This window comes from Bos mutus, chromosome 2 (assembly GCF_027580195.1).
Source record: "Bos mutus isolate GX-2022 chromosome 2, NWIPB_WYAK_1.1, whole genome shotgun sequence".
Classification (NCBI taxonomy): domain Eukaryota; kingdom Metazoa; phylum Chordata; class Mammalia; order Artiodactyla; family Bovidae; genus Bos; species Bos mutus.
The window spans coordinates 5839222-5970497 of record NC_091618.1 but is presented as its reverse complement, the minus strand read 5'-3'; the positions used below and the strand labels follow the sequence as shown (position 1 = coordinate 5970497).

The window sequence follows — 131276 nt, the reverse complement described above, 5'->3', positions numbered from 1 at the left end:
ATAATAATAATAACATAGAAGATAATGATCTAGTAATATAGTAATTCTACATGTAGAAAATGGTCATGTCACCTATATAATGATGTTACGTACAGAGAATCACAGACATTTTACAGATAAGGACATTGAGGCTCAGGAAGGCTAAATGACTTGCCCAAGGTCACGCTGCACTGCAGCAGGTGAAGGGGGAGTGTTCATCCCAGCTCTGCTGGCCCCCGAGTTCGTGCTCTCCTACTGCTCTGCTCAGTGCGCTAGCCACTAGCCACGCGTGGCCACCAAGCACTTGAAATCTGCCCAGTGGGAACTGAGATGTGCCCTAAATGTGAAACTCACACTGGATTTCAAAGGCCTAGTAAGAAAAGAAAAAGAATACAAATTATTAATATTTTTAATTGGCTATCTGTCAAAATAATAGTTAGGATATATTGGGTTAAATAAAATATTTTGTTAGAATTAATGTATCTATTTATTTTTGCTTTTTCTTTAATGTAGCTGCCAGAGAATTTAAGATTACACACATGACTTGTATTATCTCTCTATTGGACCTGCTGCTCTAAATCAATGCTGTCCAATAGAACCTTCTGCAGTGATGCAAGTGTTCCATCCTGCTTGGTCCAACTGGGTAGCCACTAAGTCCGACGTGGCGATGGAGAACTTGAAATATGGCTATTGTGACTGAGAAAGTGAATTTTTAATTTGACTTAATTTATATTTGAATTTACATACCTGGACCACATATTTAAAAAGCAGAGACATTACTTTGCCAACAAAGGTCCATCTAGTCAAAGCTATGGTTTTTCCAGTAGTCATGTATGGATGCGAGAGTTGGACCATAGAGAAGTCTGAGTGCTGAGGAACTGATGCTTTTGAACTGTGGTGTTGGAGAAGACTCTTGAGAGTCCCTTGGACAGCAAAGAGATCCAGCCAGTCAATCTTAAAGGAAATCAGTCCTGAATATTCATTGGAAGGACTGATGCTGAAGCTGAAACTCCAATAGTTTGGCCACCTGATGTGAAGAACCAACTCATTAAAAAAGACCCTGATGCTGGGAAAGATTGAAGGTAGGAGGAGAAGCAGACGACAGAGGATGAGATGGTTGGATGGCATCATCGACTCAATGGACATGAGTTTGAGCAAGTTCCAAGAGATGGTAAAGAACAGGGAAGCCTGGTGTGCTGCAGTCCATGGGGCTGCAAAGCATCAGACAGGACTGAGCGACTGAACAGCAACCATATATGGCTAGTGGCTAGCACAGCTCCAGACAATTATGCTTTTCTGCCCCATGAAGACAATTAGGCCCCACGGGGTGTCACAGGCATTCTGATAGCTGTGTTGATACTAGGTATCAGGGGCACAAAAAGGACTTCGGTGGGTACTAGTGTCTGGAAACAAAGACTCAGAGAGGTTTAGAGATCACCCAGTGGCACACAGCTTGGAGGTGGTAGAGACTTGGTTTGGCCACAGGAGAAAGTCTCCAAGCCCCAGACTTGTCCTCAAAATTTGCTGCCTCCTTGGCTGGGGCACTGTCACCTAGGAACCACTCCAAGGCTAACACTGGCTGCACCACCCCACCCCCAAGCCCATCCAGTCCCCGTCACCCTGCCAGAAAGCCCCAGCCATGGTCACTTGCACCAGTCTGTCCTCTGGTACTGTCCACACTGCCCAGTCTCTCTCTGTCACCCCTCCCCTGCCCCCATGCCCAGCACTTCGCGCTTGAAGGCCCGCCATACCTCATCGCGTCCCGTGTCTCCTGCGTGCTCGCCGGACCCCTCCCATCCTGTCCCACCCTCTCTTCCTGGAAGAGTTGCCGCCCTTGGCCATGGTCTGCTAGATTTCTATGGCTTCTCAGATTTCCCGGTACTGCTAAATGCAGAGCTTGAACTCCCATCTTGTGTGGAAGCAATATGAGAGGTAGCCAGGCTGGTTGCTGTCCTGCCAGTGGGCAGGCTTCCAGCCCTGCTCTGCCGCCAGCATCTGCTTGACTCTAGGTAAGTCACTTCTCTCTGAGCCTGTTTCCTTACCTGCAAGATGGGAATAATGACACCACAGGGTTCTTATGAACATTAAATGCAGCAAAGAATGCAAAGAACCCTGCTAACCGTCAAACAAAGAACAAACATGGGAAATAATCATGGCGCTCACGATGAACGCTTACTTACCAGATCCTCTGTTCAGCAGGTTCATGCTGTCTGAAAATATGTCTCTAAATTCTAAGCTCCTCCTACCTTCAGGAGGTGGAGACGAATTCCCTCCTCTTGAAGGTGGTCTGGGCTTAGTGATTTGCTTCTAACTAATACAAAAAAGGAGAAGTGATGATGCATGTCTTTGGAGACTTGGCCGTAAAGAAAGCACTGTGGCTTTCTCCTCTTGCTTGGATCACTCACTCTGCGGAGAGTTAGCTGGCATGTGTTGAGGATACTCAAGTACATGTCGGGACGCCCAGGTGATAAGGAGCAAAGGCCTCCTGCAAGTAGCCAGCAAGGGACTGAGGCTGCTGCCAACAGCTACATGGAGGAGCCAGCAGGGAAGCAGATTCTCCAGCCCCAGTCAAACCTTCAGACAAATGCAGCCCCTGCCAACATTCTGACTGCAGGCTGGCGAGACACCCTGAGCCAGAACCACCCAGCAATGCCAGTGACCCACAGAACCTGGGAGGTAATAAGTGCTTGTTATTTTAAGCCATGAAGTTTGGTGGATAATTTGTCACACAGTAATAGATAGCTAAAACACACGCATAATCTCATTTAACTCTCATAACTTTAGGATGTAGGTATTGTTATCATCCCCACTTACGGAGGAAAAAACCAAGGCTCAGCTAGGAGATGACACTTGCCTAAGGCCACTCAGTAAGGATGCAGCGGACTCAAGCAAGACCCCAGTCCCAGTCCATTTGAATTAAAAGCTGGCCAGTGTGGAACCATGTGCCAGACATCTCGTAGAGGTGATCCAGTGACTGGATACAGTTCTTTCTGGCTCCACTAGGAGCGGGTACACTCCCAAGAACAGGGATTATAAATTACATAGCTTGGCCAAATCCACACACCTGGCAATCAGTAGGTGCTCATTTTACAAGATTAATTTATATGTATGTATTTATTTATTCGGCCGTGCTGGGTCTGGGTTGTATCACACAAGATCTTCGATCCTCGTTGCAGCTTGTGGGATCTCTAGTCGAGGCACTTGAACTCTCAGTTGCAGCATGTGGGATCTAGTTCCCCCACCAGGGGTCACACCTGTGGCCCCTGCACTGGGAGCGTGCAGTCTCAGCCGGGAGATCACCAGGGAAGTCCCCGTAGGTGCTCATTAACTGCATGTTTGAATGGGAGAGACAAAGCATTTGGATTACTTGTGGCCCTGGGCGGATCCCTTGGCCAAATCCATCCAATCATTTGTGGGGTATAGGGCGAGATACAAATGGAGCTCTGCATACTATATATCTAAATATTTTAAAGTTTTGAATCAAGCTAATCAATAGTAAGTGAATTATGGCAACTATACGTTCATTATAACAAAATACAAAATATGTCTAAAGCGATGGTTTTAACATGAGTGCAAGTCAGCCAAGCATTAACGATGACTACACATGCCTCACTTGTCTCTTGATGGGCCAATGATGTTTGAGTGAGCGATAAAGACAGACATGTTCATAAGTTATTACACATTCATTCTGTCAAATTTGTTTTCCCTGCCTTTATTTTGGCAAAAATCCATAACTGTGTTGTGATAATCAAGGTTTTCTTATAATTTCTGTTCTGTTTCTAGTCATGTGAAATTAGACAACCTTTCTCAAGTCATTGTATTTCTCAGATAGTTTCTAATCAATTTTAATTGGCGAACACTTGCTCTGTTGAGGATGTAGGAAGAAATTGTCAATACCACTCTAAAAGCAATATTTAGATTCGGAAATGAGCTGTGAGTTTCACGTAGCAAGCTTAAATGCGGTAATGGGATTGCATATGATAAATTATGATTATTGTGGAAAATATTACAAACTCTCTTAAGTTCTTCACATAAATCATATCACGTATGTCTTGAATTTTGCTGTCTCTTAAAGCAATATCTAAATCTAACGCTCAGGTAAGTGATCAGTGTCACGCTCTAAGCTTGTTACATCCGGACCTACATGTATACCAGCTTAAGAATAATACAGATTATTTGATATTGCAAAATGTTCCCCAGCTGCCCTGTGCGACTCTTTTGGATTATATGCGCTTTTTTTGAGTACCTCTGGAGGCACAGACTGGAACATGAAAAGAGGCAAGGGAATGGACGCTGGGTACCACTGGGAATTTACCGGTTTTGTGCTAAGAGGAAGGATCTAACAAGTCAACTGATTTGTCTTTTCTCTTAACAAAGAGCAACGGCTTTTCTTTCATTAAAAAAGAAATTATTTATTTACTTGGCTGCACTGGGTCTTAGCTGTGGCACGTGGGATCTTCAGCCTTCGTTGTAGCTCCTGGAATCTTCACCGCGGCATGTGGGCTCTTAGCTGCAGCGTGTGGGATCTAGTCCCTGACCAGGGATTGGACTTGGCCCCTGTATTGGGAGCCTCAGCCACTGGACCACCAGGGAGGTTCCTAAGCCAAGGCTTTTCCTGCACTGTTCAAAGCCTCCCTGTCCTCCAAAGCAGGGCGCATCAGCAATGTCAGCACCCATGCATCCCACACGCGTCGGCGGCATTTGGAGGCAGTCAAGTTTTGTGTTGAGGACACAGTAAAGGATGAACAGCATTTCCCTTCCTTCCTTGGAGCCTGAACAGCGTCAGGGCCCAAACGGTCACGGGAGTGTGCTGTGACGGTTGACGGAGGCTCCAGGTTTCCTCAATAAATTGTTTGTGTTGTGACACGCAGGCCTCCAGATGACTCATGTGTGGCCTGGTGGACTCGGCTGGTGCACGAGTTGTGCAGAAACGGAGGGTGTGGCCAAACTCCCATCCCTATCCAGCATTGCTGCTGCATCCGATCACATGTTCATTTTCGGAGTCATTCATCTTTTTGTAATTATTTTATAAGATGTTCTAAGACAAGTGCAGCATGTTCCTCTCATTTCCTGCACTTTTAGCACCGCTGCTTTGTGGAGCATCAACTGTCACTTCAAAATAGAACCTTATGTATTGGCATCTATTACCCTGCAAGTTCGGAGGCTTTGTTTATTGTGGTAAAAAAATCATGACATAAAATTTACCATCTTAACCGTTTTGAAATGAACAGTTCAGTAGTGTAAAGTATATTCACAGGGTTGTGAAACAAATCTCTTGTAGATTTTCATCTTGCAAAATGGTAACTCTGTGTCCTTTAAACAACTCCCCATCCCCCTCTCCCCTCATCCCCCCAGGTCATTTTTTTTTTTAATGTGGACCATTTTTAAAGTCGTTGTTGAAAGTGTTACAATACTGTTTCTGTATTTGTTTTGATCTTTTGGCCATGAGGTGTGTGGGATCTTATTCCCTAACCCCAGATCAAACATGCATGCTTTTCATTGAAAGGTGAAGTCTTAACCGCCGGACTACCAGGGAAGGTCCTACTTTCTGTTTGTATGAATTAGATAGCTTACTAGTAATAATTTCTGTTTACTGTCTTTTATAAAAGGTTCAGTCTGCGATGGACTGGAAATGGACTGGAAGTTATAAAAGCCAAACGGTCCTCTGCAATAGATAGTTTGAGAGCAGTAGCTCAGTTGTCTCTAAAGGCATGTCTTGCTTTTTATGGATTCAGTTGATTATTTTATTATCTCACTTCATTTTACATTTTTCTGTATAGATTTCATAAATACAGTTTTTATTGGCTTTCATGGTCAGGTAAAGAAAGTAGACGAAAGGTAGGAACAAATATGTGTAGTTGAACTTGGTCCTAAAGGCATTTCTGATTTGCTGTGCTAGACCTCCATTTCCTTGAGGATAGAAAGGGAGGACGAAGCAGCCATGCTCTGAAGGCTCTGCAGCTGCATTGCCCTGGAATGCTCTGGTTGTTGGAATTCTCCATGTTGGGACTGGCCGTCCAGCTGGTCAGCCGCCCTCTGTCCCCACCCCAGCCCTGCTCCAAGTCCTGTTTCACACCCTGAGGGCATTTTGTCTCCGCTGACCCTGGGTTTCCTGCCTTTGCAGTCACAGAAGGGTCTTCTCATGGATGACACCCTCGGGCAACTTCCATTTCTCACGTCCTGGCCAAAGGGTCACAGCATTTCCACATCTAACCCCGTCCCTCTTTGGTCGACTGTCACTCTTGTCTTCCATAATTCACACCAGGGCTGAGGGGGACGAGTTCATGTTAATGGGGACACGACCAGGGAGGGGCCCCGTATTCTAGAATTCCAGAGCTGAAAGGAACTGGGTTCTATTTTATAAGTAATACATGCTGCTGCTGCTGCTGCCAAGTCGCTTCATTTGTGTCCGACTCTGTGCAACCCTATAGACGGCAGCCCACCAGGCTCCCCTGTCCCTGCGATTCTCCAGGCAAGAACACTGGAGTGGGTTGCCATTTCCTTCTCCAATGCATGAAAGTGAAAAGATAAAGTGAAGTCGCTCAGTCGTGTCCGACTCTCAGCAACCTCACTGCAAAACAGCTCTAAAAGGATGTAAGCTTTTGAATGACCCTTAATCCCAGCACCCAATAATAACCATCTTTAACATTTAGTGAATATTTTCTTGTTTTTTAACATACAATTTAAAGCAACAACACTAATAAGAATATGCTACCTATTGTTTATCATCTGCTTAAATTCTGAAAGAGATGGGAATACCACACCACCTGACCTGCCTCTTGAGAAACCTATATGCAGGTCAGGAAGCAACAGTTAGAACTGGACATGGAACAACAGACTGGTTCCAAATAGGAAAAGGAGTACATCAAGGCTGTATATTATCACCCTGCTTATTTAACTTATATGCGGAGTACATCATGAGAAACGCTGGACTGGAAGAAACACAAGCTGGAATCAAGATTGCCGGGAGAAATATCAATAACCTCAGATATGCAGATGACACCACCCTTATGGCAGAAAGTGAAGAGGAACTCAAAAGCCTCTTGATGAAAGTGAAAGAGGAGAGTGAAAAAGTTGGCTTAAAGCTCAACATTCAGAAAACGAAGATCATGGCATCCGGTCCCATCACTTCATGGGAAATAGATGGGGAAACAGTGGAAACAGTGTCAGACTTTATTTTGGGGGGCTCCAAACTCACTGCAGATGGTGACTGCAGCCATGAAATTAAAAGACGCTTACTCCTTGGAAGGAAAGTTATGACCAACCTAGATAGCATATTCAAAGCAGAGACATTACTTTGCCAACAAAGGTCCATCTAGTCAAGGCTATGGTTTTTCCTGTGGTCATGTATGGATGTGAGAGTTGGACTGTGAAGAAGGCTGAGCACTGAAGAATTGATGCTTTTGAACTATGGTGTTGGAGAAGACTCTTGAGAGTCCCTTGGACTGCAAGGAGATCCAACCAGTCCATTCTGAAGATCAGCCCTGGAATTTCTTTGGAAGGAATGATGCTAAAGCTGAAACTCCAATACTTTGGCCACCTCATGCGAAGAGTCGATTCACTGGAAAAGACTCTGATGCTGGGAGGGATTGGGGGCAGGAGGAGAAGGGGATGACAGAGGATGAGATGGCTGGATGGCATCACTGACTCGATGGACGTGAGTCTCAGTGAACTCCGGGAGTTGGTGATGGACAGGGAGGCCTGGCATGCTGTGATTCATGGGGTCTCGAAGAGTCGGACATGACTGAGCGACTGAACTGAACTGAACTTCCCTAGTCAGTATTTTTCTGCATCATAGATGCACTGTGTATCATCGGTTTGAGTGGTTACAGAATTATTCCATTGTGTATATCTTTGGTAATTGCCAGTGTCCTTTGACACCTATCTTTGCCTGTCTCTCTCTTTCTCTCATTATTATAAACAATGAACAGCATTCAATGTTTTCATTGTTTCCTTACAATAAAATCCTAGAAGTGGAGTTTTCTAGGCCAAAGGGTACGCACATCATATTTAAAAGACTTTGTCTGTAGGATTTGACGGTACTGACTAACAGTGCCTCAAAAGTATCAAGATTGCTCATTTCAGTTCATGCCTGCTGACACTGGGTATTATTGCTTTTTATTTTGTTGTTTTAATTTGTGTTTTTTTGTAAGATGTTGGACATGTTTTCCTTACTAATCAGTTACAGTGAAAACACATTTTGGAGCTAGTCTATCTGGCCCTTTACTTTCACAGCTATGAAAACAGGGGAAGAGCTTCTTCCACAAGCGTAAGCAAGTAGTTGATGTCCAGGTGAGGACGTTTCCCATGATTCTGGGGCCCCTTGAATTGACAGAGGGAGATCCGGGGTTAGGAATGGAGATTAGAAGATGATCCCCCTGTCCACAACAAGTAAGTCCTCCCATCCAAACCTCAGTCTTCTCACCTTTAATTGAGGAGCTTGAATGAGCCAATTGCTCAGATCTTCCTCAGCTCTAAGATTAAGGTTACCTGCTATCTCCAAGTTCCTTCCTATTTCTAACAATTATAATGAAAATCTTACATGTGCATAGCCCCTTATGGTTTACAAAACATTTCTGTGAAATAGAGGGGAGGTCTTGTCTTTAACACCATCTCATGCATGTATGCGTGCTAAGTCGCTTCAGTCATGTCCAACTCTTTGCCACCCTATGGACTGTAGCCCACTAGGGTCCTCTCTCCATGGGATCTGCAGGCAAGAATACTGGAGTGGGTGGCCATGCCCTACTCCAGGGGATCTTCCTGACCCAGGGATCTAACCTGCGTCTCCTGCATTGCAGGTCTCCCCTTAGCCACCTTTGGAAATGCCTTCTGACAAGACAGCCACCTTTAAACTTGTCCTACATAGGGATTCTGAACTCACCAATAATATCTATCCATCTGCCACAGGCTTTTCATTTAGCTGCAAAATTCACTAAGCATCTACCAAGTGCCAGGCTCTGTGCCAGGTGTGGGGTGTACAGAGATGAGGGAGAAGCTTGCAGTCTGGTAAGGGAGATACACCAAGGGAAACCTGAAAGGAGCTCTGAAAGGGGGCAGCATGAGAGTGGTGGGAGCACAGAGGAGACTACAGGCATCAGGGCAGGCTTCCTGGAGGAAGTGAGACCTGACTCTGATCCTGAAGAGACAATAGATTAAGGAGGAAAAAGAGGGTATTTGGGGCAGGGGGAATAGCGTGGGCAGAGATCTGGAGACAAAAGAGGGAACACAACCTCAGGGAACTTTGAACAAGCAACACAGTTTGGATTCAGTCCAGCAGACTGAGAAGACTTAAAAAGTATTTATTATTTCATTTCAAAGTAATGGTAATAAACTCATCACATGTTAAAATAAATAATACATTTTTTATGAAAGATAACTGTATTTTCCAAAATAGAAACATTTAGTGGGCAGAGTGTCACTGTTTTACATTTTTGCAGAATTCTTTTTCTTTGTCTTGTGATGTCTTTGTTTTTACAAGAAATTTTATTTGTTTTATTTCTTGGCAGTGCTGGATCTTCGTTGCTTCGTGTGGGCTTTCTCCGGTTGCAGCGAGCCGGGGTTATTCTTCACTGTGGTGCTCGGGCTTCTCACTGTGGTGCTTCTCCTGTTGTGGAGAACAGGCTCTAGGCACTTGGTCTTTTGCATCACACAGGCTCACAGGCCCTAGAGCATGGGCTCAGGAGATGTGGCGCATAGGGCTCTTTGCTCCGTGGCATAGGGAATCTTCCGGGGCCAGGAATCGAACCCGTGTCCTCTGCAGTGGCAGGCAGATTCTTATCCAGTGTGCCACCAGAGAAGTCCACAGATCTCTTTCAGTTCAGCTCCGTTCAGTTGCTCAGTCGTGTCCGACTCTTTACGACCCCATGGACTGCAGCACGCCAGGCCTCCCTGTCCATCACCAACTTCCGGAATTCAGTCAAACTCACATCCATCGAGTTGGTGATGCCGTCCAACCATCTCATCCTCTGTCTTCCCGTTTTCCCCCCACCTTCAATCTTTCCCAGCATCAGGGTCTTTTCCAATGACTCAATGCTTCACATCACATGGCCAAATTGTTGGAGTGTCAGCTTCAACATCAGTCCCTCCAGTGAATATTCAGGACTGATTTCCTTTAGGATGGACTGGTTTGATCTCCTTGCAGTCCAAAGGACTCTCAGGAGTCTTCTCCAACACCACAGTTCAAAAGCATCAATTCTTTGGCTCTCAGCTTTCTTTATAGTCTAGCTCTCACATCCATACATGACTACTGGAAAAACCATAGCTTTGACCAGACGGACCTTTGTTGGCAAAGTAAGGTCTCTGCTTTTACTCATTATGACTGGCTTATTTTCATGAAAAAAATGTCAACCTCGCCAACTCCCTGAAAGGGGCTCCCTAGAGCCCTCGGTGAGGAGGGTGAATTGGCTGAGTGGGTCCTGGAGGCCGGGTTTTGAGCTGCTGTGGGGCCTGAAGGGGAGGGGCAAGCTCCAGGGGTGTTGGTAGGGCTGAGAGGCGGGGCCAGGGGCGTGGTTTTGGCTGCAGGGCTACGATGCAGGCTCCGTCTCCAGCTCCAGCCCCAGCTCAGGTGCCTGAGTGCCCAGCCCAGGCTCTGGTGGAGGAGAGTTTGGGGAGGAGATGGTAAATCGCGTCTGGAACTACTTGAGTGTGAAATGTCTGTGGACCCTACGTGCAGCACCCAGAGACTGGCTCCTGGGCTGCGGAGGGGATGACTTGGTCAGGGAGGGAGACTATCACTGCGCACCGGGCTGCTAGGACCCGGGAAGGTCCCCGAGGTGGGAGCACTGACCCCCGCCCCCCACTGCTGTGAGACCAACAGGGAGCCGGGAAGGGGTGTGTGGCCTGCAGGCTGTGCACTAGCCGGCAGGAGCCAACTGATGGGGGTGGGAGTCTGTCTCCTCCCAGCCTTGCTGAGCAAACAGTGTAATCCAAGCCAGCTCCAGGGAGGAGCAGCCAAGGAGAGGCTTAGCCCAGAGGGGAACTGGGGACATGGGAGGAGCGGGTGGCTGGACGCCCAGGAGCTGGGTAGGAGTTCTAGGGAGGTGCACAAGATGCCCAGATGGGGGGCGATGGGGGGAGATTCAGGGGAGCAGCGCGTTCAGGGCTTCAGTAAGAAAGGCACCCGAAGATGCTCTGCTGTGTTTCGACAATCTGGACAGCCTGCCAGGTAGAGGCAGGGTCTAGGCCAGAGGACTGAAATGTGGGCTCTTGCACATCAAGCCACAGACCCGACCTCAGTCCTGCGCTCTGATACCGTTCTGGGAGTTCTCTTATGTCTGATCTGGGTTGCAAGAACACCAGTCCCAGGCGGCTCTGGTCCTTTCACAGGCAACCGGGTGGGTGAGCACTGCGCATGTGCTAGCAGCACCCCGGCAGGGCTGGATCCAGGCCCTCCAACTACGCTGTCAGTCACCGGTCTCTTCCCTCTGTTTTCCTCCTCAAGCACTTGATCCCCAAGTCCTCTGCCCACGTGTTGGCAAAATGGCTTCCTGGATAGCAAGCCCAGTAGAAAGATGGCTCCTTTACCCCGATAAGCACCCACGCAATTCCTGGGTAGATTCTCATTGGCCTGACATGAGTCACACACCCATTTTTGAACCAATCACTGCTGCCATAAGGAGAATGGCTTATGTTGATTGGCCAGGCCTGGGATGTGTACCCACAGCTTAGAGTGGGAGGCGGGATGGATGAACCCCTCTCAAATTGCCCAGATAGTGTGAGGAACCCGGGGGTCCCCAAAGGAAAAGCACGGGGCTGCTGCCAGAGGAAGGCGCTGGACCTTACAGAGGTGAGAGCCCTTTCCCTCAGTGTGGACACCCCTGGAGTTAAGAGCCTTCCTCCTATAGAAGTAATGAGTGCCAAGCCCCCCTACATGTAGTACAATGTTGGGGTCCCCACATTAGCCCTTGGGGATCAGCTGGACTTGGCTCCTTACCCCCTGGCTGGGTGACCTCCCGTGAGTTATTTTTTCTCCCCTGAGCCTCAGTTTCCTCCTCTGTAAAATGGGATGAATCATTAAGAGGAGAGGGCACAGAGAAGGGGTCACATGAGGACAGAGGTAGATTGGACTGATGCAGTCTTGAACCAAGAAATGCCAGGTGCCACCAGGAACTGGAAGAGACAAGAAAGGATTCTTAACTAGAGTCTTCAGAAGACTCAGCGTCCTGCCACACTTTGATTTCAGACTTCTGGCCTCCAGAACTCTGAGATGATAAATTTCTGTTGTCTGAAGTCACCCAGTTTGTGGCAGTTTGTTGCAGCAGCCCTGGGAGACTAATACACATCTGAAGTGATTTTATTTATTTATGTGTTTATTCTCCATCCTTCCCCCCAAGGGATCAGTTCCATGAGACCACGCACTGTCTATTTTTGTCACTGCTGTGCCCCTAGCGTTTGGAACAATATCTGTTGCATAGCAGACGCTCATGAAATATTTGGTCAAATCAAAGAATGGGTAATTGCTGAACACTTCAACCAGCACTTTCAAAGCACCTTGTCTCAGACTGGCCCTAATATGCTGTTCTAGCCAGGCCCTTCCACCCCCACTTCCCAGACTTTTGGCTTTTGACAAATTGCTCCGGGGACAGGCCATGTCCTCATTCCCTTCTTATCCACAGAGACTCACGTGCACACATACTATTCCTATGTGGGCAGCACATCACAGTGCTGATGAGCTTGGAGGTGTGGAGAGCCCAGACATGGTTTAACATCTGGCCCTGGCTTGCCCTTGGCATCGCTTAGGCCCCTTACCTCTCAGTTTTCTCCTCTGGAAAATGGGTATAGGAGTCTCATCCTTTCAGTGCCTGGCACACAGTAAGTGCTCAATGAGTAGCAGCTGTAGTCAACTCTCCTGGGACATCCTATCTTTTCCCACAGGGCTGGCCTGAGTCCCTTCCTCCTGCAGGAAGCCCTCCCAGACCACCTCTGTGCTGGCCCGAGCTCTGCCCAGCTCAGACTCTCTGAATGGCTCCCTTGCTGCTCGGCGCCATCTGCCTGGGATCATTAATTCTCTTTTTGTGCATACGTGGCCCGTCTCCCTGGCTGCCTCAGCCGTTGGCCATGTTTTAATGAGGATTTCTCTTTGTGAATAAAGAAGCAGGCCTTTGATCTCCCTTCTGGAATCGGTTGTCTTTGATAATCTGCACTGAGTAACCGCTGAGAGCCAGGCCAGAATTCAAGCCCGCGCATTGCTGCCTCTCGCTGTCGGACCCTTGGCAGGTGGTCTCCCTTCTCCCAGCCTCAGTTTCCCCAAAAAAGGGCCCTTGCAGAGCAAACATTCTGTTGTATGTAAATGAGGTAATCCACAGATTCAGCCACATGACCCCCTAGCCCCGGTTTCTTTAGTAACGTCCCTTTCTTAAATTTCAACTACAAATCCATAGTTTATGTTCCACCCACTGATGAAGAAAAACAAGGCCTAGAGAAGAAAAGTCACGTGCCCAGCACGCTTAGCCAGTTACGGGACAGAGGAGGGATTTGAACCCAGGTTGTCTGACTCCTGGTCACCTCAAGGCCAAAAGTTAACTAGGAATGAACTCTGTGGTCATCTGATGACCCCTTGGGGTGAATCCGAAGAGGGATCCACAGGCCCACCCTGCTCTGCAGGGGGCAGTCTGAGAGCTCTGGGCAGGGGTTGACCAGAGGGCTGAGATGGGGGTCGCTGGGGGGCTCAAGGCTGGGGAGGTTTGTGCGGGGAGGGGTGGGAGAGACAAGATTTGGAGGAAGGACCATTTTCAAAGGTGAGTAAAGTTCTTATGAAGCTCCTCAAGTCACTCCGTGATTCGGTTCTTGGGGACGGGAACGTGCGTGGGGCCATGTCCGTCCTGCGCCCTGGCCGTGCGCACAGAGAGGGACAGAGGCTCCCGGGGGGACAGGGATCACCTGGACCTGGTGACAGAGCTGGACCTGGCCCGGATGATGAGCTGGCCCTGACCATCACCCCGTGCCCCAGAGCGGGGAGACTGTTACGGGGAAGCCCCCAGGAGAGCCCCTGGTGCATGGAGAGGGACGCACAGAGGGGAAAGTGTGTCAAGGGCTGGGGTGGGGCCAGGGAGACCAACGCAGAGAGAGATAGTATGAGCATGAGAAAGAGACGCTAAGAGAGAAAAAGAGACTGAGAAACAGAGAGTGAGTGGAGAAAAGCGGGAGGGCGTAGGAGGCTGGAGGAGAGAGAGGAGAAGACCGTGGGCTCACTCACCTCTTCCGAGAGGCGTCCAGCTGCTTCCGGATCCTGGGGACTAGAAGGGGTGGAGGGCTCACTCAGGCCGCCTGGCACTCCGCGTGGCTCCTTGGTGGGCAGGGCAGGGAGGGAGGCTGGTGGGAATTCAGGGCCAGATCCCCTCGAGGGAGGAGAGAGGGTGTCTGGGGCCTGGGCTACGATCAGTGGCTGAGTGATCTTCAGGGAGGTCCCAGCCTCCTTCCTGAGCCTCAGTTTAGGCACCTGTAAGGTGGTCAGAGTTGGCCTGTGTGTGTGTGTGTGTGTGTGTGTGTGTAGGAGATAGCATCTGCTTTCTGATATTCTGAATTCCACTGCACCCAGGCTCTGGGCCTCACATGGGGCATGGGGGACAGGGGCAGCTGGTTTGTAGTTCTCCTCCCTGGAAGGGGTTCAACCTAGGCCCCAGCCGCTGCCTCCCTCCCTCCCCCTGGTCCCTGCCCCTTCCTCACTCTGCCAGACAAACCCCAACCATGGAAAAAATGAGTGTTTGGGGCCAGCCGTTCATAGACGAAAACTCACCGTTTCCTCCTCTTCCTGTTCTGGGGTCCATTCTGCTCTGGGCTATCTAATACCATAATCGGCCACCTACTATGTGCCAGGCCTGAGCTCGAGTTTTAATTGATTATCTTATCAAACCCTCAGAATTACCTTCTTCACAGATGCCCATTTAAAGAGGAGGAAAGGAAGACTCCAAGGGTAACGTGGCCAGCCCACGTCAGGTTGTAAGGAGCCTGAGGTTCGAAGCCAGAAGTTGGCAGAGCCAGGCCTGCTGAGTCTAAAGACCCACTCTTCCCCAGCAGCACCCCAACTCTGGACTACAAGACGAGCAGTCAGAGAGGTGAATTCGGGTCCCCATTCAGCTATTATCCTTCAGCCAGTCACCTCTTCACTCGGAACCTCAGCTTCTTTATACGTAAAATGGGACAAATGTTATCTGTCTACGCTTTGAAATGGGCTTCCCCAACGGCGCAACAGTAAAGAATCTACCTGCCATGCAGGACATGCAAGAGACGTGTCTTCAATCCCTGGGTTGGGAAAGTCCCCTGGAGGAGGAAATGGCAACCTACTCCAGTATTCTTGTCTAGAAAATTTCATGGACGGAGGAACCTGGTGGGCTACAGTCCAAAGTGTTGCAAAGAGTTGGACACGATTGAAGCAAGTTAGCATGTAAACATGACCTTGGCATTCTAAATGACTGTAACAGGACTTCCCTGGTGGTCCAGAATCTGCCTTGCAATGCAGGGGATGCAGGTTCGATTCCTGGTTGGGGAACTAGGATCCCACATGCCATGGATTGACTGGGCCAGCCTGCTGCACCTGGAGAGTCTGTAGACCTCAAAGAAACATCCTACATGATGGAACAAAGATCCCACATGCTGCAACCAAGATCTGATGCAGCCAAATAAATAAATATTTGAAAATAAATTAAAAAATGACTATGACTTAATCAACTGAGTGCTTGCAACAACCCTATGAGGTAGTTAATCTTATGCCCATCTTCCTGATGAAGATCTTGAGGCTCGTAGATGCTGATTTGTCCAAGGTCGCACATAGAAAGTTATGAGGGTTGGGACCAGAAAGCAGAGGGGAGCTAGGACTTTAACTGGCCTGTGATGGTTAAGTTAAAATGAAAGTTGCTCAGTCGTGCTCAGGTCTTTGAGACCCCATGGACTATAGCCTGTCAGGTTTCTCTGTCCATGGAGTTCTCCAGGCAAGAAGAGTGGAGTGGGTAGCCGTTCCTTTCTCCAGGGGATCTTCCCAACCCGGGGATCGAACCTGGGTCTCTCGCACTGAAGGCAGATTCTTTACCACCTGAGCGACCAGGGACGCTCTACCTGTGCTGTGGCCTTGGGTAAATCACCTTCTGCCTCCGGGCCGCAGTTTCCTCATGTGTCCAAGGGCTGCAGTAAGAAATAGAGATGGTCGTAGAGCCCTGGCACAGAGAGGCTCGGCAAACTTCAGAGCCACCTGGGTGAATGAGTTTAGATTCAGCCCAGAGCTGAGATCCCAGCTCTGCCATGAAGCAGCTGGGTGACTTAGCCTAGCTGAGCCCACTCAGAAAATGGGGTGCTGCAAGGAAAAGATAAGGGATGCATGTAAAGGGGTCCACTGAGGGCCTGGAGCTGGAGAAAGGACCCTGGAGAGGACCTAGTCCCTCCCCCGCCCATCCCTTATCCCAGCCAGGCGCAGGGGTGTGGGAAGGGAAGGCGCGGGGCAGGAGGGGATTAGCCCAGGGTCCCCCTCCTGGGGCGGCACTTTTAACTGTGTTCTCCCCCTGGGATCAGCCTTGCCCCCTCCCAGGCCCCGGGCCAGGCCTGTGTTTGCCGTGGGGATCTGGGCTGGCCTGGCCGGGCTTTCATTCCCCGGCAGCTTTTGCTTGCTTTCTGCGGCGGGCCAGGCGCCGGCTCTGCCGGCTCCCCGGGAGCAGATGGATCCCAGTGGGAAAGCGCGCAGCGGGTCCTAAGAGGATTGGCGCCTTTCTTCCCACCCTTTGTGCTGCTCCCCATGGCGGCCGCTCTGGACCATAAAGGCCGCTTGTTTGGCCGCCTCTAGGGGTGCAGCAGGGGTCGCCACGGCGCCCTTGGAGACGTCGGCACCCCCGTGTGAGCAGGAGGGCTGGGAGCACCCAGGCTCCAAGCAGGGCAGGAAGTCCTGAGCTACAGGCTGCACCCCAGGGGCTCACTGGGGAGATGCCTCAGGCAGTCTGTGAGGGGGCCAGGCCCAGATTTTGATGGCCAACCAGGCTTTGCTTCCAGGACTCCCATCGCCTGGCAAAACTCCCTGTGATCTTGAAAATGTGGCATCCCTTTCTTGCTTGCTTATTCCAAGTGACTGTGTGGACTAGGAGGACCCGAGAAAAGGAAGGCTGAGGCCAAGAGAAACTGGCGAGACGTAGCCAACCGAAGCCTGGAGACCCAGGAATAGCCTCATCTGAGGCCAGGCTCCAAGTGAGAGGTGGTAGCTGGGCAGAGAAAAGGACAGGAATGATCTTGCCAGTGAGTTTACTTAAAAAGATAATCGTCGGGGCTTCCCTGGTCGTCCAGTGGCTAAGATTCCGTGTTGCCAGTGCAGCGGGCCCAGGTTCCATCCCAGGTCAGGAACCAGATCCCACACGCTGCAGTCAAGAATTTGGATGCCGCAGTGAAATATCCCGTGTGCCACAACGCAGACCAGGTGCAACCAAATAAAGACATTAGTTAACCAGTGAAAAAAATTGTTGATTGAGTGCCTCCTCTCTGGTGGGTGCTGAGCAGACAGAAATAAGCTGAGATTCTGCTCTGAGGGTTCTTGGGGGACAGATTTGTATGTAACAAGCTCTAGACCTGGGCTTCTCAGTTTGGGCACTACTGACGTGTTGCTATTGTCGTTCAGTTGCCCAGTTGTAGTTGACTCTTTGCAGCCCCAGGGACTGCAGCACGCCAGGCTTCCCTGTCCTTCACTATATCCGCAGTTTGCTCAAGCTCATGTCCACTGAGTCAGTGATGCCACCCAACCATCTCACCCTCTGCTGCCCCCTTCTCCTTTTGTCTTCAGTCTTTCCCAGCATCAGGGTCTTTTCCAATGAGTCGGCTCTTTGCATCAGGTGGCCAAAGTATTGGAGCTTTGGCATCAGTCCTTCCAAGGAATATTCAGGGTTGATTTTCTTTAGGATTGACTGGTGTGATTCCCTTGCTGTCCAAGGGACTCTCAAAACTGACATGTTGGGACATATAATTCCTTGGTTTAACCATTTCCTTGGCCTATCCCTGCACTAGCACCCCCTCCCCACTGCTATGACAAATAAAAATGTCTCCAGACATTGCCGAAAGTCCTCCAGGGGCAAAATCACCTTGGATGAGAACCACTGGTCCAGACTACAATCCCACTCGTCCGTTTGTTCCTTCTTTCAACACGTGTTTTGAGATCTAAGTGTGTGCTGGACGCTGCTCTAGGGCCTGGGGTTTCAGCCCTAGAGTTCTAGGTGTTGCGTTCAGGCCCATAGCAATGGCCTGCTGGAGGAGGGAGTGAAATATTTCATGCAGGGCTGAAATGGGGTGCCAGGGTGACCCAAGGCTCTTGGAGGAGGTGGCATTCAGCCAGGCCTGAAAGGATGAATAGAAGGGGCTGGAACAGAGAAGGAGGAGAGGAGGACCTCGGAAGAGGACCTTGCAGGCTGACTAGGACAGAGTAGCCATCCTGCATGTGTTCTGCAGAGGTTCATAGAGGACCTGCTGTGTTGGGGCATCTTCTAGGGATACTGATGGACTGCAAGAGACCCCGTCCGGCATGCAAAGGGTTCAGGGCATCCAAAGAAGTTTCTCCACCCTGTCTGGAGGCTGCAGAGGCATCAGGAAGGGCTGCTCAGAGAAGGAGAGACAGCAGCCAAATCTTGAGTCTTAGCAGGCGGGAGCTAGGCAGACAGGGTGGGGGCGGGTAGGAGTGGGGGTCAGGTGGGGAGGAGATGGGGGATGAGGAAAAGCTCCTGCCTGGGCCGTGGAGCATGAGAGCGCCTGAGGCTTTGGGGGCACTGCTAGGGCACTGCTAGGGCAAGAGTACCCCATTCTGATGGTGGTAGGGGGAGGAAGACGAGGCTCAAGCAAGAGGCGGCGGAGAAAGGCTCAGTTATAAAGAGCTGGACTTTACCTGCAGGTGCTGGGGAGCCAGAGAGGGCATGTGAGCAGGGGTGACTTGTTTTAGAAAAGTCGCTGTGGCTGCACTGAGGAGACTGGGCGCTCAGGGAGCAGAATGAGAAGCAGGGGGACAGTTGGAGAGGAGCAGGGGTGAGATCAAGGTGGCAGGAGGCTGGAGTAGGGGGAACACGGTTGCCATGGACACTTAGGAGGTAAAACATGAGGATACGGGCTTGAACACAGGGCTGAGGGAGCTGGAGGCAGCATCAGGACAGATTATGGGGGTCTAAGCAGTGCAGCCCTGAAACGAATCAGCAGATAAAAGACCAAGCGGAGAAAGATAGGCCTGTGTATCTCAGGATGCAAATTACTTTTGAAACTTTGCTCTCATGCATCATCTTTAAATATTAATAACTGACATTTTTTTAAGAGCTTAATGCCGTGCCAGGCACTGTTCTAAGCACTTCGTGTGCATTAACTCGTTAAGCCCTCGAAACAGCCTTATGAGGGAGATAATTTTTACCATCTTCATTTTGCTGAGAAAGAACTGAGGTACAGAGAGAGTAAGTAACTTGCCGGAGGATATACAGCAAGCAAGTGGCCGAGCCAGGATTTGCATTCAGGCAGTCTAGTTCTCCCAGAGTCTGTGCTGCTGCTGCTAAGTCGCTTCAGTCGTGTCCGACTCTGTGCAACCCCATAGACAGCAGCCCATTAGGCTCCTCTGTCCCTAAGATTCTCCAGGCAAGAATAGTGGAGTGGGTTGCCATTTCCTTCTCCAATGCATGAAAGTGAAAAGTGAATGTGAAGTCGCTCAGTCGTGTCTGACTCTTAGCGACCCCACGGACTGCCGCCTACCAGGCTCCTCCGTCCATGGATTTTCCAGGCAAGAGTACTGGAGTGGGGTGCCATTGCCTTCTCTGAGAGTCTGTGCTATCTACTGCCAAAATGTAGAGTTAGTTTAAAGTCTGCTGAACTTCAGCTATTGATAAATCCCTGTAACCTTCCCTAGTGGCTCAGATAGTAATGAGTCTGCCTGCAATGCAAGGGACCTGGGATCCATCCCTAGGGCAGGAAGGTCCCCTGGAGAAGGAAATGGCAACCCACTCCAGTATTCTTGCCTGGGGAAATCCCATGGACAGAGGAGCCTGGCGGTCTACAGTCCATGGGGTTCCAAAGAGTTGGACACGACTGAGTAACTAACACTTTCATTTTCTGTAACCTTAATATAAAAGTAAAAAAAAGAGAGAGAGATTACATTTAATAGATTGTGGTAGAAGGATGTGAACTGGAAAAGCACCTGGGCTCTCCGTGTTGCCACCTGGCGGCAGTGTGCCCACAGGGGGAGCCGTGACAGAGGCCACACCCGGTTTGTTTGGGTGCTGAATTTATGAACCCCCAGGCCAGGGTGATGTGTGCTTGCTAAAATAGGCCTTACTAATTATGAGACTGTGTCCTCTGTTAGACAGGAAGGAGTGAGGCAAGGCTCCCAAAGTCCAGCCTGCAGGCTCTGTCCTTGAGGACTGTGACTGTGGGTGCTTGGGAGGGGGCTTGCCAGACCCCATCCCCACAGCTTCTCCAGTTCCCTAGACGACCAGCATTCAGCATTTGTGAAACAGCTGGTGGGAGACAGGGGTGGGGTGAGATGCTCTGCAAACAGGGGCTGTACCCATGACCCCGACCTTCTAATCCCAGGGCTTAACTGACTTCATTAACTCCAGGGGGCTCCTGAAAGAGCCCCATATCATTCTCTGTCAAACCCATCTTCATGAAAGTCCCAGTCCTGAGAGCTGTGCAGGAAAGCCTCCCTCCTTGGAGGTGGCGGCCCTGGGGTGTGCACCCTCGGCAGGCGGGTGACAGGGCAGGCCGTCCCCACCCCCCTGTCCGCTCGAAGGGCAGCAAGGGAGAAATCTGGGTGAAAGCAGAGCATGCTGGGTAGCCTGGCCAGGAGCTGAGCAGTCCAGCCTCCCGCCCCCCACTGCAGTTGCCATGACAACCGAGTGGTGGGGGGGAAGGAGGCGAGGAGAGACCACTTGCCCCTCAAACAATGGGAACCTATTCCAGGTCACCCTTGGCCTTGTCCTGAGGGCCTTGGGGAAGTCAGGAATTCTAAATTCTTCATAGCCTGCAGGCTCGGGGTTTGGGGGAGCAGTCCCGTGGCTCAGGTCAGGTCTGGGGAACCCAGAATGACGCGGGGGGTGGTCACAGATGGGTTCCCTTTTTCTGGAAAACCCAGCCCTCTTTCCTGGGCTCTCTGACACCCACTGTAGGCTAATGTCAGATGAAGTTTGGTTCACATTCTGAGTGCCTCCTCCTCCCTACGCCCACCCTCCACTGAAGAACTTGACCTTGTAGTGGGAGGTAAGCAGCGGGCGTGGGGAGGAGGCGGCAGTCGCTTTGGGGACAGGCCAAATATTTTATGAGTAATTTAATATCTGGAGCACGAACCACTGAGCAGAGAACGCGTCAGCTGCCCGGAGCAAGGAGCAGGTCTGGTCCTCATAATGCACGGGAGAGGATGGGAGACTGACAGGGACAGCCCGGGGCCTCAGGGAAGTTAACCCATTAAGGGCCCGGGAGCGAACTAGGAGGGCACGGGGCGGGCTTCCGCTCTGGGTGTGCCCGCCGTGGATGGCTGTGGGCTGAGCGCTTGAGCTCAGATGGGAGAGTGTGCCCTGTAGAAGACGCACTGGCTTTGAGACCCAGGGACCTGAGCTTGACTCCTGCTAAGTCAGGTCACACTGGACCAGTGACTCCATCTGTCTGAGCCTTAGTTTCTTCGTCTGTAAAATGAGGATGATCATTGATGGAACCTACGTCACAGGTGACAAGAAAGACAAGAATTCAGCGTGGTACATGGGACACTGCAGGTGCTCAATAAAGAGACCTTTCCCCTCAACTCCGATGCCCCGTGAAGCTCACAACAGCTCTCTGGAGCTCCCAAGCCTCGTTTCAGGGGGTGTCCCCACGACCTACCTGACTAGGTCATGGGGCACAGACTAAGACAGCGAGGCCCTTGAGCTGCTCTCTTGAAGTGTCAATGATGAAAAGTCATTTAATGAGCACCTGGTGTGTTTCCAGGCTCTCTGCTAGCTTCTGACTCCCTGACTCCCTCTTCTCTGGCCCCGGAGTGGGGCCTGGAGGGCATTTGTCACATCCCACACCGCCATGGGTGTGTCTTCCTTCAGACACCGGCTTTTGGACCCCCTTGGGGTTTCTGGGGAGGAGTCCTGTCCCGCCTGATGGCCTAGCAGGGGTGCCCGCAGGCCCTAGACTCAGATTTGGGTCAGATTCCCAGTTCAGCCACTTTGCGGGGAGCTCTTCATCACTCTGGGCCTTTATTTCCTCATCTGCAAAACATTAATCAAAAAGCTTCCTCGTAAAGAGGCTGTTAGCAATGAATGGGAGCTCACGCGGTGCAGAAGCTAGCAGAGAGCCCGGTACACACTAGGTGCTCATTAAATGATTCTTCATCATTGATACTTCAAGAGAACAGCTCAAGGGCCACGCTAGCATAGTCCATGTCCCAGCTCTGTCTTAGCCAACTTACGTAACCTCCCTGTACCTCAGTTTCCATATCCATGAAATGGGTTTAATAATAGTACCTGCCTCATGGGACTCATACACGTTAAGATATAGAAAGTGCTTGGAGTGGAGCCTGGAATAAAGGAGGAGCACAGCCAATGCCAGCTGCTATCCTTCTCTTCTTCTGAGGTTAAGGAGCAGTCAGTGAGTCTCCATTTCCCTCCCCTCACCCTGCCATTCCTGGGTCTGGCATGCGGGTCCCATCTTTGTTTGGTGTTTGGGGCTGCAGCCTGGTGAACTTGCTTCCCGCTCTGGGTTTTTCCTTCAGCCTGGCTGGGGCACTCCAAGAGCATCCAGGGACTTCTCCCCCCACACACCTCTGCCCTTTGGTTAATCATTAAACCACCCCTCTCCCACAGCCCCGTCCCAACCACTCTGTCACTCCCTGGAAGAGATTTCGAGGTCCCCGAGCCGAGATGACCCAGAGATTCCCCAGGTCCAACCCTTCTCATGTTACAGATGGGTAAACTGAGGCTCAGGAGGGAAAGCCAGGGACGTCCCTGGTAGTTCATTGATTAAGAATCGACCTTCCAATGCAGCGGATGCAGATTTGATCCCTGGTTGGGAACTAAGATCCCACAGGCCTTGGGGCAAGTAGGTCTCGAGTTGCAACAAAGACTCAGTGTAGCCACAAAATAAAAGTGAGAGGGAGACTTAAAAAAAAAAAAAAAGGAGGAGGAGGGAGACCACACACAAATGGCTGCTCAGGCCAGAACTTGAACCCAGGTCTCTAGCTCCCTGTCCGGGGCTCTTGCTCTGCACCGACTTGATTTTGGAAGTGCCTGGCCATAACTGGTGCTCAGTCCAGAGAGGGGCTGGGACTGAAATCCAGGCCTCAGGAGCATCTAGAATCTCGTAGTTCTATGCCTTGACCAGCAGGGCTAGCAAGGACCTGGGCAGCAGGCTTGTGTCTCACGACAGCGCTCTGGAAGGTAGGGCCTGGCCAGGCCTGGGATCACCCCACCACCTGTTATAGTCCCAAAGAGTGGAGTCACTTAGCTGAGGTCACAGTGAGTCAATGACTCTGGAACCAGCACACCCTCATCCTACTCTGCCCGTATTAACTCTTTAATGTCCTTTCACTAAGAATTTCAAAGTCTTACCGCTTGAATCCAACTCACAGGACATTCTTTGAGCATCTCTGCAGACAAAGTGTGCGGCTGCATTCCCCATCGTCTATGCTGGGTACCATACAAGCTTTATCCTTTTCTTCTTAATAGCCCTCAGCGCACAGATTATGGGTTTTGGTTTTTTTTTTAACAAGTGAGAAAAAAGGCTCAAAGGGCCTAGGTGACTCCAGGTCACACAATTACTGGCCTGGTCGGGAGGCAGACTGTCTCCCTCGCCACCCCTGGCAGACCCTGTACTGGTTTCCAGCCCCGAGAAACAGGAGGAATGAAGACATGTTTTTCAGATCTCCTTCTCCGGAAACCAGCTGGGGCGGTCCCGGTGAGGCTGACATTTATGTCCTGCCTTTAATCACATTAGCTGACGTGTTCCAAACAAGGTCTGCACACGACTTTTTAACAAGGGCCCGGCTGTCTCTCCCAAGGAAACCTGTGCCTATGGGGAAGGCTGCCCAGAGAGGTGTGAACTCAGGAACCAGAGCCTGTAGCCCGCCCCACGGGGCAGCCCACGCGCCCGCTGCAAACCCAGGCTGCGGGCAGATACGGACGTTTGTCCTAAGATGGGCTCAGGACTCTTCTGTGTGCAAAGCTTGTCTGCCTCTTACAGGTTCTCCGAACCCCACAACAGCCAATAATCTCATTTTTCAGATGAGGATGCTCATGGTTGTGGATCTACTGTGTATAGGTGTGGCAAGTGGTTCTTGATAAAAACCACTCTTTCTTCAAAAGATTTTTTTTCTTGTGTGGCAGAAGTTTTATTACAGTGAAAAGGGGCAGAGAAAGCTTCTGACAAAGACATCAGAAGGGGGATGGAGAGTGTCCCCCTCTTTTCTAAAAAGATTTTTTAGTGTTGACTCTTTTTAAAGGCTTTATTGAATTTGTTACAAGATTGCCTCTGTTTTATGTTTTGGCTTTTTGGCCAGGAGGCGTGTGGGATCTTTCCGACCGGGGAATGAACCAGCACCCCTTTCTGCGTTGGAAGGTGGAGTTTTAACCACTGGACTGCCAAGGAATTTCCCCCAAATCACTCTTGGTGGTGTGCATACTGCACACCAGGTGGGCATTTTACACGCACTAGCTCATCTAGCACGTGCACCGATAATAGCTGATACAGCTCCGTCTTGCACCAAGGAAACAAAAGCTCAGGGTGGAGCTGACTTCCTCGCCCCAAGGTCACCCAGCCAGAATGTGGCAAAGCCAGACGGGGACCGAGGGGGGCTCTTGTGAGAAGCCAACGCGGGAAGGCTCGTAAAGCGTCGGGCACGGTGCCCGGCGCCCGGTAGGTGCTCCGTAGACTGTGCCCCTTCTGCCCTCTTTCGCCGTCAGCTTGTTTGCATTCTCCCTGCTCCCCCAGATGCTGTAAGAGCTTGTAGGGACAAATACGTGGCAAGATGGCCCAGGTGAGGAGAATCTGCAAAAGACAATGGGAAAGTGGGGTGGGGAGGCAGGAAGATGTGCAATGGAAGCGAGGACGGAGGCTTCCAAGAAAACATGTTCCATCAGACGTGCCCACTCGCTGCTGGTGCATCGCGTGGGAGCCACTAGGGGCTCAGCTCTCTTTGCGTCATTGAGGAATAAGCCGCGGTCTCATTACCTCTGAGTGAGGGTGATAAGCCCACATCGGGGTTGGGGAGGCGGGTAGCCCATTAAATGGGCCAGTGTCTGTGTGACATTCATGATCTCAGCTAAGTTTCTCCCACTTTCCTGTCTGTTTCCCTTGGACATGCCAGGTCTTCCCAAGGAAATGGTCCCATGGGCTTAGGAAACACGATCGCATTCCCTTTCATTCTGGGCAGGACCTGATTCTGATATTCCTCCTACTTTGCCTTTCTCCCTTCCATTCAACAGCTATTTACTGACCTAGTATTATGGGCATCTGTCTCCAAACCCTGTACTCTCTGGAGTAAGAAAGATTTACCGATTAATTTGTTCACAAACACACATTTGCTTTCACTCCTTCATCTGATAAGCACGAGTCTCCCGGGCTCTCTGACCCATGACACGTCTGTTTCTAGCCTCCTTTGTTCCCTTAGGGGAGAAGGCAATGGCACCCCACTCCAGTACTCTTGCCTGGAAAATCCCAAGGATGGCTTAGGGCCCTGGCTGCGGTCTGTACAGGTGAGGATACTGGATAAGTGAGGTGTGACGGGGGTCTGTGCACTTGCATCCTCCCTGATCAGTGACCTGGTAATAAATTTTCTTTCTTTCTCTATGGGGAACACAAGCCCTCCTAGATTCCTGATCAGTACACTTGGGGAGGGCCTGAGATCTCTGTCGCAAGGCGAGGCTAATGCGGCTGATCTGGTGCAAATCCTTCCTTCTGTGGGGAAGTCTGAGGCTCAGAGAGGGGTAGCGCTTTGTCTGAGGTCACACAGTGAGTCGGATTCTGAGGTTGGCATGGAGTTAGGAGCTCTTGACTTCTCACCCAGGGTGCTTCCTGCTCTGCCAGGTCCCCTCACTGTGGGTGTCCCTGCTTGGGTGGGCCCTACTGGATTTCTTGAACAAACACCCTTTTCTCTTGCATCTGGCCAACAGGGTTGTCTATGAGAATCCCTCCTGGCTACGTGCAAAAATAAATGCAGCTCTCAGCCTGCTCTGAGAGGAGGGCGTGTATTTGTGTGTGTGTGTTGGGTCGTGGGGGTGGAGGGGGTAAAGGAAGGGCACCTGGTGCCCGTTGTCAGCAGGAGACCAGAAAGTCGGGCATGTGGAGATGGGAGCTGGGCCCACAGTGCTCAGAGCCAAGGGGTGCTCGGCGTCAGGGAGATGGACCCTCTGTTCTTTGCCCTTGCCTGTGTCTGCCCGTGAACTCGCTCAGCATCACCATCAGAACATCTTCACATTACCATGACGGCAACAATAACAGCAAGAGATTCATCACCGAGCGCTCGCCAGCTCCCAGCTCCTGTACTAACCGCCACTGGTGGTCAAGAGACTTCCAGTTCACAGCGGATCAACAGACTGAACCGGGGCCCCTAACCCTGTTGCTTAAAGGGTGGTCCCTAGTCCAGCAGCATCAACTTCCCCAGGGATCTTGTTAGAAAAGCAGACTCTCAGGTGCCACCCCAGGCCTGCTGCGCTTGAAGACACATTTTATCAAGACTTGGGGTGGGGTTTGAACATGTGAGAGTTTAAGCGGTCTTGTAGCATCACAGCACCCCAGTTCCAATGACAACTCACCAGCAGTAACTATAGCCAATACCTGTGGAGAACTTTGTGTGTGTAGGGGGCTCTGCCCATAGGATCCCATTTAGCCCCCATTAGCTTTCGAGGGTGTCTACAATCATCACCCTTATGGTACAGATTGAGGAAACAGTAACAGGTACAGATTGAGTAGCAGCAATGGTAGCAGTAAATTTAGTGATCAGCCTGAGAACACACAGCCTGTGCGTGGCGGGGTGGGAACTGAATACAGCTGCTCTGTCTTCCGATTGGTGAGCTCACTGTGTTTCTCATCTTGTGTAGGTCCCAGCAGACAAGAAGCTTGTCTTCCCTTCTTCCCTCAACCCCATACGGCTCATGGACTCTTGTGGGAGGAGGCTGGGCTGCTACTGGTCACGGCTTTCATGTCCACCAGCTCAGCCTTCTCATGGAGGCAGAGCGTCCCCTGCATGGGAATCACCTGGGGTGTTTGAGGAAAGTGTGCATTCCTGGGCCTCCAGGTCATACGGAATCAGAAGCTCTAGGAGGGGGAGCTAGACACCAGCACATTTCCAGGGGATTTCATCACCCATGGCAGTTAGAGACCCAGTGCCTTTCGTTGCTCAGGGTGGGAACTGCAATGTCCATTTTACAGTCAAAGACAACAAGGCCCAGAGAGTTTTTCTGTCAATGTCCCCAGGTTGGCACCTAGCAGGAACCTAACCTGATGGAATGTGGACTGGCTTGGGAATCAGGCAGCTCTGCATCCAAGTTCCTGCTCTTCTCTTTCCAAGCCTAGAGCCACAGTTGGGTCTAAAGCAGAATGGCAAGTCCAGCCCAGAGATTGGCTTGCTAGCTAAGAATGGTTTTTATGTTTCTAAATGGTTGAAAAAAAATCAGAAGAAAAATATTTTGTGACGTGAATATTACATAAAATTCGAATCCCAGTGTCCCTAATGACTGATTGGAACAGAGTCATGCTCACTTGTTTTTATCTTGTCTGTGGGCTGTTTTCATGCTACGGAGCAGAGTTGAGAAATACAGTAGAGATTGTATAGCCCCCAAGCCTAAAGTAATCCCTATTGGGTTCTTTACAGAAAAGGTTTGGCAGCCTCTAGTGCATAGCAGCGGAGAAGGCGATGGCACCCCACTCCAGTACTCTTGCCTGGAGAATCCCAGGGACGGGGAAGTCTGGTGGGCTGTTGTCTATGGGGTTGCACAGAGTCGGACACGACTGAAGCGACTTAGCAGCAGCAGCAGCAGCAGCAGTGCATAGCAGTGATTCTCAGACTTCAGCTGCATCATAATCACCTGGAAGGCTTGTTTAAAAACACAGAATGCAGGGCCTATCCCCAGACTTCCTGATTCACTCAATCTGGGATGGGGACTGAGAATCTGTATTTCTAACAAGCTCCCAGCTGATGCTGATGCTGGAACCACGCTTTAAGGACCCTGGTTTAGAGGAACTTGGGTCTTCAAAGCTGACCCTCAGCCCCCCTCCAGAAGCTCACAGCCCGCCCAGGGAGTGGGATGCGCTTGGGGAGAAGAGAGGGAGAAGGCAGGAGCTTCAGGTCCCATCTCAGCCGCCCGCCAGCTCCTATTCCAAGCTGTCCTTCTCCTGGTGTCTGCTCCCCCCTGGTGGCAGCAAGCCTGGAGCTGGCCTGGCTTGTTCAGCCTTGACAGCCCATCCTTCCATTTGGAAACACATTTCAGAGATTTCAAAGTTTACATATCCTTTCCCCAGGGAGTCCGCTTCTAGGAATTTAATTCAAGAGAAGAATCACGGATGCATACCAGGATGCACGCTGCATCATTTGTCTGTAAGGGGGTAACACAGAAGAACAGGGAAGTCACTTGACATGCTCGCACAGCTGGTACAAATGTTCAGGCAGGATTTGATCTTAAGTCTGTCTGACTCAAGAGCCAGTGGCCTCAGCTGCCACCCCGCACAGCCCCGCCAGGGTCTCTTGCCAGCTCCGGGAGCAGTGACTCTGCAGCCAAACAGCCCTGTGTTGAATCCTGGTTGTGTTACTCACTAGTGTGTTATGTCAGGCAAGCCACGCCTCTGCTCCACGCCTCCAAGACCCCCTCTGTAAAATGGGGACATGATTGTAAAATTTACCAAGCATCAGGCACTCTGTGAGCTGTTATTATTATTGCTTATCAAGCCCTCACCTTCCTTCTTTACTTTTACCCTCCTTTCCCTTCCTTAAGTGGCTCAAAGCTTTTGGGTCCCTGGGAGGGACTGGGGTGGACATGGAGAAGCGAGGATAGGGCACCGAGGTGCCTACCAGGTGGCAGACCTGGTAGGGCCACCTACGCCATGCTGGGAACTGCCCTGGCCACCCTGCAGTCTGGGCAGGAGGGCACAGAGTGTTAACACATGGTTCCCTGGGTTCCATGGAACGCATGGTTCCCTGGATCCACGTCCAAAATCTTCTGTGTGGCATGGGCAAAAAACATCCCCTCTGTGAGCCTCAACATTCTTATCTATAGAATGGGAACAATTAAATTAGGAGAGTGGTTCTTTAAGTGTGGTCCTCAGGCAGTAGCAGCAGCAGCATGTGGGAACTCTCAGGAAACGCCAGTTCTAAGAAGCCCTCCCCGTGATTGTGATGCCTGCTGATGTCTGAGAACCATAGGATTAGAAGATTTGCTCCTTAGGCTTGTTGTAACTAGTGCAGGAGAGAATATTTGCTGGGGGTTTAGGTCAATAATCGTGAACTATTATTATTTCTGAAAAATATTTATTATTTGCCTGTGCCAGCTCTTAGTTGTGAAATGTAGGACCTAGTGTCCTGACCAGGGATTGAACCCGGGACCCCTGAATTGGGAATGTGGAATCTTAGCCATTGGACGCCCAGGGATGTCCCCTGAACCACTATTATAGGTCTGCTCCTTCTTGGCCTCAGCTGATTGGGCAAGGAGTGTCCTTGTTCCAAGCTAGGTCAATCAGATTATCCCCTCTCCTGGGAACTGGGGATTGGGGATGTTAGTCTCTGTATTACTTCCTCCAGGGGTACAGGCTGACTTGGCGGTCAAGGCTGTGGTTGGGGGCATGCATTTCTCTCCATTTGCCTTAACAGTTAAGAGGACCAGTCTGCAGAGAGAGGCTCAGATCCACGAGCTCTCAGAGGAAACCCCGGTCAGGCTCCCATGTCACCGAGACTGGGCTGTCCCACCTGCTCCTGGCTCCCGTAGGGGAATCTGGCCTCTCCTGATAAGCCCATCCTTTCCTACTTATTGTTTCTAGGAGGTTTCTTGGAAGCCTGGAAACTAAAAGGACTCTGGCATGTCGAGGGTTATGAGTCAGGGTCAAAGTGACTACATGAAGGTCAAGGCGCACAGGCCCAAGGAGATCACTTCCCTTCCTTCCCCTGCCCAACCGTTAGCCCATCCAGGAGATCTGAGTTTCAACCCCATCCCCCCTGAGAAGGGGCACAAGGGAAGAGGCAGGTCTGGACAGTGAGGGAATAGGCGAAGTCCCGAGACCCATCTAGGGTCACCTCTAGAATTCCCCATTATTCTTGGTTTTGGTTCTTGTTTGATGAAACCTCAGCTGTTTCCCTGGAGAGCTGAAGAAGTGAACCCTCCCCAGGGGGTGGGAGAGAGCAATAACGAAGGTGAAGGGATTGGATATATTCATGCTTATGTAAAGCAAGGTATGTTTGATTGCAGTGGGCATGGCTGAACACGCAGTGAGAGTCCCGGGTTTCTGGCGGGTCTGGAATCTGGGTAGGGAGGCCCAGAGGGGCACTGTTCAGAGTGCTGTTGTTGCACAGAGGCTGGTGGAGGAAATGCGGCAGGGTCAGGGTTTATGGGTTAGAAGTGAGAGGAGTGCGGGTCTTGCAGGAGAGGCAGCCGGCCTGAGGCAGCACCAGAGACAAGCTCCACTGTTACCTTGGCCATGGCTGACTTTGCGTGGATCCTTGTGGCCGGTTGGGGGGCCCCAAACGTGCGTGGCCAGCAGCCAGATCTGCCCCTGGGGTGAAGTGTGGCCACGGGCAGACAGACCCAATGGTAGAAGCTCGAGAACATGGAGCCTGGGGTCTGATGTGTTCAGGTGAGAGGCTGGGAGACTGCAGAGGGGAATTCCAACAGGACAGGGTATTGAGACCTTCTAGAACTAAAAACACCTAAAAAAGATGTCCTTTTCCCTTCTTCCCTCAACCCCATATGGCTCATGGATCCTTGTGGGAGGAGGCTGGGCTGCTACTGGTCACGGCTTTCATGTCCACCAGCTCAGCCTTCTCAGTGGAGGCAGAGAGCCCCCTGCACGGGAATCACCTGGGGTGTTTGAGGAAAGTGTGCATTCCTGGGCCTCCAGGTCATACGGAATCAGAAGCCCTAGGAGGGGGAGCCAGCACATTTCCAGGGAATTTCATCACCCATGGCAGTTAGAGACTCGGTGCCTTTGGTCGCTCAGGGTGGGACCCGCAATGTCCATTTTACAAAGACGGCGAGGCCCAGAGAGTTTTTCTGTCAATGTCCCCAGGTTGGAACCTAGCAGGAACCTAACCTGATGGAATGTGGATTGGCTTGAGAATCAGGCAGCTCTGCGTCCAAGTTCCTGCTCTTCTCTTTCCAAGCCTAGAGCCACAGTTGGGTCTAAAGCAGAATGGCAAATCCAGCCCAGAGATGGTGTGGCTTGCTAGCTAAGAATGGTTTTTACATTTCTAAATGGTTGAAAAAAAATCAGAAGAAAAATATTTTGTGACATGAATATTATGTAAAATTCGAATCCCAGTGTCCCTAATGACTGATTGGAACAGAGTCATGCTCACTTGTTTTTATCTTGTCTGTGGGCTGTTTTCATGCTACGGAGCAGAGTTGAGAAGTACAGTAGAGATTGTATAGCCCCCAAGCCTAAAGTAATCCCTATGGGGTTCTTTATAGAAAAGGAACGCAGAAGAATGAAGTCAAGAAACACCTGGAATAACAGGCAAATTTGGCCTTGGAGTACAGGATGAAGCAGGGCAAAGGCTAATAGAGTTTTGCCAAGAAAATGCACTGGTCATACCAAACACCCTTTTCCAACAACACAAGAGAAGACTCTACACCTGGACATCACCAGATGGTCAACACTGAAATCAGATTGATTGTATTCTTTGCAGCCAAAGATGGAGAAGCTCTATACAGTCAGCAAAAACAAGACCGGGAGCTGACTGTGGCTCAGATCATGAACTCCTTTTTGCCAAATTCAGACTTAAATTGAAGAAAGTAGGGAAAACCACTAGACCATTCAGGTATGACCTAAATCAAATCCCTTACAATTATACAGTGGAAGTGACAAATAGATTCAAGGGATTAGATCTGATAGACAGAGTGCCTGATGAACTATGGACAGAGGTTCATGACATTGTACGGGAGACAGGGATCAAGACCATCCCAAAGAAACAGAAATGCAAAAAAGCAAAATGGCTGTCTGAAGAGGCCTTACAAATAGCTGTGAAAAGAAGAGAAGTGAAAAGCAAAGGAGAAGAGGGAAGATATACCCATTTGAATGTAGAGTTCCAAAGAATAGCAAGGAGAGATAAGAAAGCCTTCCGCAGTGATCAGTGCAAAGAAATAGAGGAAAACAATAGAATGGGAAAGACTAGAGATCTCTTCAAGAAAATTAGAGATACCAAGGGAACATTTCATGTAAATATAGGCACAATAAAGGACAGAAATGGTATGGATCTAACAGAAGCAGAAGATATTAAGAAGAAATGGCAAGAATACACAGAAGAACTGTACAAAAAATCTTCACGACCCAGATAATCACAATGGTATGATTACTAACATAGAGCCAGACATCCTGGAATGTGAAGTCAAGTGGGCCTTAGGAAGCATCTCTACAAATGAAACTAGTGGAGGTGATGGAATTCCAGCTGAGCTATTTCAAAAGCTGAAAGATGATGCTGTGAAAGTGCTGCACTCAATATGCCAGCAAATTTGGAAAACTCAGCAGTGGCCACAGGACTGGAAAAGGTCAGTTTTCATTCCAATCCCAAAGAAAGGCAATGCCAAAGAATGCTCAAACTACCGCACAACTGCACTCATCTCACATGCTAGTAAAGTAATGCTCAAAATTCTCCATGCCAGGCTTCAACAGTATGGGTACTGTAAACTTCCAGGTGTTCAAGCTGGTTTTAGAAAAGGCAGAGGAACCAGAGATCAAATTGCCAACATCCATTGAATTATCAAAAAAGCAAGAGAGTTCCAGAAAATCATCTATTTCTGCTTTATTGACTATGCCAAAGCCTTTGACTGGGTGGATCACAATAAACTGTGGAAAATTCTGAAAGAGATGGGAATACCAGACCACCTGACCTGCCTCTTTAGAAATCTGTATGCAGGTCAGGAAGCAACAGTTAGAACTGGACATGGAACAACAGACTGGTTCCAAATAGGAAAAGGAGTCTGTCAAAGCTATATATTGTCACCCTGCTTATTTAGCTTATATGCAGAGTACATCATGAGAAATGCTGGGCTGGAAGAAGCACAATCTGGAATCAGGATTGCCGGGAGAAATATCAATAACCTCAGATATGCAGATGACACCACCCTTATGGCAGAAAGCGAAGAAGAACTGAACAGCCTGTTGATGAAAGTGAAAGAGGAGAGTGAAAAAGTTGGCTTGAAGCTCAACATTCAGAAAACTAAGATCATGGCATCCAGTTTCATCACTTCATGGGAAATAGATGGGGAAACAGTGGAAACAGTGACAGACTTTATTTTTTTGAGCTCCAAAATCACTGCAGATGGTGAGTGCAGCCATGAAATTAAAAGACACTCTTTGGAAGAAAAGCTCTGACCAACCCAGACAGCATATTAAAAAGCAGAGACATTACTTTGCCAACAAAGGTCCATCTACTCAAAGCTATGGTTTTTCCAGTAGTCATGTATGGATGTGAGAAAGGCATGTGTGAAAGAAAGCTGAGCACTGAAGAATTGATGCTTTTGAACTGTGGTGTTGGAGAAGACTCTTGAGAGTCCCTTGGACTGCAAGGAGATCCAACCAGTCCATCCTAAAGGAAATCAGTCCTAAATATTCACTGGAAGGACTGATGCTGAAGCTGAAACTCCAATACTTTGGCCACCTGATGTGAAGAACTGAGTCATTGGAAAAGACCCTGATGCTGGGAAAGATTGAAGGCAGGAGGAGAAGGGGATGACAGAGGATGAGATGGTTGGATGGCATCACCAACTCAATGGACATGAGTTTGAGCAAGCTCCGTGAGCTGGTGATAGACAGGGAGGCCTAGCATGCTGCAGTCCATGGGGTTGTAAAGAGTCAGACAGGACTGAGCGACTGAACTGAGCTGAACTGAACTGAACTGAAGTGCCTTAAATCCCTCCTACCTCTGGACAGGATTGGTTGAGAATCTCGGTGGGTGGGGCTTGTATGAGGGGCTGTAGAGAGCAGGTGCAGGGCTGGGAGGGGTTCAGCGATGAGCAGGGTAAGGGGCTCACAGCTTAGCCTGGGAGACGGGGTGAGCAGGAGTAAAGGCTAGATGAAGGCAGTGTGTGATCAGAACTGAACAACTGAGAACTGGGGTTAGAGAGGTCCGACGAGTAGGGGCTGTGAGAGCTGAAATGCTCCACTTTTAGGGAGAAGCTGTGACTTGAATGAGGTTTAAAAGGATGGTTAGATAGGTAGAGTGAAAGGGGAATGTAAGGTCATTGAGGCAGGAGAGCTTGCATCTTGCCTAGAGGACAGAAAGGGCCCAGCTGGTCTGGAGTGAAGATCTTCTTTGTCCAGGAGAGGTGAGATTGGGACTAGAAGGTCAATTCATAGACAGGGTTGAATGCCAGGCTCGTGGGCAGGCATTATGTCCAGTTGGCAGTGGGGAGCCATTGAATGTTACTGAGCAGAGGAGCCATTGAATTTTATGTGTTCTAACTGGATGGCTGAGCCTGAGTCAGGCTGGGAAGATATTGGGAAGGAGAGCATGTGAGGAGAATCAAAAGGGGAGGGATTGTGATTCCAAGGTCAGTTAAGACTACAGAAAGGCTCTTTGACTCTTTGGGTGGAGGTATGTAACGTTACATGCAGAAAACCCATTTAGGGGCCTAGATATCTTGTCTTGAAAGAGGTCTCAGGTCATCAGTGGACAGACCTGCCTCCCAGCTCCTCTGGGGTTGAGAGCAATTCCTTCACCCCTACAAATCCTCAGTTTTCTCCTCTGTGAATTGGGCATGATCTAGCCTGTCTTCAAGGATGAGTGTGGGGATTAACAAGAGAAGGAAGAAAGGATCTAGTCCAGCGTTTGGAGCACAGTAGGTGCTCAGCAGATGGTGTTCCCTCCCCATCTCCCATCGTGAGGCTGGCACAGAGCTGGACACAAAGCCTGGCCCTCCAGTCACCACCAATTAGACAGAGTTTCTGCTCTCAGAAAGGGAAGTTCGGGCTTCCCTGATAGCTCAGTTGGTAAAGAATCTGCCTGCAATGCTGGAGACCCTAGTTTGATCCCTGGGTCAGGAAGATCCGCTGGAGAAGGGATAGGCTACCCACTCCAGTAGCCTTGGGTTTCTGTTGTGGCTCAGCTGGTAAAGAATCTGCCTGCAATACGGGAGACCTGGGTTTGATCCCTGGGTTGGGAAGATCCCCTGGAGAAGGGAAAGGTTACCCACTCCAGTATTCTGGCCTGGAGAACTCCATGGACTGTATGGTCCATGGGGTCACAGAGTCTGACACGACTGAGCGACTTCCACTCACTCTGCTTTCAGAGGTCATTTATTATTCAATCATTTAGGGTCATTTCAGAGGTCATTTGTTGTTCCGTCATTCAACCAGCATTCAAGCAACATTTCCAAGCACCTACTATGTGCTACTTGTGGGGACACAGAGTTGAATTAGACCACTGTCCCTTGGCCTTGGAAACTTTATTAACTCATCCATTCAGCAACACCCGTGGAGCCCTACTGTGTGCTTTGGCCGGGATATGGGGGTTGGTGTTGGGGAGAAAGAGAGCTTGGCTGGTGGGAGCAGGGGTGAATTGGCCCCACAGGTCACGCTTCTGTGTCAGGGAAGAGCATGAACCCGGAGAAAATACTGTTGGCGCCTTCGATGCCCACCAGAGCATTCTTTTCGGTGGCCTGCAGGAAGACGGTCTCATCCTTCTCTAGCTTGAGCACGATGCTGCCTGTGGTGACCTGGAAGGTGTTCTGGACGTAGTCGCAGAAGGTGACCACCTTCTGGGGCTCCGCCCAGCCCCGCATGAGGTCCACGCACAGCTGCCCTCGGGAGCTGGCATGGTAGGTGAAGAAGTAGAGCCCGGGCACCTTGCACGTGAACTTGCTGCTCCGAGCCTGGTAGTTTTCGTTGGCGTTGGTGATCACGTGGTCGAAGCGGATGGGCTGGCCCTGTCTCTGGTGGTGGTTGATGGTGCGTGAGGCTGAGAAGGCGATTTTCTGCGTGGCCTTGTAGTCTCCCGATTCACCCTTGGGGCCGCGGACTCCGGGAGGCCCTGGGACACCCTTGGGCCCAATGGGGCCCTTGGGGCCGACTTTTCCAGGCATCCCAGGAAACCCTGGGTCCCCCTTCTCGCCATTCTCGTTGAGGTGGCTAACGAGCCCTGGAAGCCCTGGAAAAGCAGAGATGAGAGAAATGAGGGGGCCAGAGATGGCTGGGGACTGGAAGGAGCTGGGCTGGGATGCACGGAGCCTGACTGGGTAGCCTCAAACAGGCCCCTGCTTCCCTCTGGGCCTCTGCGTCCCGTCTGTGAACACGAGGACGGGCAGGCCTGCGAGCCTCCTTCCAGAAAGCCCAGCTTTCCACGTCTGGGATGTGCTTGGTGGTAATGGGGACCGAGGGCCATCGGGGTGGGGAGTGGTGTCTTGCTGAACCCAGAAGTGGGCATTTGAACCCTTCTCACCCCACCACTCCAAACCCCTCCTTGGTTTGGCACAAGATATAAAGCCTTCTCTTCCGGGAGGGTGGCAGTCTGGTTACTGTGAACTTGGGCTCAGGGGCCAGGCAGGTGAGTTTCTCACATCACCTTTGCCATTCTTAGTCGTGTCCCCTTGACTGACTCACGTTCCCCAAAGCTCAGCTTCCTCATCTGGAAAATGGGGATGATGATATTTTGTGGGCTCGTGAGGATTCAATGAAATTGTGCGATGAGAGCAGTTGGCTGTGGTTAAATGGACGTGTGAACTACATCTCACGGGGGGTTTGAGGGGCAGGCAGCTTCATTTAAACCCACTGACAACTCTGCAAAGGAGCACTGACCTCATTTTACAGGTGAGGAAAGAGCAGTTCAGAGGGCTGAAGCCGCCGACCCTGGAGGGACCCCAGGACTCTGTGGCCACAGTGGATTTAGTGGTAAGACAGCCAAGGTTTGGCCTCAGCCTCAACATTGACTGGGCTTCCCCAGTGGCTCAGACAGTAAAAAAGTCTGCCTGCAGTGCGGGAGACCAGGGTTCAGTCCCTGGGTGGGAAAGATCCCCTGGAGAAGGAAATGGTAACCCACTCCAGTATTCTTGCCTGGAAAATTCCATAGACAGAGGAGCCTGGCGGGCTACAGTCCATAGGATTGCAGAGTCAGGACACGACTGAGAGACTAACACTTCACTTTCAACATTTACTGGGCTCCCTCGGGCAAGTCAGTAGCCTTTCTGGACATCAGTTTTCCCACCTGTAAAGTGGGAATCAGAATCCCTTCCTTGCAAGGTTATTGTGAAGGGCTCAGCAAGCTGATGGCTTTGCAAGTGTTTTGCGCTCTTTTAAGGAGGGCCGCTGACTTGGGAGGTGGGTGACAGGGCCTTGGGGAGTGACCCTCGTGCGTTCCTAGCGTCCACAGTACCTTTCTCTCCCTTTGTCCCTGGAGTCCCAGGCTTGCCATCGGAGCCTGGTTTCCCGGGAATGCCCGGGATGCCAGGGATGGACGGCCTGATGCAGTTGCTCTGGGCCCAGGAGACACGGAGCAGATTCAGGAGCAGCAGCACCAACACGCTGCCCCGAGGGGTCTTCATCACGGCCCTGTCTCAGCTGTTCCCTGTCGGGGGACAAGACAATGTGATTGGTCATGGCCACAGCCTGTTCATTCATTCCTTCACTTGTTCCTGTGTTCCCTGAGTGTCTTATCCACCAGACCCTGGACCCCGTTCTGGGTGCTGGGGATACCGTGATGAACAAGACAGATATGGTCCCTGCCTTCATGGAGCTGATGGTCTGGGGGACTAGACACAGGTCACATGCAAGTCAATGGAACTGGTCATATGCTGTGGGGAGCGCTCTGGCTGAAATGAAATGAAAGGGGGCCCTGAGGGCTGGTTTTGTGAGGGGCGTTCTCCTGCCAGAAAAGTTTTCTAGACAAGGGAGGCATCTCTGAGAAGTGATGTTTAGGCGGAGACCCAAAGGATCAGACAGGGCTGGGGGGAAAAGACAGGAGGCAAAGGCCCAGAGGCCACACAGTGTCTGGAGTGTTGAGAACCGGCAGGGAGGTCAGGGTCTTGATTGCTGTGGTTTGAGATTTTGGTCCAAGGGTTCTCAGTCATTAGAGCTTCTGAATTTGGGCTGCCTGTGCTTCTTCCACAGTTATATCCTCAGAGCAGCCCTGCACAGAAGAACCAATGTTTCTACACTGAAGAGGAGACTGAGGTTCAGAGAGGTCAAGTCACTTGCTCAGGGTCACACAGGAAGGACTGCAGCCAGGACTTGAACCCAGGCCTATGTGGCACTGAAGCCAGTGGCCTTGCCAGCATAGCAGGCCACCTCTTCTGGTAGAATATTCTCAGGTCCCTCCAAAGGCTCTGGGCCCTGGTGAGAATCCTGGGGAATGAGACAGAAACCCTGGGGCATCTTGAGCTTGTCAGCATGGCCAATGCCCATGCATCACTTCTCAGGACAGAAGGGACCTTAAAACTCATCTAGTCCAACCCTTGGCTTCTTCCTTTTTAAAAATTGAGTTGATATTCTCATAACACAGATTTAACCTTTTAAAGTGAGCATTTCAGTGGTGTTTAGCACATTCACAGTATTGTATAACCTTCTCCTCTGTCTAGTTCCAAACTATTTCCATCAATTCAATAACCCTCAAATAACATTCTGTACTCACTAGTCAGTTACCTCCAAATCCCCCTCCCTGCTTTGGTCCCTGGCAACCCACTTCTCTGCTTTCTGACTCTATGGATTTACCTATTCCGGATATTTCATAGAAGTAGAATTGTATATACTGTGTAACCTTTTGTGTCTGACATTTCATTTAGCATAATGTTTCTGAGGTTCATCTGCATTGTAGCATGGATCAGTACCTCGTTCCTTCTTAATGGCTAAATAATATTCCATTGTATGGACATATTACATCTTGTTAATCCATTTATTATTGATGGGCATTTGGGAAGTTTCCACCTTTTGCTTATTGTGAATAGCACTGCTGTGAGCATTCACATACAAGGATTTGTCTGAATACTTATTTTTAATTCTTGAATATATACTTAGTGGGATTACTAGGTCTTATGGTAATCCTGGGTTTAACTTCTTGAGGAACCCTCAGCTCACTGTTAAGTCTCCTCAACAACATCTCTGCCCAGGCCTCTTCCCATCCAGCGTTTGTACCATCTCAGTGATGGGAAGCTCATTACCTTCCGAGGCAGCCCGTTCCACCTTTGCCCATATCCAATTTCTCCCCATCTTTCAAGGCTCCTGTCCAAGCCTTTCTCTTCCAGGAACCCTTCCCTCATTACCGCTCAGCCCACAAAAGCTGGGCAGTCTCCTGCACTTAGAGAGGCGAGCAGAGTGGTCCCAGCCCATCTCCCAGGATACCCATGGGGACCCAGGCAAGGCCATGGCTGGGAAAGAGTCACGGGGTTTGGGGGCTCTAGTTCAGACCCATAGCTGCTGTTGTCTGATCCTCACAGCACTCTGGAGAGGTGGGTTGTGATTATTTTCCCATCTTGCAGACGAGGACACTGAGATGCAAACATTAGGAAACAACCCTTCCTAAATTGCCCAGTGAGTTGGTTAATGGCAGGGCTGTGGTCAGGCTGTGGTCTCCTTTGCCCTGCAGTGCCTGTGCTAACACAGAATTTGGCACCTGGAGGCCTTCCTGAGACCATAATAACCTGCTGATTTGGGCTTGTGTGCTCAGAAAATCAGCCCCAGCCCCCTCGGTCTGGTCCTGATCAGTTCATGGTTCAGACTCCTGAGTGAGGCTGGAAGCTGTGCTGGGTACCAGGCAAAGAGGAATGCAAAGATGGATGTGACCAGGGCCATGAGTGACCAGCTTGGGCTCTGTCATGCTCCTGAGAGAGGCTGACATTCTATTTATCTTGCCCGAGGTTTTACAAACGACAGTTTGACAACCTTAATAACCAATGCATTGGGCACTTAGCAGGTGCCAGGCTCTATGCCAAATGCTTTACCGGTCGTTCTTTCATTTAATTTGCTCCTTACAGCAGCCCCCTGAGAAAGCACCCTGCTATTTCATGTCACAGATGAAGAAACTGGGCAGTGGAGAGACTGGGAACCTTGATCGAGGTCACACAGCCATACGCGGCTGGGATTCAAACCCACTTCTGCTAGGTCTAAACCCCATGGGGTGTTACATTAAGAGGCCTCTGCGTGCACGCTCAGTTGCTTCAGTCGTGTCCGACTCTTTGCGACCCTGTGGACCATAGCCCACCAGGCTCCTCTGTCCATGGGATTCTCCAGGCAGGAATACTGGAGTGGGCTGCCATACCCTCCTCCAGGGGATCCTCCCGACCCAGGGATGGAACCCTCATCTCCTGTGGCTCTTGCATTGTAGGCAGATTCTTTACTGCTCAGCCACTGGGGAAGCCCAGAGGCCTCTCTACCTGGGGGTTAAAACCCAGGCTTTGGAGCCAAACGGCCTGATACAAGGAGCTGCAGCACGGCCTATGCTTAGCGCAGTGCTGGAGGCGGGGCCAGTGCCCATTGATGGCTGTTATTATCATTACTATTATTGCTGCTGTTGTTGGGAGTGTCACCAAAGGTGAGAGGCCTGGAGGGTCACAAGGAGAGGAACACTGCTCCCAAGAGAGTTCAAACCAGGCTTCTGCTCCTTCTTAGCTACGGGCCTTAGGCAAGTGGCTTCTCTCTGGCCACAGTTTCTCCTTCTGTAAAATGGGGATAATCCTGACCTCTGCCTGATCTCTGCTGAGCTTTCTCATCAGACTGCGAGGAAATAAAAGAAGGCCGGTGTCAGAGAAATTGCTGGGTGGGCAGAGGGGGTCCTGGGTCCTGATTTCACCTCTGCCTCTGACATACCCTGAACCAGGCAGTGTCCTAAGCAGTGACTGATGGGGTTGGTGGGAGGACAGATGAGTTGGGCTCACAATAGCCTGGCGTATTGGAGATGCGTAATGAATATTAGCTATTTTTAAATTATCACCATCATCCGGGAATCCCCAAGTTTCAGGACACCGCAGAGGATGCTTGGAAAACTAAAGAAAGAATTTGGTCCCTTTGGGAGGCGGGGCTCAGGGACGGGGTCTCCCAGGTGAAGGCAGCGCAGGAGTGGGGGAGCTCTGGCTGGCTGCTAGGGTGGTGGGGTGGGGTAGGGGTTGACGATGAGACTCGGGTCTCTTGGGGAAGCTGGAGGTGGGGTGGGGGAGTGGGGCGATCTGGGTTCTGGCCTATTTCAGGGGCCACTGAATCTTAGACTTGGGCCAAGACTTAGCCCTCAGCAGATCTGACCACCCTCTGCCTTCAGCATCCATCACCACCATCAGCCTCACTCCTCACATCTTTCCTGGCATCATCCATCTTCCCCAGCTCCAACAGCCCCTTTCGCCCTGACTTGGAGTCAGGCCAGTTTGACCTTGAACTCCCCCTCCGCTGCTACCTTGCCGCATGACTTCAGGCAAGCACCTTAACCTCCCTGAGCCTTTGGCAAAGTTTATTTCCGCCTGACAGGGCTGCCAGAGGATTACATGAGACGGAGCCTAGAAGGAGCTCTGTCTCTAGCACGGTGCCTGACCGACCTCTAACCTGCACAAGCATAGCTGAGTTGTGTCAACGCTAACTAATAACTCATCACAACTCCACCTGCCATCATCCCACCTCGTCCTTGAAAGAGGCTAGCGGAGCTTTCTCACCAGACTGCAAGGAAATAGAAGGCAGGTGTCAGAGAAAGGCTGAGTGGGTGGAGGGGATTCTGGGTTCTGGTTTCACCTCTGCCTCTGACATACCCTGAGCCAGGCAGTGCGCTAAGCAGAGGCTGAGCTGGTCTCCTTTAGGGCTCACAGCACCCCTGAAAAGTTCTGTTTTCCCCCGAGAGGATCCAGGCTGAGAGAGTTATGTCACTTGGTCCAGATCGCCAGCTCCTGAGAGGCAGAAGCGGGGCTCAGCTCCAGCATCGGTGACCCTAGAGCCTTTACTCTGATGTCTCCCCATTACCCAGGGCCCCCGGTAGCAGCAGACTCTCGAGCTGACCCCCCAGAGGAATTGATTCCTGAGGTCTGGGATGGGGTGCAGGAACCCTCAGAGTCCAACCCTCCCAGTGGCTCAGAGACAGAGGATGTGGGGCCCTCTACTCAGGAAGCGCCACCCTCTGGCATACTGGTCCTGCCAGCCGGTCCCCCTATTGCTAAGCCCCGTCCTCACCTGGGAGCCTGTGTCCTCTGAGGCCGCTGGGCTGGGCAGAGTGGGACCGGGTGCCGGGAGCCTCCTGCTCTCTGTCCAAAGCGGAAGTTCCATGCCCCAGAGAAGAGAGGGGCCTGCCCCTGACGGCACCCTCCGCGGGCCCGGCAGGCCAGCCTCCTTCCCCGTTGACCCCACTCTCACGCTTTCTGCTGTCCTCAGGCACTTTCAGGTCCCATTTCTGCAATCGGGAGGGGTTTACTGTAAATAGGATGGGTGGGGGGCTAGTTTGGTTTCGCCAGCTCAGCAGCTGTTGTGGGGAGTAGGGTGTTCCAGGGGAATGTCCACAGTGGTGGCAGAGAGCGCCTGCCAAGGGCCCTGACCTCATGAACTTCTGCAGGAACTGCGGTGTTCCTCCACGAAGTGGAGATGTGGCCCGCCTGCTGCCCGAGGGCTGGGTTTGCAGTCAGAAACCCTGATTCAGATTCTGGCTCTGCCACTTAGCAGCTAAACATCTGTGCTTGTTTAGTTGCTCAGTCCTGTCTGACTCTTTGCAACCCTATGGACTGTAGCCCACCAGGCTCCTCTGTTCATGCGATTCTCCAGGCAAGAATACCGGAGTGGGTTGCCATTTCCTTCTCCAGGAGATCTTCCCGACCCAGGGACTGAACCTGCCTCTCCTGCATTGCAGGAGGATTTTAGTGGCTGTATTTACAGAATTAGGATTCCAAAGAAAACGAGTTTTTTGTTGTTATTGTTGTTCAGTTGCTAAGTCGTGTCTGACTCTTTGCAACCCCATGGACTGTAGCCCACCAGGATCCTCTGTCCATGGAATTTCCCAGGCAAGACCCAAGGATCCAACCTGCATCTCCTGAATTGGCAGGCAGGTTCTTTACTACTGAGCCCCGGGGAACCCTTGGGAGCCCCAGTTTCCTCTGCTGCGCGATGGGACCATAATTGCACTTGCTTTCCAGGTTGCACAGAGCACTGTGGAGCTCAGACGGGATAGTGGAGGAGAAGGAGGAGGGTTAACTGTGAAGCGCAGTGCACATGTTAATTGTCAGTATCAAACTGTGTCCTGGGCCCCCCCTTTCTGGGCTCATCTCTTCTGCTTTGCTTCTCTTTACAGCCCTGCTCTTCTTCTATTCTCAGAAAGTAATCTAATAATGAAAAGTGAATTTTAAATGTGGTCATCATTTATTTATATCCCTCCCTCTTCTTCCAGTGGACCTGATCCTGTTGCTTGTTGGTCCTGGCATCATAGGATTCCGGGAGAGCAGGACTTGGAGGTCACCCCACCCATTGCTGTTCATGTTATATATGAGGAAACTGAGGCCCAGGGGGGAGAAAGTTATCATTCAACAAATATTTATCATAAGCCTCTACGAACACTGGAGATGGAGTCACAAGCAAATCAGCCCTGGGTCTGACCCCCAGGGAATGTCTCTTCTACCGGGGGAGACTGGTATTGAACATCAGTTCAGTTCAGTCACTCGGTCATGTCCAATTCTTTGTGATCCCATGGACTGCAGCATGGCAGGCCTCCCTGTCCATCACCAACTCCTGGAGTTTATTCAAACTCATGTCCATTGAGTTGGTGATGCCATCGAACCATCTCATCCTCTGTCATCCCCTTCTGCTCCCACCTTCAACCTTTCCCAGCATCAGAGTCTTTTCAAATGAGTCAGCTCTTTGCATCAGGTGGCCAAAGTTTTGGAGTTTCAGCATCAGTCCTTCCAATGAATATTCAGGACTGATTTCCTTTAGGATGAACTGGTTGGATCTCCTTGCAGTCCAAGGGACTCTCCAACTTTTTGCAACTCCATGGACTAAAGAGTCCATGGAATTCTCCAGGCCAGAATACTGGAGTGGGTAGCCTTTCCCTTCTGCAGGGGATCTTCCCAACCCAGGGATCGAATCCAGTCTCCTGCATTGCAGAAGGATTCTTTACCAGCTGAGCCACAAGAGAAGCCTAAGAATACTGCAGTGGGTAGCCTATTGTTTCTCCAGTGAATCTTCCTGACCCAGGAATCGAACTGGGATCTCCTGCATTGCAGGTGGATTCTTTACCAACTGAGCTATCAGGGAAGCCCTGGTATTAAACATCAAGGGGTACAGGTTTCATTGTTCCTGTGAAGAATGTCACAAGAAGTGGCTACTGGAGCCCGTGCTTCATCCTTGTGGCAGATCAGGACTCAGAGCCTGCCATCCCTGGTGCTGAGATGCAAGCCCTCTCACTGAGGCTGCATCAGTGAGGCCCCTCTCAGGGATGCTTGCCCAGCAAGTCCCAGGAGCTGCCATAGGTCATGAGGGCTCTCTTGACATCAGTGCTTGGAGGTATAAAATCGTTTCGCTTGTGGATGCTGCTTGATGGAAATGAAGTGTTTACTGTAGTGGGTGAGAGACCCATTTGATAAAACCCAAGGGTCTCTGGGCCCAACCAAATATAGACCCTCCAGTAATTTGGTGGCTGGCGGCAATGGGAAAAGTGAACTTGAACTTGAGGTAGACGCAGAAGGAGCCTAGAATAGGAAGCAGCACGGTTTGGGGCCAGGAGGGTTGGAATCAGCCCCCTGCAAGTTTGAATCCCAGGCCTACCTCTTTCTAGCTATGTGGCCTCAGGCAGCTTCCCCCCATATGAACCAGGGACCTGGGCACCTACCTCCTGGAATGGTTGTTGGGGGCCACTGAGGTAGCCCTGCATGTCAAGGCTTAGCTGAACACCAAGCCCTTGGTAGGCACCAATGCAAAGTTGAGAGTAGTATCATTTCTCTGAAGAGAAGACAGAAATCTTGGAGCCTGTATGCACAGGAGCCATGCCTGGATTAGAAGTCAGGAGCTAGGGGGACCCTTGACCCCTGAATGAGAGCCAGCTGGTCTCATGTATGTGTACGTGCTAAGTTGCTTCAATTGTGTCCAACTCTTTGTGACCCCATGGACTGCAGCTTGCCGGGCTCCTCTGTCCATGGGGATTCTCCAGGCAAGAATACTGGAATGGGTTGCCATGCCCTCCTCCAGGGGTCTTCCCAACCCAGAGCTTGAACCCAGGTCTCCCGTGTTGCAGACAGACTCTTTACTGCCTAAGCCACCAGGGAAGCCCAAGAATACTGGAGTGGGTTGTCTTGCCCTCCTCCAGGGGATCTTTCTGATCCAGGGATGGAAGCTGCATCTCATGTCTCCTGCATTGGCAGGCAGATTCTTTACCACTGGTGCCACCTGGGAAACCCAGCTGGTCTTTGACTTTGGGACTTCCCTGATGGTGCAGTGGTTAAGAACCTGCCTTCCGATGCAGGGGACGTGGGTTCAACCTCTGCTCTGGGAACTAAGATCCCGTGTGCCGCAGGACAACTAAGCCTGTGTACCAAAACTACTGAAGCCCACTGCCCTAGAGCCCAGGAGAAGCCATTGCAGTGAGAAGCCCACTTAACTGCAACTAGAGAGCAACCCCGCTCGCTGCAACTAGAGTACACCTGCACACAGCAAAGAAGACCTAGCACAGCCAATAAATAAATAAATCTTTAAAAAAAATCACTGACTTTCCTCCCTGGTAGAGAGGGATTGATGGAAAAGAAGCCTAAGACCCCTCCACACCCCGTGGTCTTAAAAGAGGCCCCCTGCCCCCTGGGATGCCTCATTCCAGCTCCTCTCCCACCGTTGCCTCTACCCTTGAAAGCCCTCACCAGCTCCCCTAAGCCCAGCAGACAAGCTGGCATTTTTCAAAGGCCGGTCCCTCCTGACAAAGAGACAGCAACAAGGAAACAATTATGGAAAATAGAAATGGCACCAGAATGGTTGCTTCCAAAGTACAGGTCTCTGATCTGACACCGTGGCCTACATGAACGGTGTATTGATTTTTTAAACAAAAGAGAAACGAGAAGAAAGATGTATCACTTGAGGCACTGCCGGGCAGACGGCTAAGTGGTTGCTGGAGGTGCATTGTGAGTGGACTGGCCCCGTGACCTCCGCCTTGTCCCTGCCAGAGGCTCTCAGACCCTGTGAAGCAGCCTGGGTTCCTGGGCCCTGGCCTCTGTTATTTGTGTGTGTGTCTTCTTCTCTCTTTCCTTCTCATCCAACCCGTTTCGCACGCCCTCCTATGCATGAGCCAGGTGTGTATCAAATGGACCTGCCCTCTAGGACGCTCATGGTCCAGTAGGGAGTCAGACTTATAAGGAAATAAGTGCATAAAAGCCAACTGGTGGACGATATCCGTTGACTTCACCTGGCAAACCACCTGCCCACCCACATCTTTGTCCTCCCTAAACCTGTCTTTTGGTATGACCATATTTATTTGTGATATCCAAAAAAAAAAAAAAAGATTAAACTCAGAAAAAAAATCATGTTTGTGGTTCCCAAGGGCAGAGAACTGGTGGAAGGAAATACAGGATAAAGGCTGTTGAAAGGTACAAGCTTCCAGTTATAAGCTAAACACAAAACATGTAATGTATAACAAAAACTCATACACCACAATAGCAAATATCAAATTGTGGTATGGACCAAGGAACTGAATAGACATTTATCCAAAAAATATATACAAGTGACCAATAAGTTCATGACATGATATTCAACATTTTAAAAGATATGATGAACAAGGTGACCAAAATTAGCACAGCTGTAGGATATTACAAAGGTTGTTAAGGGAGTAAGTCCTAAGAATATTCATCATCATAAGAAAAAAATTGTTTTGGTTATCATTTCATAATATGTGTAGGTCATATCACTACACTGCACAGTTCAAATTTTGATATCCTAAAACAGGAAAAAATTTAAAAGGTAAAAATGCAAAACGTTCAAAGAGGACAAGCCCCTACTGTTTTACTTTTAGAATTATTTTATTAAATCTTAAATGTACAACAGCTTCTTAAGTCTACACATGAAATACATTTCTTAAGAAGAATGATATTATGTCTTAGTATCCCTTGATTCTGGCTAACAGTTTTTCAAACCTTCGAGAAAAATCTTGAAAAAGGTTTCCCATGTCAACCGAAACTTGGAAATGGGACATTATCAAAGAAGGGATGATTCTACACTCTTCCAGAGAGTGCTGGAAAGACAGAACATTTCAAAAGCTAAAACACCATCTCAGAAGCATTTTCTTTAAGTCTTTCCTCCGCAGGAAGACGGTGTTCCTACATGACTGAGTCCACTCATAAAGTGGCTCTCGGTACTGGCTCAGGTGTCTTCTGCCGTGTCGCTGCGCATCTGTGCATGACTGAGGTGAGAGTTTCCTTAGCACTGTTATTTTGATCATCTGCAGCCCCTCTCTTCCCTCTGGGCGGTAATTCCCTCCTCTGTATACCGTCAAGCCCACGGCCACTGAGAAGGCCCCACCGTCTTGTCTCTCCATAACCCCCACGTCCTCTACTGACTCCTGGATCGTGGTTTCCTCCAGTATATGACCCGCCCATGTTCCTGCTATCTCTCAACTTTCCACTCTTCAGTAAATCGTACTTAGAAGGTTTCTGCTTCTGATTCCCCGAATCGCTGTAATTGCGACTTGCGTAGCTTCTTCCTCCATAGTTGTCATAACGGGCTCTGAAGCCCTCATCCTGGTAGCCATCTGCAGACCCTCCACCACTACATCCTCCCCCATAACCAGGCCTAACCCCCCAACTACCACCTCCAGCTCTTCCTCCGTACCCGTGAGAGCCATCCCCAAACTGACGCCCTCTTCCGTACCCACCGGCTCCTCCTCTGAAGTTCCTTCCTCGTCCTGCTCCCACATTTCCACCAACACCATGAAAATACCCCAAACCAACATCGCCTTCTCCTCGACTTCTCAAATGTTGGCCTTCTTGCCTCTCTTGTCTAGACAAGGCTTTTCTTACTTCTGCATGATGACCATTGATAGTATGATTTTTTTGCAACACGATCTTATCCACAGGATCATGGTCCTCAAAAGTAATAAATCCGAAGCCTCTTTTCTTGCCAGACTGTCCATCAGTAACTATCTCAATCGCGTTGATTTTTCCGTACTTCTCAAAGTAATCTCTAAGATGATGTTCCTTCATGTCTTCGGTAATTCCGCCGACAAACAGCTTCTTCACAGTGATGAGAGCCCCCAGCTTTCCATGGTCCTCTCTTGGGACAGCGCGTTTGGGCATAACCATCTTCCCATCAATGAAATGAGGTCTGGCCGCCATGGCGGCATCCAGCTCAGCCATGGAAGAAAATGTGATGAAACCAAATCTTCTTGATTTTTGGCTGGCAGGGTCCCTTATTAACACACAGTCTGTAAGATATCCCCACTGCCGGTAATAGTTCCACAGACTTTCTTCTGTGGTCTCAGAGCTCAAGTCACCGATAAAGAGTTTACAGAATTGTTCGTTTTCTCTCTTACCCCTCTCCAAGGGAACAGATTGTGAAGCTTTCTTCATCATGGGCTTACTAGCTTCAGCCATTTTTCCGATGCTGAGGAGGGTGAGAGAGATCTCGGGGCTAACAGGGACTGAACTGGGTCCCCACACTATGATGAGAACTTGAACCTGACCCGTCCTGACCCTGGGGTGAGAGCCTCCACTGCCCCCGGGAGAACACCCCTAGGAGCGCTTCCACAGGAACCCAACACTGCTGCTACTGCCTCTGGAGTCACTGTGGCCCTTGAATCAATCTTGAGTAGCTTTCAGTTTTTCAGAATGGGTTGATTGGTGAAACAGGTCGATGCAGGTTCGCCTGGTTCTGAGAGCTCTTCTGTGACGCACTCCTGAGATGCAAGACAGCCTGGAGCTTGCTGGAAATAGTAGTCTTCTCAAACTTCTATAACAGGTCTGAGTCCAGAGATCTGCTTTTTGTTTTGTAAATAAATCCACGGGTAATTTTGTTGCACCCCCAGATTCGGAAACCTGGGTTCTAACAAGTCATGGGTCTGTGGTCCAAGTTGGCGGAGGACGCTGTGGGGACACGAAGGGAAGAATCAGAGAAGGCTTCATGGAGGAGGTGATCCTTGTGTTGATTCCTGACAGCTGAGTGTGTATTATCTAAGTGGATTGTGTGAGTGGGGCAGGAGCACTACAGAATGAAGGAACATCATGGGTAAATCTCTGGAGGTATGAGACAGCAGCTTTTAGGAACAAAGAGCCAAAGTGGATGGAGGTGGGCGGAAAGCTGGGCTCCAGCCTCTGCTGTTATGGCTCGTCTTGAGCCTCGTCTTGAGGCTCCACAGGGCCTCGTAGAACCAAGCTGAGACCCCAGCCGGGCTGTGCTGGCTCTCCCTGGCCTGAGTGAGTCGTGGGTCTCACTGGGCTCTGAGGCCAGAGTCACAGTCTGGGCAGGAAAGTTACACTTTTTATCTTTTTGAACCTGAGCTGTCAACCCCTCGTTGTGGTTTGCACAGTGAAAGTGCAGCAGTTCATGGCCAGCCTCCTGGTTCTCCAACAAGATGACCCAGCTGGCCCACCCTCAGGAATCTCACAGTGAGGCCCCGAGGGCTTATGGGAAGCCATGGTTTTGGATGATCTCCTGGGGGCCCCCAGAGTCTCAGTTATTCGGGGGAAATCAGACTCCAAGAGTCAGATCCTCCCTCACCCATCCATGCCCACCCAGAGCATAGTTATGAATGTTAAATGATTTAATAGGTGGGTTAGCATCACGCCTGGTGCACAGTAAGTGTTCAATACATGTTAGCTATCACGATTCTCTTGACTCACTCACTCGCTCTGCTTTTGGTCATTCATCTACCTACCGTTCATTCATGCATTCACCCCAACTCATTCATTAATTCAGCACAAATTCATTGCACATCTCGTCTGTGTCTGTGCTGCGCCCGCCTGAGCCCCAAACCCCTCTTGTGATGGGTGCTCCAGAAATTCAACAGGGGTCAACATAGGATGGGAATTCAAACACTTTCCCATTCGCCTGTGAGCATGGATACCTTTAAGACAGTAGCGCCCCTCACATGAACAAGTGACAGCAGACACCCCCCTTGGGGACCCCTTGCGGCCTTTCGGCCACATTTGAGCAGCTCTCTCCCAAATGGCCAAGTGGTGCCGAGCGTCTCAACCTTGGCACCAAGCTGTACTGATGCCTGAATCCGGAGGCCACAGATGGCTGTGACAGGTGCAAAGTGGGAGATGAAGGGAATCGCTTTTTAGGGAATTGGCAGTGAGGATTCAGAGCCGCACATAGCTGTTGATTTAGTTATTTATTTGTGTGCCTCCTGCCTCTTCCCGGACTTGGAAAACACCCACGACAGTACCAGAGGAGAAGGGAGAGAACTCAGGGCAGGAGGGCAGGGTGGGCTTCCTGGAGGAGGCGGCGTTCATCGGTGGCAAGAGGGGCCGGAGCATGGATGCAGCACAGCGGGTTCTCGTGGGGAAGCTGAGGGAGATGGAGCGGCCCCCCGGGGGACCAGAGCAGACCTGCCCATCCTAGTCAGGGAAGAGCAGGAAGCCGGAGAAAACACTGTCAGAGCCTTCCGTGCCCACCATGCCGTTGTAGTCGTTGACCGCCAGCCACACCTGCTGGCCTTCCTGCAGCCGCAGCAGTACGCCGCCCGAGCTGACCTGCTTGGCGCTGGTCATGTGGTCGCAGAAGGTGGCCACCTTGAAGCCGCTGCGGTACAGCAGCACGCACAGGTTGGACGTGTGCGACGTGTGGAAGACAAAGTAGTAGAGGCCAGGGACTTTGCAGGTGAATTTGCCAGAGTCCTTGTCATAATGCCCCTGCGGGTTGGTGATGACCCGGTTGAACTTGACCAGGCTGTTGGCCTCCGGGAACTGGACAGTCTGCCGTGTGACTGAGAACACTGACTGGTGTTTCTGCTTGTACCTGCCCTCCACACCCGGCTCCCCGGGGGGGCCCATGGTGCCGGGAGCCCCCGGAATCCCCGGGGTCCCCATGGGACCATTCTTCCCAGGATAGCCAGGTGTGCCGGGGTCTCCCTTCTGGCCCTTGGGTCCTCGGGTCCCAGGGGCAGCTGGGATTCCTGGGGAGAGAGCAGGTGGGAAGGCAGTGATGGGGCAGGGGATGGGAAGAGGGACCCGATGGTGCTCCAGGGGCCTCCCACCAGGGTTTGGTCCCTGGACTCTCCTTCCCCCAGATGGCTGCCTATCCACCTGGGAGCGCTGTGCAGGGAGTAGGAGGGGAGGGAGACTTTGGTTCAAATCCTGCCTTCCCTTGGTCTTGCCCTCTGACCTTGGCTAAGGCTGGGCCCTAACTCTCAGCCTCGGTTCCCACAATTGTGATGGAGAGGGTAGGACCAGGCGGCTCAGGAGGTGTCAGAGCCGGGCTGGATCTCAGAGAGCTTGCCAGAAGCCACGACTGTTAGCCCATGGACACCACGTAGCCTCAGATACCTCCTCATCTAAAAGTCTACGTTCCTACTTTTTCTTGACAAAAAAATCAGAAGATGGGTCAGAGACAGATTTTCTGGAAAGCTCCTAAAACTTAAACTTTAGGCCCTATTAACTTACACTGACCCTGTCAAGGTCCTTTGGGTAATTTTATATAAGTTTTTCAACTTTTTATGTTGAAATAATTACAAATTCACAGGAAGTTGCCAAAAAAAAAAAAAAGGATAAGGAAGTCTTGTGTATTCTTTACTCAGTTTTCCCCAATTTTGCAGAACTAAAGTATGAAATAAAAATCAAGAAATGACCACAGCTCCTCTTTTACACACACAGTTTGTGTGTGCAGTTCTAACACAGTTTTGTAGTATATGGAGGTTTGTGTAACCTTCCCCCCACCCCTGGCATCAAATGTATCCCTAATTTTGTACTATTTTTCTTAAAGAGGGTCCTCAGTATTTTATAAGATTCAGAGCTCCACAAAACTGCTTTCTATGTCTGAGCTGGAACCACTCAGGCCAGCTTAGCACACGGGTCCACCAGATGGAGCCTTCCAGGCTGCCTCTCTCCAGCCCCTCCACCCCTTCTCAGCCCAATTCAGCCCCTCTGACAGCTGGCCCAACTCAATTTCCTTCAAGTTACAGATGGGGAAACTGAGGCCAGAGACCTGCCCAGGGCCATGCCACCGGTAAGAGGTGGAGTCAGGACTCAAAAAATCAAGTCTGGCTGAGTCCCAGTCCGAGTGTCTGATGCTTGTTGCCGCCCTGGTTATCGGAGCTTCTGTGAGCTTCTTCTCCCCTTGTCCAAACCATACTCATCTTTCAGGGCCTGACTCCAGTCTCCTCTCCCAAGAAGCCCTCTCTGACCACCCCTGCTGGCCCTCGTGGCTGTTTCCCCCTCTGACTGCCTTTACGGTGGGTGTTGGTGGAGACCCACTGTAACAGAATTCTCTGCAACTGGTGAGCCGTGTAGATCCCAGGTTAGGAGAAGAGAATCAGAACCCAGCAGACCTGGGCTTCAGGCTGTGTGATCCCAGGCAGGTGACCTCCCCTCCCAGAGCCTCTGTTATCCCAGGTGAGATAAAGGCATAATGGAAGGGATCCCCCCGGAGTGGCTAGCAGAGTGGGGTGGGAGCATGCGTGTGCCGGGCACCTCATAGATAGTGCTCAGTAACGTCAGGTCTCGGGGGTGGCCGTCAGCGATCCTGAGCAAGGCTGTGCCTCCTTCTCCAGGCAGTTGGGGTGGACACACCCGTGGGGAGGGAGGCTTGAGAGACAGTGGAAGGTGGTGGTGGAGGGTGTGGCTCAGGAATCCAACAGGACCCCAGTGTGTGACTTTGGGCCAGTGGCTCAATCTCCCAGAACCTCAGCTTCGACATTTGTAAAAAGGGGGTAAATCACGTCTTCAAAGGATTTTGGCCTCAGCTTTCTCATTTGTAAAATAGAGTTAGTTTTTTCTGTCCCGAAAGATGAATCTATGGCGAGCACTTGGAACCTATGTCTGGCACAAATTAGGAGCTTGGTGCCCATCCACCACCCTGGGCAGTGAGATAGCCAGAGGCAGTGGTAAAGTTCAGGGTCCTGGAAAAATGGCAGATCTGGGGGCTTCCTTTGACTCAGGCTGAGTTGGAGGATTCCTTCTGGAATGTTGGTATAATTCCACTCTCTTTCCAGGAGGGCAAGTGACAGTGAAATTCCTAAGGACATCTGTCTCCAATGGTCTCCCTCGCCCAATGCCTCTGCCACTTCGGTCACCTCTGCCCAGCCCTGCCCCAGCCTCCTTCACACCCACTCTGGACACACTCCACCCCCCCAGATGTGTGCCCACCGCCAGACAAGGTGCCCCCAGACTCCAGCTCTCACCCAGCACCCAGCGCCCATTCATGTCCTCAGCCCTCTTCACTTATGCTGGAGCTTGCCTGCGAATCTCTGACAGATGATTCTGTGAGTGCGACCCTGACTCCTCACTCCCCATCCCTCCAACTACCCAAAGCCCTAGGGAGGGAGGGGAGCACACACCCCTGATAAAGACAGGGATGACAAGAGCAGCAATGATCAGAGTTTGCACTTACAGATACCTACCACATGCTGTTTTCTATTTAATCTTATTAATCATCACAGCACCCCTGTGCAACAAGTGCTACCATCTCCCCATTTTACAGATGAGGAAACTGAGGCACTGGGAGGCTACATAAGTTGGGCAAGTACACACAGAGGGTGGGGGGCAGGGAAGCAGTGGGGCTGGGACTTGAACCCTGACCATCTGGGCTACAGTCACTGGGAACCACGTTAGAAGGCAAGTGGCGGAAAGGCTGGAATAAAACAATAGCAAGGTGTTTTAGAAGTTTGCCAAAGCTTTCGCCTGGATTATCTCCTGGGACCCTCCTGCCACCTTCTCAGGCGCTCTAGGTCTCTCCTTGATATCAGATGGGAAATCCGAGGGGCAAAGAGGTGAATTAGGGAGGCCTGAGGCCTGGGCTCTGGGGGAGAGGGGCCAGACCTGCCACGAGAGTTAAAACTCGGCCGTGGGAGCGGCTGTGGCCAAAGGGACCACCCTCCTCACCATCAAGCCGCTGTCCACCTTCCCCCGAGTTGGTCCTGGATGCACAGTCCAAGCCCTGCCCTGCCCGCAGGCCCCAGGTGACCTCTCCCCGCCAGGCCGGAAGACTCACCTGGTTCACCCTTGGGCCCTGGCAGTCCGTCATACCCATCCTTCCCGGGGGCCCCGGGCAGGCCCGGCATCCCGGGGATCCCATAGCAGTATGTTTCCGTCTGGCCCCTGAGTGGCCGTGCCAGCAGGAGCAGCAGCAGGTTTAGTACCAGGAGGGGCCAGGCACCGGACCCCATGTCTACCTGGGGAAGGAGCTGGATGGGGAGAGAGCTGAGTTGGCCCCTGGCCCACCCTCCTCACCCTCTCTCTCCCCAGGGGACCATCCTTCTCAGCCCTCAGCGGCCGACTCCCCTTCCCTGGCCCCTCGCCTCTGGGGGCTGCCCGATGGATGGGGAGTGGGGCCCCTGCTTCAAGCTCAGGCCCCCGGCTTAGCAGAGACAAGGACCCTCCTTCCCGTCCCAAGTCAGGCTGCCCCTGAGGCCACGTGTCAGGAAGTGGCAGCGGGGAAAAGCTGCCATCTGCCCTCACCTGAACAGGTGGGAGGTGTCCGGTCTGGTCACGGAGAAGTCCTTGGACCGGCTTCCCCTCTCCAAGGCCGGAGTACGCCGTGTCAGAGTGGACCCAGCCAGGAGGACCGGAGCACACTGGGCGGCCCCCTCCCCGCCTCCCCCCAAAACCACATCCCCTTTCCCATAATTTTCCCTGACTCAATACTTTATTCTGGGTGCTGAGCTAGGCTGACCACAGTGATACCCCTGTGTGCCCCCTGGGTCTTGAGTGTCTGAAATGAGGAAATGACCACTTCCTTGGATCTGGTGAAGGGTGTGTGTGTGTGTGGATCAGTGTGTGTATGAACCTCAGCTGCCTGGGCAGGCTTCTAGAGTCAAGTTCAGCCCAGCGAATGCCCATCCCTGTTGCCACTTACTATGCCTGAGACAGCTATTTCACAAGATCCACAGGAGGAAGCTATAACCTTCCTCTTTACAGATGAGGAAACTGAGGCTGAGGAAGGTGAAACCCTTGTCCAAAGCTGCACAAGTGAGTGGTTTCTTGGGTCCAAAGCCTCGCCCTGACCCCAGAAACAAGTCTTGTATGCACTTGTCAAATAGCAGGTCTTATCTTAGAAACGTCCATACTGTGCGTGCTAAGTCACTTCAGTCGTGTCCAACTCTGAGACCCCATGACTGTAGCCCACCAGTCTCTTCTATGCACGAGGATTCTCCAGGCAAGAATACTGGAGTGGGTTGCCGTGCCTTCCCAACCCAGGGATTGAACCCACGTCCCTTATGTTTCTTGCATTGGCAGGTAGGTTCTTTACCACAAGTGCCACCTGGGAAGCCCAATCTTCCATATGCCCCCTCCCGTTTGCCCTACTTGGGGCGCACTCAGAGGGGGTAAGCTTTGACAGAAGGTAGCCTGCTGTGGCGGACAGACTCCTCTGGGGTCTCCTTTCAGCCCTGCCGCTCTCTTGCCTGGAGGCCTTCAGCAAAGCACTGGTGGCCCTAGGCCTCAGTCTTCCCATCTGTATATTGGGGTGGGGTGGGGGAGGGGAGGCCCAGGCTTTGTGTGCTGGCGTTTCTTCCTCTGCTGGGCCCCAGGTGAACCTACCTTCCCTGCCAGCTCCACCTTCCTCACCTCCATCCCCAGCACCCCACCTCTGCTCTCAGAGCCCATTATGGCCAGCGAGGGGTTGCCACTCGGGGCCAGGCTGGCAGAGTTGAGAGAGGTCCATTCTCCCCTTCTCATGAGAAATTCCAGGGAAGAAGGAGGTAACGGGCAGTAGAGTGTCCCAGCCCTGACTCTGCGCCTTTCACTCATGTGAGTGAGTCGTTTGACCTCCCCAAGCGTCAATTTCTACTCTGTAAGTGGGTTTCCAGGAGTTTCCATGCAGGGTAGAGCTAATGCACATGCCGTGCCTAGCCCTGGGCGAGTTTGGAAGGCCGCCCCTGCCTCGTTCAGGGCCTGTCTCCCCAGCTGGCTCTCCACCCCGTGGCTCTGGGCTTCACAGTGTGGAGCAAGAGCGAGAATGTGAAGACACTTGGCCCTGGAATTCTCAGGAGGGTGGAGGGCTGGGGAGAGCAGAAAGGACAGCCGCAGCATCGTGGGGGCGTGGGGGACCCACCAGAGGGCGCCCAGGCCCCCTGCCCATCTTCGGCCCTCACCTGCTCTGCGCCTGGTCCGGCTTGTCCAGCAGGTGGCAGCCTCTGCCTGCGCGCAGCCCTCCCTCGCCCCGCCCACCTGGCCAGCTGGACTCTGCCGGGTCCTCTTGGAGAGGCCGTGATCTGCCTCAGCAAAGAGGGGTAGCTGTGGATGGAATTTAGGGTACAAGGCAGTGGCGTACCGCTCCCCCGCACCCACCATTTTTACAGCCAGGTCTCCAGCTTCTTATGGGACCTCCACCACGATGGTGTCTGTTAGCCCCATTGCGATGAGAGAAGCCCTCCAGTCTGGGGTCAGGCAGAGTTCAAATCCATCCCCTGCCACTTCCTGCCACTGGGCCTTGGGTAGATGCCTCTGTCCTCTGAGCCTCAGGGTCCTCATTTGTTTTGTTGGGATTAAAGGCATTGATGGTTATGAGATGTCCAGCACACAGTAGAGGCTCACAGATCTGTTTTGCTTCCTAGTCCATGCATGTGTGTGTCCCGGGCTTGGGGGGAAACCAGGGCAGAGTGGAGGCCAGAGGGGAGCTGAAGAGCCTCTGCAGCCCCACTCTCTTCTTCATGATTCCCCAAGACTGTTGATGGGGCCAGACAGCCCCTCAGAGGGTCCCAAGTGTGTGGGGAAGGCGGGGGGTGGTGGGCTGTGGGTACGTGAGGACTCCAAGGTCAACGCTCGCGAGAACGAGGGCATTTCTAAGGCGCTCGCACGTGGCAGGGTGAGGAGTGAGTGTGCACCTGTGTGTCAGGGCTACGTCCGGGACACGCGTGAGTGAGAGCGCTGCTGATGGTCGATGGGAGCACCCAGAGAATCAGCGGTGGGGGTGTGCGGGTGTGACTGTTTGTATCCCTTGGTGTCTGTGGGTTTAGGGGTGCGCCCTGCAGGTCTCAGGGAGTGGGTGTGTGGGTGAGGAGTGAATGAGTCTTGGTCCAGGAATGTGGGTCCACGTGCGTCTCAGGAAGTGTGTGTGAGTGTGTGATGTGTTTACGCATGAGTTTGAGCGGCACAAAGGTAAAGTTGGCTTCCTTTGGAGAAAAGCACAGGGCATGTCCAGGACTGAACTTCTGGTCTCCTCATCCTTCTCATCCACAGAGGACACAGTGAGGCTCTTGCTTCTCAGCAGCACCCGGACAGGCCAAGTGGGGCCCCGGGAGTGGACCAGGAACATTCCAGACCCTCCAAGGCCCCAGTGCAAGCGGGATGCATGCCCAGCCTTCACGCCTGCCAGGGTAGAAGTCCAGAGCTGGACTCAGGACACCCGGCAGGGAGGACTTTTGGATGCCCTTGGATCAAGTGCTCCCTGTCTCTGAGCCCCTGTGTTTCTGGTTCAGCCTTGGAAGGGACATGTGCCATGTGTCAGGTGTGTGGCTGTGGAGGCTGGTGAGGGGAGCAGGTAAACACACATGTTTGGGCATCAGCAGGACCTGGGGTCAACCCACCCCCTCCCTCACACGCTGCTGCTGCTGCTGCTAAGTCGCTTCAGTCATGTCTGACTCTGTGCGACCTCACAGACGGCAGCCTACCAGGCTCCTCCATCCCTAGGATTCTCCAGGCAAGAATAATGGAGTGGGTTGCCATTTCCTCCTCCAATTCACGCATGCGTGCTAAGTCACTTCAGTTGTGTCTGACGCTTGCAACCCCATGGACAGCAGCCCACCAGGCTCCTCTGTCCATGGGATTCTTCAGGCAAGAATACTGGAGCGGGTTACCATGTCCTTCCCCGCCTTACATGCTAACCTTGGGCTTTACGTTTTCCTTAACACTTACTCAGTTTCATCATCTGTAAAATGGGGTCAGTCATAATACCCAACTCAGAGTTCAACTGTAAAGACTAAATAAAATACAATTAAGGCTAAAACGTATGTGTGTGGGCTTAGTCGCTCAGCTGTGTTAGACTCTTTGCGATCCCATGGACTGTAGCCTGCCAGGCTCCTCTCTTCATGGGGATTCTCCAGGCAAGAACACTGGAGTGGGTTGCCATGCCCACCTCCAGGGGATCTTCCCAACCCAGGGATCGAATCCAGGTCTCCCACATTGCAGGCACATTCTTTACAGTCTGAGCCACCTGGGAAGCCCCTTATTAATGCACCAGGAACTCCTCTGCAATTTTCATATATCAAGTCATTTCATCCTCCCAACAACACTTCCCTGGTGGCTTAGATGGTAAAGCATCTGCCCTCAATGCTGGAGACCTGGGTTCGATCCCACGGTTGGAAAGATCCCCTGGAGAATGAGATGGCACCCCACTCCAGTACTCTTGCCTGGAAAATCCCATGGATGGAGGAGCCTGGTAGGCTGCAGTCCATGGGGTCGCAGAGTGGGACACGACTGAGCGACTTCACGTCACTTCACTTCAACGATGCATTGAGGTGGGTGCCGTCAGTATTCCCACTTTACAGATCGGGAAACAGATTCACCAAAGTCACGTAAAATGCACATAATTGGATTTAAGCAAATGGTGGCCCAGGATTCGAGCCCAGGCTGATGAGGCTCCCACGACCTCCTAAATACATGCTGTAAAATGCTAAATATGGGCCTGGCTTGTAAGCACTTAAATAACTGTTGTTATTCTTCAGCCTCCCTCCCAATGCCCGAGGTAACCAGTGAACTTCAGGCTCAGCAGATGTGGATTCAGATATTTATTCCAGGAAGAGTTCCAAGACATGATCTCCATTCAGGCAGCTAAAGCAATAGAACCCCACTTGGTAGGGCAGAGCAGAGATGGCCAGAGAGGGGGAGTGAGTGGGCCAGGGTCACACAACAGGATGCAAGAGGCCACGGTGGGGACCGGGGTCAGGGGGGTCTTCCCTGCTCAAGCAGATGGGAAGATGAGGAAGCCACTGAAGATGCTATCGGCCTCTGAGCCGTGGTAAATGCGGCCCTTACTGGGATCTTTTTCAATCCAGACCTGGTCTCCCTGCTGGAGATGCAGCACTGTGCCCCCAGACACCACCTGAAAGAATCCCTTGCTGTTGAAGTCACAGAAGCCCAAGGGCTGGATCTGGTCCCTCCGAGAGGACCTGATGGACAGGCAGATGTCCCAGTTGGACACCACCTGGAAGGTGAAATAGTAGTAGCCTGGGACAGAGCAGCGGAACCTGCCTGTGTTGTTCTGGTACACGTTCTCCTGGTTGGTGATGACCTTTCCGAAGACGACCACGTTGTCTCTTGAGACAGAATTCGGTCTCACGGCCGAGAAGGCTGGCCGTGGCTGGTCCTTGATGTTCCCGGGGCTGCCTTTGGTGCCTTTCAATCCTGGGAGGCCAGCGGGCCCCATGGGACCAGAGGGTCCTGGGTAGCCCATTCTGCCTGGGTTTCCAGGGGGTCCAGGGTCGCCCTGGTCTCCTTTAAGGCCGCGGATGCCTGTCTGGATGGCAGGCGCCCCTGTGGGGAGAAAGGTCAGGTTGGGAGTGAGAGTCTGGTATCCTCCAGACCTCAGGCAGGTGGCTGGGGCCCCAGATAGCTGTGGGATAAGATGGTAGGGGAGTGTCTGGGCCTGATTGATTCTGGCTAGTTCTCTGTGACCTTGGACAAGTGTCTCAACCTCTCTGAGCCCCAGCTTGTTTGTCTGTAAAATGAAGGGAAATTGAACAGACACTGGAGGAAGGATCAGGTTCTGGGAAAAGCAGTCCCCTGGCTTCACCACACTCCTGCCCACAGCTGGGCACTCCACACCTCCCCTGTCCCCCGCCAGGCCGTTGACCTCGACTTCTTCCGATTCAGGGACTACCTGTAGGATGCCTGGGTGCAGATCATTGCAAATGCCTAGGCAGATCTTTCTGGTGGTCTATGGACTGGGAGCCTCAGGGTGATTACACGAGACCATCTTTCCCAGCTCTGGTCTTGCCCTCCTCCCTTCTCCTCCACCCTTGGCCTTTTTGCTAGAATATGAGTTTCTGAAGCTTGAGGGGGCAGGGAAGCTGGAAGCAAAAAGGGTAGTTGTTATGGATTGATCCCTCTCCACATGCTAGGTGGGGTCTTTCTCTCTTTACAGATGAGGCAATGAGGCTCAGAGAGGGTGAGTAACTCACTCAAGGTCAAACAGCAAGACAGGGCTCTCAAATTTAGAGACTAGGGCATTTGTCTTTTTGGTGATTGAACAAAGACCGAGGCTGGGCACAGCTTTAGGACCTTTCATAGGCCTTGCTTGAAGTGGCCTACTCTCCAGAGGGGGACAGCAAGGCCAAAGAAAGAGGATGTGGCAGTTAAGGGGGATACAGAGAGGCCCTGGGGGCCTGTGTACACAGCCCTGGGAGAAGGCTGGGCCCTGGGACCAAGCACAGACTGGAGGGGCTTCATGTGGGGGCCTAGGTCACTCCTCTGTTTCTCACCACCACCCTGAGCTACCACCTCCAGGAGGCCAGCCCCAGCCCAGAGATGCAGGGCCAGGGGCCTGAGGGAGGGCTTACCCGGCTCCCCTCGCTCCCCCTTGAGGCCTGGCCGTCCGGGTCGGCCAGGTATTCCTGCGCTCCCGTGAGTCCCGTCCGGGGCTCGGCAAACGTCCTCAGTCATGGAGGAGGCCAGGGAAATGGCCAGCACGCTGATCACCAACCAGCCCCGGGGGGCTTCCATGGTCCCACTGTGGAGACAAGGGCAGGGCCTGGGCAGGCTGGACGTCACAGACTCGTGCACACCCAACTCACACGCTTGGACTGCGCCCCACCCCCCCACCATGACATCTATATATGTCTCTGACCATTGTGCACATACCCCACCCAGGGCCTTTGAAGTCCACCCTCCATCCAGCTCCAATGGCACCCCAGCATACACACAGAACCACAAACTCACACAGATTGACACACACAACTGACCATACCCATAGGGTTACACACTCAGACACACGAACATAGCTTTTAGCCCTTGCACACCTATACAACACAATAAGCAAACTTAAAAGTCCGCCACACACCCCTGGACACTCCGATGGACACACTCCATCCCTCACTTACCTGGACACACACAGTCATGTGCTCCCTACAGATGATCGGTTCCTTTGAATAAATATTTTTTGAGTGCCCGCTCCCTGTTTAATGAACACTCTCTCACCCAGATGGCAGAGTTGCACATCCACACCAGAATTCACAAACACACAATTCCCCCACACACGCGGTCCCTCTTAGCACCCACTGGAGGACAGATGGCTGACTGTCCCCTGCTGGCCCCCTCTGTGGGCCCCCTCTGTTGGGCTCTGACACCCCAGCCTTTTCCCAGCCTCTTGTGTTTTGGTGGTGGGCCAGGATCCAGGAATTCTGGTTAGAGCTGATGGCTCTGTGGCTACCTCCCACCCTCCCCCACAGCCTCTGGAGTTAAGGTCCCCCCATTTACTTATTCTGGGTCTTGGATCACTGCCCCCCAGCCCTGTCCTGGCACAAAACCAGCCACCAGCACTCTCCCTCCTCCCTGCCCAGTCCAGTCTCCTGGGCCACCTCCCCTGGCTCGCGAAACATCACAGCCGCCTTCCCCATCCAGCCGTGGCCTCACCTGTGTCCAGTCTTCAATGCACTGGATACTCTGGCCCTTCACGCGGGGACCCCTGTGGGACACCCAGCAGGGCGGTGCTGGCCTGGGGCCAAGTTTCACATCCCTTCCCACTTCTCCTTCCCCTTCCCTGGCACCACCCTGGGGCCAGAGGCCAGCAAGGGACATTTTGAGCAGACCTCAGCAAGACTGGAGCACGGGACATCCTACCCCAGCCACAGCTGGTGCAAGCAGAGGACAGCGAGGCGAGAGGCTGCCGGGATGGGGGCGGAAGAGGGGTTCCCGGGGGGCAGTGAGACTCCCGGAGGCACAGAGCAGCAGGGTAGAAGGAACCTTCTCTCAAATCAGTGACTTGTAGGACTTTTTCACGATCACAGAAGCAGCACGTATTCATTGCCAAAAGCTTGGAAATACAGAAAGGCACAGAGAAACAAGGACAGTGATGCAGTGGTGAGAGGCTCGGTCATCAGCTTTCTAGACTGCCACTTCCTCGCTGCATGTCCTTGGAACTGTATTTAAATTCCTGGGGCCTCAGTCTTTTTTTGGTTGTCATTCATAAGTTGGAAGCAACAGATTCTACTTTGCAGTATAAAGTTTTAGTGACATAATACACATACAAAATACTGGACACTTAATAATCAGCTTTTATCAACATTTAAAAATCAAAAACTAAAAATCAGCAATAAACGCCCATCCAGAGAACTGCTGTCACCATTTGGAGGAATCACCCAGCCTTGCTCGAGGTCACCGACGGGGGGCCCACTGCCTGTCAGCCCAGCTCCCTTTGTCGTTGCCAGCCCAAGAACGCCTTTCTTTAGACTGAGTGATCCTGTCTCCCCCAGAGCGGAAGCCCGTGTGTTCAGGCCTGGGCTGGCTGCTCTTTCTGCTTCTTCCCATGGCTGTGCTTTGTCATTGCTGTCGTTGCTTTATTTCCTTTTGCAGAGGGAGGGGGAGAGGACAAGGAGGAGGAGGAGGAGCGGGGTTGTTGCACCTGGGCAGGTGCAGGCAGTCTAGCACCAGGGTTTCCAAGCCTTTGGGACTCCCTTTCTCTTGCAACCTTTGTGACAGACGATGTCACACAGCAAGTACAGGTGGGGATGCTCTGGCTTAAAGGTGGGGGCCCAGAGCTCCTACTGCCAGCCCCTTTCCTGCTCCTCAGGATTCAGGGGCTCAGGGGAGCTAGCGCCTCTCTATGAGCTTGGGCAAGCCACATCACTTCTCTGGACCTCGAGTTTCTTCACTTGTAAAATGGGGAGGATACAGTCCCTTTGTTGGGTTGCCAAGGGATTATATGAATAGATAAGGAAGTCTGGGTTTCCCGGGTGGCGCTAGTGGTAAAGAACCTGCCAACCAATGTAGGAGACATAAGAGATGAGGGTTTGATCCCTGGGTCAGGAAGATCCCCTTGAGTTGGGCATGGCAACCCACTCCAGTATTCTTGCCTGAAGAATCCCATGGACAGTGGAGCCTGGCAGGCTGCAGTCCATAGGATTGCAATGAGTTGGACATGACCGAAGTGACTTAACATGCATGCACACACATAAGGAAGTTATACTGTCAAATACCACATTAAAATAAGTCATCATTATAAATAATATCTGTGTGACCTTGGGCAACTTGCCTAACCTCTCTGAACCTCACTTTCTCAAGGAGAGGGAGAAGACGAGGGAGAAAGCAGGAAGGCTGGTCTGTAACGTCCCTTCCAGCATCATCTTCTTTGATTGCATTTCGTCAATCTTGCTTCCCTGCAAGAGGAGTTAGAAATACTGTGTCAGAGCCAGAACGGTCAGCCTGATTGCTCCCATTTTACAGATGAAGAAACTGAAGATCAGAAACAGAAAGACTTTCCCAAGATCATATAGCAAATGACAGAGTTGGCATGAGGAAAAAACAAATACTATGAAAGGCTTCTCAGAGTACAACTTTCAAAATATTAAATGCACAATTCATATAGAAATATATAGTGAGGGTCTTCCCTGGGGGTCCAGTGGCTGAGAGCCTGTGCTCCCAATGCAGGGGGTCTGGGTTCAGTAGTGGTCAGAGAACTAGATCCCACCTGCGGCAACTGAGATCAAAGATCCCAAGTGCTGCAACTAAGACCCAATGCAGCCAAATAAATACGTAAATATTTTTCTAAAAAGAAATACGTAGGGAGCATGTGTTAGTTTTCTTTTGTAGTTTATAAACGAAGGGACAAAGCTTGGTCAATGAAAGATATAAGAAAAAAAATTATATATACCTCATTAGGGTGAGAGAGATTCAGTGAAAATAGCTATAACAAAAAAAAAACCCCAAGAATTCTGGAATATTTTTAGGTTGCTAAGGTAGTTACAAAACTGGTTAATGCTCTTTAGGGCAATAAAATCATCATGTTGGTGTTATCTACTCTACTGGAAAGAAATCATTTGCATCTCTACCAGACAAAAATAATTGGCAACTTATCAGTTTTCTACCAGCTAACAGCTATCTTTACAGAGCTTGGGCCCTAATCAATAGTAAATAATAAGTCAAGCAAAGTGACATTCCCCTGGAGTGTCAGGTGATCCTTAGGAGGGCTTGTTAGACATGACTCTAATTTGACTTTGAAAGGACACCAGTTATCTATTTGCCTTATTTCCTAGTGTTAGATGATTTCACTTATCAGGCTGTTGCAAGAGTATAAACACTTCCCAAGAAATGAAAGACATCGATAATAATGAACATATCATTAGTATGAAAAGTAATGGGTCAGCAGTAGCCCTATGAATGTCACAGCTGGGACACCTTCACTCAGAAGAGGAGGGTGTCTTTTTCGTTTCTCCAGAGCTCAGGTCCCTGGAGGGGAAGCGGGAGTGGAGGGATGAGAGGAAATCCCTTGTCATGCTTGTGAGGTTGGGATCCAGGAGCCCCATCCCAGAGAGCAGTCGAGGGTCTGGGGGTAATCAGAGAAATAATTTCTAAATTACTCAGATTCTTCCTGATGGAGTCATCACCTCCCACTCAAGGGTTGCATTCCAAAATCAGCATATGAAGCAATAATTGTCAGTGGTCAATATCACCCTTGGAAAAAATTCTTAGGAAAGCACCATGTTGAAGATCATTATTACTGTTTCGGGATAGTTCTATGTGGTCACTTTTAGCGTTGACGTTAGAACAGGTTTCTAGTCCTTCAGCGGAGTATCAGTTGGCTAATGTATACCCCCTTTTAAAAAAATTAAATTTTTAAAGACTGCAGCTGTACTCAGTGGTGAGGTGTTTAGGCCACAAGAGGCTCTGGGTCTGAGGCAGCCGGTGGTGGGAGGTTGGGGGAGGGGTGGGGCGGGGTGGGGGTTGGTTGGGGGTTGGGGGTTGGAGGTGGAGGGGTCGGGGCCTGCAGGTACACGCTACAGATTAGGCTCCTTGAGGGTCTGAAGCGGCACGGATGGACAGCAACCCCTGCCGTATTTTAATGGGATCTTTAGTTCTTTCTCTCTGAATTTTATTAAGCAAAACGCAGATAGCCAAATGTGTATATGATTTAACGCTAAAGTTCTTGTATTGCATTTAAAAAACACGGAGGTATTATTTACACACAGTAAAACGCACAAACCTTAAATGCCCCTGTTCAATGGCTTTTTATGTAAACGAAGACACCCCTTACCCAGATCAAAGCACAGAACATTTCCATCACCCCAGCAATTTGCCTCGTGCCTCTGTGCCATTGGCCCTCAGTGTCTGCATCCACGGATCCCACCAACCACAGATCAAAAATATTTGAAAAAGAATTCCAGCGAGTTCCCCAAAAAGCAAAACCTGAATTTGCCACACGCCCGGCAACTATTTACCCCCATTTGCATTGTATTTACAATTATTTACATAGCATTTACATTGTATTAGGTATTATAAGTAATCTAGAAAGGATTAAAAGTACACAGGAGGATGTGTGTAGGTTATATGCAAATACTACGCCATTTTATAGAAGAGACTTGAGCATCCTTGGATTTGGGTCTCCAAGGGGATACAGGGGTGTCCTGGAACCGATCCCCTGCAGATACCGAGGGACGACTGCATTCCCTTCTACCTGCAAAGAGCCCAGGGATCCGACCTCTCTCACCACGGTTACTTCTACCTGTTCTCAAACTTCACGTAAATAGAACCACTCGGTGTCTTTTGTGTCTGGTTTCTTTCATTTCACACGCTCGAGAGAGTCAGCCTTGCTTTTGCTGCATGCCGGTTCGGTTTTATCGCTGAGTAGTACTCCGTGGTGTGCGTGCCCCACATTTCGTGTAGCCCCGCTCCCTTTCATGGAAATTTTCGGTTATGATGAAAAAAACCAAGAACATTCTCGTACAATCCTCCTCCCTGTGCCATCCTGTGAACGGATGTGTTCAAATCCCCACGGTACTGTCTGAACCCCAAGACGGGGACCTGGCGTTGACACGGACACCCCTTCACTCTCATCTGCTACCCCGCACCTCCCTCTCCATCAGAAACACAAACCTCCAGACTCCCTACGCTACCCGATCCACTTTTTCTCCTTCTCCTGGCCGGCTCTTTATTATGGAGATTGTCTTAATCTTGGCTTTCTTGCGAAATCCTTCCACTCCTCTGGGGGCCTTCAGAATCTCTCCTTCCATTCTCCTTCCCTCCACCCGTAAGATCAGGGTTTCTTTTTTCAGTGCGGGGAGTGTTTGGGAATTGGGGAGGGAACTGTCAGAAACTGCCACATGTCTTCAGTGCCTGGACTTTATTCTTTGCCTCTCTCAGCAGATAAAAGAGCTTCGGGGGATTGTTTTATGAAAAACGGAGGGGATCGCAAAACGACATATAATTTGTTGTGGAGGTGGAGGCAGCGTGGATTCAAATTCAGCATCTTCCCCCTTTCTGCTCCCTGTGCTCTTGCAGGAAAGAACGCCCGTGTTCGGGGATGACATTGACCCCTCAGACTGGGATAAGGCTTCTGATCAGTGTTGTTTGAATCTGGTGCATGGCAGGCACTTAGCAAAATTCCCACCTGCTATTCAGGGCTGCCCATGCAAGGAGACCAGTTGAGAAGTTTGGTGGGGGGGAAGTAAAAAGAAGACCAAACACAGCAAAAATAATTTTGTGGGGAAGAGAAAGAAAAATATGGGAAAAAAAGCTAAAAAGCGAACAAGCTCCCCTAACTGCTGGCTGCCGCTGGAGACCAGCATCCTGGCTGCCCAGGAGGGAGAAGCGCCGAGCCTGCCGGGAGCCAGGTGGAGCTGCTCTTGGAGACGTTCCCAACATGGAGATTGCAGATCCGGCTGGAAAGGCGCTAATGGAAGCCACCAGGCATGCAGGCAGGTGAGATGTAAAAAGATTAGGAGGATTAGGAGCGAGTTTGGAAAACATTTGTGCTGGCTGTGGGAGCCATTCAGGACACACCTCTGCCTGGTGGAGGCCGGGTCGGGTCCTAAGGGATGTCTCGATCCCACATCCGGGGAATGTGGCTCCCAGAAGGCCTGGTTAAGGCGACCTTCCAAGAAGTTCACACAGATGCAAGGAGAGGGGCCGGGCAAAGCCTCCACCCCACCCCACCTTTAGATCCTCACCCCTAGTCACCCTGTGGAAACGATCTCCCTCGTTTTCCTATCACTGGGCCTGAAGTTCCACCTTGACTCATTCTTTCCTGGGGATAAAGGATGTTATATTAAACGATAAAATTAAAGGTGTGTCTTAGGACATTTACAAGGTTGCTAGACTTAATACTAGTGTTTTATATACTAATTTAGTCAGGACTTCCCTGGTGGCTCAGACAGTAAAGCATCTGTCTACAGTGCGGGAGACCTGGGTTCGATCCCTGGGTCGGGAAGATTCCCTGGAGAAGGAAATGGCAACCCACTCCAGTACTCTTGCCTAGAAAATCCCATGGATGGAGGAGCCTGGTGCAGGCTACTGTCCATAGGGTTGCTAAGAGTTGGATACGACTGAGCGACTTCACTTTAGTCATTGCAACCCTAAGGAGGTAATACTATGAAAAGACCCTTTAACAGATGAAGCTCAGAGAGGGTAAGCAACTCGCCCAAGGTCACACAGCCATAAGGTGGTAGCTTTCTGCAGATGTTCAGTGGAATCCTGCAGATCTAAAACAGGAACTCTGGAAGGGAGACAGGAACGGTGGAGATGAAAATGCTGGGTATGGGGACTCTGAAGGCAAGCTTTGCCAGCTTCACAAACATACCTCCCCTGTGCCAAGTATTTTACATATATCGTCTTAACTTACACAGTGTCCTTACAGGATGGTGTACTGGCTCATCTTTCAAGATGAAGAAACTAAGGCTCAGAGAGGTTAAGTGACTCATGGGTCTAGGTTTGCCAGATTTTGTTTGTTGTTCAGTCGCTCAGTTGTGTCCGACTCTTTGTGACCCCAGGGACTGCAGCATGCCAGGCTTCCCGATCCTTCACTCTTTCCTGCAGTTTGCTCAAACTCATGTCCATTGAGTCAGTGATGCCACCCAACCATCTCGTCCTTTGTCTCTCCCTTCTCCTCTTGCCCTCATTTTTTTCCCGCATAAGGGTCTTTTCCAATGAGTCAGCTCTCCACATCAGGTGGCCAAAGTATTGCCAGATTTAACAAACAAAAACAGAGGATGGCCTGTTCAGTTTGAATTTCAGATAAACAACACTATGCATAGGATATACTTATACCAAGTATATACATATTCATCCTGTGCTTCATCTGGCAGCCTCCAGGGGACACGCAGCCTGAGTGGCTGTTCTCCCTCCACTCCCTGGCTCACGAGGAAGCCTGTCTTGGTTGGAAGGGGTGGGCTGAAGGTGAGCACCTCTCTGCCTCCCAGGGCAAAAGGGAAGAGGCGTCTTCATCTCCGTCTAGGGTCTCCAAGACCCCTGCTCCTGTTGGCGAGCCAAGAACCCCAGTCAGGTTCCCTCACTCTGACCCCCCTCCCCACTTCATCACCACGTCTCTTCCTGCCCTAGATTTTCATCAGAAGAGGCCACTGTGGGCTGGAGGCAGCAGACTCCCAGCTCTGTGGGTGTCCATGGACAGATCACCCCTCTGGGCCTCAGTTTCCCTATTTGTAAAAAAAAAAAAAAAAAGAGGGAGGAGTTGAACCAAAATAGTAGTTCCCTGGGTCAGAGTCCCGCTGGGGAGCTGGTTAAGGAGACCATTACTCAAGCTGCACTCCTACGTCCTGAACAGAATTCTGGGGAGGGGTCCAGAGACTCAGTGGTTTTCATAGGTGCCTTGGATGAGCTGAGGCAAGCAGTTCAGCACCTTTCTGGAGCTCTGACAGCAGCCGGGCGTCTGTCCCATCTCGACACGTGGGCTGCGCCTGTCTTCTGCTTCTGACATGGGGGATCAGGTGCTGAAAGGTCTCTAGACACCTCAATCAGAGGAGGACAAAGGAGGAGAGTCCAGGTTTGCTGGGTTGGGCCAGGGTGAGAGGGAGGGAAGATCACCAAATCTCCCCTGAGCTGAGATCGTTTCCAGCCTGGGAATTTCAGGAGTATCTCTTACCTCTGAGTAGAGATGGGCGTTTTTCACAGCCCCTGCCTGGGTCACTTGACTGCCCACCAGGGCACCAGTGAGGCTTCTGTCGTCAGCGCCAGCGAGCTGATGGGCGGATGGAGACTCAGAGAGGGCAGTCAGTTTCCGGTGTCACCCAGCAGAGCTTCCCTGGTGGCTCAGCTGGTAAAGAATCTGCCTGCAATGCGGGAGACCTGGCTTTGATCCCTGGGTTGGGAAGATCCCCTAGAGAAGGGAATGGCTACCCACTCCAGTATTCTGGCCTGGAGAATCCCATGGACTCTGTAGTCCATGGGGTTGCAAAGAGTCGGACACACGACTGAGCGACTTTCACTTTCCCAGCAGAGCTGCTTCAGTCTCCGGTCTCTGGGGGTGGGATTGTGTCCCCCAGCCTCACCCTAAGGCAGTCCTGGGAGGTGTCTGGGGTAGATAATGTCCTGCTCCTGTGGTCCAGACACTGCTTTCTTCATGGTGATGTTCTGAGTCTCTGCCTCTGTCCTACCAGCAGCTCACAACTGTCCACTCTAGTACCTCAGGTCCAATTTCCCTTCTCCTTTCCCTGAACAGGGGGTCAAGCCTGGGGGCAGAGCCGGGATCTGGGCGCGGGTCTGTTGTGAGGGGTGGCTTCGGAATCTGGGCAAATGACAGCTGCTTCAGCCGGTTCCCTCCCGCTTTCCAGCCCTCTGCTGATTACAAATAAACACCCAGGCTACGTGGGAGAGTAATTAACTCTCCAACATGGGGAGAAAGTAATCAGCCTGGAGTTTGCTGCAGGTGGGAAAAGAGCAGGCTTTTCCTAAGGAGTATGCAAATACATCGGTAGTTTGTAAACCACCCCTCGGGCTCCAGGGAAAGGCTGTCAGAGCCGGGGGCGCCCAGCTGCTAAGCAGGGACAGGCACCGGGTGATGCTGCCCCCAGCTGCTGGGGGGCCTGGCCTCTGAAGTTTATGGAGATCGGAGGGGTCAACATAGGAGTGGGGGCCTTGCCTTCGGGGCTCCCCTGCACACCTGAGTCCTTGCGTCTGGAGCTCTGTGGGGAGGCAGAGGGAGAAACAGGCTCTGGGAGGACTGGCTTTGAATCCACCACTGGTCCTTGCTCATGTGACCCCGGGTAAGTCACTCCAACCTTTCTGAACCTCAGTTTTCTCACTGAAAGACGGGGATACAAAGACACACTTTTCAGGCTCGTACGGAGAGCTGGACAGACATAAAGCCTCTGCCCTGGCCTGGCACTCGGGTGTTCAGCAAGTGGGAACTCTTATCAGAAAGCATCATGGTCCATGTGGGCCACGTGCTCCCGAGTAAAGGCCACGACCCCTCGCAGGACTCATGGGTGCCTGGTCTACCTTTCAGGGGGTGCAGTCAGCCTTGTGACATGTAACTTGAAAGGCTTCAGGAATGGCCCTTCCCTTCTGTTTCCAGGTATCTTATTTGGTTGGCCAAAAAGTTCATTTGGGTTTTTCAAAACTATCTTGAGAACTTTTTGGCCAGTGTAATATTGCCCCTGCCCTGCTTGAAATTCTGGACCTGGACTAGGGTAAGGAGAGTGAGGGCCCCGTGGGAGAAAATTTAAGGAGGCATTCACTCAAGACGGTGTGATTGCAGAGCTGATCCTGAGGGTGAGCACTGCCTTAAACACGCCCCAGGCACTTGATCCAGCTCATCCTCATCCAGGCTCTGATGAGACCCCACCTTTGTTAAGCCCTCTCTCAGAATTAAGCCTCACCCTTCAAAGAGATTCTGGAGCGGAGCAGGGAGGGAGCAAGAGGAAATTTTCTGAGTGATGGAAATGTTTTATGTCTACACTGGGGTGTCAGGGGCATAGCTGTACGTGTTTGTCAAAACTCACCAAATAGCTCATTTAAATTATGTGTATTTCACTGTATATACATTTTATTTCCATAAAATATAATTTTATATTAAATAAAATGTAGGTATCTTCTGGGAGACATCTCACATTAATGTACAATTATGGTGATGATCAAGGTGGTCCTTCAGCTTCTGCTTGTATACCTCGTGTGACAGGGAGCTCACCACCTATGGAGCCAGGACATCACTTGTTTGGCAGTAGAACTGGGATCTGAACTCAGATCTTACTCCAGAGTCCAAGGCCTTGAGCTCGGCTCTACTGACTGTCCCAGGGTTGTGTGTACTGGGAATCATCGTGAGGGTTGTATGAGGTGTGACATGTGAAATGTTTGTCACATATTGCTGAGATATTTAAGAGCTTCTGTACATGTGGAATTGTACTTCCCCAAGATTGCCCGGAGAAATATCAATAACCTCAGATATGCGGATAACACCACCTTTATGGCAGAAAGTGAAGAGGAACTAAAGAGCCTCTTGATGAAAGTGAAAGAGGAGAGTGAAAAAGTTGGCTTAAAGCTCAACATTCAGAAAACTAAGATCATGGCATCTGGTCCCATCACTTCAAGACAAATAGATGGGGAAACAGTGACAGACTTTATTTTTGGGGGCACAAAAATCACTGCAGATGGTGACTACAGCCATGAAATTAAAAGACGCTTGCTCCTTGGAAGAAAAGCTATGACCAACCTAGACAGCTTATTAAAAAACAGAGACATTACTTTGCCAACAAAGGTCTGTCTAGTCAAGGCTGTGGTATTTCCAGTAGTCATGTATGGATGTGAGAGTTGGACTATGAAGAAAACGGAGTGCCGAAGAATTGATGCTTTTAAACTGTGGTGTTGGAGAAGACTCTTGAGAGTCCCTTGGACTGCAAGGAGATCCAACCAGTCCATCCTAAAGGAGATCAGTCCTGAATATTCATTGGAAGGACTGATGTTGAAGCTGAAACTCCAATACTTTGGCCACCTGATGCAAAGAACTGACTCATTGGAAAAGACCCTGATGCTGGGAAAGATTGAAGGTGGGAGGAGAAGGGGACGACAGAGGATGAGATGGTTGGATGGCATCACCGACTCAATGGGCATGAGCTTGGGTAAACTCCAGGAGTTGGTGAGGGACAGGGAGCCCTGGCGTGCTACAGTCCATGGGGTCGCAAAGTCTCAGACACGACTGAGCAACTGAACTGAACTGACCTCATCCTAGCAGTTGGGTGGGATCTGGGACCGGTTCGGTACAGTGACATGTGAGCAGAAGGGACATTGCTGGCGCAAGTCCTCTAACACACTCTTGTCCCACTGCCGCTGTTGTGGAGTCCTCGTGCTGCGATGCTTGGAGCCACAGAGTCCAAGTGGCCTGGCTCACTGAGAGTCTGCACGGAGGACACCCGTCCTGGAGAATCGTCTGGACCACGACAAGCTTTGCAGGAGCAATGGGTAAACCTCGGTGCTGTCGAGACGCTGAAGTGTGGGTTGTTCCTCTAGCGTGCCTGCCTTGTCCTGGCGCATACAGCACAGGGTGGGCCTGCCACAGAATATGATGTTAATATTGTTGCTAGCCTCGTAGTCTGAATCACCTTCCTCCTCTTCATTTTCAGGCTGTCATTGTCAATGACAGCACCCTCAAAGAACCCTTCAGGCTGCAACATTTTCCGCTTATGCCCACTGAGCTGTCCAGGGTCCTGTCCTCCGTCTGAACTCTCCAGCACTGCTCAGACTTTCATCAGCTCTGTGTAGTCTAGGCTGGGCTGCAGTTTCTAAAATGAGAAATAACCAGATTCACCTTTGGAGAGTTTAAATTCTGTTGTGGGGAGGCAGGCGTGGAAATAACTCCCAAAGTAAGAGGTTTATCAGGTGCCAGAGAGTATAGAAACTGGAGGTGGGAGCTCCCAAAGGGTAAAACAAGTCACCCCAGTGCAGGAATCTTGGGACACTTTCTTGGAGGAGGAGGAGGGGAAAGGAGGAATGGGAGGGGGAGGGGGAGGAAATGGACCTGGGAGGGGTGAGGAAGGGGGTGGGCCTCAGTAGCTCCCTCTGGATACTCTGGGCTCTCATCACGACTCCAGTCTGAGTCCCAGTTCCTCTACTTCCATCTGCTGTGTAAGGTGAATCAGGCATTCTGGTTTTCTCATCTGTAAAATGGGGACAATAAAAACATACCTTTACAGGGTTGTTGTGAGAACTCAACAAGTTAATACATGTAAAGTGCTTACTCAGCGCCTGGTACTGAGCATGCAGTAACTGCTCAGTGAAGAGCTGTTATTATGACTGCGTTTGGCCCTTGCAACTACCCTGCAAGAAGACAGAAATAACCAGCATTGTCTCTGCCTCGCAAATAAGAAAAAGGAGGCTCAGAGCACACAGCTCAGAAGCGGCTGAGCGTGGCCTGGCAGCTGTGCCTGCCTTTCACCACAGCCCATTTTGGGTTAGAATCTGGGTCCTCACTGCTTCCTCTGTCTTGACCACTTTTCCTAACTCTTTCCACTTTTGAGACTCCACTCTTCTTTTTCTTTAACGTTTATTTAATTTTTTAAATTGAAGGATAATTGCTTTACAGAGTTTTGTTGTTTTCTGTCAAACCTCAACATGAGTCAGCCATAGGTATAAATATATCCCCTCCCTTTTGAAGCTCCCTCCCGTCTCCGTCCCCACCCCACCCCTCTAGGTTGATACAGAGCCCCTGTTTGAGTTTCCTGAGCCACACAGCAAATTCCCATTGGCTGTCTATTTTACATACGGTAATGTAAATTTCCCTGTTACTCTTTCCATACATCTCACCCTCTGCTCCCTCCTCCCCATGTCCATAAGTGTATTCTTTATGTCTGTTTCTCCACTGCTGCCCTGTAAATAAATTCTTCAGTACCATTTTTTCTAGATTCCGTATATATGGGTTAGAATACGATATTTATCTTTCTCTGACTTACTTCACCCTGTATAATAGGTTCTGGGTTCATCAACCTCATTAGAACTGACTCAAATGCGTTCTCCACTCTTCTTTTTTAAACTATGGCAACATATACATAACAAAAATTTTTTAACCATTTTGACCATTTTAAAGTGTGCGATTCAGTGACATTAAATACAGTTACATTGCTGTGCAGCCATTGCCACCATCTGTCTCCAGAACTCTGAAACTCTGTACCATTAAACAGGAACCCTCTGCCCTCCTCCCTCCAGCCCTTGACAACCATACCCTACTTTCTGTCTCTGTGAATCTGACTACATTGGGTACCTCATGTAAATGGCATCATACACTATTTATTCTTTCGTGACTGGCTTATTTCACTTAGCACGAAACATCCTCCAAACTCCTCCGTGTTTTCACATGTGTCAGAATTTCCTTCCTTGATAAATCTGAATACTATTTCATTGTATGCCCATTGAGTTGGTGACACTATCTAACCATCTCATCCTCTGTCACCCCCTTCTCCTCCTGCTCTCAATCTTTCCTAGGATCAGGGTCTTGTCCAGGAAGTTGGCTCTTCGCATCAGGTGGCCAAAGTATTGGAGCTTCAGCTTCAGCATCAGTCCTTCCAGTGAATGCTCAGGGTTGATTTCCTTGTTGGCCAACGGACTCTCAAGAGTCTTCTCTAAGCACTGCGATTTGAAAGCATCGATTCTTCGATGCTCAGCCTTCTTTACGGTGCAACTCTCACATCCATACATCGCCTATTTAGTATTTATTTACGGCTGCATCGAGTGTTTGTTGCTGCGCTCAGGCTGTCTCTAGTTGCAGTGAGTGGGGCTACTCCCTAGTTGCGGTGCTCGGGCTTCTCATTGCGTTGGCTTCTCTTGTTGCAGAGCATGGACTCTATGGCAGTTGTCCTCAACCTTTTCAGGACCGGTTTCATGGGAGACAACTGCTCATCTTCTGCTGTGCAGCCCAGCTACTAACAGACCATGGGCCGGGTTGGGGACCCCTGCTCTAGGACAAGTGGACTTCAGCAGTTGTGATCCATGGGGTTAGTTGCCTCACAGCATGTGGGATCTTCCTGGACCAGGGGTCGAACCTGTGTTGCTGTCAAATTCTTATCCATTGGACCACCAGGGAAGTCCGTCTCTGATTACTTTACACCTTACATTACTATTGTCTGTGCTTGCCTGCGGAGAAGGCGATGGCACCCCACTCCAGTACTCTTGCCTGGCAAATCCCATGGACGGAGGAGCCTGGAAGGCTGCAGTCCATGGGGTCGCTGAGGGTTGGACACGACTGAGCGACTTCACTTTTCACTTTCATGCATTGGAGAAGGAAATGGCAACCCACTCCAGTGTTCTTGCCTGGAGAATCCCAGGGACAGGGGAGCCTGGTGGGCTGCCGTCTATGGGGTCGCACAGAGTCAGACACGACTGAAGCGACTTAGCAGCAGTAGTAGTAGTAGTGCTTGCCTGATCTCACCAACCCCCTTCCTTCCAGAATAGGGAGCTTCCTTTAGCATGTTGTTGAGATGATCTCCCCTTGAAGGGAAGCAAAAATGGCAAAAAGGAGAGTCCTCCTCCCACCAACCTCCCCACTCCCCCCAAGAATGTGTCCAGATAGAGTGACCAAACACTCCTGCACTAGTGGGATGAATTACACGAACTAGAGGTAACGTGGCTTCCCCTGTCTTGTCTCACTCCGACTTTTTAATCTAGAAAAGTAGTGGCCCTGCTCACCTGCCAGGCCACCTCTGTCACCTGAGGGGTTGGGGCTGTGTGACTTCAGAAAGCTTTCGCTGCTTGTCTCGAATGCTCCTGCCTTCCACTAAGCTTCTGGATTCCTGAAAGCCCTCTGCCTGGTTTCATTCGCTCTGCTGTCTGGCTTTACTCAGAACCTAAACCTCAAGGGGTTTGGTTCTGGTTCCCCCATCTCCAGGCTGGGTTTCTCAGAGCCCAGGTGGGTCCTGGGTCTTCTGTAGCAATGAGGTGGTCGTGACTTCCTAAGGCTTTCAGCCTCTGCGGAGGGCTAACTGGGGCTGCCACTCCAGAGCACCCCTCTTGGCTTCTCAGCAGGCAGGGGTGGCCAGGTTATTTTTGTGATAAAAGTTTAATAAATTGAAAGGCACGTTTTTCACTCTGTGGGTAATTAGCTGTCGCCGCTGTGCTCCCTCCTAATTGTCTCCCTCACTCCAGACGGGCGTAGATCAATAGGAAGCGGCCGCTGCATGGTGAAAGTCACAATTAATTAATTGTCGGGCGTGTGTGTGTCTCCATCTCTGTCACATCAAAGGCTCGGGGGCGGCAGCTGCCCATATTTCTGGCCCTGCTGGGCCAGCCCAGCCCAGAGCCCCAGATGCACGTGACTACATGCCACCGGGCACGCTTCCTGCCTCTCCCCTGGGCAGTGAGGCTCCTGGACGAGGGGTCCCCTGACACCTCTGGCTCAAGGGCTTTCTCCGACAGCCAGCGTTTTCTTGGTACCCCATCCCAAACGCAGGCTCCACTCGATCTTTGCCCAGGTACGTGTCCCCTGGTCCCCTGCCTCACGCTCCAATTCATTCTCCTCCCTGTGGTCTAAATCCTCAGCTTCTGGAGCTCTGTGATGAGCTAGAGAGGTGGGATGAGCGGTCGGTGGGAGAGAGGTTCAAGAGAGAGGGGATACATGTATACATATGGCTGATTCACTTTGTTGTTCAGCAGAAACTAACCCAGCATTGTAAAGCAATTACACTCCAATTGAAAGAGAAAAGAAAAACAAAGTAAATGAAACATTAGAGAAAAAAAAATCTGTAGCTTTTCTAGGTTAAAACTTTGGCTGTATTCAGAACAGTGGTTGATTGTCTCTGGTGGTGGGGGTAGGTATTGACTAGAAGAGAAGACATTCAGGGATGCTGAGAATGACTTACGTTTTTATCTGGGTGGTAGTTTCATGAGCTGTGGGCTTCCCTAGTGGCTCAGATAGTAAAGAATTGCCTGCAATTCAGGAGACCCAGGTTTGATCCCTGGATTGGGATGGGAAGATCCCCTGGAGAAAGGAATGGTTCCCCACTCCAGTATTCTTGCCTGGAGAATTCCAGGGACAGAGGAACCTGGTGGGCTACAGTCCATGGGGTTGCAAAGAGTTGGACATGAATAACACTTTCATTGGTGTGTACCTATATACTAAGCTATTTCGCTACACACTTCAGTTTAGTGCAAACTGTTAAACATGCAAGACTAATGCCTCTCCCCTATTCAGTATGAACAACTTTATGTGCCAGGCATGGAAACAGGATGGTGAGGAACATGGCCCCGGGATGATGAAACCACAGGCCCTGCTTAAACATACTTTCCTAAGCTTCACCATCAGCCTTGGAGAAAGACAGCGTGATCCCCATTTTATGTTTGGAGAAGCAGAGGCGTGAAGAGACTGTGGGTTGGAGGGGAAGGACCTGTGTGTGTTGAGGGGCTTATGTGCACCCTGCACAAGCTCAGTGCCTCACACACCTCCACCACTCCATGAAGGTGGAGAAATCTGTCCCATTTTACAGACAGTGAAACTGAGGCTCAGGCAGGCAGGGTCCCTTATCTGAGGTCACGCACCCTGGGGGTGCTGAATTGGGTCTGGAACCAGGGTTGTCTCATTTTCAACATCTCCCTGAAGGGCAGATATGGAGGAGGAGGGAAGGACAAGGAGAAGTGAGGCGGGGAGGTGATTAGGGGCCTGAGAGGGGATGAGCCCACGGGGTAGTACGCCCAACAAGGTGTGAGCGTGAAAGAGGTGGTGCTGAGGACAGACTTGTGGCCGCACCCACACACATGCACACACGTCCAGCACTTCTGTTCCATTCCATCCTTCCTAGTATGGCTCCCTGCTGCTTTTCTGGGGCCAGTGAGGCCAACCTGCCTTCCCCCATAGAGCAGGAGAGGAGCTGAGTGGTCTCACCTGCTCGGCACCCAGAGGGGGCTGGTGGGGGGTGGCTGGGCTTTCCTCCTCCATCTCAGCTGGGCTCCCAGCCCCACCCCAACCCTCCCCAGCTCAGCAGGTGACCCTTGGCCCTGGGAGGGGTCAGCGCCCCCCTACCCCGTCCTGGACCCCAGGGCCAGAGCTCCATGCTGTCGCCTACCCCTTCCCCACTCCCCAAGCAGGATGATCCTCCCCGACCCGGAACCCGTCGGGTTGACAAATATTGTAAGAGCTTCGCTGCTGGTGGGGCGAGGAGGTGCCTGTCCTTCTGCCGGCTGCATCTCGGTGAGAACACAGCAGCGGGTCCAGCCTCCCCTGCCTGGCTGGGCGTCAGGGGAGGCCACCTCTGTGCTCCCACTGCCGGGGCCGCCTGTCATCGAGCCTTTGAAGTGGCGCCTGATTTTCCAGTCTGTCTGAAGTCGCTGGCTGTTTATGCAGCAGCTGGTCCAGCAAGTCCCCCCGCCGGGCCTTTTTCCATGACGGTGCCAGCCACCAGGGACTCTGGGAGACAGCCACCGGGTCTCTGGGGTGGGGGGAGGGGGGAGCAGGAGGAAGCTGAGATGCCATCTCTGTCTTCAGGGTCTTTTCTAGACTGAGGTTTGCTTATTTTTTGTTTAAAAGGACAAAAAAAAAAAAAAAGAGTTTCCAAGAACCCTAATGTGCTATTCTCTTCAAAGAAAAAGGAATAAAGATTTTTAAAAAACAAACAAAAAAAAATACTAAGGGCCAAAGGTAAAGCTTTTAAATGTCTTTGAACACTTTTACCGTGGTGGCAGCCACACTGGGGAAGGTGCCGGGCTGGGAATCCTTTCATGGATGCTAATGTGCCGTGTGACCTTGGGCGAGTCACTTCTCCCTGCTCGTCAGATCCCTGGTGAAGGTTGGACCGATTTTGCCCCCTTCCACACTTTGGGGCCTTCTTACAGGCTATGCTGTTTGTTTTCCCCGAGACTCACTCCCCCAGGCCGCCTCTTTCTTCTCAATATGAAAAGTCTTCTTTAGCCCAGGAAATCAGAGAGCAAAGTGGAAGGGCCCTCCAGGGATCAAACAGGCAGCATGATCCCTCTCAGACACAGGTGCAGAAAAATCTCCATTTGGGGGACTTCGCTGGTGGTTCAATGGCTAACATTCCTCAATCCCAACACAGGAGGCCTGGGATCAATCCCTGATCAGGGAACTAGATCCCACGTGTGGCAACTAAGACTGGGCATGGCCAAATAGATAAATAAATAAAAATAAAAAATTTTAAAAATCTCCACTTTGAGGATGTCACAGCTGGGGATCAGAGAGGGCAAGTGACTTGCCCAAGGTCACACAGCGAGGGAGTCTGTGGCAGCAGGGTTGAATCTGTGTGTTCTAGCTTCCCAGCCGGTGGGGGATGGGGTTGCTTTTCCTCCTGTCTCATTAAGCAGTAGGAGGAAGTTCCCAGAGAGCAGTGGCCATGATCACGTGATTTACATTTTTCAACTGAGGCCCTTGAGAGTGGAGTTTAAGTGTGAGAACTCTGGGGTAGAACAGAATTTGGGGTCCTGCATTCACTGCCCCATTTATGTGGATCTTAGGCAAACAGTTTCCCATCTCTGAGACTCAGTTTCCCTAACTGTAAAATGGGCCTATTCCACGGGTTTCCTTTGTGCACAGCTATAAGGATTAAGGATAATATGTGGTTCCTGGCACGCATGGACCTTCCCTAAATCCGGCAGCTACTCCTGCAGGTCCTGAGCCTGGGGCTGGAGCCACATCTGTTTTCTCTGTCAAGCACTTGGAAAAGGAGGGCACCCAGGGCCCGTCTCCCAGGCCCAGCTGTCACGTCTGCTTTGCGCGCCACACCCCTCCCTCCAGAGCCCCTTCCTGGAAGAGACAGGCGGCCATGGCGGGCTGTGCAGGAAATGTCAACCTCATCTCACTGAGGGGACTCTGCTGACACTGCTGAGACCCCTGGTGGGCAGAGTGGGCAGGGAGCAGCCCAGGGCCCAGCCTCGCTCCACGGGGCTGCCCAGACTTTCTTGGTCTCCCTGTCACAGCCTGGCTTCCACCGCTGGGAGACAGCCCTGAAGCTTACCTGGGGTTGGGGCACCCTCAGTCCAGGGGCCCTAAATGGAGCCTTAAGTGGTGGGTAGTTGGGTGGGCTCAACCTCAAGCAAGAGGTGCACAGGGCAGGTGTCTAGGAGGTTTGGGCTCGGGACTCGGAGACAGAATGAACTGGGCTGGAATCCTGACCCTGAGTCTACCACCTACGAACTGTGTGAGCTGGTGTGTGCATGCTTAGTGGACTGCTCAGTCGTGTCCGACTCTTTTGCAACCCCGTGGACTGTAGACCGCCAGGCTCCTCTGTCCATAGCATTCTCCAGGCAAGAATGCTAGAATGGGTAGCCATTCCCTTCTCCAAGGGATCTTACCAACCAGGGATCGGACCTGGGACTTCCGCTTTGTAGGCGGATACTTTACCGCCTAAGCCACCAGGGAAGCCCGTATGACCTGGGTCAGGTCTCTAAACTCAGGTTCTTGAACTAAGAATAGGAAGAGGGTTAATGACCTCTCCACAGGGCTGTTGGGGACACTGCAACAATCTTCCACAGCCAGTACCTGACACATACAGAAAGCACCTAATAGGAGGAAGATGTATGAAAATTGTCAAGCTCTTACCCTCACAGCTGAGCATGGGATTCTTTCACCCATCCATTCATTCACTCACTATTCAGTTAGGCCTCCTTGTGCACTTGATATAATTTGCCAGCCCAGTTCCAGGCACTGGGGAAGCATTACTGAACGTAGAAAACATCTCTGCCCTCCTGGAATTGATATTCTAGTGGGAGAGGCCCAGAGGGGACAAAGAACGGGGCTGGGCAGCAGTAAGAAGTAAAGAAAAGGACACAGAAAACCTGTGCTCAAATCCTGGCTCAGCCACTACCTTGCTGTGTGACTTTGGACAGAGTGTTTCACCTCCCTGGGCTTCGGTTTCCACATTTGTAAAACAGGAGTAATTGCCCAGCCCGGCATCAAGAGATGAGTCTCCACTGAGGAACTAGGGGAAGGGGCTCCTCCCCGCTGCTCAGCTTTCTTCCTGAGACTCAGGGCTGGGGAGCCAGAAGAGGATGGGGGGCCCACCTTCAGCACCTCTACTCAACCACGATGCCCAGCCCAGCATATCCCAAAGCTACACACCTGGAAATGCCTGCCCCACCTATTCAAGTCTGGCCCTAAGGTGGGGCAATAGCTCTGCATGTCTTCTCCAGCCCTAGACCCTCCAAACTAGGACCCTGAGATCCTGGTTCTTCCAGTCACCCTCAGGGTGCCATCTGGGGATCTAGGCATCCTTGTTATTGGAGAAGACCACCTTCATCCACTCATCCACTTTCTGTTTTAAGCAATCAGCCAGGCAACAAACGCTCATCCGGCACTGACTGTGTGGCAAGCCCACACTAGGTCCAGGAGCTCAAGGGTGTGTCAATTTCTTTAGCAAACATTAAACATCCTCTGTTCTAGGCTCTGTGCCTGGCCCTGGGGACAAAGCGATTCATTGATTTGTTCAAGGTTTAGAGTGCCTGCCATATTCCCTATGCTGAGTGTCAAACAAATATCGAGGCCCTATTCTGTGCCAAGCACTACGACAGGTGCAGGGAACAAAGACCCAGGGGCTCTCTGAGCACCAGCGCAGAGCCAGGTGTACCACACGGATGGGAGGACGGTGGCCAGCATTCTGTATGCGGACCTGAAACCCAGAGTTTCTCCCTGTGGCTAATGAATCATTGGGCTTCACAAGAGAAGTGCGAACAGAACCCCTTGTCCGTGAATTTGCTAATTGAGCTCCTCGAACTCAGACATTAACCTGCATTACCATAAATACTGCAGAGAACAGCCGTCCGCTATTGATGCTCAGTGCTAATGGAGAAAACCGGTCGAGGAATAAAACTGAAATGGAATCATAAAACCTTATTTTCACCATTAATTTGAACCTAGTCTTCCCTAAATACCTTCGGCTAAATCTTTCTATAACGTTCCAGGGCTGGGAGAGGGGGTGTGGGAGCCAAAAGAAGGGAGCGGCTGTGCTGTGGAGGCTGGGGGTGGGGACCCTGGAGCTGGAGGGCTGGGGTGGAGCGGCCCTGGGCTGGCTGGCCTGCCTGCTCTGCTTCACTGGGGGCCAGCCAGCCCTGGTCCACGGCAGACAGAGGTGGGTTTTGGTGATGAGCAAAGCCGTCTCCACACATGGAGAGGAGTGAGGGGTGGGAAGAACAAGGTTGACGGAAGGGCAGACAGAGAGGAAGGCAAGAGTGACCCCTTGGCAGGTGGATAGGGGGAAAGCACAGGCGCTGAAAGACAGATGGGCTGCTGGCCTGACCAAAAAGACCGTTAAGGAACAGACAGACCAATAGGTGGAGGAGAGAGATGGGAGGCCGTCTGACCACTGGGAGGACGGACAGAGAGACCTGATGGCGAAACAGAGAGCAAGACTGATGGACAGACTGACAGACAGAAGGACAGCCAACCTGACCTGACCCACGAGAAGCCTGACGACCGACAGGCAGACGGACAGCATCATAGGCAGACAGACGGGCACAGTGACAGTCCGAGAAGCAGATCAAGGGGGAGGCAGGTGGCCAGTCTGCCCGTTGAGAAGGCAGATGGACAGATGGACTGAAGGGCCATGGCGAGCGGAGGCTGGGTTTGGGGCAGAGGCTGGTTGCTAACCCTCCCTGGATGCGCTTAGGGGGAAGGGAAGGGGGGGAGGCCTGGTGGATGTCTTCCTCTTGCGTGTCAAACCCAAACCCCTTGCGTGAGGGAGTCTGGCGTGCAGGGTGCTCCCCTGGGCCCCAGGCTTCCCGGCCTCTTCCCCTCCTTCTCCTCCTCCCAGCCACATGCAGCGTCTGGCACGCAAGGCAAGAGGCTCAGAGTTGCTGATGAGGTGTGCTCCATGGTTGGAAGGTGGGGGCAGTGCCTGGACCCCTCCCTGGGTCACCAGGGCTCAGATACAGCGAGGGGTCCTAGCCCTGGTCTGCCACCCCTTTGCCTCATGTGTATGCTCTAACCCTCACCACCACTCTCTGTGGAAGGTTCTACTATTACCTCTGTTTAACAAAGCATCAAACTGGGCTCAGAGAGGGGAAGTGCCTAGGCCAAGGACTCAGCATGAGGTGGTGGGAGCCAGGCTGCCCGTAGGAAGCCCAGGTGGGCACCAATCCTCAGCAGTCAGTGGGGCTGGCAGGTCCAGTTTCCTTGTGTCTGGGCAGTGTGTCTACCAACCCCTGGAGTTCGCCATAGGAAACCTCCCAGCTCTTAGACAGAGGACGCTTCCTTCCTCCGGGATCAGCTTTTCCAGTGACCAAGATGCCTTTGGCCTCCATCTGAGGGACTGCCATCTGCCTCTCAGCTGGATGCAGAGTTATGTGGGCAAACCCCCAATAACCAGAGCCCTGATCACTCTGACTGTTGCTTGTTCTTTGCTCCATGAACATGGCTGGTTGGGAAAAATTTGAGACTCCCCTAAGGAGTACCCTGCTTTTCCATGAATGGAGCCTCAATTCCCATCCCCTTGATTTTTATCCATTTCTCTTTCAGGTCATCAAGTGCTCAGGACAAGAAATGCTTCCATTCATCAATATAATGGTAGTAGTAGTAGCAGCAGCAGTAGCAGCAGTAACAGCCATCAATGGAGTGTTCAGTGAGAGAAGATAAACTATGTTCTGAACTCCAGATACATTAACTCACACCTCACAGTGGGTCTGCGAGGCAGGCCTCTTCCCCATTTTACTGGAGGGAAAGCTAAATCTAGGTGGCTTCTCTACAGTCTCATAGTAAGAGGCAGAGCCAGGATCTAGATTCTGCTTAAACCCAAAGCCTGGGCTAGTTCTGCTGCCCCAGACAGGCTTGGAGATGCAGCCGGAGCTTGGTGGGGCTTCTGAGAGCCATGACTGGACCATGGGTAGTACAGGGGGAGAGGAAGGGGGTGGCAGATGGTGGGGCAGGGCAGGTCAGAGAACCCACAGAGCTGGGAGGCAGGTGGCTTGGTGACTTAGAGACAGCTTCCTCCACCACCCTGGGTTGCTGTAGGTGAGAATTACTGTCCCATCCCTCATGAAAGAAACATCAGTGTTAATCGGATCAGGCCCCATACCCTGTGCTGGGCATCTCATCCATTTTTAATTTATTTCTTCCTTAAAACTTAACCCATGGAGAGGAGGTGGGGGAGGGGTAGCTGGGAGAAGGCTATGGAGGGATGTGGGCGAGAGGATAATTCCACACCTTCCGGATGCATCCAGGGAGGCTTTGTAGCACAGCAGTTTGGAATCACATACATGGGGGTGATTTCAGCTCTTTACTTGCTAGCCATGTGACCTTGAAGAAGTCATTTCCTCTCTCTGTGCCTCAGTTTCTTCCTCTAGAACACGAGGCTAATGATATCCATGCCCATAGGTTGTGCCAGGCACATAATAACATGGAAAAAAAAAAGTGAAAATGAAGTTGCTCAGTCGTGTCTGACTCTTTGTGACCCCATGGACTGTAGCCCACCAGGCTCCTCCATCCATGGAATTTTCCCCAGAGTACTGGAGTGGATTGCCATTTCCTTCTCCAATAATAGGCACATAATAGGTGTTTAGTAAATTGCAGCCATTGTGCCTAAGGGCTGGTCCGAAAAATGGAATGTTTTGTCATTCTCATTGCCTGGAAACGCCTTTCTTCCTGAGGCAAAATGATCCTTCATTGAAGGGACTCTGACCCTAATAAGGGGTTCTTAAGTAGAGTTGAAATCTCTCTTTCTGAAACCTCAACCTTCTGACTGTGGGAGGAAATATCCCAAGCCCGTTTCCCAGGACAGCCCCTCCAGGATCTGAAGACAATGATAGGAAATGTTCCCCTGTCCTTACTGGGGTCTTGCTACAGTTTCTAGTTGCCATAGCTTCCAGAACCCCCTTCAACATAGTATCTTCCCCTTAACACACCCAAGGGTTTGTTTTTCTCCTCCAGCACAGTCTAGAAAATATTACTGAACCAGGACATAAGCTGCCTCAGCTTCACTTAGTCCACAAGACACTGAATCAAAAGTATTTGGACAAGAAGAGAGGCAAGTCTCTAGATACGCCAGGCCAGCATGGAGCATGGCAGGAACTCAGTACTTCCAATAATCCAGCCTCAGTCCTTCCCAAAGTCCAGAGGTGGCCTTAGAGGCAGGCGCCTTCAGACGTAGCTTCAGCACCAAGGACAGCTCCACCGGGTTTGGCGGAAAGATTGTCCAGCTGGGTTTGAGGCTCAGCACAGTTCAGGCAAGGTGATGGCTCCAGACCTCAGACAACTGGCTCAAGGCTGGTAGTTATCTGGTTGCAGGGTGGAAATGCTGAGTAACTGTTGAATGAGTGCTTGATTGAGCGCCTTGGTTTCAGTCAGGGCCAAATTATGGAGCATAAATTCAGAAATTGGAGACCTTGAGGGGAAAGCAATTTGGGCCTGAAGTTAGAGGCAAGAGTCTTATCTCATCTGAGCCTTAGTTTCCCCAGCTGTGAAAGGATGGGGAGAAGAATGGAGATATAGAAAAGGCCTGGTATATAATCCTTTTGAGACTTGACCTTTCTTGAGGATAGAGAGGAGTGTCTGCCTGGCCTGTGAACGATGCTGGGAGGATCTCAGAGGAGGAGGCAAATGCATGTGTTAAACTGGATTCCTGGGGCTCTGCTGTGCATCTGAAGTTGGGCATTCCATGTCTGGGATATCTCTGTGAGTATCCTTACACTGAGGCCGAGTGATTCCTATTCTGAGCATCTTGACGGACATGCAGTTCTGTCATTGGGGGAGAGACTAGGGGAGGGAGGGAATCAGAGGTGACCATCTGAGCTTGGCATGCGTGCATACATACACACACATACACACACACACACACACACAAATGCTCTTACCACCCTCTACATACTCTCATACTGTCACCCTCTACACCACTCATATGCTCAGTCACACACTGATTCATGTCACAGTCATGGAAATGCATGTATATCACACACACATATAATCACATATACAATAGTATTGAACGTGAAGTCACTCAGTCATGTCCAACTCTTTGCGACCCCATGGACTGTAACCTACCAGGTTCCTCTGTCCATAGGATTTTCCAGGCAAGAGTACTGGAGTGGGTTGCCATTTCCTCCTCCAGGAGATCTTCCCAACCCAGGGGTTGAACCCAGGTCTCCCACATTGCAGGCAGATGCTTTACTGTCTGAGCCACCAGGAAAGCCAAATACAATAGTATACCAGCTCCAATCACACACATTTGTATGTTTCATGTATTTTGGTCACTGGGTTCTACATACAAAGACATCCATTAACTTCAGCCACCCTCACTTTCACGGCTTATACTTACTCATCAGAGTCATACTCCAGAGACCCAGGCACACGCAATCCTAAATCAACAGTCATATATCCTCATGGAGATAATGTTACACATGCCCTTTTGCATAGTCACATGCCACCACATGCACAAAAATGCCTGTGCAATCTCTCAGAGTCACTGAAACACAAACCCATAGCATTAGGCACCACCCTGCTCCCTGGTCTGCCCCTTCCTTCATCCTCCTTGTCCAGTGAGCCTGGGCTGCTTTCCCAGGTGTGATCAGCTAACTGACTGGGTGACTCCTGATCTTAGGACAGGGTCCACATCCCTAACCACCCCCTCCAGCACACCTCACCACTGCCCCTCCCCGCAGGGGTCAGAATGACTTAGTTTGGGTCCTGGTTCACCACTCACCAGCTCGGAGCAAAGTTTCCTGTGCCTTGGTTTCTTTACTGGTATAAACGGGATGCTGACAGCAACCTTCTCATAAGGCTGCTGTGCGGACTGGAAAGCACGCCTGGAAACGCTTGTCACCATGTCTGGCACATGATACAAGGGTGGTAAATCGTGACTCATTAGTATTAATAACAGTAAGCCAGCCACGTAGGTTCCCATTAGATGCCACACAGACAGCCTTCTCCCCAGAGCCCCTTTCACACAAGTGGGTGGAGGTGGGGACAGTTGCTTTCAGCATCCAAAGACCATGTCCGCTTTGGGAGGGAGGGGCTGCCCCGGGCTCCTTTCCCCTCACTGCCCTGGCCCCCACCCTTGGGTCACCTTGGCTATGCCCCCACTTGAACTTTCTCCTGATGGTTCCCAGCCTCCTTCGCCTGGATCTGCATCACCTCGACCCCTGCCAAGGCCTCCAGCCCGCTTCTTCTTCCCTTGGGCTCCTGCTATCTCAAAGCCGGGAGGTGGCTTTCTGGTTTATTTTATTTGATGCTGGGCCCCTGACTTTTGGTATTCTGAGAGAAGCTCTTGCACTAATCTCCCCACTCTAAATGCTCGTCACATTTCTCTTAAAGCCACAGGAGCTCCCCCCACCCCATTCCCATCTTTTATTCATCACCTTCCACCAGCCCCAACACAGGAGACATGGAAATGCAAACCCTCCAAGGACTGCGAATTTCATGCCAGCAGCTGACCCTTCGCCAGCCACCTAGGGTGGGAGAGATGAAGGTATCCTAATGAGGTGTCTAGGCATTGGGGATGGAGTTGGAGAGCTGGTCGTCCATGGGCCTGGGCCATCACCCCCTAGGCAAAATGAGAGCTAGGGGAACAAGGGTAAGGGGGCTTCCCTGGGGGCTAGGATGCTAGCCCACCCTTGCCTGCTTCCAAGGCCTCACCCACACTCACCAACTGCCTCAGCCTTGCACCATCCCAGAGACACCCAGTCACCCTCCTCCAGTCATAGACACTGTTCCCGTGTCTTACCCTCATATCATCTCCTGATCCTCATGACAAGCCTGTGTAGTGTGTGGTGTATTGACCCCATGTGATGGGTTCAAGGTCATGTGGAAGGGAGGATGAAGAAACTGACCCTGAGACAAAGCAGATGCCCAGGGCCCCAGGAAGGGTCATCTGCCTGTGCTTCTATCATTCACTGAATTCTGACCATGATCCAGCCCTGGGCTGGGTACTGGGGTTGTCTGGCTACATAGGGACATTCTCGGCCTTAACCAGTGGTGATTAATCACAGTGCCATGTAAGTGCTTTCATAGGAAGCCTAAGGGTCTGTGGTGGAGAAGGCAATGGCACCCCACTCCAGTACTCTTGCTTGGCAAATCCCATGGACGGAGGAGCCTGTTAGGCTGCAATCCATGGGGTCGCTAAGAGTCGGACACGACTGAGCGACTTCACTTTCACTTTTCACTTTCATGCATTGGAGAAGGAAATGGCAACCCATTCCAGTGTTCTTGCCTGGAGAATCCCAGGGACGGGGGAGCCTGGTGGGCTGCCATCTATGGGGTCGCACAGAGTCGGACACGACTGAAGTGACTTAGCATAGCATAGCATAGCAAGGGTCTGTGGGCACTCAGAGAAAGGAGGCATCCAGCCCTAAGTCAGGGGAGGGGGGTACCAGAGTTTGAGAACTTCAGTATGGGGAGGAATTAGCCAGAGAGGAAGGGAGAGGAATATTCCTCTAATGGAACACACACAGCACAATCACAGAAGAGGCTGAGAGTGTTTACGAACCTGCAAGTGATTTCTTGTACCTGGAGGGTCCTCTGTGTGTTTCAAGGGATGAGACAAGATACACCGGTGGGGCCAGGTAAGAAAGTTCTGCTTGATGCCTTGGAACATCTCTTCCCACGCCTCCTCTAAACCCCAGCTGCACCGTCTGTCTTCCTCTCCCCAGAAGTTCCCTCAGAGGACTAGGAGGTTTGGCCAGCTTTGCCCACACTGAGGGACCAGAGAGTCATTCTTCCTGGTGCTTCTGTGCTTCTTCAGAGGAGTCCAGGTAGAAAAAGACTTGCTCCAAAGAGAGATGATACTAATGGTGAAGATTCAGACATTGTGTCTGATTAAAGGGTAGGGTCCTTATATATTTGAGAATTTCCTTTTGCTCCTCAAATGGCTCCTCTAGGTAATTTGTTTTCCTTCATCCGGTGGTTCCTAGAATGGTGATGCCAAGTACAGGAAGTGGAAGAGAGTCCAAAGCTGCTTTGGGAAGCCTTCCTTTAACTCACACTATGAGAAGTTGGGTGGCCTAGGTTCAGAACCAGGGTGCGTCTCTAATGCTGTGCAAACTCGGGTGAATCCTCTCTGGGTAAGTCTAGGTTTCTCTATTTAAGAAACATGAAGGGGATGTTGCTGGTCATCCAGTAGCTAGCCTCTGAATTTCCACTGCAAGGGTGGGGGTTCCATCCTTGGTTGGGGAACTAAGATCCCACATACCACATGGCCAAAAAAAAAAAAGAAAAAGAAAAAAAGAAAGAAACATGGAGGGTGTGGAGAACGAACAAACTGGTCCTCTCAAAGCTCTCTGATTTTATAATAAGAGCAAAGAAACTTATTACAGTTTTCTATGATCCTATAATTTGGCTTCTCTATTTTCTTTAGCCTGTGAGCAGCTTGAGGGCAAAAATTATTTCATTTATTTCAGAATTCACAGATTCAAGCAAGGACCTGTCACATAAGAAATGCTCGGTAAATATACAATCATTCATTTATTCATTCAACAAACATCTGTTTACATACAAATGAAAGCCACCAGTGTGCTGTGTGCTAGTGTTAAAGCATTGAGTAAATTAGATACCATACCTGCTTGTTGGAGTATGTTGAGTGATAAGGGCAGAAGATAAGTAAATAGACAATGTATAACTTCAACAGGTTTTAAGTGCTATAAAAAGAATAACCTTGTGTAACATAGCAGAAAGTGACTCAGGAAAAGGCAGTCGTTTTAGGGGTTGATTATTTTGAAGACATGGAGGAACATTCCAGGCAGGAGGAAGAGCTCATGCCAACACCTGGTGTGTTCAAGAAATCAAAAGAAGGGTTTGAATGAGGGGGAGGTTGGGTGGAGGGAGGTTGCTTTAAAGCTGGAGCAGGTTTGCTTTAGGCCAGGTGAGGACTTTAGATGTCATTATCAACTTGATAGAAAACTTTTGGAGGGGTTGTAACCCCTCCAAAAGAAGGGGTGTGTGTTGTGAAGATCCCTTTGGCCAGAATCCCTTGTGCAGAATGAATTATGGGGGTGAGAGAGGAAGAAGGGACACCTGTGAAGAGGCTCCCACAGATGTCCAGAGGAGAGGGGGTGTCGGTGGCTCAGACTTGGCAGCAAGTGTGGAATAAATGGTTAGATAGAACCCACCCAGATTCTATGACCTGCAGGTGCACCCAGTCACTGGGGTCTAGCACCCTGGACAGCGCACTCCACTCATTCCCAGAAGGGCTGATTCTGGGTTTCTCCCAGACACGAGATTCCTCAGAACACCCTCCATTGTGGTTTTAAAACATTTTAATTTCTAATTAGAAAATGTTCCAACATACAGGAAAACCAGAAAATACAGTAACATACAGGTATGTGCCCACCCAGGTTAAATGGGTGTTAACATTTTGTCATATTTGCTTCAAAGCCCTCTCTCTTTTTAAAAAAAGAAAATGGATGGAACACGATCAATACAGCTCAATACCTCTTTCTTCCTTGCCTTTTCTCCACAGAAGTAACTAAGCTGAAGCTGATGTTTACCGTCCCGGGCATGTGTCATCTTCTATTTATGCATGCAAAACCTGTAAGTCTATTGTTACATATATTTCAAAAGTTTATACAAATGGTATAATACTGTACACATTTCTTTGCCATTTATTTTTTCATTCCATATTTATGTTCTGGAGATTTACCATATTGGGAACATGTTGATCTAGTTTGTTCATTTTAACTGTGATAGATGATTTCATTGTGTTTATAAAGCAGCTTATTTTCCCGTTCTCTTGCTGAGAGGCAGTTAGACTGCTCCTCACTTTTCTATCACATACTAAGATGTGGTGAATATCCTTGACCACATATCCTTTTGCACACGAATATGAGTTTCTCCAGGGCTTCCCAAGTGGTGCTAGTGGTAAAGAACCCACCTGCCAATGGAAGAGACATAGATTCAGGTTCGACCCCTGGGTTGGGAAGATCCCCTGGAGGAGGGCATGGCAACCCACTCCAGTATTCTTGTCTGGAGGATCCCATGGACAGAAGAGCCACAGTCCATAGGGTCGCAGAGAGTCAGACACAACTGAAGTGACTTGGCATGCACGCACACCTGAGTTTCTCTAGGATGCATGGAAAACACTCTGGGTTCTGCACCCAGATTCTATGACCTGCAGGTGCAACTCATCCCCCAGCTGCTGTGAGTGCTGGCTGCTAGGGATTCACAGCTGCTCACAGCTTCTTGGGAACTTCTTTATTCAGGAAGTTATAAGTTACCCACCACCCTGCCCCCTACATTGGGCAGCCCACAGTCAATGACTGATGGATACAGCCAATGACTGATGGATAAGTCTTATCCGTCAATGACTGATGGATAAGCCAATGACTGATGGATAAGCCAATGACTGGTGCAAAAGCCTGGCCTCTTTGCCTCAAGGCAGATTCACTCTGCAACGTTACTAATGCTTCAGAGCTCCCCATGGGGTCAGATTGAAGATAATCTCCAGCTGAGAACCTACCATCACTTAACATTTCTTCCTGCCCTATCTGCCTGACCCTCTCTCTCCACCTGAGAGTCCTCCCTCTAGAAACCACCTGCACAAGGATCTCGGGCACTGCTTAGGGGACCTAACTTCAGACAGGCACACACCTAACCTAAGGCAGAGCCACTGTGTCTCAGATTTGCTCATCTTAAAACGGTTTCCTAATTGTTCTCCAAAGTAGTTGTACCAATTTACATTCCCACCAGCAGTTTACAAACATTGCTGACCGCCCCCACCCACCACACTCATCTATACCAGTGTTATAGACTAATTTTGCCAATCAGATCGTGTAATATGCTAATTTTTGTTTTAATTTGCATTTCCGTGCTCACTAGTGATATTGAGAATCTTGTTACTATTTTTATTGGCGTTCAAATTTCTTCCCCTGTTATTTGTCTGTTCACATCTTTTGTCCATTTGCTTACTGCTTTGGAATGTCTATGGTAAATTGATTCTTTGAGGCTTAAATTTTTTATTTTGGAGACTAATTATCTCTTGGTTGGTTATCCAAGTTGAAAATACCTTCTGCCAGCTGTGGCTTTAACAAATTTGCTTATTTTTTTGTCATGTAGACATTTTTGACTTTAAGGAAATAAGATTTATCATTTCCTTTCATTTGTGTTTGTGTCTTATTTATTTTCTACTCTGAGATCTTCAAGTTATTTCCCTGTTTTGTTTGAAAAGCTTTGTACTCTGCTTTTTATACTTACTGATAGGACTTTGATCAACCTGGAACTTATTTTGTGAGTGGTGTGAATGGGGATGTACTTTTATCTTTTTCCATGGGAGTATTTAATTGTCCTAATATCACTCATTGACTACCGTGTTTCAAACACTCAGATACATTTGGATCTGTTCTTGTCATTATTCTGCTCTTTTTCTCTGTTTCTCTATTCCTGGGACCAAATCAAATAATTTTAATTATTTAAAGCTTTGTAGCAATTATTGAGATCTAGCAGGGTAAGTTTTCCTTCCTCTTCCTCTTCTTTCTTCTTCAAAATTGCCTTAGCTATTCTGGGTTCTTTATTATTCCATATGCATTTTGGGATGACCTTGTCAAGCTGCAGAGAAAACCTCATTTCAAATCTTATTGGGTATAAAATGTATAGATTAAATTGGAGTCTACTGGCCAACTTGATAATAGGGAATCTTCTCACCATGAGCACAGTTTGTTTCTCCCATGGCTGTTATTCTTTCTCTCCTCTGTGTCCCACCCTTGCACAGGGGGCTGCCTGGGAAATGACTCTCCAAACCCTTCTCATCCTCCAATGCCCAGGTGAACACTCCCTCCTCCAGGAAGTCCTTGATGATAGCCCTGGCCCTCCAGGCTTGGTCGCCCTCTCTCTCTTTCTCCTTTGACATCCTCTAAACCTGCTGTGTGTACCATTTTCTGGACATAGCCTCCTGGATCTGATCGAGGGAACCATTTTTGGGCTCTCTGTACCTCCACCTGCTCTCAGCTTCTGAACAGAAGGGGCTGCATGTCCATCTTTGTATCCCCAATGGCACCCAGTCCATGGTGGGTGCTCAGTAGGCTCTGATGGTTGGTCCTTAGAGAAGACAGGTGTGTAGTAACACACTCTTCCTCACAGGAAACTGCTGGTTCCATGGGGCAGAGCCTGGAGCAGAGCTTGTGGTTTTAGAGGGATACACATCTGGCTTGAGATCAAACAGCTCTGGCTTACGTGAGGGTTCTGCCATATGGGACACTGGCCTGTCTGAGAAGGATTGTTAGTGAGACTGTAGGGAACACACTACATGGGTTTCCTCTCTGGTCCTCCTTTCCCAAGTTGGAGGAGGGGCAGGAATGAAGACCCTTCCCTCAGCTGGAGAGGTAGCTGGAGATCACTTATTTGCTCACCAACAAGCCCCCGGGGGTATTTTCCCCAGATGTCTGAGCCACTGACTCAATGGACACAGCTGGGCTCTGCTCTGTCTCAGGCCACCAGCCTGTCTCCTGCCACTCTTTCCTCTCTCGGGGAGCAGAGGCGTGTCCTAAGCCCCTGATATAACTACGGAAGCTGCCTGCATCCTGTCTTCCCTTCCCTGCCCTATAGCACCCAGGTGTCTCAATGGACTCCCTGTTCCCAGGGCAGCTGTTTGCATGAGAAGACCTTTCCTCACACAGTCCTCCTCCAGGGGAGTCCCCAAGAGAACGCGAGGTCAGGGCAATCAAGCTCCAGGGTTAAGCGCCATCTGCAGTTCACAGAAGAGAGAATTAGGGATGCTTCCTAGCAGAGGATGCGCTTCGGAGTTGGACAAACCTGGGTTTCAATTCAGACTCCCATAAACTTGACTTTAGGCAAGTTGACTTCTGTATAACTCAGCCTCCTCTAATAACAAAATGGGCACATGAATCCTACCTCCTAGGATAGATGAAGACCAGAGAGGGGGGGAAATGTATGGGATTCGTGCAGTAGGTGCACAGCATAAGGCTGCTCCTTCCTTCCCAGGAGAGGTCAGAGTTGTGGGGATGGAAAGAAACGGGAGACACAGGCAAAGATGAGGCAGAATTTATTCTCCTTGTGGGCGAGTACAAGGTTCAGGATGGAGCCCACAGAGAGGCAGGTCCCTGGGGTGCCCCACGCTATGGGCAGGGGCCACACTTTTCCAAGTGCCAGGCCCACTGTGTGCCCCCGGCCATGAGGATCCAGAGTCCAGGAACTGGGCGAGAGTGGAATGGTGGGAGGAAGACAGGGTCCTCCCCGGATCGTGTCCTGACCACGTTTCCGACTTCCATAGGAAGGAAGAACAGCTCGGCGATATAGTAATATAATATATAGAGGTGTAGAGAGCTGGCCGCGGCACCTGGGCGGGGCTGAGGCTCCCCAAATTATTGCAGGAGGGAGAGGGGGCTCAGTGCTGGCGTCTCCGCGGGACAGCTGTGCTGGCTACGGGGAGGGCTGGGCGGGGTGGGGTGGGGCTGGGCTCGTCCCTCCCTGGGGGCTGGCAGGGCTCACCGAGTATCCTGCTTGGTGGGGTTCCGTGGGCCCTGCCAGCTTCCCCTGGGATGGGGCTTTCTCACCCTGGGTGTTTTTATGTGCTTTGAAGACCATTTTTGCATTGTCAGGAGTGAGGAAAAAAAATATTCTGACATGGTAGAAAAAAGATATTTACATACCCTGGTGGGCCGCAAGGGGGAAGGTCAACTGAGTCGGTAGGGGCGGGGGGGTGGGGTGGGGGCTTCCCAAGTCCCTCCCACCCACATCCGTCTGTGTGGGAGGATTTGGGGGAAAGAGCCCCTGGCTGAGGCGCAGCTCTGAAACTCTGAAGCTGCCGTGTGACCTTGGACAAGGCACACACTCCCTTGGTCTGCCCAGAAGGTGAAGGAGGGGTGGACTTGGGGCTGAAAACCTAGGATCTTATGGTCCTTGATCCTAGGCATGGGTCCGGGGGGCAGGGCTGGGGGAGCGCAGGCCAGGGCTGGGCAGTGACGTTGGCAGAGGCCCTTCCAAGTGAGAAGCCCTGGGCTGTGGAGGGGTACCAAAGACTAGGGGGAAGGTGGTGGCCCCTGGCCCCTGGCCAGGTAGCCAAGTTCAGCTGAGGGCATCGCGTGAGCGCCCTGGTGATGCCTGCACAGAAAGGGGCCAGGGAGGCTGGCCGGGAACCCTGTTTTCCTGTTGAAGCAGTGATGGGAGCCAGGTGGGGGAAGCAGGTGACCCCCGCCCCTACCAGCTAGAGGGAGGGCTCAGACCTGAGATAGAGCCGGGGGTGGGCCCACCCGGGCGGAGAACTAGGGTGGGCCTGGTGCTGGTGAGGTTTGGAAGTAGCCCCTAACTCCAGCCTCCAGGTGTGCGGGAGGGGCTGAGCCTCTCCCCAGACCCTGTGGGTGCTGGGACCCGGGCCCACATTCGAGGGGCAGTGTCACACCGAGCTCCTCGCTCACACATCCTCACGCTTGTGACACGCTATCCACAGTCACACACACACACGCGCCCCCAGCCTTAACGAATAAGCACAGTCACCAGAACTTGCACACATCCATGGGGGACCTGAAAGATGGGCACACACACACACACACACATGATCACACATGTTCACCAGGGCTCCCACGACCTCGTGAGAAGGTGAGTGCGCGCACACACACACTTGCACGCACACGGAGGCAGGTGAGCGACATCTCAGGGGCCTTGACGCTCCAGCTTCTGGGAAAGAGAAGACCCTCTGCCCTCTGCTGGGCGCCAAATCCCCTTCCCAGGTGGCCTGACCCCGGATAAGTCCGGGTCTTGCGGCGGCATCCTCGGTCTCCCTGGCACCTGAGCGGAAGGCAGCTGAGGTGGAAGGGCAGAGGCCTGGGACCGCCCACCTCGCGAGTCCTCCGACGGCGGCAGACGGGGCCCCAGGGCTGAGTTTAGGTCAGAGGTGCCGGCGGGGCCCCTGGGTGCTGGTCAGCTGGGCCCTCATGGTCTGGATGCTGCCCAGGATCTTCTTCTGGTGGCCCATGAGGGTGATGCCCAGGGCACGCACGTCCCTGGAAAGGAAGGCGGTGCTGACCTGGGAGGCTGGGACCCCTCCCGGGAGCTGCCGTGCTCAACGGCTCCGCCTCTGACCCCGCCCCCTGCCCTCTGCCCTCCTCCGGTCCCAGTAGGCCCACCACACTCACTGAGCGTTCATACGGAGCACCATGCCCAGGGAGGAGTAACCCCCGGCAGCGAAGTGGTCCCGGTAGCGGCCCATGCGGATGGAGTCCAGCCAGTCTCCCACGGTGAGGCCCCCGCTGCCACCCCCGCCCCCTCGGAGGTCAAAGCAGCTCCGGGCAAAGGCGGGGGGTGGACACCTGAGGCACAGGGGCCCTAGGTAAGGCTCCTGCCAGAGACACTGGCAGACTGGAGACACTGGCACCCGCCACCGTCAGGTTCGGCAGCAGCTAAGGGGTTTACCGGGGCTTGGAAGGAGAGGGGTGAACAGGGGTCAGGGGCCCAGACTGGGTCTGGTCCAGGGGTCCAGGCTGAGCGGTCCCGAGGCCTGGACGAAGCCGGGGCCTTGTTCAGGGCAAGCGGGGAGGGCAGCCGGGCTTGGGCGGGGCTGGGGTGGGTGCCAGGCACCTGTGCACGGTGGCTGTGGCCCTGAGACTCTCAGGGCTGTGGATGAGCGAATCCAGGACACTGACGATCTGTGAGAAGCGAGGCCGCTGGGTGCGGTCTTTGTGCCAGCAGTCAAGCATGAGCTGGTGTAGCGCGTGGGGGCAGCCCATGGGCGCAGGCAGGCGGTAGCCCTCCTCCACGGAGCTGATGACCTGCGGGGGAACACGGCGCTGGGCTGGAGCGGCCCTCTTGCCCCCAGGCCCCAGAACGCCACTGCCCAGCCAGGCTCCGGCACTCACGTCCCGGTTGGTCATGTTCCAGTAGGGCCGCTCCCCGTAGGCCAGCACCTCCCACATGACCACCCCGAAACTCCACACGTCGCTGGCCGAGGAGAAGGTCCGGAAGGCGATGGCCTCGGGGGCCGTCCAGCGAATGGGGATCTTGCCTCCCTGTGACGGACACACGCGTGTTGAGAACACCTCCCCAGCCTGACCGGGAGCTGAGAGCAGGGGTCCGGGCTGGGCAACTTGCAGGCTGGTTGGAGAGACACGGCCTCCATGACCTTCCACGATCACCTGTTCTGATGTGGGGGGGACCTGCACACGGAGCAGGAGTGGAGACTGAACGAGAGACAGTGGGTGGTGGGCTCAGCACCCAGGAGATGGTCAGTAAGAGCTGGTCAACAGGTTGCCTCAACAGGTTGAGGCAAAGAACTGACTCATAGGAAAAGAACCTGATGCTGGGAAAGACTGAAGGCGGGAGGAGAAGGGGACAACAGGAGGAGATGGTTGGATGGCATCACCGACTCGATGGACACGAGTTTGAGTAAACTCTGGGAGTTGGTGATACACAGGGAGGCCTGGTGTGCTGCAGTCCATGGGGTCACAAAGAGTCAGACGCGACTGAGTGACTGAACTGAACTGAACTGAACTGATGCCTGAACAAGTATGAAGCTCAGACAACGTGGTCTAGCAGGTTTCCAGCTCCCCTTATCCCCCTTCCTTTTTTTGGTTACAAAATCCTTTCTCTAAGTGAAACCTCAGTAGGTGAGACCCTAAGGGCCTCTGATTGATTGACCCTCTGATTGAGGCAGACCTCTGCACTTAAGGCCCCTTTCAAGAAGGGCCTTTCAAGAAGCCCAAATCCCCATAGAATACATTGTGAAAATGCTGGGGGGTTTTAGCCAAACTTTAGAGACAGATGCAGAGTAGATGTGTAATTCAGAGAGAAGCCAACTCTCCCCAAATCTCCCGGTGAGGGGCCGTGGGGACCAGCCCTGGTGTCTCCCCAGTGGCACAAAGGTGGGAAAGCTTGCACCCATTTGACAGAGGGGCAAACAGAGGTGCAGAGAAGAGACAGGACTTGCCCCAGGCTGGAGGCAACCCTGAAATTTCCAACCTCCCTAACGACACGCGGGGCGTGGGCTACGCACCGTGGTGGTATAGGCAGCATCAGGGTCATCCTCCAGCACCCGGGAGAGCCCGAAGTCAGACACCTTGCAGACCAGGTTGCCATCAACCAGGACGTTGCGAGCGGCCAGGTCGCGGTGGACATAGCCCAAGTCTGAGAGGTAGCGCATGCCGGCGCCCACGCCTCTGAGCATGCCCACCAGCTGCACGATGGTGAACTGGCCGTCGTGCGTCTGCAGAGGGATGCGGCGCGGGCTTCAGGAAGGCTCCTTGAAGTTCACAAAGGGCCTCCCTGCTTAGGAAGCATGCTAGTGTCGAAGGCTTGTTCTCACGTCTCGTTTACCCTCACTGCAACCCTGAGAGGTAGGTAGGTAGGTGGGGTGTGAAGACTGGTCATCCACTTTGCCCAAGGGGAGAGGGAGACCCAGAGAGGTGTGGCCCTGTCTCTGACCACCCAACAGACACATGGCCCGGCAAAGGCTGGGAATCTCGGGGTTTCTGGCCCGCACCTCATGCCTCCCAGCTGGGTGGGGCCCTGGGAACCCACAGAGCCACTGCTCTTAGCCTGTGTGCAGGAGAGGGCGGCAGGACCCACAGCAGAGGGGCTTTCACGTGATGGGGGCTGAAAGGCACTTGGATGGACTGACCTGCTCCACGCCTAGCTCCCCCTTCCCCAAGTCTGTTAGGTCTAAGCTCTGGGGACGAGGGGGTATTTGGAGGCCTCACACGATCTCCCATCACCCAGACTGAACTTCCCTCTCCCGGCCCATGTGGAAAACAGAGTGGGGCACGCACCCTCAGGAATGCATCCAGAGACCCGTTCTCCATGTACTCAGTCACGATCATTGCCAGACGGCCTGGGGGGTGGGGCGGGGTGTAACAGGGAGGAAGTGGTTCTTGGTAGGGGATCAGGGCTGCAGGGCCGTGACCCCATGAACATGCCACCCCCTGCCCCACTATGAGCTGCCATGAGCTGGGCCAGCACCATGGGGCCCAGGGAATGTAGGGTTTCCACTAGGGTCCTGGGCTCTGGGTTCCCTTCCCTGCCAAGTCATCCAGGGACCTGAACCAGGGGGACAGGGCAGGGCAGGGTGGTAGATGGATGGACCCAGAGCCCTGACCCCAGCAGGAGGGGCTCTGAAGGCTGAGGCTGTTTTCCGCCTGGCACCTACCGCGGGTGACGACACCTTCAAGGCGGATGATATTGGGGTGGTCAAACTGACCCATGATGGACGCCTCACTCAGAAAGTCCCGCCGCTGTCTCTCCGTGTAGCCGGCTTTGAGGGCCTTGATGGCCACGGGCACGTCCCGCTGCCCCGGCATCCGCAGCCGCCCGTAGCAGACTTCCCCGGACTCGCCTGTGGACCCAAGCAGGGCAGGCAGGGGGCAGATGGTGGGACCTTCCCCTCCTCCACCTGAACTCTGCACTTGACCCGTCTTGCACACCCACGTGCCTGGCCATGCCTGGCATCTTGGCGCCCTGCTCCCTCTGCCCGGCGTGCCCTTCTCCCAGGCACCTCCAGGACGTCCCCACATGCCCAAGCCCTGCAGCTCACCAGAGCCGATGATTTTCTCGATGTGGATCCGAGACGCCTCGATCTCTCGGGTGAAACCACGGCCCGTCCGGCCCGGCTCCTCGTAGGTGTGGGGTTCTGTATAGAACTTGGGCTCTGGAATCTTCCCTGGAGGGTGGTGCAGGGGCAGGAAGACCGGTGGAGGTGCTGAGGGGCCAGGAGAGAAGGGCCATCACTGGGGTCCCTGAGGACGTTCCCTCCCAGCCCTTCCCTGAGTCTGGGAAGGGTCTGAGGGTGGGGTGAGAAGCATCTTCAGGAATCTCAGGATGTGGGGGGCAAACAGCAGGCATCTAGTAAGTGCTTGCCAAGTGAAAACGGGGTCTCTGTGGAATGGCTCTGAGGTCTCTAGGGGATCTGGGGATTTCTAGTGCATTCTGTATGTCCGACATATTTCTGGGCTCACTTTCAGGGTCCTTAAGAGCCTTTTCAATTGGTCAAACTAACCCAAGGTCCTTATGAAGATCTTTCTCATTCCTAGGGTAGGAGTGTGACCAAGAGTGGTTTCACCACAGTACCGACTTAGGTAGATGGAAAGTGGTTCTCTAAAAGACTGGGTTAAGAAGGATTCTGAGGACACATTCAGGCTCCATGGGAATCAGAACCATGATTGATTCTACCATGGGCAAAGAAGTGGAGTGTTGAGGTAGGTATCTTCATATTTGCCTTGTTTTCTGAGGTCTCTGCAGGATCCTGAAAAAGTTCTCTGTAGCAAGGGTTCTTGTCCACGAGTATATGACCAACCCCCCCGCCCCCGCCAAAAAAAAAAAAAACCTGTGTGTGAACATGTGTGTGAGTGCAGAAATCTGTGCAGTTCTCTGAGAAGATCTCTAGAATCCTCTGCAAACGCAACAAAGTGGAACCGCAGCATGCCCCTGGGGGCTGGGGGCTGGGGGCTGTGGAACATGCTGCTGTCTCTCTCTCCGGGGCTCCAGTCTCTTCTGCGAGCACTTTTCCCTTCCCTCCTTTTCTCAGCCCCAGCCCAGCACTGACTCCTGCTCTGATCGCCCCTCTCCCCTCTGGACCTGGGGCTCCTGCACTCACCCTGCCCGTTCTGATAATGCATCTTCTCCTCGTCCGAGTGCTGGAAGGCCTTGCTGTAGCCGCAATGCCTGTGGAGGAGGACGGTCCTCAGCTTCAGCCCTGACCCCCATCAGCGACACGTGCGAATTCCCCCTTTCTTTCCCTCATCCCCTTTCAAGTCAGCTCCAGCCACCCCAGCCACTGCCCTTGGGACATCCTTGACATTCACAAACACGGCATGGGACTTCGCTGGTGGTCCAGGGGTTATGAATCAGCCTTGGAACATAGGGGACGCGGGTTCAATCCCTGATCAGGGAACTGAAGTCCCACATGCTGCAGAGCACCTAAGCCCATATGCCACAACTAGAGAGTCTGTGCACCGCAACACAAGATCCCGCATGCCTCAACTAAACCCAACGCAGCCAAATAAATAAACATTTTAAAAATACTTCGTAAAAAAACACTGTATAGTTTACACAGTTGAGTCCACTCAGCCTTCGCGGCAAAATCTATGGTATTCCTGGCTCAATTTTACACAAAAGCACTCCCGGCAGAGGGTCTGGGAGACGAGGCTTCTGATGCCAACTCTGCCACGTGACCTCAGCAAGCCCCTTCCCTCCCCTGGGCCTCAGTTTCTCCGTCTATGGATGATCTTTCCAATTCTCGCTGAGCAGGATCCGAAGCCCACCCCGCCTCCCTCTGGAACCGAGTGGAGAGTGACTAAGAGCCTGGTCTTCAGTTTTCTAACAGATCTGTGTTCTGACACCTATTTAGCTGAAGTGGCCTCACCTCTCTGATCCCCCGTTTACTCCCTGCAGAACGAGGTCAGAATCTATACATCCCTGGGGCACCGTTAGGATTGAATGAGATGGAGGGGGTCACGCTGCAGGGAGACCCAGTGGGACTGGCTGGTGGGCGGACATGGCATGAGGGAACGAGAACCAAGGATAATGGCTAGGTTTGGGGCTTGTCACGCCACGAACAGTGGTGCCACATTCTGAGACCGGGCTTGGGGAGGGGCTGGTCTGGGGGTGCTGTGTGTCCGAAACACATTCGAGTAGAGGTGGGAGCGGGCAGCTGGACCTCAGGGGAGAGGCCTGTGCGGATGCCACGCTTGGGGGGATGTCAGCGTGAAGGTGGAATTCAAAGCCGCGGACCCTGATAAGGTCACTGAGGAAAGGTGCAGGGTAAGCGGGTGAGAGAGGAGGATCTGGATGGGCCGGGGCCCTCCAGCTTTTGGAAGTTGGTTAAAGAGCTGGAGATGCAGAAAGACAAGGCTGGACAGGTGGATGGAAAACAGGAGGTGGGCCTGAGCATGGAAGGCGGGAGGGAAAAGTGTGCCAGGAAGGAGGGAAAGAACAGGTCTATCCACAAGGGAGGCCCGCCCCAAGCACAAAGCGTCACTGGCTCGGCGGGGGCTGGAGATAGGCGGAGACACAGGAGCTCAGGGTGGCCGGGGCCCAGGACCACCCACCTCTTCTTGCAAATGAGCAGGAGGAGAAGCACAACCAGGCCAGTGATGAGGGTCAAGCAGATCCAGACGATGGTCCGGGTGTCATAGCGGGGCCCTGTGTGGGGAAAGCAGGGTCGTGGGGGCGGTGTTGCCTAACGTCTTACCCCTGGCCTCAGAGGTCTGGCAGCCTTCCTGGGGCCCAGTGGCAGCCTCCTCAGCTCTGAGAGTCGGGGCACAGGTTGCACCTGCCCCGACCCGACCCTCTACAACCTGCCGCTTCAATATCCTGCTTCCCAACCTGGTGCCACCACTTCCTGGGACGGTGCGATCCGGGCAGAGTCACTAGACTTCTGAGCCTCAGCTTTCTCACCGATGAGTCCAAAACCACCTGCCCTGCCTGTTACTGTAAATGACGAAGCTGGGTGTACAGTGCATTCTGGCCAATTAACCCACAGCTTCTCCAGGGAGATCCCAGCATTACTGTGAGTTGTCAGACCGGAAAACTGAGGCCCAGAGAACTCAAGGAACTTGCTCAAGGACACACAGCGTGGAGTCAGGCAGGATTCCTGCTTGGATGGTGCCAACGTGGTGTCAAACCTAAAAGCACTTGAGACACACAAGTTCCAGGGCATGCCAGGCAAGCGGCAGGGCGTCAACTCAGTCTTGGAAACCCGCGGTCCTAACACTGCCCCCTGGAGGGTGCTGAGCACAGGAGAAGACCCCAGTTGGCTGGAGATGTGGGGGGGGTGGGGGGGTTGGGGGGGGTGGGGGGGAGGGCGGTGAGCAGAAGATTCCCAGGCTTGAATGTGCGCTGGAATCACCCCCAAGGGTTTTGATCCAACCAAAATTTCTGGGGCTCCAGTCCCAGGGTTTCTGATTGCAAAGATGTGGGGTGGGGCCTGAGAATGGGCATTTCTGACACTTCCCAGGGGCTGCAGTGACTGCGGGTCCTGGACGATGCTGTGGGAACCGCTGTTCTGGAGGCGGGGGGTGGAGGGGGAACGATACTGGGGAAGGAGCACAGAGCCTGTCCCCAGGCTGATCAGATTCAAGTCTTGCTCTGCTGGGTCACCTTGGGTAATCTGTTTGACTGCTCTGACGCTCATGTTCCTCGCCTGAAAAATGGGGAGGTGGACACTGCCAACTCCCTAGAGGGTCTCAGGGTCATCCTGTCAGCAAGGAGCACCAGGATCCTGCCAGTCATACTGATGCTCGGGAAAAGCCCGCAGATGATGGGCTGTTATGAGCTCTGTCACCCGGCATGTGTAACCTCCCTTCTCTGAGCCTCAGTTCTTTTTCCACCTATGAACATGGCAATCGCTTCCCACACCGCCCCAGCGCCTACTAGCTCCTTTCCTCTGACCGCCACGACCCTGGCCCCGCGCCCTTGCCCCTCACTCCCTACACTCACGGGGTTTCCCGGTCTCCACCTCCATGGCCTGGCTGAAGCGGCCGCAGCCGGCCGAGGTGCGAGCTCGGACCTGGAACACGTAGCGGGTGCCCGGCTTGAGGCCCGAGACAGTGGCCCTGGTGGTGACCGCCTTGAGGGTGGAGTAGCTCTGCATCTCCTTGTCCTGCCCGTGGGAGGGGGGCGGTCAGCCTCGGTCCCCCGCCTGCCGCCCTCCCCTGCTCCCGTCCCCGTGGGTGGTACCTTCTCGTAGTACTTGATCTCGTACTCCAGGATGATGCCGTTGGGCTGTTCTGGCTCCTGCCACAGCAGCGAGACGCTGGTCTGCCCCGCTCGCTCCTGGCGAATCACCACCACCTGAGACGGGGCTGGGGTGCAGAGGATGGGGGAGGGGGGCTCGGTTAGATCAGATGGATAGATGGGTGATGCTGAGGACTGGCCTGTGTGTCCCTTGCCCAGGCACGGCCCCGGGATGCTAGCTGGGACCACACTCACCCTGCCAAGTGTCCTGCCGCTGCCCCAGGAAAACCAGTCCCCTCTGCTCCTCCTGGCAAATAACTGCCAGGTAGCCTGGTCAGTTACACAGGGTCAGCGCAGCCTGGCTCCCATCTAGGATGCTGGGCTGGGCTGGACCCACATGAGGCCTGACCACCCCAACTTCCACCGCCTCCTCCCTGGCCAAGCCGGGAGGAAGTTTGCCAGACCCCGGCCAGCCCTCCCGAGCAGCGCTTCCCATCTGCCCTGACGTCTGTGTTGCCACGTTGCCCGCCCCTGCCCAGGGCCTCGGGGGGTGTGCGGCAGGACCTCAGGACTGCTCAGAGAAGGAGGAAGAAAAGGAGAAGGGAGGGAGAGTCAAAGGAATGGGCACCCTCACTGCCTGGGTTTGGAGGGCGTGAGTGGGGTGGCGCTGGCTACTTAGAGAAGGGACATGAGCTGACCTGCTGCCCATGTAAGCTCAAGTACCCTGGCTGCCACACTAGATCACCCTTTCACCCCCTGGCTCATTCCCTCATCCTCCCACGTCATCCCCACCTCCTGCACTCTGGGCAAATGCCTCTGACATGAGCCTGATGGGAATGTCATATGTCAACCCGGCCATAGCCAAATGGAGGGGACTGCTCTCGGAGCTGTAACCTCGTCCCCCCTGCCCCCTCTGGCCACAGCCTTCCTGTTTCCTCGCTGCTCACCCTCCAAAGGCTGGAAGACCCCTGAAAAGAAGTCCTCACCCAGGGGAGATGGGGCTGGGTGAGTAGGAAAGAGAGGAGGGTCCTGGATCAGTTGGGGGTCCTCTAGCTTTTGGAAGTTGTTAGAGAAGAGTTGTTGGCCATGAAATTAAAAGACACTTGCTCCTTGAAAGAAAAGCTATGACCAAACTAGATAATATATTAAAAAGCAGAGACATTACTTTGCCAGCAAAGGTCCATCTAGACAAAGCTATGGTTTTTCCAGTGGTCATGTATGGATGTGACTGTTGGACTATGAAGAAAGCTGAGCACCGAAGAATTGATGCTTTTGAACTGTGATGTTGGAGGAGGCTCTTGACAGTCCCTTGGACTATAAGGAGATCCAACCAGTCCATCCTAAAGGAGATCAGTCCTGAATGTTCATTGGAAGGACTGATGCCGAAGTTGAAACTCCAATACTTTGGCCACCTAATGGGGAGAACTGACTCATTGGAAAAGACCCTGATGCTGGGAAAGATTGAAGGTGGGAGGAGAAGGGGACGACAGAGGATGAGATGGTTGGGTGGCATCACCAACTCAATGGATGTGAGTTTGAGTAAGCTCCGGGAGTTGATGATGGACAGGGAAGCCTGGCGTGCTGCAGGCCATGGGGTCGCAAAGAGTCAGACACAACTGAGCAACTGAACTGAACTGAACTGAGAAAAGAGGGGCTGGCAGAGACGGAGAACAGGCCAGACAGGTGGATGGAAAGTGGGGGGTGGGCCTGGGCATGGAAAGCAAGAGAGCAGGGGAGGGAGTGCCCACTGCAAGCTGAATTTCTAGGGACGGGCGGGCAAAGGCGTCCAACTGGAAGTGCCCAAAGGTGTCCGCGGAGGAGAGGACACAGGTGTGTGAGCATGACAGTTCTTTTCAGGAAGCTTCCACGTGAAAAGAAGTAGTCTGGTGGCTGGAAGGGTGTTTGGGTTCTTGGGAGGCTGTTCTTTTTAACAATGGAGCCCCTGAGCCGTGTGAGTAACTCCGGGTTCTCCTTCACCCCCGACTAGCTGGTCACCTGCCTCGGCCACGGGCAGGGGCAGGGCGTAATCCTCGCTGAGTCATCAGCATCGAGTGGAGAGCCTGGCATCTGATGGGTGCTCCACAGATGCCAGAGGAATGAGGGTCTCTTGGGAGGATGAAGCCTTGGCCTCTGGGAGGGAGGTGCCCTGGGCTCTGGGCTGGGAAGCTTGTTTCACCTGGGAGCAAGACAGACCTGGGTTCGAATCCTGACTTGACCACTTTTATGTGAAGACCCTGGGTGGCTCTGGGCCTCAGCATCCTCCTCGGTAACACAGTGGGAACGGAATCGCTGGGCCAGGCCTGCGTGGTGTTGGAGGACACGAAAGTGGGAGGGGTAAGGAGCCACAGGGAGCGTGCCAGGGGACTGTTAACAGGAAAGCTGCCACAGAGGGCTCTTGGGTCAGGCCGCTGCTTGACAGGCAGGACCCACCAGAATGCGGAAAGAAAGGGGCTACATTCAGCCCAATGACTGACTAGAAACAGAGAGCTAAATGGCTGTTGCCCAAACTAGTGTGGCCAAAACCATCCCAGGGACAGCAGTGGCCGCTGTTCTGGAAAACGACAATCAGAGTGACTTTATTTTTTAATGACATTTATTGAGCACGTACCATGGGCTAGGTGCTGGGCTCAGCATTTTTATTTCCTTCACTTAAGCCTCATGACAGTAATCGCGCAGGTATGATTATTCCTACTGCAGCAGGGAGGAAACAGTGGCAGGGGGGAAAGTTCTGGAACCCAGGCCTCGGATGGTCATGCTGGTCTACCTCGGGGCTTTCTGGATCGCTCCCACTTACAGGAGAGCTTCTCAGGTGGCGCCAGCGGCAAAGAACCCGCCTGCCAATGCAGGAGATGTAAGAGACATGGGTTCGATCCCTGGGTTGGGAAGATCCCCTGGAGGAGGGCACGGCAACCCATTCCAGTATTCTTGCCTGGAAAAGTGCCCACAGGGTCCCAAAGATCATGTGTTCTATTTTTCTACGGGCATGAAAAGCCTGTAGCTCAGCGTCCTGGTCAGGAGGACAGGGTTAGACAGGTGGGCACTTGCCCAAATGCAGCCTGCAGCTCTGAGGCTGTGGAGGGCGAGGGCTGGGGAACTGGGGACCAGCACCTCCGCCTACCTGCCTGGTTCGTGGTGATGTTGACCACGGCGGCCCGGCGGGGCTCGGGGCTCAGGTCGGATACGCCGTTGACCGCCTCGATCCAGAAGGAGTAGTTCATGTGGGCCAGCAGGTTGGCCACCAGGAGGCTGGCCTGCACCAGGCTGGTCTGCTGGGGCACGAAGCGGGTGCCACTCCCGCACGTCTCGCAGTGGCCCAGGGCCCACGGGCAGCGGCGGCACACGGCGTTGTAGGTGATGTCACTGCGGCCGCCCCGGTCCAGGGGAGGGGCCCACTCTAGGGTCACAGACGTCCCGTTCACGCTGGAGATCAGATTCACCGGTGCCGAGGGGGGCCCTGGGGCGTACAGAGAGACAGGCGGGCCTGGTGGGTGTTCTGGGCTGGTCTAGCTCCCCCCACCAGATCAGGGAAGAGCTGCAGATCCCTCGGGATGAGGGCACACCCACTGGATCCTCTGGAAGCTCCCCGAGGGCAGAGCTGGTATCTCTGCCCTCAGAGTAAGGAGCGCAGTGTCAGGGTCTGGGCACGGAAGCCACCCTCCCCATGCAGGACCACAGGGATACTGGGGTCTGCTTCACAGAAAGTCTGCTTCACAAACTTTTCCTCCAGAGTCGGGGAGAGGCTGCACACAGCAGTCCCCCCGGGTGAGACGCTCCAGGCACTTGCATTCCACACTCCACTCCTTAAACCCCGCCTGGACTCCATGTAAAGGACACGGAATGCCGTGGTGGAGGAGAGTGGAGCCTGTGTCCCACGAGACCCCTCCCTCCCCACCATCCCAGGGTGGCCCCCCCCGAGCTTGGTCAGCACAAGGACATTGAGGAAAGGGGTGGGGCTGAGGGCTGGGGGCTGGGGTAGGGTCCCGGGGTAGGGGTTTGAACAGAGGTGGAGGGGGGGTAATGGAGACCCCCGAGGCTCAGAATCCCAAACAGGGAATCTTGGATTTTAAGAAAACAGAATCTCAGAATCACAGAGAAACCTTCGAATCTGCAGGGTATGGAAGGCAGATGTCTAGCCTTTCACAAGCTTAACATTCCTAGAAGTGGAGGGCACTGCATCGTGGATCTGGGGAGAAATCGGAGTCCAGCCAGCTGAATGCAAGTGTCCACGAGCGAGAGCTGGGTTCACTCGGCCTGAGGAGCCCAGAGCGGTCACCATGTCCCTCGCCTTCCTCTCTGAGCCTGCAGGTGCCCCAGGGGGCAAAGGGACACAGGAGGGGAGGAACAGTGGAGGGAGGGTGTGTGTGTGTGTGCGTGTGTGTGGTATGGTGTGTGAGTATATGGTATATGAGTGTGTGTGTATGTGTACAGTATATGAGTATACTTGGGATGTGTGTGTGCACGCGCATGTGTGTGGTGTGGTGTGTGGGTGTATGGTGTATGAGTGTGAGTGTGTGCATGTATGGTATATGAGTGTGTGTGTGTGTGTGTATGTGTGGTGTGGTGTGTGGGTGTATGGTATATAAGTGTGAGTGTGTGTGTGTGTGTGTGTGCATGATATATGAGCACACCTGGCCCTCACCGGCCTCTGCAGGGGGCCTGGGGCTGAGTGGGGATGGAAGCGGGGGCAGGGGACATGGAGATCACGCTGGGGGATAAATTCTAGGGCAAAGTTCCTCAGCACCGCGTCAGGCCCCCCTCACGCCATCCCAAGAGCCCAGGGCAGGCGAAGTGGGGAGAGGCTGAGCTGGCTGCGGCTCCTCCCAGCTGGGCTGGGGGTGACAGGCCTCTCCGGGTGAGGGCAGAGACCAGGAGGCCAGTGAGGAGCTGTATCAGCAAAAACACTGACAGCCACACAGCCCTGCGGGCCTGGGGTCCGGGTCCCTCGGAGTGCCCCAGGTACGGGCATGCGCACAAGCTCTCCAGGCACACGTCTCCCTGGCTGGCCAGGTGTGTACACGCCAAGCTCACAGAGCTCCACGGGAACTCAGGAGGCCACTGCAGGTACCCAGATGCACACACATGTGTGCACTGTACACCCAGGGGGCACAAGCACTTGATCAGCTCACACTCTATGCAGGCATCTTCTGTCCCCCCCACACAATAGCAGCTCCTAGAACTCAGGAGCTCCTACCAGTGCATCAAGGTCATCATTGATGGGGGGCATCTTCTGATACTCGCCTTGTCTCAGGGGCAACCCCCTCCACACCGCTTGCCCACCCCAGCCCCCGGGACACTGGCATGACCACTGGTTCAGAAGATGCCCATGGTCACCCAGTGCTGGAAAGGAAGGAGTCCAGCTCTTGGTCTGCCCTTCAGAGCAGAGAGGACAGACCGAGGGAGGAAAGGCAAGATTTCCCTGGAGAGATGGCAAGTGACCAACGACAAGAAGCTGTGGGCCCAGAGAGGTCAAGGGCATGGTGGAAGGGTCGGAGTCACCCCCGGGCCCAGACCAACCCCTGGCCCAAGAGAGTCACCTGTCCCTGCCTCACCCGCAGAGACCTGGCTCCCTGGGGGCACAGGGTCCTGGTCTCTGGGGCCATGGGGCGGTACTCACGGGTGCAGGCGGCGGACGGTGGGTCCAGCGCCGCCCGGTAGTAGCTGAGGTCGCAGCGGCAGGCCTGGGCGGCAGGGGCCGCAGAGTGGCTGTGGGGAGGGCAGCGGGCGCAGAGCTGGTCCCCCGGGGCCGACTTGTAGAAGCCCAGCTCACAGGCTGTGGAGGAGAAGGTGGCCTCAGGTAAGCCAGCCGGGCCCCGCTGACGGGCCTCAGGGATGGGGCTCTCAGGCCCAGGGCTCCCAGGGGACAGTGGTCCAGACCTTCAGCATCACCCCTTTCCTAGCTCATCTGCAGGTGTGGGGTCTGAAGCTCAGAGGCAGCTGGTGACTTCCACAGGGCTGCACGGCAAGGCAGGGGCAGGGCAGAGGCTGGGACCCTGACACCTGAGAACAGCCCCACAGCTGGCTCAGGAAGAAACCTCTCTGAAGGCCCCTCATCTGCAACGACCCCTCCCGCCCAGGCTCCCAGGCTTTGTCCCCCTCACAGGGCACCACGAGCCTCGGGGGCAGGGGTCACAGCTAAGAATCCAAAGAAAGTGAAAGAAAGTTGAAGTCACTCAGTCGTGTCTGACTCTCTGCAACCCCATGGACTGTAGCCTACCAGGCTCCTCCATCTATGGGATTTTTCCAGGCAAGAATCCTGGAGGGGGTTGCCATTTCCTTCTCCAGGAGACCTTCCCGACCCAGGGATTGAACCCAGGTCTGCCTCATTGTAGGCAGACGCTTTACCATCTGAGCCACCAGGGAAGAATCCAAAGGGGGCCAAAAAACCCCAGGAATTGGTCCTGCGTTGGGCGGGGGGGACAAGAAAGCCAGCCAGGGAATGGGGGTGGGCGGGAAACATGGCTGGAAACGATGAGTGATGAGACCAGAGGTCCCCAGACGTGTGCAGACACAGAAGCGTCCCTAAGAAAACACGGACCCTGGGCCATCACAGTCACCGAGTTAGGAAAGCGAGGGGTGTGGCCTGGGAAGCTGTGTCTTACAAGTGCCCCAAGCGATGCCGACCGTCTGGGAATTGCGGGCTTCTGACGCTCCCAGAACCCGCGTCACCGTCGCCGTGGCTGGGACTGACGCATCTTGCATCTGACCCTCTCCGCCCTCTGCCTCACCCGCCATGAGTCTCTGCCCTGATGGCCAAGCAGCCCCCAGCCCCACTGCCCCAGCCCCAGCCCACCCCATTCCTTCTGCCCGTTTCCAGGAGAACCTCATCTACACCAGGCTCTGAGCTGGGTGCCAGAGACACAGCCTTGAACAAGGTCCGCATGGTCTCTGCCTTCAAGAAGCTGGCCTTTTTCAAGGTGGGGAAGACTCAGTAAAAGCAGCTGTGATCATTTCCAGAAGAAAATAAAAGCTGAGGATGTGGCAGACGGTAAACGGTGGGCGGAGCGACCGGCCCTGAGAACAAGTCAGCCGTACAGGGACAGCAGTTGAGCATGTTGGGGGTTCTCGAGTGACACTGCCGATCCAAACCCTCGCAGGCTCCCCATGGCCTCAACAATAAAGCCTGGCATTCAAAGCCTCCTGGAAGCCCCCGTCAGTGCCACCTCTCACACCCCCCTTTCTCAGGTCGAACTAGAGGACCAGCCAGTCTCCGTACTCCGTGCCTCAGGGCCTTTGCACATTCTGTACCCATTCTCCTCATCTCCCTGTCGAATTCTTTCAAAATTCCTTTTCACTGTGCCTTTGATGCAGCCTTTCTGGACACCTCCACACACACACAAACACATACAGACACAGACGCGACCACTCCCCTCTGTCTTTGCATCCCTGCTTAGTCTGACCACCTGCAACACTACGGCTGTGTTTTTTTCATCTGTGTATCTGACTCTCTCTCCTCGAGGGCAGATGATCTCTCTGAGTAGGGCCTTATTCATCTCAGAGTTCCTAGGGTCTGGCCCAGCCTAGAGCTGCCAACACTGGTGGGAATTTTCAAAGTGAGCTAATCCTTCCATTATCTGCTCTGAGCAGAGACAGACCCCAGGAGTTCAAGAGGACCAAATGCCACCCCGAGCGGCGGCTCCCAGCTCCACCCGTGGAACTGAATGCTTTGAAACAGGGACCACCAGGAAACACTGGGCTCTGTCTCTGCCGAGTCCTGTTTGGGAAAACTCGGGGCTTGAGAGAAGCTTCATTTGATTTGATTGTATCTCTTGATTATAATAGCTAAACTCCAGTTAATTTGGAAAATTCTACAAACTTGGGAGGAAACTTGCAATCAGGAGACATGATGATGTCCTTAAGTTGCTTCCCAGACTCAAGAGACTGTGAAGCCAGAAGGCTGGAGAGTTGGGGAGAACGTGGTTCAGTTTTGAGACCTCTTCCTGGCCTCTGGGGAGGCCCCTGACTGGGGCCAGGTGCTTGGAGTTGTGGGGGGGCTCCTAGCTGACATCTTGTGACCTTGCCTCTCTTCCTGGGAGCCCCCCAGGAGGCCCAGTGCTGGGGCACAGCCCAAGAGCGTCCTTCTGAGCCCAGGAAGCAGGCAGAGGAAACAGGCTTTACACTTCGCCAGCAAATATTTATCCTATCTGTTGGTGAGCTAAATGACGTTCTATCACACTGGAATCATCCGATCCACATCGATTAATGTCGTGGGAACCACCTGCTTATTCTGTCTCTCGTCTGCTCCTTCACCCACATTCACCGAGCTTCTGCGATGAACTGGAGACAAACAAGAGCTAACGCTGCTTTCAGGGAGCTTTCTGAGCAGTGAGGGGGCAGACCAGTCCACGTGCGGTGTGACATCTCCGTGTGACACATGGCACTGAGGAAGCGCCCCAGGACAGCCTTTGTGTTTGGAGTCCCGGACCATTCAGAGTTCAGCGGGTCTTCCGTCAAGAGCAGAAACTCAGAAGCAGGCTGCCTGCTGGGCTCCTTTGCTCATGCAGTCCTCTCCCTCCCTGAGGCTAAGTGACACTGGGCAGGTTGCTGGGCCTCAGTGTCTCCATCTGGAAAATGGGGATAAGAATAGTTCCCACCTCTGAGGGCTGTTGCGAGAATGACAGGAGTGAATACATGTGAATTCACGCCAGCACAGTGCCCGGCACTTGTTACTACCACCCTACTTAGTGGGCATGAATACAACTGTTTGGCAGAGAGGAAACAGAAGCTCGGGGGAGCTTGAGGGCCTCGCCCCAGGCTCCCAGCTGAGCCAGGATGCAAACCCGGGTTGAGAGGGAGCCTCCGGAGCCGGGGCCTTTCCCCCACCAGCCTCTCAACACCCGGCCTCGGCTTAGAGGCAGCTCCACCATCCCGCCAGTCCACGGGGGGGTGGTTCTCTCACGCTCGGCTAATACCCATATGGCTATAAAGTGTCAAGGCTAGATTAATCCGCTCAATGAAAATAAAATAATCTTTAATAAGAATACTAATCACCAGGCCTCGGGGAGCCCGGAGACCTGGAGGCAGAGCCGGGAATTAATGGCCGAGACAGATGGAGCGGCTCTGGGCTGGGGCCCGCAGACCCAGGGAGCTTCCGGCGTCTGTGGTGCCTGGTGTCGGCCGCGGGCCAGGAGGGGCTCCCACCCCTGCCGAGGGCACCTTGCCCGGGCCGCCTGTCAGGCCGGCAGCTGCCGGGGGCCCCGGCCACCTCTCTCCTCTCCCCTGCGAAGAGCTTGAGATTTGACAAATAAGGTGTCTGCCGGTGGCCGACCAAAGGAAATTAATTCTAAATCAGATTTTAAACACAGTCGGGAAGGCAAAGGAGCTCGTTGTTCATGCTGCCCCTTCGAAATGAGATGCTCTGATATTTATAGAAAGATGATTAGGGCCGCAGAGGGTGGCTTATACTCTGCGTCCAGGTGGCAGAAAGGACGGTGCTAGGGACTTGGGACTCTGGGTGGCTGCTGCGTTGCGCGATGTTCTGAGAGGCCCTTCCACTCTCTGGATTCGGGATAGGGGGGGCGCAGCCACGTGGGTGGCGGGGGGAAGGTAAGTGGGTCAGGAATTGGGTGGTGTGGGGAGTTTTCTGGTCAGGAGCTTGGGAGATTTGGGATTCAATCAATACTGCTAGCTGTGAGCTCTCGGGATGTTCACTTGGCCTCTCTGGGCCCTTTTCCCCACTGGTAAACCACACTAGCTCCGCCCGGCTCTGACGTGCTTCCGTGGGTCCCCGAGGCCTGAAGGCGGTCTCAGGAAGGCTTCTAAAAAGCCACGTGATTGGGCTGGTCCCCTCTCCTGGGCTCTACTGTCATCTCTGTAAAACCAATGGCTGCCTGGCCACGAGGGTGAGACCACCGAGACAGGAGCCTGACGGCTGTCGCCATAGCCCTGGCCACTGCTGCAGGCCTCAAGCTCTGGGTCCCTTCTCCTGTCGCTAGAAAGAAGGTGGAGGGGCACTTGGGCAGGGGAGGCCGGGACCCCCTTGCTCAGCCCTGTTTGCTCAGAGAGAACTGCCCGATGGAGAAGGCCAGGGCCCCACGGGTCTCCGGAGGTCCCTCTCAGGCTGGGTCTGGGGCTGCAGCTTTGAGGTCATCTCAAGTAGATCAGCAAAGGCACGCCCAGTCTGTGCCCAGCTCCTTTTAGGCCCCTAGCCCTCCCAGTTCGCGGGCTACCCACCAAGGAGTGGGTGGGGGTCCCTGGGCCCCCACAGGGCCGCTGGCCCCGGGCTCCCATTAGGTGAGCACCTCAGTTTTGCACCTGTGCTGCTTCTTCAAAGGAGGCCAGCAGACACTGAACACGCCCACCGACAGGGTTGAGAAACGCCTTTCCCTGTGTGATTTAAAACTGGCATCCTGTCCCCAAACCCCACTGCCTGCAGTGCACGATGAATTAGTATTTTTTTTATAAAACCTGTAATTATCTTGCAACTGGCATAATTATGTTGTATTGTGATTTAAATGTAAAAATCAAAACAGGCTGCAATTCCCTAACCCTGCTTTGGCATTACTTTATTATTTTTTATTAATGTGCCAGAAGTGTGAGGAAATGGGAGTGGCCTTGACTTCTCCCAGCTCTGGGGACGTCCGGCTGCTCAAGCGTTGGGGTTTTCACCAGGACTCCTGCCCTTGACATGCTGTGGGTCCTTGGGCAAGATGCACTTCCTCTCTGGGCTTCGCTTTCCATCTCCACCAAAAAAGGAGGCTGGAGCAGTACCTCTGAGTGAGGCCCCCACCCTGAAGTCAGGGGGACCAGTCTCCCTCGAAGGGCAAGCATGCACGCTGGACAAACAAGTGGCCTGGTGTTCTCCCTGGCTCAATCCAGGGCTGGAGACAGCTGACCTTGAGCAGGTATCCACAGGCTGGCCCACCCGACTATTACAGCTTATATAGTCCTGGTTACTAACTGTTTTAATGTTACCCCAGGGAGGTGGGAAGCAAGGCTTTGCAGAGGGCTTTATGGACAGAGGAAGCTGTTCAGGGCTCTGGAGTGAGAAAACATGGGATCAGATCCCTACTCTGCTACTTAAGTTGAGGGGACTCAGTTTTCCCCTCTGTGAGATGGGGATACAATACCTAGCTTTGAGGACTATTGTAAGGATGAGAAGCTGTGAACTCCCTGGAGACAGGGATGCCCTGTGCCTCTGTCCCCTATGCATGGATGAGTTACTGACATGATCTGTATGAAGTGCTCATTAAAGTGCCTGGCACATAGCAAACACTTGAAAACTTGTCTCTAAGAGATTTTATTATCCCCATCAGAACACGGGGATGTTGGGAACTGGGTCTAGTGGGGAATGCAGTCGGGATGGGCCAGGGAGAGGTGAAAAGCCTACACGTAGCTCAGAGCAAGATAGACCTGACTTGCTACAGGTCCACCTCTCATCAGCTCCACCTCTCATCAGCTGTGAGACCTAAGCAGGACACGATCTCTTGGGCCTCAGTTTCCCCATCTGCAAAATGGAATTATAATACCTGCCTTGCTACAATAAGCCAATGAATTGATGTCCTAGGAATCCCCTTGGAAGCTGTAAAGGCGATAGCAATGTTTGTTGCTACTGTTACCCAGCGGGAAGTTGAGAAGTACAGGGATGTCTATGAAGGAACCGGGAGAGGCTGGAGGACTGGGGAGCCTGGCAAACTAGGCCACAGAGGGTAGAACCAATCCAGAAACAGGCAAACGTCCTAGAAGATGCTTTGGAGTTGAGGGTCCAGGAGAGTGAACTTATAGCAGTCAGCAGGGTAAAAAAAGATTTAAGGGCTTCATAGACGGAACTAGTGGTAGAACCCACCTGCTAATGCAGGAGATATGAAAGACATTGGTTCGATCCCCAGGTTGGAAAGATCCCCTGGAGGAGGGCATGGCAATGCACTCCAGTATTCTTGCCTGGAGAACTCCATGGACAGAGGAGCCTGGAGGGCTAGAGTCTACAGGGTCGCAAAGAGCTGGACACAATGGAAGCGACTGAGCAGAAAGAAACCGGACAGCCCCAGGGAAGGGCCAGAAAGGGCCTGCTGGCTGGACGGGAGAATCTGGTCCTGGAGTTCCTGGGCAAGACGACTCCTAAAGTGGACGGGGTGGTCTCTGAAGCCCCCTTGAGCATCATCTGAAACGGCCAGCCTGTGTCCTGCTCCTGTGAGCACCCAGGGGCCTTCCTGCTGGCTAGGACAGAGGTATGGTGCTGAGAGGCCCGAGGGTCCCTCTAACTGTGGTCCCGGGGCCTGTGTAGGAGCAGCTAAGGGCTTTGAGGATATTCTGAGTGTCTTTCAGGGCCCCATCCCAGTCTTCCCCGAGGCTGTCTGGGGCACAGGCCCTGGTCTCTCTGATCCCCACCCAGGAACATCTCCTTCCCCAGGAGAACCAGTGGTTCCCACGGCAGGCTTCACCAGGCTGGGCTGAGTGGCTGGCCTGCCATGTGTCCAGCCCCTGGGGAGATCAAGGGATGGCAGAGGGCAGCCAGGCTAGGACCAGTAACAGCTGGGGCACCAGCTGTGTGAGCTCACCAGCCCTCCCGGTGTTCCTGGGCTGTTGGGGTGCCTGGCTGCACCGATCCAAGATGCGTGTCTGCTGACCACACACACACGCACACACACACACGCACACAGCCTGGACTCTGGGCCCTGCTCCTGGTCTGTGACATGGGAACCCCAGCAGAACACCTGTGGGAACAGGTGCTATTTCAAGACCCAGAGGCTCTCGGCTGTGCCCTCCCCCACATCTCTAGCTGAGTTCCGCCTGCTCGCGGGCAGACACACCCAACGCACCCGGACACACCCTGGCTGTCCCCGCCCGCCTATCTTCACAATGCCCCTGTACGCCACGCGTGCGCTCACCCCGAGCCCAGATTCCAATCGACACCCCCTCCTCAATACTGTGGCAGTTCAGTGGTTCTGAGTCTTGACTCTGGAGCCAGACTTCTGAATTCAAATCACAGCTCTGTGACTTCCCAGCTGTGCGACCTTGGGGAAGTTACTTTCCCTCTCTGGGCTTCAGCATCCTTATCTTTAAAGCCAGGATAATAAAAGCTCCTATTTCACTGGATAGCTTTGGGGATTAAATGCGTTCATACGTGAAAAGCGCTTAGAATACTGCCGGCTGTGGTAGGTTCCATCGCTGTCCCTAACACGAGTAGGTACCCAGTTAGTACACCGCAGTCACACAGGTGCCCAGAGATGGAGCTCTGCACAACACCCACGGAGGAGCTACCTGGCTGTGGTGTTTTTCCCTCCCGGCAAGACACATACAGCACACACACTGGTAGCCTGGAGACCCAGGAGCGCTAGGGCTTCATGCTTCCTCCCAGGTGCTGTGAGCACCACCCAGACACCTGCCGACTGAGCCAACCCTGCCTGCCACCCCCACCCCCCGCCAGCCCTGCCGGGACTGAGCCCAGCTGTCAGCCCACCACGCAGAGGCGTGCTCACCCACGCAGGCGTCCCGCCGCTCCTCGTAGCCCGCACTGCACACGCACTTGCCGATGGGCACCAGCCACTCGCCCTCGGCGCTGCAGTACATCTTGGGCGTGTCCCGCTCCTCGGAGTGCCGCACGCACTGGCCCCGCACCTCCACCAGCGAGGAAGAGTCGGCTCCCGTCACCGCCTCCGAGAAGGCGGCCAGGTTGCGCACCATGGTGGGGCACTTCTTGTAGTAGATGCGGAGGGACAGGATGGCCAGGCAGGCGCCGATGTCCTGGAAGGCCAGGTAGAAGCCGCGCTTGCTGAGGGGCCCCACGCCGCGCACCTCCGTGTTGAGCTTGAGGCGCCGCACGCCCAGGTCGGCCCCCGTGAAGCTCTCGTCGGCCGCGATGGTGTCGATCTTGAGGAACTGGCTTTCCTGCGTGCTGGCGCCCAGGTCGCGGTCCGACTCCAGGTAGTAGAGGTTGAAGGTCTCCTTGCAGGTGCCCAGCACGCCGGGCATGCTGTTGCAGTCCCGCAGGGTGAACTTGATCTCGGCATAGACACGCCGGGCACCGTCACGGGGCACCCAGCTGGTCCGCAGCCAGTTGTTCTGGTTGGGGCTCATGACATTGCATACCTGGTACGTGTGGATGGGCTGGAAGGACTCGTCCACCTCGTTGATGGAGTCCCACTGCGGGCAGAGAGACCACAGCCGGCTGAAACGAGAGGCAGCGGCTGGCCCTCTCTTGCCACAAGCCACATGCACGGTGCTAGGGGAGGTCTGGGAAAGAAGACTGAACATTCTCCAGCCTCAAGGGGCTGACCTTCCAGTGGACTGTCAGCCATCAAGAGGCCAAGCACCCCACACGTGGTTATGGGGAAGGAGTATTAGTCACTCAGTCGTGTCCGACTCTTTGTGACACTGTGGACTGTAGCCCACCAGGCTCCTCTGTCCGTGGGATTCTCCAAGCAAGAGTACTGGAGTGGGTTGCCATTCCCTTCTCCAGGGGATCTTCCCAACCCAGGGATCAAACCTGTGTCTCGTCCATCTCCTGCACTGCAGGTGGATTCTTTACCGCTGAGCCACCGGGGACATCCTGAGGAAGCGTTATCTGTTGCCTTTTCACAGAACCAAGGGGTTCAGACCTAGAGCCGTGTGTCCAGGGTCACATGGCTAGTGAGTGATGACGCCAGGACTGGAACTGATGCCAAAGCCACAAAGCTCTGACCTCGTTTCTACACAGCTACTCTGTCACTCCCAGAGTGGCGTGACTTGCGTGGGGAAGTCAGTGAGCCCACCGCTCCAGTTTTCACATCAGCTGCCAGAAAGATCTTTTTAATTGCATGAAGCTATGTTGTACCCTGGCCTCAAATCCTTCAGCAGCACCCCCCTGAACTGGTGCTTGTTGAGTGACTGTCTGATGGATGGATTCCTCTGCCTTGCTGTGTGTGATGTTCCCTCTGCCCCCACCACGGGCTGCCCTGGCTGCAGGAAAGTTGAGTATGATCACTTCTGTGTCAGGTGCCAGCCAGGCGTCACTGATTCAGAGATAAACCAGTGACCATCACTGACACAATCAACGGAGTGAAAAGGCAACCTGCAGAAGGGAAGAAAACACCTGCAAACCACGTATCTGATACGGGATTAGTATCCAGAATATATAAAGAACTTCTACAATTGAAACGCGAAGAACCAGACAGACCTAATTAGAAAACGGGCAAAGGACACGAATAGACTTTTCTCTAAAGAAGATACACAGATGGCTGAAGCGCATGTGGAAAGATGCTTAGCGTCACCAAGCATCAGGGAAATTCAAATCAAAACCACAGTGAGGTGCCACTTCACACCCATTAGCTATCATCAAAGCAACTGAAAATAACAAGGGTTGGCGAGGATGTGGAGAAATTGGAACCCTGTGTATTGCTAGTGGGAATGTTAACTGGCGCAGCCACTGTGGAAAACAGTGAATGCCAAGAAACTAAACATAGAATTACCACAAGTTCCTCTTCTGGGTGTGTACCCGAAAGAAACAAAAGCAGGGACACAATCAGAGATTTGCACACCCGTGCTTATCGCAGCTCCAAGGTGGAAACGCAAATGTCCCTCTGGATAAATGGACAAACAGAATGTGCCCACTGATACAGTGGGGCACCGGGAAACTCTGACACGTGCCACATGCAACGTGGGGGAACCTTGAAGACCTTATGCTGCGTGAACTAAATCAGGCACAAAAGGACAAGTCCTATATGCTCCCACTTGTATGAGGCGCTCACATCAGGTTCCTAGAGACAGAGAGTAGACTGGTACTTACCAGGGGCTGAGGCGAGAGGGTCATGGGAGTTATTATAGTTTAATGGATACAGAGTTTCAGTCTGGGAAGATGAAAGCATTCTGGAGATGGACGGGGTAACGGTCACATAACAGTGTGAATGGACTTAACGCCACTGAACTGGAGGCTCACAAATGGCTAAGATGGCAAATGTTGTGTTAAGTGTATTTTGCCGCAGGAGGAGAAGGGGACAACAGAGGATGAGATGGTTGGATGGCATCACCAACTCCACGGACATGAGTTTGGGTAAACTCTGGGAGTTGGTGATGGACAGGGAGGCCTGGTGTGCTGCAGTCCACGTGGTCGCAAAGAGTCGGACACGACTGAGCGACTGAACTGAACTAATGAAAAGAATTGCACAAGAAATACTCTCTCCCCGCAAGCCCCTCACATTCTCACAGATAGAGTGTGGAGGCTGTGGGCACTCAGGCTGTGGCAAAACCCCCTGCAGGGCGGAGGCTGGACCCTCCTGCAGGGGTGGGAGAGAAGAGCCCTAGCAGAGGCTGGCAAAGGCCAGCAACGTTCAGCAAGCCCAGTCTGGACACAGACGAGCCAAGCCGAAGACACAGAGTTGAGAAATGAAACAGGAGTCGAGAGGCCTGGGTTCAGTCTCAACTGGCTGTGTGACCTTAGGCAAATGGCCACTCCTCTCTGGGCCCCAGCTTCCTTAGCGGCAGAATGCTGATCGGCCGGGAGTAGTCGCTGTTGGGCTGAGTTCAGTGGACTCCTCAGGGTTCTGAGGAGGGGCTGGGGGCCAAGGGCGGACGGAGGAGACAGGCTCTGGGGCCGCTGTCCTGGGTGCACCAGAGACGCAGGGCCGTGATCTCGCTTGGGCCTCTGTGGGTATTGTCTCTGAACTAGGGACCCTATTGCTTAAGCAGGGGTCAGGGAGGGGAGTTTGGGAGGAGGGGGGAGGAAGCAAAGACCACTCCTCACTGTGCTCTGAGAATCAGCAGGGTCCCGAGCTGTCCCACAAGCACTAGAGTGGGGATCTGGGGCATCCTGAGTCTTCCCTGCCTGACAAAAACCCCTCGATCTGACTTCATCTTGGTCAGCTATATGGTCTCAATCCCCAGCCAGCTTATCTGTAAGAGGGGCTTAGAAAGGCCCCGCTTCAGTGAGACTTGAGAGGATGAACGGAAAAAAAACTGCCCGGTGCTTAGCTTGGGCCTGGCCCTGAAGGGGACTGACACGATGCTGGACTGCCATCATCCCAGCCCCCCATGCCTGCCTCCAGGGACCCCTGGGGAAGCAGACCAGGGCGTGCCAGCCTCACCTGAAAGACTGTATGCTTCCTGCATGCCCCCCACCCCAAGAAGGGCCCCCATGCTGCACCCCACTCTGCAGCCGGGGCTCTGGGCAGCACTGTGTCACATCTGGGGTTAAAGTCGTTGTCACAGTTAATGGAGCACCGAAGAGCCAGCCAGCCGCTCACTGTCTGTTTCCTGCCAGGGACCCGGATAAATTAATCAGCTCGATCCCAGTCTGCTCCAGCCGCCCGAGCGGGGCCAAAGGCCTGGCTTAGCCTCAGGGGCTGCCGCAAACACAGAGAGTGGCACAAATTCCTGGCGGGTGGTACAAGGGCAGAATCAGCCCTGTTCTCTACCTGGGGCACCCCCACTCCATGCCAGGTGCCATGCCCACCCCAGCTGCCTCTCTGGCCCCTGGCACATACCACACCCCCGCCCCCCGTCCCCACTATCCCTATGGAACTCTGTCCCCTTCCAGGAACCGAAAGCAGCAAACCAGCTGTGCATCCCTGGGCAGATCACATTCCCTCTCTGAGCTTTGGACTTCTCATAGGTAAACCGAGGTAGCTAACACCTGCCCCTTTTAGCTACTCCAGGGGCTGTTGAGGATCAAGAGACAATAAAAAGGAATATTCACGAGTGGCTGTTAATTCACGAGGTGAGGTGGAGCATGACCCAGTGCATGGACGGAGGGGTCCAAAGAGAGGGGTGCAGCCTGGTTAGAAGCATGAATTCTGGGGCCAGACTCCCCAGATCTTAGCACAGACGCTTAACCTCTCAGAGCATCTGGTTTCTTGCTGGTACAATGTCCTTTTCCTGCATCATCTCTCAGATGACAACTGCAGGGAGCAGGTTCTGTGATCATCCTTGTGTTATAAACGAGGAGGTGGAGGCGAGGTAAAGGGACTGGCCTGAGTCATGCTGATTAGAGGCTGCAGAGCACCGGCTCATCCAGACCCAGCACCGCTGGCTTTAGGCTATGCGGCCTGCCTGACGGTCTGATAACTTGCTGATGCTGGAGACAGTCATGGATGACCCTTGTACCCAGGGTGCTTAACAGACTCCAGAATCAGAGGGTGGATGGAATCGCAGGGACCATCAACCTCCACCCAGCTACAAATTTATTCAACAAAAGATTCCCAGGCCCCTCCCCAGACCCCCTGGACGGGGCACCTGCATGTTTCACCTGCCAGCCTGGCACGGGTTCAAGATCCAGAGCTTGGAAACAGAGATCTCATCTGGCTTTCTCTCTCCTCTGGGCAAGCCCCACCTCCAGGCCCCGTGCTGAGAGGAGGTGGTCCCTGTTTCAGTAAATAATGCAGGATCGGTTCCCAGCCCTTCACAAGGTGACACGGGGACTCGGTGAGGGCTCCAGGCCCAGAGATCTGAGCTCGCATCCATCACTTGAAACCTGCCTGACGGTGGAAAGATGTTTCTCGCTGCTCTGAGCCTCGGCTTCCTCATCTGTGAAATGGGATGGCTGTACCACTTGCAGGATTAGTAGTGGTGATTAAACGAGATAACGCCCACAAATTGTTAAGAGCTATGTGACTTCTATGGTCGTTCAGACGGTAAAGTGTCTGCCTGCAATGCAGGAGACCTGGTTTTGGTCCCTGGGTCGGGAAGATCCTCTGGAGAATGAAACAGCAATCCAGTCCAGTACTCTTGCCTGGAAAATGCCATGGATGGAGGAGCCTGGTAGGCTATAGTCCACGGGGTCGCAAAGAGTCGGACACGACTGAGCGACTTCACTTTATGTGAATATAAGTTATTTGTTCTAATTCTCAAGTGAAATGAGTAACTCTGAACCACTCTTTTTTTAGGGGGTTTTGCTTGTTTGTTTTTGGCCGTGCCATACAGCTTGCAAGATCTTTAGTTCCCCGACTGGCTACTGAACCTGCACCTTTGGCCGTGAAAACGCGGAGTCCTAACCAGTGGACCAACAGGGAACTCCCCGAGCTACTCTTCACAGCATCCCGCAAACAAAAGCACCTTGCATCACCAGCAAAGTCCAGTCATATTTCTCACCACGCACCCCTGCTTAAAATCCTTCCTACTTCTTGTTACCCTAAAAACCAAGTCCTAAGTTCTGAGTGGGACAGAGGGACAGAGACATCCAGCGCCAACCAGGGGTTCAAGTCCATTCCTGCCCAGCTGCTGAGTCTCAGAGGAGACGCTGACCCAGCCCACAGCCAGGCAGTCGCCTCCTCTTGGGTCAGCCCCTGCCACTGGCAGAGCCAGTTCCCTGCACCAAAGCCCTTCACACGCATGAGCACCCCGGGAGACAGCCAGGCGGGACACACAGAAGAGCCCCTCAAGGGGAGAGGCTGAGGCCCTGGGGGGTAAAGGGACACTCCCAGGGCCCAGCCTTTGTCTTCAGGCAGGGCTGCCGTGCTGAGGCACAGAAGGGGTCCCTCCTGGCTCTCAGGGACCCTGGTCTGCCCCTTCAACTCCCTGAAGCCTGGTGCATGGGGACTGATGACAACAGACTCAGCTTACCGCCACCTGGGGACCAGACCCCCAGAGAGAGAGGAGCTGGGATTGTCCTGACCCCAGTCACAGTCCCCAGACAGCCCAGATTACAATCTTACCCCAAAGTAAAGAAATACTCAAAGATCAGCTCAGTGTCATTGTCATCATTAATATTATGATCACTCTGTCTCCGGAGCCATGGAAGCAGAAGTGTTCATGAAAGAAGTTATGGGTACCAGACATGTTTGTGTCTATGGCGGGCATGTGTGTGTTTCTGATCATGTTTATAGGAGGAAATTTATGTGAGATATAGCCATAATACACACTAATGACAATGATAATGATAATAATACATGTAATGGAGGCCTGTGCTGGGCATGGTGCCAAGACCACGTGTCATCTCCCTTAACCCTCCCAGCAAACCCCAAGAGGTTGCCACGTGCTCATCCCATTCTACAGACAGGGAGACTGAGACTCATGGAGGTGAAGTGGTGACCCAAGGACACTCAGCTTGTGGATGGTCCCACCAAGCTCATGGGCTTGCATTGGCTTTACCACCCTGCCTTCCTGAGATTTAAGAGAATCGGGGGGACCGGGCAGTGCATCCTTGGCTCTGGACTCTCGGGGTTACCATGCCAATGCCCCAGGAGGGCAGAAGGGAGTCACCTGTGAGTACAGGGATCTAATGGGCTGAGCCCAGCATCACCATGGAGGCCAGATGGGCCTGGGACACAGATGTAAGAATCCCACATTCAGGCCTCAGACTGGAAGAAGGGGGAGCCAGCCCTGGACTTGGTTCTGGAATTCCAGAAGTCTGCATGCGCTAAATTTAAGAAGTCAGCAGCTCTGTCTCTGACTGCTGTGCATCCTTGGGTAAGTCCCTTCACCTCTCGTGGCCTCTGCTTTCTTTTGATCTGCCTGATGATAAGACCTGGGCATCACGGCCTCTCTGTTCACAGAGGGACAGCACTGGCCCCACTGCCCATCACTCACCCCGTGAGCTGGATATGTGAGCCAGCCCCAGTCCCCGTGGATGGTGGACGTGTCCAGCAAGTTCACTGCAGAAAAGAAGATAAGAGCACATCAGATCCCTGGGCCCCCCTTCCCCAGTCCCCTAGGACCAGGGTGGCCTGGCCACACTGGCCTGCTCTCAGCCCCGAACACTCCAGCTCCAGTTTCTGGGTCCTTTCTCACCTCACTGGCCTTCAAGGCTCAGTTCAAGTTCTTGCTCTTTCCTGAAGCCTTCCTCCACCACCACAAAATATAATCTTCTCACCTCCCAGAAGACTCAAGTCTTCTCCGAGTGCTAGGCTGCCTCGATTGGGGGGTGCAGTGAGATGCCAGAGGTCTGGGCTTGGTGGTCCGGGAGGTCTGGATCTGAATCACAGCTCTGCCAGCTGGGAGCTGTGAGTCCCTGAGCAAGTTTCCTCCATTTCCGAGCCCCCACTTCCTCCCCTGTAAAATGGGGTGACAGTGATGCCTGCCTTACAGGGGGCTGTGAAGATGACCTGACCCTGGGCCACTTACAGGACATGGTGGCATTCCAAAGCACCCACTGATGTTTGCACTGTAAGTCAAACCTCCACCCAGAGGACTGGACCCAGCTTTCCCATCACCAGGGTCCCCAAAAGGCACCTCGCACCGAGCAGGTCCTCGGCGCGAGGAGGTCCTTGGGCATGGAGGGCTTTGGAGGAGGAAGCACTGCCTCACAGGGAGCACGTAGTGTATGCTGGGCTCTGCTAGGGGAGCTTGCAGTGCCTCATCCGTGGCCCACACGGCAACACCGAAAGGTGCTCATTCCTCTGCCCATTTTCCAGATGAAAACACTCAGCCTCAGGGAAGATCAGGACGACGCCTGGAGCTCCACAGGTGTGACTCCTGGGCTGGCACCCAGAGCACCACAGACAAAGCCGCCAGCCCTGGCAGCTTGAGCCTGAGGAGCAGGAATCTCTGGGTTGTCACAGTGGTAGAGAAAGGAGTGCTGGCCCGAAAGGCAAGTTTACTCTAAGCCAGAGCCCTGAAGGGGACCCTGCAAAGTACCAAGAACAGGGTGAGGAAACCCTGCTTTTAGAATCAGACACTGCTGGGCTCACATCTCAATACAGCTACTTGGTAGCCGGTGACCTGCACTTCACTGAACCTCAGTTTCCTCATCTGTAAAATGGGGATAATGATACATAAGGGTGGGCGACAGTAAACTGCACGCCTGGACCCCATGCTTCACCAAAGCTGGCTCCTGTTCCCTGAGTCCTGGCCCCCTGCCTCTCTCTTGGTACCTAGGAGCAGTGAGCATCACTCACTTTAAGGTGATAAAGATGCACCAAACTGGGAAGAAATCAGGGCTGCTGTGTGTCCTTGGGTAAGTCCCTTCACCAATCTGGGCCCCTGCTGCCTTTGATCTATCTGATGAAAGGAGTCTGGGCTCCGAGTCTCGCAGCTTTCATTTCCCTTTCTCTTCTATCTACCCACCTCTCCCAGCCAGCAATCACTCCAACCAACCTGATCTGCTAACTTAGGAAGGCCGCAGAGGGTTAAAATGGGCCTTCCTGGAACTTTCCCGAAGAGAGGGTGGGTGCTGTCCTCCCGGCCTGAGATTTGCATAGCTCTGCGCCTGCCCCTCAGTGATGGAGACAAGTGTCATCAGGAAATGTTGGGAGTGCGGATGCTCTCATGTGCTGATTTTCCTCCTCTTCCTCCCCTCACTCTCCCCACCCAGCGACAGCTGGGGGTGTTCCAGAGGCCAGCTGGAAAAAGGACTTGCCGAGCCAGGGAGGGCCTTCTGAGCTCTGGCTTGGAATCCCGCCCAGGGGCGAGGGGGTGGCCGGGTGGGACCAGGGGATGGAGGCAACGTCCGCAGGAGGATCTCCCTTCCCCAAGCCGAACCGGCCCCACGCCAGGGCGGCAGGCAAAGAAGCCTTCCCGCCTCCCTCCCTCCCCGGCAATGGCGAGAAAACTGGGTCAGGAGCTCTCTCCTCCTGCTGGCGGGTGGGCGGGGGAGGGGCTGCGCTGCAGTTTACCCCAGACCAGCGGGCTGAGTTTGGGGAGTGGGGAGGAGGGGTGTGGACAGGGACCTGTGGGCTCCCCCGCCACACCCCACATCCCAGATGGGGGTCTTGGAACTGAAGGGCCCCTGGGCCAGCACCGCCCAGACACAACTCAGACCTGCACCCACCCAGGGGCTGCTGGGACTTCTCCCCCTGATCACCCCGACTCTAGAGGCAGAGGCCTGCAGACCCCCACTTTCCAGGCCTTCCCTCCCCTCTGGGAATCCCCATGATCAATCAGCCATGATCAATCAGCCAAGGCGGGGAGCGGGGGAGGGGGGGCTCAGATAATCCAAAGATAAATCAAAAGTCGATTCTATTGGATTCAGAAAGAGCGACCAGATTCCAAGGCTGCTTGTTCCAATTCCTTCCAGACCGACTTCTGTCCATCCCCTCCCTGATTCTCTCTCTGTCCCCCTCTTCCCCATGTCCTGTCCCCTTCTCCTGGGGGGACACAGAGGTCTCTCACAGGAGGCTCCAGGCCCACAGGAGGTCTCACGGGGCTGGAGGGAAGTCCAGGGCTAGGCCCCTCCTGCAGGGACCTGAGTCCCCTTGGAGAGGCCAATGCTTTGGCTCACCAGGGCCGGGCTTTCTCTGTCCTCTTGCGCTGCTGGACTATAGGTCTGTGTGACCCCTGGGAAGTCGATGACCCTCTCTGGGCCCATCTCCCCACTTGCAAATGGAGAACTGGACATTCGGTGTCTCAGGGCCTTCAGGGAAGCAACCACTTAACCTCTCTGTGCCTCAGTTTCCTCATCAGCCAGATGTCTGCAGGCGTCCCTCCCAGGCCTACCTGCCGGCCTGTTCTGGGGGATCAAACGGGTCCCTCCCCTGCTCTGAGAAGCACAGATAATTCCTAAGCCTTTCCTGTTTGACTGAGGAAGGTATTATGCGATTTCTTTTTTTCCTCCCGTGCCGTCACCTTCCCCCATTCCATTTCGCTGAGACTAATACTTAAATTGATTTACATTCCTGGAGGACACGGCGCGTGGTGGTGAGGCTGGAGAATTCGGGGTGGCCAGGGGATGTCAGCTGGGATGTGAATGCCTCGGAGATCACCCCAAATTGGTGGATAATCCACGTCAAAGAGTGATAAGGGGCTTTGAGCCTGGTGGGGTTCGGGGGCACCCCTGCAGGTGCAGGTCCGTCCCCAGCCCTGTGAGGGACCTGGCACAGGGCACTTGGGTAGCCTGGGGGCATTGTCACCTCTGCAGGACCCCCACTGGGGAAAGAGTCCCCTCCCTGAGTTCCCACAGTCTCCCCCGTCCGGTCCTGGCCCTGCACCAGCACAGACTCCTGGCTGTCCTGCGTGGAACCCAGGCCCCAGGTCTCCACCCAGGACCTTTGGACCTGCGAGGGTAACCTGTGCCCAGGCAGGGGCGCCCTGCTGTGCTGATCAAATAGGTGTGGCCGGGCCCTGGCACCAGGCCTGCATGCCTCCCTCCCACCCTTGACAGACGTCCCCCACTTCCTCTCCTGGTGACCTTGCCTCCTCCCCAACTGCTGCCCCTCTCTGGACACAGCCTCTCTCCCAGGCCAAAACAGTCTGCCCTCTGCTCAGGAGCCGGGTCAAAGTTCCCTCCTAGGCGGATCTGGGGTTTGCCAGTCTGGCATTCTGGAGGGTGCTGGATCCTCCTCAAAGAAGAGGGTTGAAGCACGGAGTTGGGGCTGTACCACCCAATGCCCAGGCACTCACTGTGGGCCCTTCAGAATTCCCCTGGGCATCCAACCCAGAGGAAACTGTGCTCAGGCCACAGCTCCCAGACCTCCCAGGCCCCTTGTGTCCCCTTCCCTACTCACCCCTCAGCTCCCGTGCTCTGGTCCCTGCTCCCTGCGTGGCCCGTTTCATTGGTGGTTGAGTTTATGTATATCTGTGTGTGTTGGTGCTGTGCACATGCATTTCTAGGGACACGAATGAGAGTTTGAGGGTCTTTTCATACATGTGGTGTCTGCCCACAATGTGCATATTTTCACACGCATGAATCTTTACATGCACATGCGTGCACCTGTGTACTGGCCGCACTTCTGTGCATCTGACTATTGGGGTGTGGGGGCTGTCCACGCACATGAGTCTCTGCGGGCCTGTGTCTCTCTGTGTGAATCCCAACACGTGGCTGCTGGTGCATGTGTGATTGTGGGTACGACTGTGTCTCTGTGAGCTGCTCGTGTGTGAGGGGTGGATTGGTGGTGTGTCTAAGCATGGATGAGGAACACCGGCTCTGGAGCTCCCTGGAATCTGGGAGTTCATCCTGCCAGGCTGAGGATGCAGCTCTGGAGCCAGGCTGTGAACCCTAGGATTTGCACAGAGCCCCGGGTCAGGCCTTCTCCTGGCAGAGCTGCAAGAGGAGAAGGGGTCCTGGGCAGGGGTCGGGTGAGGAGCAGAAACCAGGGCAGCATCCTGAGCTGGACCTGGGGTGCCCGGTGGACTAAGGGGTGAGTGTGTGTGTGTGTGTGTGTACACTCACGTAGGTGTGCAGCCCTAGGTGTTGGGGGAGCCTGACAGATGCCGCCTCCCGGCTTCCCTTATCCCCTCCCAGATCCTTTTGGTTTCTACTGCTCAGCCCACACCCTCATCCTGCGTCCCCCCGGAGTGACCGGACTTCCCCAGCCTTGTCCCTGGACAAGACCCAGCCCTCCGGCCTTGCCCACCTCAGTCTGTCTGCAGCCTGCTCAGCCCCCTCCTCCCGGGCCCCTTCTCCCCACCGCCCACCGAAGCTGCTTCCCCTGGGGCTGGCTGCTGTCCTTCGCCCCCACCCCCAGCCCTCCAGCCCAGCCCACTTCCAAGACCCTCATTCCCTGCCCTTCACGCCCGTCTTCCCCCAAACCCGGTCCTGTTCTCTGGTCCTCCTGCCTCCCTTCCTGGTCCCCATCCCTGGACGCCCGGCGCTTCTCTTCAGCCCCCTGAACCTCCCCCTGCATCCTGGGTCCCTCTGTCCTCTGCCCCACCGCGTGCCCTGCCCTGCCTCCTCTCTCCCCTACATTGCTTCTCTTGTCTGCCGTCCTCCGGTCCGGTCCCTTCATCCTCAGTGTCCGATCCTCAGTTCCCTGTCCCCAGCTCCGAACCCCTGAGTCCCGTCCCCCTGTCCCTCGTGCCTCTCTGTCCCTCATCCTCAAGCCCTCGGGTCCCTCTCCCCCCAGCCCTGTCCCCGGCGCTCCGTCCCCTGACCCCGGGTGTCTCGCGGTGCCACCCCTCCCCACCCAGATCCAGGGATCCCAGCCCCTCGGGCACCGGGGTCGAGGGGAAGGAAGTTGAGCCTCTCGGCGGGCTCGCTCCGGCTGCTGCGCGCGCCGCGCCCCCGGCCCCTCGGCCACCCCCGCCCCTCCAGCCGCCGCTGCTCACCTTCGCCGCGCGCCGCGGACACGCAGGTGGCCGCCGCCGCCGCGGCCGTGACGACCCAGAGCGCGGGGGGCAGGCGGCCCCGGGCGGGGGCCATGGCCGGGCCGGGCGGGCGGGCGGGGGCGCCGCGCACCCTGGGCTCGGCCGCGGCCGCCCGCGCGTCGGCGCGCTCCCTGCTCTCCCGCACACCCGGCGGCCGGGCGCACACACCGGCGCACACGCCGGCTCGCAGCGCACACGCGGGCACCCGCGCCCGCCCCTGCCGCCGCCCCGGGCGGGGGCCGGCCTGTCACGGCGCCGCCGAGCCAATCAGCACCGAGGCGGGTGCGGGGGGGACACGGAGCCCGCACCGCGGACACCTACCCGCGGATACCGCCGCCCGCCCCACGTGCGCACGCTCGCGCCAGCACCTTCACCCCGCGCCCCGCGTGGACTCAGCCGCCGCGCACCCAACCAGGGGTCCGGACGCCCGGCAACACACTGACCCACCGGTTGGGGTCGGGGGAGGCCCTGCGTGGATAGACACGGACACGCTCACTCTTACACACGTGACCCTCAGGCACACGCATCCCCCAACAAACTGCCTCGTACGCGGTGATGTGCACACACTAGTTCACGGACGGAGGCTCAGACACTGGCTTAGAGACAAACTCACGAGCGCTTTTAGTTAAAAATGCTCTCCCCTGCCCCACCCCCCAATGACTGGGCACCCCGAATTTAGGTGAGGCCTTAGAGCCCCTTGATCATGAGCTCGGCACTCAGGGACCCGACCAACGTTTTAGGGCTGGCTTTGAGGAAGTTTCTAAACCTCCCTGAGTCTCAAGGTCCATGTCTGTAGAACAGGGATAAGAGGGTCTGTGTCCTAGAGTGGATGTGAAAATTATATGCAAGGACCCAGGTAAGGTGCCCCTCCGTCCGCCAGGCACACAGCCAGGTGGCCAGCTTGGCTGAAGGCGGTTACCATTCCCTGCTTCTCCTCCCTTGACCTTCCCCACTCCAGTTCCAGGCCCAGGATTAGGGATCGCCTCCTGGAGGGTGGGGGGAGGTTGGGGGGCGGGGAGGCTGCAGTCTGTTGGGGAAGGACCGGAGAAGGGGCTCCCTCCTGAAGCTGACTCTCTCCCCAGGAGCACCGGGTGGGCCAAACTGTCTGGGAAGCAGAGATCTGCAGTCCTGGGGGCTGGCCAGCAAGTGTGTGCCCACCAGGGCAAGTTCCACCTCTGCCTCTGACTTCCATCTGCCGCTCAGCACCCTCTGAATGTATTTCCACTATTCTGCTCCCTGGGGAAGAATTGGACCCATGGCTGGAGGTTACACAGGATGATAAAGGCCATTTGGGGATTCTCTCGGCGTCGCAGACTCTGCCTTAACCATTTTATAAACTTGCTCTACTTTAAGCCTCGCACAACCCTGCAGGGGAGGTGCAGCTAAGAAAACTGAAGCGCACAAAGGCCATCATTTGCCTGAGATCGCACAGCTGGCTAAACGCTGGAGAGGTACTCAGATCCAGATCTGCCGGACTCCAAAGCCCACTTCTTTTCCTGTGCGTCTTTCTTTGTTACAGAAAGGGGAAGACGGCTTGTATTAGGAGCCCTTTTTGAACGGCTCAGACCAACTGCCTCAAAGATGTAGTTAGCCCCTTGTTACCAGAGGCATTCAAACCGACACTGGCTAGAGACTGCTCTAGGAGGCTGGGGTTCAGGGGAGCAGACTGGACTAGACCCAGAGAGGCAGACAGGCAGGCACGCTAATGAAACCTGCCAAGGGAAGTGTTCCCAGCTCCAGTCAACTTTGCCCTGGGGGTATCAGCCCAGTTTTCTGCATTTTCAAGAGAAGCTGTATATCTGGGCTTTTAGTATTTAAAGTTACTAATGCAAACATTTTAATTACAAGTGTGTGGAAATCTGTGGAGAGGTGTCCATAGG

At 53.0% G+C, this 131276-nt stretch overlaps 5 protein-coding genes across 6 annotated transcripts; all 5 read right to left on the bottom strand.

The window, feature by feature from the left end:
* Nucleotides 1-35355: 35355 nt before the first annotated feature.
* On the bottom strand, nucleotides 35356-42387 carry C1QB (complement C1q B chain). Its single transcript, XM_005905180.3, has 3 exons — nucleotides 42208-42387; nucleotides 37445-37636; nucleotides 35356-36223 (listed from the first exon to the last, which is right to left on the bottom strand). Exons 2-3 carry the CDS (start codon nucleotides 37611-37613, stop codon nucleotides 35649-35651), a joined length of 744 nt encoding a protein of 247 aa, XP_005905242.1. The 5' UTR covers nucleotides 37614-37636; nucleotides 42208-42387; the 3' UTR covers nucleotides 35356-35648.
* Nucleotides 42388-46574: 4187 nt separating this feature from the next.
* LOC102269300 (heterogeneous nuclear ribonucleoproteins A2/B1) lies at nucleotides 46575-50161 on the bottom strand. The gene has a single exon (XM_014481273.2). It carries the CDS (start codon nucleotides 48579-48581, stop codon nucleotides 47328-47330), a length of 1254 nt encoding a protein of 417 aa, XP_014336759.2. The 5' UTR covers nucleotides 48582-50161; the 3' UTR covers nucleotides 46575-47327.
* A 140-nt stretch (nucleotides 50162-50301) lies between these two features.
* C1QC (complement C1q C chain) lies at nucleotides 50302-54762 on the bottom strand. The gene is made up of 3 exons (XM_005905183.3): nucleotides 54603-54762; nucleotides 54136-54328; nucleotides 50302-51103 (listed from the first exon to the last, which is right to left on the bottom strand). The coding sequence occupies exons 2-3, from the start codon at nucleotides 54308-54310 to the stop codon at nucleotides 50547-50549; spliced, it is 732 nt and encodes a 243-aa protein (XP_005905245.1). The 5' UTR covers nucleotides 54311-54328; nucleotides 54603-54762; the 3' UTR covers nucleotides 50302-50546.
* A 4093-nt stretch (nucleotides 54763-58855) lies between these two features.
* On the bottom strand, nucleotides 58856-61864 carry C1QA (complement C1q A chain). Of its 2 annotated transcripts, none has more exons than XM_005905181.3 (3): nucleotides 61713-61864; nucleotides 60641-60810; nucleotides 58856-59615 (listed from the first exon to the last, which is right to left on the bottom strand). In XM_005905181.3, the coding sequence occupies exons 2-3, from the start codon at nucleotides 60801-60803 to the stop codon at nucleotides 59044-59046; spliced, it is 735 nt and encodes a 244-aa protein (XP_005905243.1). In that variant the 5' UTR covers nucleotides 60804-60810; nucleotides 61713-61864; the 3' UTR covers nucleotides 58856-59043. The 2 variants fall into 2 exon arrangements, with proteins under 2 accessions (XP_005905243.1, XP_005905244.1); XM_005905182.3 differs by lacking the exon at nucleotides 61713-61864 and adding an exon at nucleotides 61181-61232.
* Nucleotides 61865-95761: 33897 nt separating this feature from the next.
* On the bottom strand, nucleotides 95762-129451 carry EPHA8 (EPH receptor A8). The gene is made up of 17 exons (XM_070379290.1): nucleotides 129358-129451; nucleotides 123967-124031; nucleotides 116949-117612; nucleotides 109148-109303; nucleotides 106652-106987; nucleotides 103537-103661; nucleotides 103297-103459; nucleotides 101907-102000; nucleotides 100454-100521; nucleotides 99395-99559; nucleotides 99011-99196; nucleotides 98634-98695; nucleotides 97862-98071; nucleotides 96729-96878; nucleotides 96451-96641; nucleotides 96009-96182; nucleotides 95762-95876 (listed from the first exon to the last, which is right to left on the bottom strand). The coding sequence occupies exons 1-17, from the start codon at nucleotides 129449-129451 to the stop codon at nucleotides 95762-95764; spliced, it is 3018 nt and encodes a 1005-aa protein (XP_070235391.1).
* Nucleotides 129452-131276: the final 1825 nt, after the last annotated feature.

What these genes read in the sequence shown, in the direction of transcription:
- C1QB (XM_005905180.3), bottom strand. Translation starts at nt 37,613, where the DNA reads ATGAAGACCCCTCGGGGCAGCGTGTTGGTGCTGCTGCTCCTGAATCTG. An exon ending in AGGGACAAAGGGAGAGAAAG is followed by an intron (nt 36,224 to 37,444) that starts GTACTGTGGACG and finishes CTGCTTTTCCAG; the next exon opens with GGCTTCCAGGGCTCGTTAGC.
- LOC102269300 (XM_014481273.2), bottom strand. Translation starts at nt 48,581, where the DNA reads ATGGCTGAAGCTAGTAAGCCCATGATGAAGAAAGCTTCACAATCTGTT.
- C1QC (XM_005905183.3), bottom strand. Translation starts at nt 54,310, where the DNA reads ATGGGGTCCGGTGCCTGGCCCCTCCTGGTACTAAACCTGCTGCTGCTC. An exon ending in AGGGCCCAAGGGTGAACCAG is followed by an intron (nt 51,104 to 54,135) that starts GTGAGTCTTCCG and finishes CTCTCTCCCCAG; the next exon opens with GAATCCCAGCTGCCCCTGGG.
- C1QA (XM_005905181.3), bottom strand. Translation starts at nt 60,803, where the DNA reads ATGGAAGCCCCCCGGGGCTGGTTGGTGATCAGCGTGCTGGCCATTTCC. An exon ending in GGGGGAGCGAGGGGAGCCGG is followed by an intron (nt 59,616 to 60,640) that starts GTAAGCCCTCCC and finishes TTCTCCCCACAG; the next exon opens with GGGCGCCTGCCATCCAGACA.
- EPHA8 (XM_070379290.1), bottom strand. Translation starts at nt 129,451, where the DNA reads ATGGCCCCCGCCCGGGGCCGCCTGCCCCCCGCGCTCTGGGTCGTCACG. An exon ending in GGTGGAGACCGGGAAACCCC is followed by an intron (nt 102,001 to 103,296) that starts GTGAGTGTAGGG and finishes TTCCCCACACAG; the next exon opens with GGCCCCGCTATGACACCCGG. An exon ending in GCCACAGCCACCGTGCACAG is followed by an intron (nt 96,183 to 96,450) that starts GTGCCTGGCACC and finishes CCTGTGCCTCAG; the next exon opens with GTGTCCACCCCCCGCCTTTG.